The following is a 144179-nucleotide window of genomic DNA, read 5'->3' as shown; positions in this document are numbered from 1 at the left end:
CTCCATTTTCCTGAGCGTGGTACCCATTTAGCATTGTCACTACAAATTTCAGAGTGAATAATACATCCAATCCCAAAACTTCTTGGCTTCCAGTGTTCGTATTTCTTTTCTCACTTCAAGAGGGGTTGCATCAAATAAATTTAAAATCGAATCCCAACCAAATAGTCGGCGGTGTCGGGAAGAAGACACCCCTGAGATCCCTCCCCTACGATTGGGAAATTGTTGGCAAGGTGCGATGACATTCCAATACTTGTAAACTAACTACAAAACAAAGGTTTGAGAAGGCCGATTAGACCAACTAATATGACTAATTGAAGAGTATAGCCCTTCTAGGAGACAAGAAACTAAATGTGAAAAGACAACACCTCGAAAATACCCAGTTCAATTTCTATCACAATGTCCTCAAGGTACATATGCAAGTGAGTTCCCTGACCAGAAGAGACTCTGGAACCACCTTCAACCCGAACCAATAATGGACTAACTTCCTTATACAACATTGCAACCACAGACACCGATATAACAACTCTGTGTTTTAGTACTAAACTTTTGAAATATCGACAATAGAGTTCGTCAAAACCAGATGGAAAACAACCCAACATACCAATACAGGACAATTGAAGGAAATCCCAGAGGGCTCGAGAGATTGAAGTTCTATCGTTGGGAGGAAAACCACTAGTTCAAAGGTTGGAATAGATGTAGTGTTATGTAAAAAACAAACGAAAAACATTTTCCCTCTACTCGAAACCACCCTAGACTCACACAAAGACCTATATCCTTGAGACAACCAGACAAGAAATAAATTTAAAACCTACAATGGAGCCTACATTGCCCTGAACCTCCAATATTTTGACATGAGAATGCAAGAGAGGGAAAACTCTGAAGAGTGTAACAGACACCTGAGGACCAAATACAAAACAAAAGGTGTAATTCAAAAAAATTCCCAGAGAGAATTGCAACTATTTTTCCCCACCCTGAAAGAAAAAGAAAACTGGTATATATAACAAAGGACAAATTACATCTCTTACCTGGTAAAACCCACCTCGTTGCAATGCACATGACAACGGCCAAGTGGAAAGCTTCCCCTAGGCCTCCACCATCCCAAGGCAATGTATCATGGTGAGGTTATTAATGAGGTGTGACTGACTAACGGAAAAATTTGTTGCCCCATCTAATCTCTCGTATGTTAGCAGCTCCATGGCTAGAACGTATGAGCAGAAGGAATGTCCAAGATTCATGGCAATCAATAAAACCCAATATCCCACCTTCGCACAGTAAATATGAATAGACCCCCACCATACGACATCGTAACTCACAACTGAGTAAAACCATGCATAATATTTGTTGTGCCAAGTGGAGCCCAATGCACACTCTTCAAGGGTCGCCTTTGTCTGCTCCATAGAAACCTCCCACATGCCACTCATTACCACCTACCTCTTCTCACTACTGGAGAGTGGTTTCATCCTCGATATCGGTGGATTATTGTCATGAAACACCCCCATTAGGGACAATGTGAACAATGTTTTTTATATATACTTTCACACAATAAACTATGCATGCTATGTGGAAATAAGTGAATTTTGAATGGAAAAGTAGTTTTATAGACATAAAATATAATATTTAGTGATGTATTAAACTCAACTCACACTACATATAGTCCATCGACTATTGAGTCACTACTATATCCTTCATAATGGCAGTGACATTATTTTGGCAAAAGACAGTTGATATAAACCTTCTATATGAGGTGCTCTAGTAACCTTTAAACACATCATTAACTAATGCTTGATGATTATGTCATGTTGATGTTTCATTATAGTATTTATATTGACACATCTTAATTAAGATTAAGATGCATAGTGATTTATTTTTTTACAATAAACTTTTTCCTTCCTCCATTAAAAACCTTTAGAAGAAAAGATATTGAACAATATTTTCTAAAAAATATATATGTGAATAATCTATCTTCTAATAATAAATAAAAATTAATTAAATATAACTCGAAGAGAACCCTAGCTTTATTGTTGTCATCGACCATGATTTTGTTGAACTCTCATGGCAGTCAGCCCGGGAGGAGCTTCCCCTCCCCTCCTCCTCACGATGAAGCAGAGGTCTTCCATGCACTGGTGGCTTCCTTAAGGAAAATACCGTATACAAATTCACAATCTCGTTTCGTCAAGAGGCTGGAAAATATCCCCTTTGTCACTCTCCCTGTAGGGTTTTGCAAGACTTCATTATCATTCTCTAATAGATCCCTTGTGGGTAAATTTATGGGAATGTGGTCGTCTCTGAAGGCCATAGAGAAATGGTTTGAAAATGCTTGGAAACTAAAGATAAAAGAAAACCTCATTATTTATGCTATGGGTAATGGTTTCTTTGCATTCATCTTTGAATATAAGGAGGACAAAGATGTTATTTTCAGAAATGGCCTATATTTTAGGATCTAGAGGAATGTATTTGAATGTATTTTCGTTAGATTTTGACCCAAATGAAGACATCCCAAATGTAGTTCTTGTGTGGGTTAAACTTTTGAGGCTACCACTCACATGCTAGAGTGATGTTTGTCTGAAGGCAATTGGAAATGGGCTAGGTCATTATTTGGATCATGTTGAACCAAAAGGTCAACAATTTGCCTATGCAAAAATATGTGTAGAGGTTGACTTAGAGAAAGGATTACCCTCAGAGATCAACTTGACACAGGGGGAATGAATCCATCGCCAGGTTGTCGATTATGAATCAACTACCTTTCAAGTGTAGAATATGCCATGACTATGGATATTTTGCAAGGGATTGAAAGAAATCTCAATCTGGAAAAGGGGATGAAGGAACCACAACCTAGGATGAGCAATGGCAGACTCAGTGAAGGGGAGAAAACATAAGAAAAGGAGCCTCAAATCGAAACCCTAAGGGGAAAAATAGAAATGAGGCCTCATCTTCAGCTAATCCCTATGAGGTCTTGCAAACTCAAGAAGAATTGGAGAAAGAAGACCCAAAGAAAGGGGAAGAAGCGTTGAGTAATGAAGAAGAAAAGGCCGAGGAAGAAGAGAAGGAAATCCAAGATGTATTCCCCACAAGAGATGCAAATCCAACAAACAAGGAACAACCCTAGATCCAACAAAATATTCATGTCCCACAAGAAATTGAAAATCAGGAGCAGGGGACAGAAGACATGATCATGAATAACCAAGTATTAGAGGTGGGACCAGGGGAAGCCATGGCGAGAAGCGAGGGGTAGAAAATGGGAAGCACATCCACAATTCTAAAGGAATCAGAGGCACACATTGGGAAAGTATTAACTAAAAAAACAAAAAAGAAAATGATGAATTGGGGATATGAAAAATGCATTCAAGAAACGGGAAATTCTGAAAGAGGACAGGGGAGATACTCTGAGAAGGAAATTAGAGAAGTAGAAGCAACATTAAATAAAAGAATTGGGAAGTCATTCCCAAATTGATGTCATCTTCTACTTAATGCACGTTAAACCCCTCTGGTAGATATCAAATAATGAAAACGGAATGTAAATGCATTTTTGATCTTGAGAATTTTCTAAAAAGCTTTTAACTAGACCAAGAAAAGAATTTTTATATTATAGGATAATTGTTTGAGAGACTAAATTGAGTCTTTGGACTCTACTTATAATATCCCATTCCCTTTTTTCCAATAAAATTCTCATAAACATTTGTTCGCCAAAAAATAAATAAATAAGGTTTCTGAACATTCAATTTCAAAAAATAATTAAAAAATAAAAACACATTAACCTTTAAATTAAAAAGAGTATAGTAAAAAAAAATAACACAACAAAACCAAGGGAGGGATTACTCGTTGTGGAACTTCTTAAATTTTTCACTAATTGCCTTAGAAACCTTTTTACATATGCGTGCACTCTTTGAATGTTAGCTTTATGTTGTTGATTTGTCTGTGTAACGCTTTTACATATATGTGATTTTTTTGGATATTAGTTTTGTGTACTTTCGAGTTAGCTCTGGTGTAATTGGTTATGGTTTTACTAATTTTTATGTTAAAGAAGTGTATAGGTAAACATATCTGATTATTTAATATTTTAAATAATATATATTTTTAGAAAATTTTGATTATATTTCTTTTAGTTTTTATTGAAGATTAAAATTATAGTAAAACATTTATGGTTGATTTTGGTTAAAAAATAATAATTATGCTTTAATTTTATTTTTTTTATTTTTTTTAATAAAATACAATATCAAATAAATAAATTTTTATTTTAGTTATATATTATTTTTATTTTTGTATTATTTTATTGGTAAAAAATTGAAATTTTATTACAAAACTTAGTTGAAAAATAATAATATTAATAATAAATAAATAAAATAAATGAGGTTGTTTCAATTGTTTTTAACTATTAGACACTCTTAATCTTATGAATATTTTTTTTGGCAATATTATATACATTAATATATGTAATATAAATATAATAATATTATATATACTTCTTATTATATTTATTATATTTATATACTTTTACAAGTTATACAATATTAATAACTAATATACATGAAATATAATATGAATATATTATGTTATGATTGTATCAATAGCTAATTTACAATTGATAATTTTTTATATAAACGTCTTCATAAGATTCAAATCTCCTTTTACTTTTAAGATAGATTAGTCAACTTTCTTTATAACATTTTTTTTTGTCTATTTTAATTGTCTTTTAACAAAACCCACTAGTTATTTGTATACTTCAATCATATTAAATTTAACTATTTGTTATATATTTTCTGACCTCTTTAATACAGAGAAAGTTATCATGTAGCACTTGTTTAAACATCTTAAAAAAAAATTATATTGAATATAAATATTTTATATTTTCTAAATAAATAGTGGAATAAAGCCAAAATGAAATCCTCTTGGTTTGTCATTATCATTTTAAAGTATTGTAATATATTTAGAGATGAATTTCCAATTTAATTATCATTATAAATGTGGTGTACAAAGAAAAACTCAAATTTTTTAAATAAATATATTTAAATTATTTTATATAAAAAAATTATTTTTTTAATAATAGTTATAATTTATTAATAATAAAAATAATTATTATTTATAAATTTGAGTTGATTTGACGTAATTGTAAGTATCAATGACATATTATAAAAGGGAGATTCTTGCTCCTCATTGATACATTTAGATTTGAAGTACTTGTTTCCTTATATTTAAAGAAAACAATTTTTTAATCATTTAGAAGCAGTTTTAAATCTTAATGCAAGACATTTGCAATGTAAATAGTATTAAAAGTTATTAATAGAATCTTTGAAAACATCAAAGTTAAAAATTAATTGTTATATATATTCATATAAAACTCATCAAAAAGGGAGTGGCATTCGCATCGTTGGAATCAGGGAGACAAGTACTATGATATGGTTTTGGTTTCACTTCAATCTGAGGACTGATTTTTGAGCTATTTTCAAGCCACTGCTAAATTCTGAGTGTGTCTGGAGCCACCTGGATCATTCCTCGCCACTGAGGAGCTTTTGGTCTTCTAAAAGCATGAACATAATCTGCAACTGTTGTGTTACATTGTCAGCACCACAAGTGTCTTGACAGGTCATACTTCCTTCTCCTTCACCCTTATCCTTCGGAGCCATAAGTGATGAGTCGACCCCTACATCATCTGCAAACATGTATTACAATCTCGTGCTCAATTACATGACCAATCATGACCCAAGCATCCACATACTTGCTAAGATTTTATAAGACACACTCTTTGGTCAAGTTCACATCATAATGGAAATCAATACCCCAACTATCAATAAAGGGCCAAAACATCATTGTTTCTTTAATAAGCGATGGAAAACACATCATCACTTTTACAATTTAAATTGCAACACATGATTTACAAAATGTGGCCATGACAAGCTACCATATCTAGAAAAACCATCTCTTACTCAACAAATTGAACCACCAGGAATGTGGCGGATTTGCTTGTCAAACATCTTCACCAATTGGTTTCTGCATGGGCGTTTTATCCTAGAGACGTTGCTCTGGATGGAGCCTCCAACACGTGGCTCTTTGATATCCACCTCTGTTGCAATGAATGCAAAAAGTATTCTTCCTCCAGACCTGCTTAACCTTATTTTCCTGATGCGGAGAAGGTCTTTCATGCCTCATCCTTTTTCTCGTTGTCATTCTCTTCCAACACCCAGCAACCACATGGTTATGTAAACCACAAAAACTACATAGTTTTCTATGACATGATTCCTATTCATATTTAACATGCTTGTAATCAAAATGAACTTTAGAGAACTGAGACTATTTATACCTCTCTTGATTTCCTATGGTGCAATTATGGCGATGAGAGCTTTCCTTAGCTCTCCCTTTGAGATGTGCATTGTCATGGGAGGATGGTGACATGTTCCCATCATTCTCTTTCCTCGACTGTTTCAACAATGTCTTGGAAGCTTCTGACACCTTTGAGTACTCTCCTTCATTGTATCCCAAACTTGCAAATCGAGGTCTTTGCACCACCTCCAATGGCCGAGTCATTCCTTGGCTATTAACACCAATTCCTCCTCCTTTATATTCCATCTTGGTAAGGAGTCTCATGCCAGTTCCTAAAATTGGTACCTCCATGTTTCCAACAGAAATAACATTATGTGAAAATGAAGCTGAAGAATGATCAACATTGTTTACCTCATTTGTCGTTTCCGAAACAGGTGATGATGGCTTCGTTAATCTTTCATTGCGCTTCAATTTTTTCAAAGCCTCTTCCGAGGGTCATAGCTGAAGTTGTAGTCTCTTCTTCTCCTCTTTTTCTTCTCGTGGAAGTCTTCTCAATTCAACATTATATGCTTGAAGACTCTGATTGATCTCCTAATTTGAATGATGAGAAGATGATGAAGACAAAGAATGTTCACTCGAGGAGGTAGATGGAGCATCATCCTCTGCTCTTTCTTTCTCCTATTCCTCTCTTGCCATTTTCTTCTCATAAAATGCATACATTTTGTCTACCATTTTTGACATCCTGTAGAAGGCCTCGAACATATCTCTGTAATCCTCCATTTTCTTTCTTTTTGTACGTTCAATCATTCACATAAGCAAGAAGACCGCTTTGATACCAAACTTGATTCAGATCTCTTCAACTACCATAATTAACCAAGATTTTTTACTTGTGTGATGTTAGCAAAATTGCATTTAAAAGAGCATGAAAGGCCACATGTGCATACTATAAAGATGATGAAACATAACGAAAACTATCAAATCAAGAACAAAAACACATTGATAACGGAGTTCACCCAATGTGGGTTATGTCTTCGAGCCCTGGTGTCAAGAGTGGGGAGGTTGCTTCATTAATGTTGCAAGATGATTATGAGTACATAGTACATTCCTTGTAATTACAAGGATGAATACCCTCAACCAGAGTGGCATATCTCTCCACGAGATGTTCTGATGAACTCTCACTCATATGAGAAATTTCCCTCAACAAGAGTGGCATATTTCTCCACGAGATATTCTCCCAATATGAACTCTCACTCAAATGGGCATTCCTTCAGCATGACAAGCTAATAAAATATCACATGATGTGGCATACAAGTATCCCTCAACATAATGGTAATCAAGGATCTCAACAACAAAAACATCATCTCAGCAAATCAGAAGAAAATCATGACATAACTACATCATATACCTCCACTTAAAATGCAAAGCTCAACTGCTGAAATGGACACAACTGCTGAATTTGTGGTGCGAAATCTTGTCAAATGACTATAAACTTTGCCCATTTCTAACACCGTCAAATTTTGGACCCTTAGGAATCTTGAAGATTCCCTCAAAGATTCCTTCTTGAATATGGTAGAAAAATTAGCTGCTCGGATGAAGATTTTGAGCACACCACTGCACTCCCTGTGAAATTCTGTGAAAAAATGACTATAAAGTCGACATCATTCTGCCTTGGTCAAAAATCAACCTCCAAGGGAATCTTTTAGATTCCATAAGATTCTCCAAAGAGTCCTTATTGTTGGACACCTAGTTTTTTCTGCTCATATGGAGATTCTGATTGCACGTTTGGACTCCTAGCGAGACAACGTGCAAAAATAATTATAATCTTGACAAATTCTGACACTGGCACCTCTGGCCTTCTAAGGGAATCTTTTCAGCATCACGACATTCCCTAGCGCATGGTTCCACACCTGATTTGCTCATGGTTCCGTCGTCGATTCACCTTCTACCGGTTGGGTTAAATGAATGATATCGGTTTAAATATAATTTATGGGGTGTAGTTCCCAAAGTGGGATCGTTGGCTCGTTGGTAAAGCGGCGAATAAGTGGGGGAGTGGGCGGGTTCAAACCCTCCCCACCCCAAAGTTGACGTATCATTTTGATATAACAATTGGTGACATATTAAAATGGAGGTCTTTGTTTCGTTAACGTTGACAGTTACCGTGTTTTGGGTGGTGGTATGTGTGTGTGTGTTGGAATTTGGTTACACGTAACAATTATGTGTGGTTGTGGTTACAATGACGTATTGTGTTTGTTCCGTCAACGGACTGGCTGACTGTCAAGTCGGACAGGTTCAACACCCGCCATAACACATATCACCGTGGTGGTTACATGGTCCTTCCCATATATACCATATTTTTTTAACATTGTCATGGGTTGTGGCAGGGGTGGTGGCCCGCCACCCCGATTTCTTTGATATTTAAAATATAACATGATCGGTGGGGTGGGCGAGTCCGACCCACCCCCTTATATTTTATTTTTTATTTTGTTTTTATAACCATATAGTTATTTTTGAATTTGTCGAAAATAAGGGTCACCGAACAAATTAACGGTTTGACAAATTTTCTCATTCCAGTGGCCGGATTTCGTGCGTCGAGCCTCTGCCAATTTGTTGCCTCCTTAAGCCTGCTACATAGCCAACTTTGACCGCAAATATTTGGAGCATATGAACTCAAATTTAAGTGTCATTTACACTGTTGGAATCAGGGTGATGAGCACTACGATATGCTCATGGTTGCACTTCAATCTAAGGAATTTGATTTTTGATCTATTTTCAAGCCATTGATGAATTTGAGCATGTCTGGAGCCACATGGATCAAGGAGACTCCACTCTCCTACTTTGCACCACCCTGCCACCTTGTTCAATCAACATACCATATTTCATAATTTTCAGACACCTGTGCTCGATATCAATAAGAAACTACAAAACAAGAATATGCAAAGTAATCTCAGTTAATAAAATCAATCTCCACATCAAACTCTAGTTGTCAATATCCATTGTCATACATGAAATCTGCCTTTTCTTAATCTGTGCATCAAATTCTAGCACCAAACCCTATATGCACAAACGTAACCAACATTGCTTGTTGTATAGATATATCTGTAATAACTTTGGTAGAAGTTTTTCCAATCCACTAACACACTGACCTGCATTGTATCTGCTCTAGCATCACAATCCTGAAGTATTGTCATTACTAACACTACTGACTTGTGCCCACGAGCACATACCTAGATGCAACTAATCTGACATATGTCCAACTATAGGTTGTATTATTTATGAGCTTGGGATCATAGGATGTTGAACCAATATGCTATAAAAAAAACCCTAGCTGCTCATACCAACATCATTTGCTCATTAATCGTATCAAACCTTGATCTCCAAACTACAGAGAACCTCTGCCCTTTGTTTCATCATATGCATCAAAGCTTAAAGAGCGCAAAATCTGGTGCAAACCCTAGGTTTGTTGATACTGTCAAACAAGATCACTATAATCACATCACAAGATCCGTCTCTGAATTCTAATCTCAATGCTTCTTCCAGTTTTTTATTTAGGTCAATATTAGCTTTGGAATCACAATATAATAAAATTAAACTATAATGAAATTAAATATTCAACAAACTACCCCAATTTGAGCACTCTTTAAATGATCGTTGGATTATGCAAACCTTTCAATAGAATGACAATATACTATGAATTGAAATATTTCCAACTAAAGTGACTTTAGTTGCTTTCCCAAGTCAACATTACTAAGCCACTTGCGCATCCATAGTCTATTGTATACCACGTATCATATTTAATTTGACTTTAACATAAGATGACAAGTTGTCATCATATTTGGTGTCAATAGATAACTCCACATTCGAACACGACCTCACTTCAATGTATTCAACTCGTGAATTGGCATTCAAGCGTATATATTTTAACCATAGTGCTCAAACATTCACAAATCCATGTAGCATTCAACGGTAATGTCACTTGATATATTTATTTCTCAGTGACTTTCAAATAATTTACCGCAGGTCTTTAATTGTATATTGTTGTGTTAAACCTTCAAGCCATAGGCAAAACAATTCTAGAACATAGACCTCAATGAACCTAGGCCGCATATATCTTTAGGTCTATCTAAGCCTTGAACGATATGAATCTATTCATGCAACCTCAGAAAGAAGATCTAAGACTTAGTGATGGAATGTATCCCTTTTTCCTTCACCAAATTCCACACAGAGATGTGACAAGGATCACAGATAGCCGCACTCATGGATTAAGATTGAAAACAACTTCAGATTATTGAACCAGTTGCTGAGAATAATACTCCTTCACTATGCATTCAAAATAATATATGACAACCCCTTATGTAATGAACAAAATCCTAGAAGTGATGTTAGTTTCCACTCATCAAGTAAATCAAGATGCAGAGATAGATCAATCACATGTCATTTATAAAAAATAAATAAATAAATACACACACACACACACACACATATATATATATATCTGTGTGTGTGTGTGTTTAGCCACCTTACGATTTAGGCTTCAGAATTTAACATGACTTTCTGCTCAAAAGACATATTGGATTGTTGTTATTTAATCACAAATGGGAGCTTGCCGAAATTCCTTTTAAATATGTCCAAGCCAGCAAGAACTTTAAGCCAAGAAACTGTCCTATTTGCAGAGGCTGAGAGTACTTCACAAATGCCTCAGATACAAGTTTCAAAAGGGTTATAATTTGTGTGTTCCTATCTTTAGATTACTCCAAGTGTAGCCCTTAACAAACCCAAACGAAAATCCTTATATAAAAAAAATAATAATAAAAAAATTAGAAGCTAGACCCTCCAGCGAAACACAATAGAGTCAAATGCCAAGCAAATTCCAGACCTCCAAAAGATACAACATTTTCACCACAGGGGCCGAGATACTTGATAAAAAATATGTTTTCAATTGTGTTTCGCTTAGATGAGGTACATTTTATAGAGATTTGAAGGTCACAAATAGAGATAGTCAACTTTTGCTTGAATTCAAATTTTGGAACCAAAAAGGCTCCCCCTGATTTTTTACTTTGATTTTAAATTCTTACTTGGAGCCAAAATGTCCCTTGTGTCTTGGACATTAAATTCAAAATTATTGATCCAAATGTAATTTAATAATAACCAAAAATTCTCTGATAATAGCTCTGGCTCTTCCTTAGATCAATGTGCCATAGATAAACCAACATTGTCATGTCATTAAAATTAATAGTATCATGCCACCTCAACAACCCTTGGGGTTTTGGACCACATCAAGGCGATTGCACTTTGACTGGGCATATCTCTCAAACCATGAGGGCCCAAAAATGCTCCACATATCAACACAGAATTTGAGAGTTTTCACACCGTTGGAATCAAGGAGACAAGCACTGCGATATGGTTTTGGTTTCACTTCAATACGAAGACTTTGATTTTTGAGCTATTTTCAAGCCAATGCTGAATTTTGAGCGTGTCTAGAGCCACCTGGATCATTCCTCCCCACTGAGGAGCTTTTGGTCCTCCAAAAGCATGAACATAATTATGTTACCTTGTTAGCACCACAAGTGTCCTGAAAGGTGACCCTTCCTTCTCCTTCACCCTTGTCCTTCGAAGCCATAAGTGATGAGTCGATACCCGCATCCTCTACAAACATGTATTACAATATTTTATATATACAATGTTTTTTATATATACTTTCACACAATAAACTATGCATTCTATGTGGCAATAAGTGAATGTTGAATGGAAAGGTAGTTTTATAGGTAGAAAATATAATATTTAATGACGTATTAAACTCAATTCACACTACATATAGTCCATTGACTAATGAGTCACTACTATATCCTTCATAATGGCAGTGGCATTATTTTGGAAAAATACAGTTGATATAAACCTTCTATATGAGGTGCTCTAGTAACCTTTAAACACATCCATTAACTAATGCTTGATGATTGTGTCACATTGATGTTTCACTATAGTATGCATATTAACACTTCTTAATTAAGATTAAGATGCATAGTGAATTATTTTTTTACAATAATTTTTTTCCCTCCTCTACTAAAACCCTTTAGAAGAAAATATATTTAAAAATATTTTTCTAAAAAATATATATATGTGAATAACCTATCTTCTAATAAAAATAAAAATAAATTAAATATAACTGGAAGAGAACCCTAACTCTGTTGTTGTCGATGACGTTTTTATAGAACTGTCATGTCAATCGGCCCGGGAGGGGCTCCCCACCCCCCTCCTCCTCGCGATGAAGCAGAGACCTTCCATGTGCTGGTTGCTTCCTTAAGAAAAAGATCGCATATTAATTCACAATCCCATTTCGTTAAGGGGCTGGAAAATATCCCCTTTGTCACTGTCCCTGTAGGGTTTTGCAAGACTTCATTATCGTTCTCTGATAGAGCCCTTGTCGGTAAATTTATGCGAATGTGGCTGTCTATGAAGGCCATAGAGAAATGGTCTGAAAATGCCTGGAAACTAAAGATAAAATGAAACCTCAGTATTTATGCTATGGGTAATTTTTCCTTTGCATTCCTCTTTGAATATAAGGAGGATAAAGATGTTATTTTTAGAAATGGCCCATATTTTTTAGGATTCAGAGGAATGTATTTGAATGCATGGTCAGTAGATTTTGACCCAGATGAAGACATCCCAAATGCAGTTCCTGTGTGGGTTAAACTTTTGAGACTACCACTCACATGCTAGAGTGATGTTTGTCTAAAGGCAATTGGAAATGGGCTAGGTCATTATTTGGATCGGTCTGAACCGAAAGGTCGATAATTTGTCTATGCAAAAATATGTGTTGAGGTTGACTTACAGAAAGGATTACCCTCATAGATCAACTTGACACGGGGGGGATGAAGTCATCACTGGGTTCTCGATTAAGCTACCTTTCAAGTGCAAAATATGCCACGAGTATGGACATTTTGCAAGGGATTGCAAAAAATCTCAATCTGGAAAAGGGGATGAAGCAGCCACAAACTAGGACGAGCAATGGCAGACTTAGCAAAGGGGAGCAAACAAAAGAAAAGGAGTCTCAAATCGAAAACCTAAGGGGAAAAACATAAATGAGGCCTCATCTTCAACTAATCCCTATGAGGTCCTGCAAGCTCAAGAATAAATGGAGAAAGAATACCAAAAGAAAGGGGAAGAAGCGTTGAGTAATGAAGAAGAAAAGGTTGAGGAAGAAGAGAAGGAAACCCAAGATGTAGTCCCCACTAGAGATGCAAATCCAACAAACAAGGAACAACCCTAGATCAAATAAAACATTCATGTCCCACCAGAATTTGAAAATCAGGAGCGGGGACAGAAGATATGATCATGGATAACCTAGTATTAGAGGCGGGACCAGGGGAAACCATGGCGAGAAGCAAGGGGTAGAAAATGGGAAGCACATCCACAATTCCAAAGGAATCAGAGGCAGACAGTCGGAAAGTATTAACTAAACAAACAAAAAATAAAATGATGAATTGGGGAGATGAAGAAAGCATTCAAGAAATGAAAAATTCCAAAAAAGGACAAGGGAGGTACTCTTAGAAGGAAATCAAAGAAGTAGAAGCAAAGTTAAATAAAAAATTGGAAAGTCAATCCCAAATTGATGTCATCTTCTAGTTAATGCACATTAAACCTCTCTAGTAGATATCAAATAATGAAAATGGAATGTAAATGCATTTTTTAATCTTAGGAGTTTTTTAGAAAATTTTTAGCTTATTAATATATATATATATATATATATATATATATATATATTCAGACTAAATTAGACTTTTGTGCTCCATCGAACGGGATTTACTCAAATTTTGAAAAAAAATGTAATAATTATAATAGAGATAGCTTTATTTTTAATATAAAATTATCATAAACATTTTAAAAAAAATAGAAATTAAAAAAATATTTTTAAACACTCCATTTCAAAAAATAATAAAAAAAATAAAGACATTTTAACCTATTTAAGAGAAATAGTAAAAAATTTAAAACCAGGGGAGAGATTACTCGTTGTGGAACTTCGTAAAATTTTCACTAGTTGTCTTAGTAACGCTTTTTACATGTCCGTGCACTCTTTGGACGTTAGTTTTATGTTTGTTGGTTTATCTTTGTAACGCTTTTTCCATATACGTGAATTTTTTTATGTTAGTTTTTGTGTTATTGAGTGGGGTGGGGAAGTAAAAGTCAGCTCTTGTGTAATTGGTTATGGTTTTACTATTTTTTATGTCAAAGAGGGGCATAGGTAAGGAGATCTGATTTTTTAATATTTTAAATAATATATATTTTTGGAAAATTTTGATTATATTTTTTTAAGTTTTTATTGTAGATTAAAATTATAATAATTGATTTAGGGTTGATTTTGGTTAATTAAAATTATATATATATATAATTTTTTGTGTGGTTAAAATATAATATTAAACTATTTTTTTATATTTTAATTTTAGTTTTTGTATTATTTTATTGGTAAAAAAATGAAATTTTATTACTAAACTCAATTGAAAATAGAAATAGAAAATTAGAAGAAAAAATAAATAAATTAAAAAACTTATACTTAAAAAAAAGTTCTTAATCTTGTGAATATTTTTTTGGCAATATTATATACATTAATGTTTTAATATAAATATAATAATATTATATACATTAATGTATGTAATATAAATATAATAATATTATATATACTTCTTATTATATTTATTTTATTTTTACAAGTTACACAATATTAATAACTAATATACATGAAATATAGTATGAATATATTATGTTATGATTGTATCAATATCTAATTTACAATTGATAACTTTTTATATGAACTTTTTCATAAGATTCAATTTTTTTTTTTACTTTTAAGATAGATTAGTCAACCCTCCTTATAATATTATTTTTGCCTATTTTAATTATCTTTTAACAAAAATTAATAGTTATCTGTATAATTAAATCATATTAAATTTAACTATCTATTATATATTTGTTAACCTCTTTAGTAAGGACAAAATTGTCATATAACACTTGTTTAAACATCTTAAAAAAACTTACATTAAATATAAATATTTTATATTTTCTAGATAAAGAGTGGAATCCAAAGCAATGAAATCATTTTAATTTGTCATTATCATTTTAAAGTTGTAATATATTTCTAGATGCAATTTCAATTTAATTATCATTATAAATTAGTGTAGTGTACGAAGTAATTTATTGTTTTTTAAATAAATATATATAATTTTTTAAAATCTTTTTAATAAACTTAATTATAATTTAGTAATTTATTAATAATAAAAATAATAATAATTAATTATTATTTATAAATTTGAATTAACTGTAATTATTATAAAAGGGGCAATGATACATTTAGATTATAAGTACTTGTTTGGAAAACAAATTTTTAATCATTTAGAAGCAATTTTAAATCTTAATGCAAGACATTTGCAATGTAAATAATATTTAAAAATTTAATGGAATCCTTGAAAACATCTAGGTTAAAATAAAAAAATTAAATGCCATCATTATAAATGTTATATATATTCATAAAAAATTCATCATAAAGTGTTTCATTGATTCTATATTTCTGCTTGAAGTCAAAGTGCACGTGATTGGACAGATGTAACAAAGCAAATTTTCTTTTGTTTTTGGGCTGTACATTGAGTTCCCACATGCTTGTCCTCCTATTGGCATCATATGAATATACAAATGGGTTAGTACATTGTAAGATTAGGTGTATGGCATGTGATTGAAATTCAATTATTAATATATAATTGGATAATTATTAATTTTAAATTATTTTATATTAATGATCTTATAATGTTAGAAGAGAAAAAACCATGTTTATTCATAGTATGATATTTAATACTTCATAACTTGATTAAAGAGATAAGCTCCACGAGGATGGTCAGAGATTACTTATCTTATATTGAGGGAAATTATTTACATTATAGTTAATTTCAGGTTACTTAATTTCTTATTATATTTTTAAGTGTATGTTTTTATATTTATTTTTAATTATAATTTAACATTAAAAAAAGTAGTATTTAGAGTATAGATGGTATATTGTTTAAAGAAGTAACATTAAAAAATTAGTATTTAGAGTATAGCTGGTATATTGTTTGAAGGAGAAGGAATCTTTTATCTATTTATTAAATTGTTTTTAAAAATAATTTAAGCCAAAAAAAATTTCACCTATGTTAATATTATTTGCGGTGTGAATTAAAAGATAGGTTTAGTTGATAATATTATTTTATAATATTTTTATATTTTAAGAATTTGATAATTAAAGTATGAGATTTATGTGATAAAGAATAGTTGATGAATAGGTGCATTGTTAAGGTATTTTTTTGTATAGTGGTCATCAATTTAAAATTCTATGTGTCGTACTTGCTTCACTTTCAATTAAAGGTTATAATGGTAGTGGTGAGAATCGACCCAATGCCACGGAGTACAAGATCTACCTAGTTGTCAATTCATCTAGTCAAAAGAAGAAATTAAATTAAATTATTATAATATAACTTTTAAGGGTACAATTTGTTTAGAGACAAATCATTTAAAATAAGTATGTTTAGAGGCAAAGGTAAAATAACAATTTGTGATATCTCCAATTTTGATTTTTTATTTAACATGATTAACTAAGTTTATTGGGGAAGTGCTAAGCATAGCAAAAGTTTGTAATCTAAGCATTGGAGACATTTTTGGTACATGGGACTTAGGAAAATCGAAAACTTCAATATTAGTAGAATATGGGGGCCACCACTCATGGAATACACACCCCTTAGAGGAAAAATCGATTTTGTGGAAAGGAGGTTGAAGTTTTTGGATTGGGGGCCCATAAGGAAAGGTGAGAAAACAATTATAAATAGAGGGTTGAAGGTAACATTGGGCACCTTTTGATAATTTGACATTTACACATTGTTGCTCTAGTTGTTTAGTTGAGTCACAAGTGTTGTTTAGCACTAGAGGTTTCCAAGGGGAAATCTCACCCTCTTCTTTGGTGGACCACGAGTGCCACCCTAGGGAGGTATTGTCATGACTTTGTGGAGACTTGGGGGACCAGTCTCAGGTGGTACAACTTGCCTTAGCTTCAACCTGGACGCAGAAGAAGAACCACACAGTTCTTGGGTGAAGTAGGGTAATGAAATTAGAGGCTATACCATTACTGGGCATTTCCTTGTCCAAATTGCAGGTGAAGGAAGTTATTTTATGGGAGTTGAGAGTGCCCTTCTTAGCAAGACAATTTCTTTGGTTGGGCCTGCGTAGATTTGTCCCAGGACTGCGTAGTCATTGGTGGAGCTGATTGTGGGGAGGCTTGAGAGAAGGATTTAGGAGAAGAGCTGTTGGGATTTCATTAGGAGGGCCATTAGAGGAGGATTGTTGTAGTTTGGAGAGCAGAGATTGATAGGAGCAACCATAGTAACAAAATTCGAATTTGATGGAGGGTCAAGTTGTGAAGGGTTGTGAAGGGTCAAATTTTGAAGTTTGGAACCAAGTGAAACCCTTTCTGGGTTTTTCCGGGTTTTTGACAAGGATCTCATATCTAAAATTGCATAATTTTATGGGTAGATTTGAGGGGTCAAACAGGGGTCCCAATTTAGCCAGCTACAAGAGGAGTTAGGGGAAATTTGGGCCAAAATTCCAAGGTCAAAATTTGGCCAATTTCTTCGTGGGTTTTTGTGGGATTTTGGTGGAGAGCTCGGGGTTAATTTCCTAGAATTTTCTGAGCACTAGAGGAGGCACTAGCAGTAATTCTTCACAGCCAACAACATATTTCTTGACAGTTTCAGCACAGAGCCAGGAGAGAGGCGCATCAAGTTTAGGAGAGACTTCTTATTATTCATTTGGGCTTAGCTAGCTTGCCTTGAGAAAGCCCAAGTGCACTCTTTCCAACACCTCATTGTACCCTCTTCATATTATAATAAAATGGCTCAGCAAACTTTAATGGTAGTTGGAGTAAACTTAACTTAATCATAGAGTCAATTTGTTGTTGGCAGTTTTTGGGCTATATGTTTTGATAACCCATGGTGTTATCATGCAATATAGACTAATTAAAGGCAAGAAGACTTCATTGTAATTTGCCTTTGACCCAAGAATAGTAGATCTATTATTCAAAGCTAGTTTTCATGCAAAAGTTTCCAAGTTAAAATATTGTGTCCATGCTTTATTGTTATTATGTGTTTATTATGTATTTATTTTTCTCTTGTTTTTTACTAACAATTAGAATCAGTGCTAGCACATGATCCAAAGGTGTTGGAGTTTGAGAAAGGCACACAAGTGTGGCAATAAGAAAAACGCTAAGATGGTTGTGTGAGTGTTAAGCAAGCTTGAAGATTAATTAGCAAGGTCAAGGAGTGGTGAAAGTTCGATGTTTAGAAAGCCGGGCCAAAAATGATGCAGTAGATCTAAATCGACGCGAGGAAATATTTTTTATTGAATAGAGTGTTAGCTAGAAAGTGGAGGAGTAATCAATGTCAGAGGAAGTGGAGAAGGTGAGGCGTTGGTAAACCAAAGAACCCCAAAAAACTATAAGCCATTGGAAGATAGATTTGTATGACTTGTGTGTAAGGGCTTTTTTTTTATTGCTCATGCGGGAGGTTGAGCATAAATTTGGTGATGGAGATAGAGGCCTAATAGGGTAAGATGGAGCTTAATTTAGGCACATATATGGTTGTTCCACTTATGAATAAACAATCTATGTGATGGCTAATAAAGGTACATCACATCACAACACATTGTTATAAAGAATTGTTTGTGTACCCCTTGCATCAAATGGTGAAGGAGAGGTTGTTTGGGGTATGCAACTATTGGGCTAACCAAATGTTGTATGATGTTAGGGTGGGCATGTGAACATGCTAGGGGCATGGTAGATGATACAAGGTGGTGTGGATGAATGGGAGGATCTGAGAGTTGCAACCATCAGAGATTTGCATGAAGATATTGGAGTGATGTCAGTTGAGATTCTTGCAAAGATAACCTAGTGGTTGACATATGACTTTCCTCGAATTATGAAACAAAAGATGGATTGTCTATGGGAAAGAGATCTGAAAGGTCAAGCTCATAAATGGTTCCTTCTTAAATTTACTAGAGATGAGAAATAAATTAACCTAGCAGGCGCGGAGGCATCGCAACAAAAGCATGGTGGATGAGAAAGTGGTTGTCATGTAGGTGTGTGGTGTTGATGTAGGCCAAGATCTATATGATATATAGTAGGAGAGGTCCTTGTAGACAATAATTCCTATTGTAGAGCTTCTAGAAGTGAGAGGAATGAGGAGGCCATGTGGTTAAGAAAAGTCTTGTTGAGAGTCATGAAGTGAACCATTGTGTAGATCTGATTGATTAAAGATACATAGCCTAGTAGAATGCCAAGTTAAGGTGATATGGGCACCATGGATGATTTCTGAGTGCATACACAATATAAAGGTGCTCAAAAGTTGGGTATATAGTGAGAGAAAGATGACACATAGTTGCATGGATGAGAAAATGTAGATGGAGTTAATGGTGCTAAGGTTTGGTGAAGGAGGCAACGTTTTATGGAGAGTTATAGTAGTGCATGAACACCCTAAAGGTTTTTGGTCCAAGTTGTAAATCCTAGTCATAAGTAGGTTGTATTCCTTAAGGTTGTTGTAAGACTTGTTGTTTAGGCATACATGTAAAGCTAGCACATGATGTTTCAAGTTGTGGAATGAACCACTTGAATAGGTATGAGGGTGGCACGTGTAATCACATGCTAGCTTGAGTGGGGGGGATGAGAAATCTCAAGATGTGAGATGGTTGATGAACCATGTATGTGAAAAATTATCATAGAAACAAGTTGATACAATAACTGAGTACCCATGTATTCTAGTGGATGGTGACTTTTTTATATGGATCACAACAAAGTTATTGGGACGAAGTTAATCTCCCTCACTTAAGTTTAAGAGGGGGATTGTTAGGGTAGTTTGGGTAAAATCGACTTGTTCATCTATTCAATTTACTATTGGAAACTTTCAAGGTCTAAGTTTTAATAACCCATGGTCTTTCCTATGGTTTTCAAATGCAATGTATCTTATTTAAAGGCATGAAGACTGCATTGTAATTTTCCTTTGGGCTAGGAACAATACATCTATTATTTAGAGTTGGATTTCTCACAATGGTTTCCAAGGTTAAATATTGTGTCCATGCTTTATTTTTATTTTTTTGTAAGCAAGCAAGTTTTATTTAGATTATTGAGACTTTACATAGAGTACAGGCATGTAGAAACATTGATGAGCCATGTCTGAATTGAACATGTTCAAAAATAAATAAAAAAGCTTGTCTAACCAAGAGCTAACTTGGGGATGACCATCTGCCCTTAGGTGGGAAACCAAATGGTCTCCTTAAGTGTCATAAGACCAATTTTTATCATTAAAAGACCATAAGCATGCAAAAAAGACAATAAAACAAAAAACACTGAGAAGGCCTTTCCTGGTGATTAATAGCAATCCAGGTCGTATCGAGAATTAGTTAAAGGGATTGTTGTGACCTTCCAACAACCATGGTGGTATTTCCCATTCAATGAGTGTCCCTCTAGTGTTGATGTTGGCATCCTACTACGGTATCTCTTTTGACAGATTCTTTTCCACTAGTACCTTGTTGTAAGTGGCCTTCTCCTTCGCCTCGTTGCTTGATGAACCTGGTGTTCCTGTTTTCTTTTCCTTCCTTTGCAAAGACCCCAACTTCTTAGGATTGGGCAGCTTTTCTCCTTGAAAGATTGAATTCAAGGGACTTGAAGAAGAGGGGTCTGAGTTGTTTGGGGAGTTGGAGGAAGCGAGAGGTGAGGGTAGTGGAGGGAACAATATTCCCAAAGTACTAGACATGACACACAAAGTTGACATAGCTTGAACTAGATGGAAATCTAAATCGATGATTTTGGCCTACACCATACATAAAACTTCTTCCTGGTCCCTCAAGTGATGTCTGAGCAAATTTGTAACCACCCAATGACCATCCCTTGTATTTCTTATCTCCTTTACTTCCATTGCTGCAACCATTCATCTGATACATTGTGGAAGATCCTCGCCGAATTGGTTTTCTCCTAGACCATGCCATGGAGGAGGAGGCAGATGACCCCTTCCTCTCCCTCCTCTCCTTAAGCGACTATGCTCATGAACCATGTCTATTGGGTGAGCAATCACACCTTCTATCACCTCCAAACTCCTTGTCTATCTCAGCTCTACAAAGGCTAGAATGAACAACCACTTGTGGAGTGAAGTCGAGCTCCACATCCCAAGTTGGTATTGAAAGCGAGATCCTTGACATCTAAGCACCATATCCCATGCAATGAATGGAGCCAATGAGAATGGCGGATGGGGTGCACTACCATTTCCCAACCTTAAATGCACTAGATCAAGCTAGCATGGAAGTAATCATTACCGTCAGTCTCTGTTAGAGCACTAAGATCCAAGGGTCCATGCTTTATTGTTACTATGCGTTTACTATGTATTTATTTCTCTCTCACTTTTACTAACAAGTTAACTCCATGATAATATGCCAAAGTAGCTAGGATGAAATATGTTTTGTTCAGGAAAAGTTTTATGTAGATATTTAATCTCTAAGATGCTTCCTTTAGACTTTAATTTGTAGAGTATTTGTCACCTATCAAGAGGTGAGACATTGTTCAATATATAATGACATGTGGTTTCTAGCCTAACTTAATAATGATATTCTTGACAATTCAAAAATCCCCTTTAGAAATGCACCAACTACAAAGGGAAAACATATCACTTGGGAGGATCAAATATTGATAGGAACTATAACAACATCACTATTTCACCAACTCAATGACAGCCTCTTTGATACAATTGTTTCTACTAAATAATAATCATTAAATTTTATTATTACAGCTCTCATTGTGAATGAATAAACTCATTATCCTTCCTATACAATGAACTTTCTCTCCTTAAATTATATGTGTGAGGGTGTGAAATCTTTTTAATTTTCTTTAATAAATAAATAAATTAAAATAGTCCCAAAAAACAAAACCAATGAAGGAAAAAAAAAACATACACCAACATGATAATATAATATAATATAATATAATATAATATAATATAATATAATACATTGAATAAGACCTATTTTCCATCTTTAGTATTTAAAATACAACAAAATTGTTAACATTTGTTGTTAATTACTCTTTAAGAGAAAAAGCAAAATCGCAATTCTTTGTAAAGAGGTACAGACAATCTAATCAAGGAAATAAATGGTCCTACACTACCCTTCCAGGCAAAGAAATGCATATGGAATAATACGAAGGGGGTCTATGATTAGATTGAAGTTATTATCAAGAGAAAAAATGGAGTGGGAATGAGGACAAAGTTACATGGTTGTATCTTAGAGTGCAAGAATAAGACAAAATAGTTTGTGAAGATTTGCATGTTTGAAAGAACATGCCAACAAACATCAAGAGACATCCCAATTATATTTCGGTTAATAATAGCTAGCCATTACATTTTATATATAATCAGAATATTGTTTATCTGCAATGCACGAATGGAGAGACATTAGGTGAGGGGAAGATGGTATTGTTTTTAAATATGTCTGTGGGTGTCACTAGGTTTTAAGACTCGTCATGTAACTGAATAGGTCCAAATGTTATTGTAATGTCACTAGGTTTTAGGACACATCATGTAACTGAATATGTCTAAGTGTGATTGTAATGAAGTTGGCGAGAGTTATTGTAATGAAGTTGGCAAGTCTGCTTGTAAAATGACATATGGACCCATTTTGAATAAAGGTGAAGTGTTTTAATAATAAAATTATTAAAAATGGTGGAATGATGTATATATGTTTTATTTTGAAAAAGAGATTTGATTTTGATTGTAATAGTAGGTGTAATGAAGTTAGCCAGTCTTATTGTAAAATGACTAGACCCATTTTGAATATATTAATATTATCAATGTTCTTAATAATAAAATGATGGAATGATGTACACAATTTTTTTTTGAAAATTTTAAAGTGTTTATAGTTAATGTATTTTAATAAATAATTATTGGTATTTATTGTTTATATGTTTTTTAATATTATAATAGAATTAAATAGATAATTTTAATTATTAAAATTAAGTTATTTACATTTTTTTATTTATGATATTGGTTTGTTTGTTTTTTTTATTTGAATAGTAATATGATCTTAAACCATTTGAATAATTTAGAGTGGGTATTGGTTTATAATTTAATATGTTTTTATAATTTTCTTTTATTTTTATGGGGATTGTTTCTTGTTTTTTTAATGTTGGTGTTGAGGTGATATTTATTGAGAGAGAACTTTGAAAATAAAGTAGAGGTTACTTAGACTTTAACATACTTCCATAACTATATGTGCTTCTCTTCTCACTTTCAGCATATATAATGTAACTTCAATTTTAGTTTGCTTCCACCTAAGTTAAGGCTAGACAGAAACTTGTTTAGATAATGCTTATCAATGAAATATTTTTTATTATGACTTATAAAATTTTTATTTTTTTTAAGAAGATATAGTTATAACTTGTTTATACATAAAGAGTTTTTAATTAAATTCTAAATAGATTTCTTAATAAAATGCCAAGTAAGGTAAATCTCTATTTAATATAATAATTATTGAATTTAAATTTTACTTTGAAACATTAATATAAATCCTTATTCAAATAAGATTGCAAACCTCTATCTTAAATATTAAATGGAGTTTTTAATTACTAGTTCTCTTCAATATTTTTCACTACAAATTTAGAAACAATGGATAAGTTATACCTGCACTATATTTCAATCTACATATTCTATGATTTAGGTAAATCATTTCTTCATAAAATTGTGCTAAAAGTGAGAATTACAATGGGATATATATATTAATTAGATTATTTAAAATACAAATATCTCGAAAATGATCGTAAAAATAAAAATAAAGGGTGGAAAGATGTCATATTAAATTATAATTAACCATAAAAAATTTAATACAAATATTTATGTTTGACTTTTAAATGTGATATAAATAAATTATTAGTAATTTCTTTTGCCTCAATAATTTTATAGTAAGAAAAGAAAAAGCATAGATTACATAACCTATATTATAATAATAATTAAAAAAATATTGTTTAATATTGTAAAATAATGCATTAAAATTTTAATTTTAATAACAAGAATAATTAATAATATAATTAGTGTATGAGGCTCTTTGTTTTCGGGATAAGTGATTTTATTAAAAATAATAATTAATAATCTCATTGATATATGATATTTCTTTGTTTTTGGATAAGTGATTGACCTTTAATTTATTTCAAAAAACTAAAAGTTGTAATATACATTTTTTTTAACAAAAAAAATATATATGTTTTAAACTATTTTAACTTATAACTTCTTAAAAAAAACATGTTCTTCGACCCACTCAGGTTAAAATCACACTATATTTTTAATATATAAAATTTATAATAAATTAGATTATTATTATTAGGAATTTCATATAATAATTTAATTTTTGATTTAAACATGATTTTAAAATTAAATTATTATTAAGTTGGAGAGAAATGAAACAAAATAGGAGATCAAATTTTAACTAGACAAAATATAAATGTAACACATAAACATAGATAAGAAGCTTACACGCATATAAATCATGTTCACTAGTCTCAACACCCTTGCTCCGATCCCATTGAGGTTTTCACATTCTACTACTATGTTGTCTATTATTTTTACACTATAAATGTTTATATTTAAAATATGTAATGAGATATATATTACACTTAAATCCAATTTTGAAGTATCTCATATAAATTTCTACAAACATAATTAATATTACTTAAATTTTTTTATTTTAAACTAAATCTTTTTTTCTAAATGGTATGTTTTCAATGTAACAAATAAAGACAAGAGAGAATTAATGACTTTCTCTATAATATTATTATCATTATGAAAAAAATTTAATTAAAAATAATAATTAAATTATTATTATTTTAAAAATAATAATATAAATATTTAAACTATTTTTTATTATATAAATATATTTATTTTTTTAAATTTACCACAGATAAAATTTTACTAAAACAATGTTCTACAGATTAATTTGATTTTCTGTTTCATCGATATTTTAAAATTGCATTATTATTATAATAAAATAATTTATTCTTATTCTTATTATTACACCCTCGTGATTTTTTACAAAAGTACTCATATTTAATATTTTATTCCAATAAAAATTATATATATGTACATACCAAAATATGCATAAACGAAACTAACTCAATCTGAGAATTGACTTCTTTTACCCTGCGTCAAGATGAGATTAAGCTTCATTTACTCAAGGGGGCTTTCATCTTTTACATCACTTCGTTCCGTTTAAGGCAATTTTATTCATTTATGAATTGCAAGCTTTCGTTCAGACAACCATTGTACTGAATGCCAAAAGGAAACGCTGACACGATCTCAAAATCTATCTTCACTGCTATCCTGTGATTCTCCAAATTGCCAAAACATCTATTGGGAAGAAATAATCGGGTCAAACTTCTCCACTGCAGGCCTGCATTTTCCTTCAGTCTTCAAGCCCTTCATTGGGAAGAATCTCTCAACAATAATACTGTTGGCGGTTGTTCACAGTTGAAGGTAGGAAACCCAGCTGACAATCCAACCTATAATTGAGATAATGCAGGGCCATACTATATTCTATGTAATAGTCACATAGTATGTGTTCTAGTAGCCTGAAGCTGGGCATTCTTAACATAGTCTCAGCTTTGTTCAAATCTGGTTCCTGTTCCGTTAAGTGCTATTGTTTACAGCTGGGTTATTGCAGTTGCTTTGGGTTATTCTTGTAAATAAATGTACTCCAAAACTTGAGTCTTGTGAAAGTCTTCAATTATTTAGATAGGCCCGAACTAAGAATCTTCACCTCTCTATGTTGCTGACAACTCATGTTTTATATACAGGACGACATAAAATATTAGATAATGGGGTAGTCGTATACTGTTGCAAACGTTGCACAATTGTGTGAATAATTGCCAATAGCTGACAAAAATCCCTGAACAGAGAGCACATGCACTGTACTTCTTTTAGTGAATTGGATGGCTTTGTTTTTATCCGCCAGACTGTTTCTTTCTCTTCACAGTTCACTGATGGCACCTCAGCCATCTTTTCAAACAGGATTTTTCCAAATTTGATATTGGACCCCGGCTCATTAATGGAGGAAGCTTGCATGCCATGATGATGACTGAGAAAGGGAGGGTTGGATAACTGAAGATACAACTTTCCAATGATTGTGCAGGTTGGGGAAGCCATGGGCGAAGAGGAAGCTTGCTCTGAATGGAGTCCTGATGGTCTTACTGACACTCATGAGATTAAGGACCATAGCCAAGTAAGTCGTATGATTTCTCTTTTGTGTGTTTTGCTTTTGGAGGAAATGATAAATAGAAAGGTAACTGAGTGTAAAACCCAGCAAGTTGTTGAGGTCCCAACTCCCAGACAAGGGGGGCTCCTTGTATGGCTTGGGTTTCACGTGCACCCCAAAAGTATTCATGGGTTTCACATGGAACATAAATGTCTTCATGGGTTTTGAACCTGTGATTAGCTCCAGGAACCCAAGAATCTAACCACACAAGATTCAACAATTTGACCAATTCATTGAAGGGACTGTCTCGGTACGTCCTCAATGGATGCAGGTGAAAATCATATCAGCTTTAGTTTTTGGAAACTGGTCTCTAGTTTTGCAGGCCTTGTCTATTTTATGTATGTTGGTGTCACTTTACTTCCAGTAGTTGTGGATCTAGGACAGAATCCAGATATCTTCTGCTGATCTATGCGCATTTAGATATTATATGCATACTTGATACTGCATCTTTACATTGACAGATCTACATCTGAAAGAGGCTTCAGTTACAGACTTTACATTACAGTTGTTCTTATGTAGCAGTTTACTTTAATCTCAGTTGCATAAGTCTGATTGTTAGACTCATATGAATTTATGTCAGCTGCGTATGTTAGTTTTGATGTAATTGTATTCAGCAATCAATCACAGGTGGAACCTGCTCCTGAGTGTCTGGTGGATGGTTCGGTATCCTTTGGCAGATTCTCACTTGATACATTATCATGGGAGAAATGGTCAGCATTTTCGCAGAACAGGTATCTGGAGGAGGTGGAGAAATGTTCGACTCCAGGTTCAGTTGCTAAAAAGGCGGCATACTTTGATGCCCATTACAAAAAGATTGCCGCTCAAAGAGCTTTGCTACAGCAGTCCCTAACAGAAGAAGAGAACAACCGGTACAAGGATATGGATGCCCTAGCTCCTGAAGTGCACAATGAACAAGTGCCTAATGGTGATCCTGCATTGTATATTGACAATAACGCATGCCATGGATCCAACACAGAGGGTGGGGTTCATGACATGAATAAAGATGAAGAGTCTAAAGAGGAAGTAATCCAGGATACACCTTCTTTACAAATAGATGAAGCTCACAATGAAGAAATACCTCTAGAGGTAGAGGTATCTTCTTTAACTGCTGAAACTAATGTACCTTCACAAAATGATGAAGTCCACCATGAAGAAGTACCTCGGGAGGCAGTATCTCCAATTGCTGAGGCCAAATTAGACATTAATAGTGTCCCAGAGGATCTGAATATGAATGGAGCAGAGAAGCTTGCTTTGCCTAAACAAGATAGTACCCTTGCAAAGGTGGAAACCGTTCCCAAAGGCCTGGAAGGGGGTGCAATGGGAAAAAAGAAATCTTTGAAGCATGCAAAAGAAGAACCCAGCGAATTCAAACAAAAGAAAAAGCTCCCTTCCAAGGTGATCTTTCATCACACGATCTGTGAAATGTTATGTCTTTTCTTAACATCCCTATTTTTTTTACTGCACTGGATCTCTTCTGCCTAAAACGAAAACCTTGGGTGTAATAATTTACTTAAGTACTATGTATTTCTCTTCTATGAATCTATTACAGTAGTTCATATTGATCGAGGAATGAATGCAATCAAGCTATGGGTTTTGCAGCGGATCTCTTCCATTATAAAAGCCTTATTTTGTTCTTCGTCTTATTATGTTTATCTTTGTTCAGGAGACTGTTGCTTCAAACGGACACGTGCAAGCTCAAATGAAGAAGAACAAAACCGAATCTGCAACAAATATCTCAAACGGTCACACAACTAGGCCTCCAAAGCCTCAAGTTTCTTCTTCTATAAAAAATCTTCCCAACGTGTCAACAAAAATGGAAAAGGATGCGATGTCCAAGAGGAAAATAACAGGTGTGGACACAAGTCGGAGCCAAAAGCCAGCACCTGTTTCCTTGCACATCTCACTGAGTTTGGGATCCCAACGTCCTAATACAACAGTGCCTCAGCCATTTGCTCTTGCAACAGACAAACGGGCTTCAATTGTGGAAAATCTTGGAGACAAAGAAATTGTGAAGCGTGCTTTCAAGGCTTTTCGACATAATTTATCAATGTCATCATCTCCAAAAGCTGATGTAAGTGTCAATGCGATCAACCTTTTCATAGGATTTGTGCAAAGACTACTGAGATCAATAAAGTTTGCGATAAATTTTGAAGACAAATTATATCTAAATAAAAAATTTGTTAATCTTCTTCCTGTAATAATTTCTTTTTTTCCTTCATATTTATTTTCAAAATTATTTCCAGCTTTTATACAATCAGTAGTAGCATTTTTTCAAGTGAATATTGAATTTTTCCATCAAATTGAGTAGATAACTTATCAGTCCTCCAAAACAGATTTTATTAATATAATAGAATAATTATAGATAGAATTTATGCACCATCTGTCATCTTTTAGGTGGTAACTGTGATTTGAACCTTTGAATTCTGCTAGAATTAGTTCTGGAATATATTTCAAGCTTGTTAAAGGAAACATTTCTGTTATGGCACTCTAGGTAATATAATGGGTCACTTGTATAAGTAAATAGTAAGATTGCTTGGAACTAGGCCTATATGAGTAATTCAGTGAGGATTTATATTTATAGGAGATTAGTACAGCCATCCATTCATACACACAAAATTCATTTGACCATTTGATGTTGTTATTTTTAGGGGTATTGGGAGTTATTCTCCTTAGATATTTGAGGTTACTGTGTAACTTATCATTATTGGGGGCCATGCTTCCAATCTATATTTGCTGTATTCAGTATTTATTATGTTGTTTGAGTAACTTTGATCATAACAAATGGTATCAGTGGGGACAATTCTCAAACCTGCACCTGTGAAGCATACCCTTCAACACATGCATCTTGGACGCCCAAGGTTCTGTTTTTGAGTTTTCTTCTCTTCTGCCTGTGGTGGATAAGGTCCCCTCCTTTTCTAACATGGACTTTGCAACTGAATATGGCCAACGGAGTGAGTTTAGCCTTTGCCAGGGTTCTCAAGAAGCACTCATCTGGTGAGCCTCATCCATCTTCTAGAGTTGTGATGTCTGTGATGGGCATCTCTTTCAAAGACTCACTGCTCCAATCCGGTTTGAAGGGATCTGGATTTGTTCTTGGTATGGTGCCCGTGGCCTCTTTTTCACTCAGTTCCACAACCTTTTGCATGGAGAAGGCGATTATCCTCAATATTGTGTTGGATGCTGATTGGTTTGAGTAAAAGATTAGTCATCTCAAGGAGCATGATGTAATCTTCCTGTTTAATGCATAGTGGCCCTCATTGAAGCAATTGCAGGTCTGGATTGCATCATCATGGGGCCCTTTTCTCATGAGAACTATGGCCATTCATCCTGATGTGGAAGGTGTTGTACCAAAAATGGATCTGATACAAGAAGTTATTGCTCCGTGGATTTTGCCCAGAATCCACCAGACTGAGTGTGAAGAAAGTGCAATCAAACCAACCCCAAATACATGCATACAATTATATAAATTGCAAAGCGTGGAAAATGGAGTGTAAATTTTAACTGAAAAGGTCATTCTTTGGTGCAGCCAGCTTGAGGGTTTCACCAAAATTCTTCACTCAAATGCCGAGAATCTGCACACATCCAAACAACAAATCTACCAAACCACACATCCTGCAAAATCCATTAGCATGACAACAATGGAAATCTAATGTATGATATGTAAGAGACAAAAGAAATCAATATGGCGGGAAAGGAATCAATTTTCATCAATAATAAGCCAAAATGATACAATATACCGACAGCATGAGGGTCCTCCTCCTCAACTTGCAATCCTGGTTTCCCCCTAGATCAGACATAGTCCCTAAGCACACAACAATATGGTAGAGCACTCTCACTAATTCCGATTAACTGAATCTGCATCTGGCCCCTTTCCTCTTGATAGGGTTAGATTATATAGGTTCATTCTATCCTCCTGGAGAATGTATTTGCACACCTAGGGGCTTGAAAAGTTAGGAAACTTCTAAAATAAGGGACCCCTAGCCAAATCATACACAAACAGGTCAAGTTGATCTCCTTGGGAATGACAAACTTTAGAACCTTTTTCTCAATTATGGAATAATTATTATTTCATAATTATGGAATTGGGACAAAATAATTATGAGAAATAACTCAATTATGTAATTTTAACCATTAACATGTCATAAATCCCTTGTAAGACCCATATAAGTAAAAGCAAGGGTGAAAGGGGATGCATTCTAGCCAGCAACTGAGGTATGTTGAACTTGGGTCTCTCTCACCATGGTGGAGTGGCAAATAGTGTTATAACAAAAGGCTTCTTTGTTCTTGAATTTGCCTTCACTAACGATTGTTTGGAAGCTGACTTGTGTAGTTTGTGGTTTGTTAGAAGTGTTGGCCTCTTTATGCAACCATGGCATCCTAACTTCAACCCTCATGAGAAAAATATTTCTGGAAAAACATGTTGAGAAATCTAGGGCAGTAGTATAGGGATGATTTCTCTTCTATGATAACTCTTTGTGTTATATTTTTACTTCACTTAATTAGCTTCTTTATCTTTAGTTTATTATTAGTGTTTTCTTCATCAAACATCTAACAAACCATAAAGAACAATAATACAAAGGACACAAGGTATAGGCAATCAGCCAGGGCCAAAACCTCTCCAGTCTGAGAGGAAAACCCACAAGAATTCTTCTTCTTATAGAATCTTCAATTGACAAATTCCAAGACCTAGACCCTTGACCAAAAACTCATCCAAGATCAAGTCAACCTTGCTTCATTTGCCAAGTCTAATCAGCTGCTTCTTCCTTGTTTTCAAATTCAGCCTTCCAATACTTTGACTGCAACTTCGTCCTGCCTTCTTGAAAATTTGGCTTGCCTGCAACTTCTGCAACTTTCAGCCCTTGCTTCAGAAACCCTAGTTGCACGTGTGAGATGATAAAGGCAGATTTCAATGCCTTGCTTCCTTCACTTGTCTTGGACTCATCTTCTTGAGTATTCGGCTAGCAAAATGATCATTCCTTATGTTATAATTCGACTCCTTCAAGATCTGCAATTCCTCACTATAGAAACCCTAGCTGCAGTCACACGTTTGAGGTAATTGGCCCAAAAATAGTCCCTAAAGACTTTACTGTTCTCGTTCTTTCCTTCGTTGCACAAGAGATTTCTTTTCTTCTTTTTCGCACTACTTTTCCTTGACGACGATGCTTGATTGATGCTCCCTCGAGTGAGGCTGAGTCCTCCTTTATTTAGTCTTCACACCCATGCATTTAGGCCAACTTGACATCATTCCTAGACTGACATGTCCTTCTAGATAGGTCGATTGCTCTTTTGAAGGCCAACTTGCTTGAAGCACTTAGACAAGGTCTTGGAGGGTCTTTTGACTCTATCTTTGACTCAAATAATTTTCTTTACAATATGTAACATGCCCAAGAAGGGTCTTTCATACATGACAATGACTCCGTAGACTTGTAGAATTAATGACAAGCCCTAAGAGCTCACAATGAGAGCTTGATCTAAAAATAATTTTCCTTGAGCATGAAACCCATGCCTCAACATCCACAACAACAAATTTATTTTTCTTATTATATTAAATACATGAAATCATGATTACATATGTCATTATGAAGACCGAACCTAGTTACATATTTCAACACTCCCTCTTAACTAGGGAGGTATTTATAATCCATACAAGGTACTTGGACATTCTCAATCTGAAGAATTGTTATAAGAAGAGTCAGATTGGTAACCTATCTGTTTAGCATCATATCATCCAACATCGTCACATAACAAGGCCTTGACCTCTATCTCTCCACAAGATTAGAGCACAATGCTGGTGAGACCAATGATTTATAGACACCATCATCATTGTCTCTCTCGGAACATACCCCACCCGGGTTCTCTCAGAGTATGTTCCACCAGGACTATTCTTATCTTAGATTCCCAGTCCTCAAAGAATATTGGTCCTTTACGACTACTCTTATCTTGGATGCCCTACCACATCCTCAAAGAGTATCGGATGCTAGATGCTTACCCAAGCCTCCATTCTTTCTTTCCAAAGTGAAGACAAGAATGATGTGTCTTTCTCTCCCTCTCAATCAAGGAGGATATACCCATTCCTATACAAGGAATGTACCCAAGCTCCCTCTTAACCAAGGACTTGCTTCCAACAGCTCTTTAGGTGGAGATCATGCGACAATCAACCACTTGAAGGGCTCCTGTTGATTTGGGGTAGCATTAGATGTGCTCTAGCCATGAAAATTGGTGGAGAGGCTAAAGCACATGAGATCTCCAAGACTTAGAAATGGTTTGGGCAGATTCTACCTGGTTAAGGAGATATTAAAATAATTAATATTTTTAATGGAGTTCCTCAGTCTAAACTTAGGAAAAATAAAATATTAATGGGTATTGATATAAAACTGGGTTAGAAGGTTCTAAAGGACATGGATCAAACCAAACCTAATCTTAGCCATTGATTAGAGATGTAATCTCGGCTGTTGAAGACTCAACAGAAAAAGTATAAGAGGAGGCTTGAGGGTCAGTTGGAGAACACACCAGAGTGATCAGTCATTTGATTTTCTAGAGCGGGGTTTGCTAAGAGAAATCGAATTAGTGATCAGTTGCAATGAGGGGCAGTGAGTACGAGGCAGAGAGCCAGAGATAGTGCTGAGAGGCCAATGCAAAAGTAGAAAGAGGCAGACGCTGAGCCAGAGGGAGCCACGCAGAGGGCCATAGAGGCTGTGCAGAGCCTTAGAGGGTTGACGTAGATGCCAGGATGGTTGACGTTGAGCTTCAAATTGTGCTGGAGAGGGTTTCGTGGGGCAAAGTTTCCGAATATTTGCTTCCGAATAGAGAGGTATTACTGCCGGATTACTTTCTTTGTCGAGTGAGTCGGTTTGGCACCCAGTTGTACTCAGAAAGACTGCATAATAAAATAACCCTCAGAATTGCTGCACCGGTTTTCCCAAGTTGGGTTTTTTCGGGGATGATTGTCCAAAAATAACGGTGTCACTTGTGTCTTTGCTATTTCTTTCAGCGGTTGATCTGTAGATGGTTGAGATTGTATTGTGTTTATTTCAGTATTTATATGGTTAAATAACTTGTTCGTAATTAACAAGTAGGAGAAATAAACTAGAGAATACAGATAAAATTTCTAACGGGTAATACTTAGAAATTTCAACAGCTCCTTTCGATGTCATGAATTTCATCTCTTTTGATATGGAGCCTTCATCTTTTGGGACTTCTTTGTAGGGCATAGAACATCCATCACTTTCATTCATGAATCATGTCAGTCATGTCATCCTTTCTTTCATCAAAAAGTGATCCATTAGTTCATATATGGCTTTCCTTCATACAACTACCTTCTCCACATCATGTTTCCTTCAAGATCTTTTATCCTAGTACATGAGTACCTGTTGTAGGTTACATCCACAACTCTTCCTTCAGTAGCCCTGTATTAGCCCATCCAAATATTGTTCAAAAATAAAAATTGAACATCAAATTTATCTTCGTGATGGCCTTACATCATGACATCTGCTTGTTGTATCATCAACATCTTGCATACATATTGACACATCTCCAAAAAGATTTTACATGTCAAGGGTCATCTTCCTTTCCAAACTTCATTGGAGTCTTCGCACCTTTTCCATGGAGATGTCACGGTCAATTCTTCTAGACATTAGATGTTGATTTCCTTTTCTATGTGACCATAATTGCATCTTTCACGATCTCTCCTTACTTTCTTCACATATTGCTCCCTTGGAACTTCTATCCATAGTTCCTCCATTTTTGTCAACCACCTCATATTGCATTGAGGACTTATTATGTTGATTTTATCTAGCCAATATGTGAACCATGCCTGCATGCATCCTTCCAAAGGAGGAGATCCCTTGATCATGTTCAAGAGTTAGAGCAATTATCCTTGCTATTTGCAACTATATGACATGACTCAATTTTATGCATACATACCTCATTTCTTCCTTTTGGTCATCTAGACTTCCTTCGACAGCTTCCTTGATTGAAAGTTCTTCAATCATCTTGACCTGCTTCACTTCTTTGTCATCATACCATTATCCCATACAAGGTGGAATTCTCGGCGAGACATTGCTTCTTCCAATGAAGATTCCAACGAAGGATCTTGTTCATCCTCATCCTGCAAATGCTCCTTTTGAATGATGCATGATGAGCTCTCTACTAGATGACTTTCTTCTATCCATAAGTACTACTTATGCTTCTAATGAGGTTGCCAAGAGCTACTTCCTTCTATTGATGATTGCCATAGACTTCTACTTCAGCTATCTTTCAAGCTTCTTCTGATGATGTCATGAGCTCTTGCTTCAATCATATGTTTTTATGATGCCATCCCCTAAAATGATGCATCCTATCATGCTTTACAATGCTTTCTTAACTAACGGTAATTCTTTAACCATGGTAGAGGTCTTCTACCTTCTACTCCTTCCAAGTATCCATACATCATGAATGGTGTCCAAGGGTCAGGACTCCGTATAGTTACCTCCTTCCATCGTGCTTCTTAAAACAAAGGCTTAGCCCATCCATCTTTACTTCTTGTACCTTCAATATTTATTAACAAGCACCCCAAGCAAAGTATACAATACCAAGACATGATGTCAAGTTATCCTTTTAGGGTTTCTATGCAACCAAGAGGTCATCCTAGGGTTTCTTAGGTACAAACCCTAAATCATGTTATGTCACACTAGGGTTTCTCCCATGCCCTAATACCCTAGAAGTTTAATCATAGGGAACAAGTACTTTAAGATTCAGGATTCTAAATACTAGGATCTCTTATGAGCCATTTATTCAAACCCTAGAATTATTACTTCAACCCTATAGCATTTTATGATGGACCCTTAACAATAATAAAAATATACATACCTCATGGATACCTACTTGTGATGCCATGTTTTCTTCCCAAAGGTATCTATGTTGTCCTTTTTCTATCTTTCAGACTTTCTTTGACTGCTCTCTTGATGTGACCTGCTTCTTCATGAGTTTCTTTAAGACATGGAATGATTATAGCTCCTTTCTGCTACCTTAATGGCTACAGGTCTTCTGTGCAACAAAACTTCATAATGGGGATCCTTTTTGTTGCACTTATCCTTGAGTTGACTTCTTTACTAAAAATATATAGATGATTATCAGTGCTTTTGTGCTACAAGTGTATGGATGGTTCCTAGGCTTCTTAGAGTCACAAAGATTTGTTTCTCCATAAATTCAGGATATGCGATTAGTACTATGAGTACAATTCATCTTTAATGATCTTGTTGAGGAGTTCGATGATGCCCATAAATTCGATTGCTGCTTCTAGAGGGGATGATAAGGGGTATGGTCCCCAAACCCTTATAGGGACACAATCTTTCCAACACCATTTTTTGGACATCTCATCCAAGTCAAACCTCACAAACTTCATCATTAGACCCACAATTTTGTATTGTTCAAAGGTGTGGAAGCCTAGCTTGCTTAATTTAGATTGGGCTTGTACTTAGGGAGTTTAAATTGAAAATTCTCTTGCATAATTGCATTATTAGATGCAAGAGGATGGTTCCTATCCCATTGTTCCCCCTTTTCTAGATTGAGACTGTCTTTAGACTAGTAGATTTGTTGCATCATCTTCAAAGTTTTGCTAACTTGGAGGCCAACAAGAGCCAATATCCACATCTCACATTCTGCTCTTCAAATGCCATTTCCCAATTCAACTCGTGGAGAGAGTGTGATGCTAGTTCTTTGAGGTTTTTGTTCTTATAGTTATTTGGCATATTCATGGACAACCTTCCCTCATTTAGGGACTCTTTAAATGCTTCTTGCCACCACTTGCCCAATAAGCAAGAGATGAATGGGATTATTAGTGTGGCTATCTATAGGTAGTATATCTAGGTAACTTGGATCACCCCCCTTTGGGGGGTTGACACTTGAGACCCAAGATGGCCTTTTATGTAGAGCACTTCCTGGAGCTACGAGATAGCCTCAAAGTTTGCCCCCTTTACATGCTTACACACTGGATTCATGGGCTCATGATCCCCTTAGATTGGTTTAGAGTGGGTTCTCATAATCTTTGGGTATAAGTTGAGCACCAAATTCCATGTGAGGAAAAACCATGCCGACTTTACTATAGGCAAGAGATAGAGACAAAGGAACACTTTATAGTCAAATTCCTTTTGGTATTATGAAGTATGTGGTGGTTTCTAGGTTACTTGGATCGCCTCCTTTGGGAGGTTGAGACCCAAGATGGTTTTTTATGCATAGCACTTACATGAGCTATGAGACAACCTCATAGTTTGGGCCCCTTACTCACTTTGACATTATATGCATGGGTCTTGTTACTGCTCAAACTAGCAAGGGTCCTAGGAGGGGATCCTAAAAGAGCAACTACTAGGTCAAGGGCAACAATGGAGCGATAGCCCACTGTCACCTCAGTTAAGGTTCCCTGCTCTATATGGACTTTCACTGATGGGAGGAGACCCGGTATAAAGGGAATCACTAGATGAGTAGGTCAATGAAAGGATCAGGAGTGATTCCTAAGGCCTATCCACAAGAGAGTCTCAATTGTATGGTTTACTTGCTCGGGAAGCAAGGTGATAGGTTCTCTAGGAAGGGCTAAGAGGGTCTTTGAGGTTAGGGTTTGAGAGTATATCTTATCAAGGAAGCCTATAGACTCAAAAGGCCCTATGGATGCTTGGCTTCTAAGTGATCTTTGTGGAATTGGACTCAACAAGTTGCGGGACTACAAAGGGCCAAGTGGACCCAAAATTAGGTAAAGGGTATGGAGTCGATCAACTAAGGATGTACTTGACCTAATTAGGGAAAGGAAGAGGATCAAGGGAAGAATCTTCTTTTGATGATTTAATGCAATGATCCTAATGGGGACACTAGCCAAGGGAAAACTAGGGGAAGAAATGGTCCTTGAGCTAGGGCTTGCTATATCTCAAGATCCCACCGTCAGATTTGCTTCAAATTTGGAGGGCCTCTAAAGAAAATCCCAACGCAGTTGTGGACCAAAAATCAAAGTGTTTGGATGGCTAGATTGTGAGATAATTGATGCCCTAGGTGACTTATGTAGGCTATGCCTAGAAAAAGAGGGAGATGAAAAGAATAAGCGTTGAAAATGATCACCAATGGGGATTAGTGCCTTGTCCTCTGGGAGAGATGGAGTCAAGGAGAATTTATGGTTTGGGAAGAATTCACGCAAATCAAGGAGGTCTTTAACAAATTCGCATGGCATTTAGAGCATGAGAACAACTGCTGCAAGGACTTTATACTTCAATTTGCAATAAATGATGACTTATCAAGATGTATTTAACATAAATTATCTCTAGGAACATTCACCCATTCATACATGGCCCATGACATGATGCAACACTATAAAGAACAAAAATTCCCACAATTTCATATAGAGCAGCAGTAAATTTCAAAGTTGTATAGTGAAAATCCCAGCAACATTCATGTGACAAAGTAAATGACAAGAATAAGCCTTGAAAGAGTACTTACATACATAAAAAAGTATATCCAATCATCAAATTATGCCAATAATGAAGCTTCAAGACAAGAGAAAGATATCCAAACATCAAAATTCATCCATAACATCCAAACTCGTCCTCCAAAAGGGATAGCGAAAATTTCACAAGAGCAAATAACCCAATCCAAGTGATGATGATGAAAATGAATCATCTCACTTCTATTTAAACACTCTCTAATGAATTTGATTTAGCTAAATTAGCCTAATTTAGCCCCTAAAATAAAATAATGTGCAAAAGAACAATACTTTTGGTGACAAGCCCACCAAATAGCTCAATAACATAAGAATAAGCCTCTCAAGAGGGTCTAATGATCAATAGAGTGAGTCGTTGGGCCTTTGAGGAGGCCTAATGAAGTCTAAGGGGTGCCATGATGTAGAAATGGACTCCGAACATAGTGGACAAGGGGTTGGCCCCTTGTTTTCCAAGCAAGAATCTTTGGTGCTCCCAAGTATGGGTAGGGGCACAAGGACATCCTCATGGGTCTCCAAGTGGATTGAAAATGCCTGTAGAACATCTGCAAGGGCTAGGACAGTGATGTAAGCCCTCCCTCTGAAGGAGAAGACATCCTCTAGACCCTGCAACATCTGCCAAGTGTATGGTGCAAGTGTGGAGCCAACTGGGCATGGTGAACCAAGTGCATCATCCTCATCCGAAAGGTGGAACATGAGTAATCAATGATCGGTGCTGGGGATCCATGAAGTAATCTCTGTTATGGGGAGGCCCATGGTTCTCAACGCTCACCCTACAAGTGCCAATGTGGCCCTTTGGAGGGCTAGGACCCTGTATAGGGAGACCAAGCCCCAAATTGAGGCCCACCTGATTGCCCCTCTCATTCCCTATTCCATCTCACTAATTTGTCACTTGCCACCCCCATTAGAGGGATGTACCTTGGACATACTATCCCCTTTAATGGTTGAAACTGCCTAATAAGGTACTTGGCTAACCCCTTTGGAGCTTGGAGACATTAGCACATGCCAAAGCCCACTACAGAAGGGCATGCCATTGTGAAGTGCCCACTTTGTTATCCATGATTTGTAAGCTCTTTTACCTAATTATTTTAATGACTAGTTGTATTGGAAGCCTAGGGGATGCATTGGATCTTATGCAGGATTACAGGTGGTTTCCATTTGGGTTTGGTCTCCCTATATGGGATCCTAACCCTAAAGGTCTACATTGGCACATGTAAGGTGTGCATAAAGAGCCATGGGCCTCCACAACAACTGACAACACTCCACGGATATTCATGGATGCTCAAAGACTACTAGCAATCCACTTTTGGGATGATGGTGATATGCTTGGTACATTATGCCCAACAGACCCCCACAAGAGCCCCACACTCTTGGTAGGTGTCCTAGGACTTGTACGATGTCATGGCAACATTCATTCCACCACTTGGACCCTTGTAAAGGATCTACAGGCATCTCCGATTCATATGGATACCCATGGGGCCATTTATGTGCCCTCAGACGCATTGGGAGCACCACGGGTCTACTACTTGGAGAACAAGGGGCCACCCCCTTATCCATCATATTCCGAGGATTTTATTCCTCAATATGGCACTTTTGGATATTATTATGGCTTTGGAGGGCCCGACAACATGTACATATTATTATTTGGTCCCTTGTGAGGCTTATTTTTACACTTGTGAGCTAGTTTGGGGGGCTTGTCACCAATAGGGGTTTTATTTGCACATTATTTTATCATTAGTGGCTAATGTAGGCCCATAAGCCAATTCAAACTCATTAGGAGGCTATATATTAATGTTAGATACATTCATTTGTATCGTCACTTAAATTGGGATCTATTTAATCATAGAGAACTTCACACTTTTTCCTTGGAGGATATTTTCTAGAGATGGATGAATTTTGACGTATGGATTTGGGCTATTTATCTTGTCTTGGAGCTTTGTCTTGTGAACGAAATGTTGGTTGGATATACTCTATAACATTGTAAGTGAATTTTGATGTTATTATTCTTGTTGTTGCATACTGCTAAAATTAGGGCTAGTTGTTGCATAATCGAAATGTGGAATTGAGCATGTTTTAGCTAATTTAATGTATGGGCCAATGTTATATGAATGAAATGTCCTAGAGATTATTTGTCTTGATAAGCTTGCATCGTTTGCTTTGAAGTATAAATGCTTGAAGGTCACTTTTCTTTTCTTTCTTTCAACATCGGATGAAGTTGACTTTCTGGGCCTCCTTGATCAAGAAACCAAGTTCTTACTCATCACCATCCTTGACTCCATATCCCCAAGTGAATTAGGCATTGGTCCCTTAAAGGGGTGATCATTTTAACCCTCTTTTACCATTTTCTGCTTTTTCCCCAGGTTTAGCCCCATTAGGTCACCTAGGGCATAAATTTCCCAGGAATTGACCCAAGGAAAAACTTCGATCTCTTATAGGCTACTATGTTGGTGGGTCCCCTCCCTCTCCTCCAAATTTGAGGCAATTCTAACGGTGGAATCTTCGGGAATCCCAAGCCCTAGATCTAGGATCATTTTTTTCCTAGGCATCCCCAAGGCTAGACTTCAATAGGATCAATTCAACCTTTTAAAGTAAATATTCTTGTTTGGTCCTTTCCCCCCACCTTGTCCAAGATAGGAACACCATTGGTTGTTGCATTCCATCCCCGAACCTGGGCTAGGTCGACCTGGCCCTGTGTGGTCCCACTTCTTAATAGAGATTATTTGTCAAGGACCATTTAGGAATCCAAGTTTCCCAAGGATTATAGGGATTGAGAACCTTGTTTATAAGCCTATCCTTTCTCCCTCAACCCTCCAATCCTCACCCCTTACCCCTAGTGGACCAAGTCCCTTGCTTAAAGAGCAAGCAAGTTCCATTCTTCACTCCATCCTTGAGAAAGGTTTTTCACGGTCACTTCTCACCTATCCATACATATACTTTCAAGTGATCCCTACACTATCCAGACTCCTCCCATCAGTGAAAGTCCGTAAAGAGTAGGGAGACTTTGTTGTGGTGACAGTGGGCTAAGCCTCCACCATTGCCCTCAACCTAGCAGTTGCCCTCTTAGGAACCCCTTTGGGTCCCATGCTGGTTTGAGTGGTTACAGGGACCATGCAACCAAAATCGGGATTTCCCATGTAGTGCCATCCCTAAAGCTAATGGCTAGTAAAGGAGATCCCACGAGACTAGTATACAAGGGTAACCATGAAATCGGGCAGTGGAGACAAGAATACAGACCTAACCCACTCTTTCTGCCAAATCCCCCCACCAATCCATGCCCGAAAGTGCCCATGAAAAGTAAACAAGATTATTCAATCAAACCAATGAAAAGTCATACCTTTCGGGTCGGGAGGCCCACCTTCAAACATACATTCATTACAAATGGTCGAGGGACCATAGGGCTGGCTCAGGTGGTGGAGAAAATGGCACATCGAGCTATTTGGGGGTTGCAAGGGGTTGCTGGCTGTCAACTGAGGACCATCTAGGAGAAAAAATTTCTCCTACGCATACTAAACACAGGTGGTGGGTAACATCTGGCTCCAACTGGGACATGAGCTCTTGGGTGTTGGAAAATCGTAAAAGCAAAAAGATTTTCTCTTATGGATAATTACTTGTGATTTCCTTAACTTATTATTATCTTTCTTATGTTCTTCTTTTTATCTTAGTTCATCAAGCAATTACCAAAACCAAAACACGAAGATCAAGGACACTACATGTAGGGGCACAACCAGGCAAAAACCTCTATATAGGGGAAATCACAGTCAAGAACTCTTCCTTCAGTAATTCAAATTAGATAGACTAATACCCTAGACCAACAGACCTTCCTCCTCCACCAAGTCAACCCTTAAACTGTTCTTCCAACCTTCAAAGATCAACTACAATGATACTGCATCAACCCTGCTTCAATACTGCATCAAGGAAAGATTTTTGACCCTACTGCATCATTATTTCCGCTCAAATTTAAGACTACAATTTGTACCCTCCAGCAGCTTCAGCTCCTTTGCACATGTGAGACAAGATAGGGAGAATTTTGACTTCCTTGACAAAATAATGACCTCCTCCTTCGCTAGCCCTTTCCTTCTTTCTTCTCGAATTTCACACTTTTACCGCTTCCAACTACTGTAATTCAAACTTGTGTGTGATGATCTTCCAAATGAGTCGAGTTGCTCCAATATATAGTGAGTTGGTGAGGTTGAATTCCCCTGTTGAGGCTGACTTGTCCTTCCTTGAGGCGGACTTGATGGAGGAGGCATAATTGACCTATTTTACATTAAAATATTTTTCTTTCTTGACAAATAATTCCCAAGAAGGGTTCTTTACATTATGACATGGACAAAGACCCCTGACATAAACCTTAGAAGCCTTCAATGCAGGCTTTGACCTAAAAACAATTGACCCAAGCATGAAACCCATGCTATTTATAAGTCAATTTATTTAATAATAAAATTTCCTTTTCTTTCTTTTGATACAATTATGAAAATCGACACTAGTTACATTCTTCAACGCTCAACTAGGGAGGTATTCATAATTACCTATATCTATAGAGGTACATGGAAACTCTCAAAATGAACTATGAAGAGTTCAATACACTCAGTACTACAAACTAGATTCCTAACCAGGATAATCTATCTGGGTGGGACTAAGATGTACTAAAGCTTTCAACCAGTCTAGGTACCATCATGCTTACTAGTTAACCATCAACCCAGGGATCTAGGTGCATATCCAAGATCAGAGCTGCAAGATCAACACCACCCTCCCTCTTCGGGATCTAGACATCAATACATAGGCTGGCCTAATGTCCTTCCAAGCATATGCCATTAGATGCTTCATCTCTCCCTAATAAAGTAGATATATCCATTTGTCCATGCATGCTTCCTAAGTGTTCGTCCTTCTTACAAAAAGATTTACTTGTTCAAACACAACCTTAATCAGTAATAAACTTACGAATATACATATACAAGTAAACACAAACGTTCGGGGCTCTTAATCATGTTGATGCCACTTAGTTATTTATATTCAAATATTCAGAAGCTTTTCATTTCTTCAGCAAGACCAAGATATCCTCAATATATTGCAGATCTATTCATTTTCCGATTTCTTCTATAAGATATTCATCATGACTATCATAATATGCCCTCCAGATATTCATCATGACCTCCTCCTTCGCTAGCCCTTTCCTTCTTTCTTCTCGAATTTCACACTTTTACCACTTCCAACTACTGTAATTCAAACTTGTGTGTGATGATCTTCCAAATGAGTCGAGTTGCTCCAATATATAGTGAGTTGGTGAGGTTGAATTCCCCTGTTGAGGCTGACTTGTCCTTCCTTGAGGCCGACTTGATGGAGGAGGCATAATTGACCTATTTTACATTAAAATATTTTTCTTTCTTGACAAATAATTCCCAAGAAGGGTTCTTTACATTATGACATGGACAAAGACCCCTGACATAAACCTTAGACGCCTTCAATGCAGGCTTTGACCTAAAAACAATTGACCCAAGCATGAAACCCATGCTATTTATAAGTCAATTTATTTAATAATAAAATTTCCTTTTCTTTCTTTTGATACAATTATGAAAATCGACACTAGTTACATTCTTCAACGCTCCGTCTTAACTAGGGAGGTATTCATAATTACCTATATCTATAGAGGTACATGGAAACTCTCAAAATGAACTATGAAGAGTTCAATACACTCAGTACTACAAACTAGATTCCGAACCAGGATAATCTATCTGGGTGGGACTAAGATGGACTAAAGCTTTCAACCAGTCTAGTTACCATCATGCTTACTAGTTAACCATCAACCCAGGGATCTAGGTGCATATCCAAGATCAGAGCTGCAAGACCAACACCACCCTCCCTCTTCGGGATCTAGACATCAATACATAGGCTGGCCTAATGTCCTTCCAAGCATATGCCATTAGATGCTTCATCTCTCCCTAATAAAGTAGATATATCCATTTGTCCATGCATGCTTCCTAAGTGTTCGTCCTTCTTACAAAAAGATTTACTTGTTCAAACACAACCCTAATCAGTGATAAACTTACGAATATACATATACAAGTAAACACAAACGTTCAGGGCTCTTAATCATGTTGATGCCACTTAGTTATTTATATTCAAATATTCAGAAGCTTTTCATTTCTTCAGCAAGACCAAGATATCCTCAATATATTGCAGATCTATTCATTTTCCGATTTCTTCTATAAGATATTCATCATGACTATCATAATATGCCCTCCAGATATTCATCATGACTATCATAATATGCACTCCCTCTCAACTGGGGAGGTGTATTATTTTCTTCTAACCATGCTCCCTCTTAACTTGGGGAGATCAACCACTTCCTTCTTTTATAACATTGAAGAACCTTTCATGGCTTTATTCTTTTTTACAACATCAAGGTCATTTTATTCACATAACTTCCTTCATCATGTTTTATATGAACATCCTCAACATCTTGAAGATTATGTGCCCACAAAACTTCAATAGCAAGTACAACCAAATACAAATATATAGAAGCATTAAGTTAATTATGTCAATACAATGGAAGCATCAAAACATTCAAACTTTTGACATCAAAAACTTGAATCTAGTTACGAGACACATATGCTAGACATCAACTTCTTGCTAGGGTTTTGTCATAAACCCTAGACTTCATCATCAAGACTTCGAGCAACTCAATCAATATATTAGTCTCATTATATCTAGGGCGTCAATATTACTTTCAGAGATATATGAAAAACTCTTTTATGATGTATTGCAAGCCCTAGAATCCATCTTTGAGACATAAAGCCTTAGATATCAATTCTACAATGCATTTGAGGGATCAACAATTTTTAGAATTTATATGTTAGACTCTACTAGGGTTTGTTGCAAATTCTAGATTTTATCAACAAAACTAAATCATAAGGAAACAATATCATCATATCCTAGAATATCAATCTTCTACTATTTTTTTTTACAATTCCTAGAATTCACAAACTATGAGCATCAATAATTAGGTTAGCATACTCACATATACATATCTAGGATTTCACTAGCATATCACAACAATATCTACTAGGTAAACCCAAGACACAAACATCAATACATCAAAATTAAGTATACAACAATTTCATTCAGTCTAGGGTTCGATCAGACTAATATACACCTAAGGTTTCATTCCTAGAATCTTACTTACAAGGGCTTTGTTAATTCACCAAACCCTAAAGATCTAGGGTTTCAATACATAACATAGACATTAACAACAAACCCTAAAAGTCCAGGGTTTTTATCATAACAATACCAAAACATCAAAAGAATAAGAATTCTAGATTTCATCAACAACCCTAAGTAGACTAGGGTTTCATAATCAATATTGACACACCCTTAGGTTAGGGTTTTACAATGAACCCTTTTAGGGTTCCACAAGAATAATAATATAATGAGGGTAGATTCAATCTAACGATTAATCACCCTAACAAGAATCTTTATGATTCAAAACCCTAGACATAACGATGTTAGTAATGTATTTAAAAAGAAGAATGACCGTACCTTTTGCATGAAGAGAACTTTATAACAAAGCTTGTATGACATCAATTCTTGAAGGGCTTCCTTTGCAACATAACTTCTTTCATGCTTCAAGTTTATCCTCTAAAGTCTTCTCCATAACTTTTGTGTATTCTGCAAGCTTTCCTAACCAAAGAAAATATAAAGAAAAGGTTATTAACATACAATACAAACACATCTTGATAAGAGAGGGAAACCAAACATAAAAGATAAGACAAGGAGTAAGATACTTATCTTTGGTAAAATGGTGAGGGCTCCCTCTTAATCCAATCTTGAGGGATGCCTACAACTTTATTGAAATAAAAGGTGCTCTAATAAGACTTGTTAGACCTACAAATTCTAGAGATAAAAACATAAAGGAAAACAATTCAAAACTTAGAATAGAAGGATATGCAAGGGATAGTATCTCCTAAGAATCCCTAGCAAATAAGTCTTTGACTTCGGATTCTTCCATCTTGTTCATCTTTGATGGTCCTTCATCAACAACATTTGCATATTCCCTTTCTCTCTTTTTATTACTTGGATTCTCTAGAATATGGCTTTTGTAGTGACCCATCTTGTGACAATTGTAACATTCAATCTTGGATAGGTCAACTTTCTTCTTTGGTCCTTTGAACTTTTTGAAGGTTCTCTTATTCTTGTGATGTGTAGAATAGGCATTCGAGGTGTTTTCTTCTTCCTCCTTTTTGTTTCCTAACAAAATTCTAGCTTCTTTTTGACTACATGCATTCCACATTTGTTCAAATGTTGGAGTATCCTTCCAACTGTTAAGTCCTGATGCAAAGACACTCCAAGATTTTGGTAGTCCTAGAAGGATAGTAATTACGAGCTCCTTTTTTGGGACAACTTCATCTATTGCTTGGAGTTCATCTTTGATTCTAGATATCCTTATAAAATATGATGAAATGACATAATCATTTGTCATCTTAACTGTTTTTAATTCATACTCAAGGCTTGCTATTTGACCAATGTTCTTGATTGTGAATAACTTGGAGAGAGCCTCATACATTTCTTGAGTGGAATTTATGTTGGATATGTATGGAATTAGGTTATCCTTAACTCCATCCACTATAAGGTTCATAGCCAAGATTCAATTACTCTAAACTGTGTTTTTCCTGCTTCACTTGATTCATCTGTAGGCTTCTTGCTCTTTCCTTGAACGAGATCCAAAACTTTGTTCTTTTCGAGAATGAAGTCCATCCTCTTTTTCTAGGCTCTGTAGTTGGAGGCTCCTTCTAATTTGTTTTCTCCCTTCATTGAGTTTGACATAGTTCCTGTAGATGGTAGACTTATCTCCTTATATGATCCCCTTTAATGACCTTTTCTTGATCTCCTTTTTCTTCAATAGATCTTTTAACCTGCCTTTTTCTTCTGTCTTCACCTATGCTCTGATACCATGTTGGAAAATTGGAAAGGCAGAAATATTTTCTCTTGTTGATAATTACTTGTGATTTCCTTAAGTTATTATTATCTTTCTTATGTTCTTCTTTTTATATTAGTTCATCAAGCAATTACCAAAACCAAAACACAAAGATCAAGGACACCAAATATAGGCGCACAGCCAGGGAAAAACCCCTATATAGGGGAAACCCAGTCAAGGACTCTTCCTTCAGTAATTCAAATTAGATAGACCAAGACCCTAGACCAACAGACCTTCCTCCTCCACCAAGTCAGCCCTTAAACTGTTCTTCCAACCTTCAAAGATCAACTGCAATGATATTGCATCAACCCTGCTTCAATACTGCATCAAGGACAAATTTTCGACCCTACTGCATCAGAATTTCGGCCCAGCTTCAAGACTGCAATTTCGGCCCTCCAACAACTTCAGTTCCTTTGCACGTGTGAGACAAGAGAGGGAGAATTTCAACTTCCTTAGCAAAATAACGACCTCCTTCTCCTTCGCTAGCCCTTTCCTTCTTCCTTCTTGAATTTCGCACTTTTACTGCTTCCAACTACTGCAATTTGAACTTGTGTGTGATGATCTTCCAAATGAGTCGAGTTGCTCCAATATATAGTGAGTTGGTGAGGTCAAATTCCCCTATTGAGGTTGATTTGTCCTTCCTTGAGGCCGACTTGGTGGAGGAGGCCTAATTGACCTATTTTACATTAAAATAGTTTTCTTTCTTGACAAATAATTCCCAAGAAGGGTTCTTTACATTATGACATCGACAAGGAGACTTAACATAAACCCCAAAAGCCTTCAATGGAGGCTTTGACCTAAAAAAATTGACCCAAGCATGAAACCCATTCTTTACTAAGTCAATTTATTTAATAATAAAATTTCCTTTCCTTGCTTTTGATACAATTATGAAAAATGACACTAGTTACATTCTTCAACATTAGGAAAGTGTGTAAAGCCACTCAAACAGGAGGTCATGAGCACAACAACAATCTCTTGGTACCTTAGACCTGTTACCTGCACACACCAAAGACCAAGCACACGAGGCAGCTTGTTTTTGTGGTGTCTTATGATCACCCATGCTTCGTATTAGGCCGTAAAAATCAACAAAATTAAAGTGCAAATTTAATCTAAATGCAACTAATCTATCATGAAAATATCATATGATGTTAGTTCTAATGAGAAAATAAATATGCAATGCACCCTACCCTAACATGCATATTACATCGTAAAAACACTAAGTGTAATCATAAAGCAAATGCAACTAGTATATCATCTAGTCAATGTGAGAAGAATAGCCCCTAGAATCAACCTTGCGATGAAAATAGGAAAAGATAGGGTGAGAGGTGGGTGAATGACATGACCATGTATCAAGGGTCTTAGAGGGAAAAGAAGAATGGAATGTGCACTTCTCTTCTAACCAAAAGATGGATATATTAATGATCAAGCTCATAAACTTCGGATGGATGGTAGCCTCAGGCATATCGTTCCCATCACAGCCCTTATCATTACTATCATGCTTTATAGGGTTATGACTAGTAAAAAAGGGAGAATGATGAGATGGAACACAGGTATGTTTCCCATGATGATCATACTTGGGAGGGATGGAGGATTCCTCATTATTAGTGATAGTGTAAGAAGTATTGAGGAAAGGGTCCACACAAGACTCAAGTACAAACCCTAGATTGTGAGAAAGACAAGGGTCCTATCAATGTCATCGTCATCGATGTCATAGACAGGGTCCTTGTCGAAAGGATTTCCGTGGACCTCCCACTTTCCTTCTTTAATATATAAGTAATCATTAATATCAATGTTTGAAGGGGGTATGGGATCACCTTCTCCAAGGTTTTCAAAGGGCAGATCATCAGAGATAGTATTCTTGGGAAATATAGGGCTAACTTTAACTTCAGTTTCTACAAACTCACCATCCCATCTTTTGTCATGCTCAATGAAGGCTTCCTCTTGAATCTTTGATGCGGGGCACACTTGGAAATGTTTAAGAAAGTCATCAAAGAATTTTTCAATAGATGAGATGCTCCTAGGTTTGTGATTTTGCAACCATGAGTTATGACCATAGAGAGATCCCATGAACAACAACATAAGGACATCCTCGTGGACCACTTTCTTCTTTGAAGCATGTGCCTTAAATCTTTCAACATGATCAATTGCGGAGAGTGGATCACCATCAAACATGAGCACCCCACGTACCATCCTCACTGTGACATGATTAGGGTGCCCATGGATGCTAGCGATGTCCAAAGCAGGAAAGTCATCAAAGAAAGACATCCTATTGGGATATATATGTAAATTATGTAGGAGTCACTAGGGTGAATTTAAAGATGCCTAGACAAATGCTTGCTCCACCCTACAAGCATCGACCTTAAAGTTCAATGAAGAACTAGGGTTTCATTCTTCCACTGGAGTCACCAAAATAATATGTTAATAATGTCGTATGAGGAGTAAGACGCACATCTCGTGTCCTTGATAATGACGCCAAAATGTTACTGCTCAAACTAGCAAGGGTCCTAGGAGGGGATCCTAAAAGGGAAACTATTAGGTCAAGGGCAACAATGGAGCGATAACCCACTGTCACCTCAGCTAAGGCTCGCTGCTCTTTACGGACTTTCACCGATGGGAAAAAACGAATCACAAGATGAGTAGGCCAATGAAAGTATAATGAGTGATTCCTAAGGCCTATTCACAAGAGAGTCTCAATTGTATGGTTTTCTTGCCTGGGAAGTAAGGTGATAAGCTCTCTAGGAAGGGCTAAGAGGGTCTTTGAGGTTAGGGTTTGAGAGTATATCTTATCAAGGAAGGCCTTAGACTCAAAAGGCCCCATGAATGCTTGGCTTCTAAGTGATCTTTGTGGAATTGGAGTCAACAAGTTGCGGGGCCACGAAGGGCGAAGTGGACCTAAAATTAGGTCAAGGGTATGGAGTTGATCAACTAAGGATGTAATTGACCTAATTAGGGAAGGGAAGAGGATCTAGGAAAAAATCTTGTTTTGATGATTTAATGCAATGATCCTAATAAGGACACTAGCCAAGGGAAAACTAGGGCAAGAAATGGTCCTTGAGCTAGGGCTTGCTATATCTCAAGATCCCACCATCAGATTTATCAAATCTGGAGGGCCTCTAGAGCAAACCCCAACGTAGTTGTGGACCAAAAATCAAAGTGTTTGGATGGCTAGATTGTGAGATAATTGATGCCCTAGGTGACTTATGTAGGCTAGGCCTAGAAAAAGAGGGAGGTGAAAAGAATAAGCGTTGAAAATGATCACCAATGGGGATTAGTGCCTTGTCCTCTGGGAGAGATGGAATTAAGGAGAATTTATGGTTTGGGTAGAATTCACCCAATCAAGGAGGTCTTTAACAAATTCGCATGGCATTTAGAGCATGAGAACAACTGCTGCAAGGAATTTATACTTCAATTTGCAATAAATGATGACTTATCAAGATGTATTTAACATAAATTATCTCTAGGAACATTCACCCATTCATACATGGCACATAACATGATGCAACACTATAAAGAACAAAAATTCCCACAATTTCATATAAAGCATCAGTAAATTTCAGACTTGTTTAACGAAAATCCCAACAACATTCACGTGACAAAAGTAAATGACAAGAATAAGCATTAAAAGAGTACTTACATATATAAAAGAGTATATCCAATCATCAAATTATGCCAACAATGAAGCTCCAAGACAAGAGAGAGATATCCAAACATCAAAATTCATCCATAACATCCAAACTCGTCCCCCAAAAGGGATATCGAAAATTTCACAAAAGAAAATAACCCAATCCAGCTGATGATGATGAAAATTAATCATCTCACTTCTATTTATACACTAATGAATTCAATTTAGCTAAATTGGCCTAATTTAGCCCTTAAAATAAAATAATGTGCATAATAACAATACTTTTGGTGACAAGCCCACCAAATAGTTCAATAGCATAAGAATAAGCCTCTCAAGAGGGTCTAATGATCAATAGAGTGAGTCGTTGAGCCTTTGACGAGGCCTAATGAAGTCCAAGGGGAGCCATGATGTAGAAATGTACTCCAAACACAGTGGACAATGGGTTGGCCCCTTGTTTTCCAAGCAAGAACATGTGGTGCTCCAAAGTGGGTGTGGGGGCACAAGGATATCCTCATTGGTCTCCAAGTGGATAAAAAATGCCTGTAGACCATCTGTAAGCGATAGGATGGTGATGTAAGCCCTCCTTTTGCAGCGGGAGACATCTTCTAGACCCTAGAACATCTTCCAAGTGTATGGTGCAGGTGTGGAGCCGACTGAGCATGGTGAACCAGGGGCATCATCCTCATCCAAAAGGTGGAACACAAGCAATCAATGATTGGTGCTAGGGATCCATGAAATAATCTTTGCTATGGTGGAGGCCCATGGCTCTCAACGCTCACCCTACAAGTGCCAATATGGCCCTATGGAGGGCTAGGACCCTGTATAGGGAGACCAAGCCCCAAATGAAGACCCACTTGCAATCCTGCATAAGATCCAATGCGTCCCCTTGCCCTCGAGTACAACAAGTCATTAGAATAATCAAGTAATAAAGCTTACAAGTCATGGGATCAATGGGGCACTTCATGGTGGCATGCCCTTCCATAGTGGGTTTTGGTATGTACAAGTGTCTCCAAGCTCAATAAGGGGTTAACCAAGGACCCTATTCCGGTTTTTCTGGCATTTCCGGTAGTTTCGGCTTTCTGCCCTCTGGATCAGGGCAACGTTATTCCTTAGGATCTCTCCTCTTACTAAAACCCAAAGACAAGTAGAGAGAGGAAGAGATCCTAAGTGTGTTGAAATGACTTGAAGGCCACCTCTATTTATACTAAAATGTTGAGCACGTATGGGGTTTATTTGGTTGCTGACCGACCTTGACGAATTGTCTTATAACGCAAATAAATTCATAACTCCATGAATACTTATCGGAATCGGATGATCTTTAGATCAATCCTACACCTCTTGATGAGAGGGATCCAAGAAAAATATTAGCTGCCATAAATAAGATGACCCACATGGAGTTTGGCCCTAATTGCCAATTTTAACACTCCCTCTCAACTAGGGAGAACTCCATCCATTGATCTATTTGTCCGACTGTACTATCTCTGCCATCAATGCCCTGCATTGCTCTGCTCTGCTCTGATCTGCTGAGCTCTGCTCTGCTTTGCTCTACTTTGTTGAACCATGAAGAAGAAGAATCGATCGAGAATGTCTCATACCATTCTCCATTGACTCGAAGTCAGTTTCATCTGAAGAGAGTGTGTCACATCACTCTTACTGACCCGAAGTCAGTTTTATTGATCTCAGATCAATATCACAAGAGAGTGTCTCAAACCACTCATACTAATCCCAGATCAGTTTCATTGATCCCAGATCAATGGAGGTCATCCTAGCATGGGAGTACGGTAGATACAACGATGCGTCCATCGATAATACTACTATGGTCCCTATCCTCATTTCCTTGCTCATTGATCAGATGAGAGGTACTTCCCATGAGTCCCAGACTGCATGGGTAGGATGCCTCGACAGGAGAACTAATCATCCTATCCACAGGAGAACGAATCATCCTGTTAGTGGATGCCACAGAGAACTAATCATCTTGGCCCACAGGAGAACTAATCATCCTGTTCCATAGTCGCTACAGAGAACAAATCATCCTGGCCCACAGGAAAACTAATCATCCTGTTCCATAGTTGCCACGGAGAACAAATCATCCTGGCCCACAGGAGAACTAATCATCCTGTTCCACAGTTGCCATGGGAGAACTAATCATCCCGACCCACAGGAGAACTAATCATCCTGTTCCATAGTTGCCACGTGTTTCCAGAAAAACTAGTGTCTTTTCAATCTACTAGTCCCACTAAGATTGGCGGCTATCTGAGAAACAAACAATCAAAGCAATTTGCGATTCCCTCTATGTATGATAGATAAGAGAGAAGCAAAGGACCAACTCGGATCTTCCGCTTGACTCCTTGCTTGATTTCTCTCCCCCTTGATAGAGCTTGCAACTCCTCTCCTACTTGTCCCGCTTAGAGAATACCTGTAGAAACTAAGTAACAGAACACCATCAAAGCATCTCGATCTATTATATCATAAACAATGCAGAATCAGAAATACATTGAACATACAATGGCGTTTACAAATAACAAGATTCACAAGTACACGATTGTATGGAGGAAAACTCAAAGAACTTTATTAAAATCGAAGGGAGAATTACAACCCAGCTGTCTGATCCAGCATCATCCTCCCAGCATCAAAACCCTTTTCACCTCATGAAAAGCAAGATCACCCAACAATGCAATGCTTCTTCTCAAAGACAAACTATCAGCGCTTCCTTACAAATTACCAAAATTCCAGCCTCTAGATCTCTCAGATGAGGGATCCATTTATAGATGTTTGCAAAGGTGTGAGTCATCTCTGGGTTTTTGATTAGTGTCATTCCACTTGTAGTTCTTGGTTCCACTTGGATATTTCTTGGATCTCTTACTCATCCTTGAGCAAATTCAGAGAGACAAGTGTCATAGAGGAAGTTTCTAGAAGATTCCATAAGCATCCACTTAGCAAACTGTCTCAGACATTTGTCCATTCTCGCTCATCGCACCCCACAGAAGGCCTCTTCAATATGCATCGCAACTGGCTAGTGTAGGAGTCAGTATGCATCGCACCCTGACAGTGGAGCAGTGAGTATTGTCCAGTTTTGGCCAGTTCTGAGTGGTTTTTCAGGTGGAACTTCTGGGGAATGATGTAATCAGTTGACTATGATCCTCTAGGGTATGAAACAACACTTTTAGGGGTTAAAGAGCCCTTGGTTTATCGACATATAAAATTGGGGTTGCAGTGCCCAAATATGTCTATAACAGTTGCCCCCTAAAGCATGAAGTCGTAAATCTTTTGATGTCGGGTGAAATGCTTTATCATGAGGATTCGAGGTATTCGAACTGGAAGGTGACCTGTATAAAATACAATATAATACATCATCATCATATTATTTTCATGATCTAGCTGAGGCGGGCATTCCCATGCTCAACGTTATAAATTCATTTTCATGTACATAGGACAGATAATCGTCTGCAGTTGCAGACTGGTGATTCTTTATATGTCAAGTCATCATCCCTTAGTTTGGATGATCATCTGTGCAGCTTCTGTGTACATTTGATGTCTTTATGTTCCTGAATATATCGCAGCCCGGATGGATGAAACTAGATCCGGGGTCTTTAAACTTGTTCAATCTTCCCCCGATGTACAAGTCGATCCATGTGAAAAGATGTTTTGAAGTCGAACATGGAAGGACATCGCCTGATTACCAGCCAATAATGTAAGCTGTTAACAGGCGTGAGAGGAATCACTGATAATGATAATGACCCTCAAGGTACTACAGTACAATTCACGTGGTGTGAATATATGATTTGACGTCGAATACCACGTAAAATCTTTTGGTTGAAGGCCATTGATGTAAACCTGTCGCCGGAAGTGAGAAACTTGCCATTGAGGCATACAAGCTCCAAAGTACTGAAAGGGTTGTTTCTAAGTCAACTTCTTGGATAATGAGCTGATGTCGACAAGAAGCGACCCATCATAGGAGGGCCTTAATGTATGCCACATCTATGACACGGAACGTAGCAAATGATTTTCTAAAGGTGAAAATGATCTGATGATACAAGGTTCAGGAATGGCGGTCATGAAAAATGGAGGGTGAAGGTATTGCAGTGGATGAGGCATTAGCTGGATGGTGAATTCTCTAAATGACTTCTCTTGAACATATTGGCGACACTGAGATGGATTGGTAGCGTTAACCCCAAAAATGGATGGTATGGAGGACCAATGGTGAAATGACCGGTGAACAGAATAACCCAACCCGACTCAATCAGGGTGATGGAGTGAAAGTGTCATGTTCAAGAGCGACCTGCTACCAATAAAGTTTTTCAAGTTTTCTTCCCTTTTTCCCCAGTCATTGCTGACCAGTACCTCTTTATTTTTGTCAAGCTTGAGGAGGATAACATATGCTTGTTCTATAATTTGTCCTTTGGGCAAACCTGTCGCTATGTTTTAGCGAGCCTAGCGACAGTGAAACTCGTTCTTGTCTGGGTAGACAAGTTTGTCGCTATTGTTTTAACGAGTTTAACGACAAGGATAACTCGGTCCTTTTCATGTTTAGAGAGTTTGAAAAGGGACGAAAAGGAAACTCCAACGGTATTTTTTCGTAGCATAATCCCTTAAGTTCGAAAAAGTATAAAATAATACAAAAGGGATGACTTTTTGATCGCTTTAGCAAGCCGAAAAAGACAAGTGCTCGATATTTTTGTGGGATAATCCCTCAGGTCCAAAAAGATTAAAATGTACAGGAGGGATGGCGCTTCCCCTTACTTTAACGAGCTGGAAAGGCCAATAGCTCGACAATCTTTTCATATTTAACGAGTCTAAAAAGAGCTTAAAGGAGACTCGTTTTTGAGGAACGAGTGGCTTTTTAGGGTAGCAACTGGTTCTGGGTAAGCTTGGAACTTCTCAAAACATGGTGATGTGAAGAGGGTGGCTAACAAAACCACTCATCGCAGTTGTTCCTCAAAAAGGGTAAACAATCAAGTGGAAGCGTTTGATCGGCCAAAAGGATGGAGGTGACGGCAGAACACAACCAAGGCTCAAAAGGCTGATAGCATGGCAATCACAGAGGTCGTTTACTGAAGGTGGGTTTATTTTTTAATGAGCTTGAACCTTGCATTAACATATGCTCAGTGGCGGGTTTATTTTTTAACGAGCTTGAACCTTGCGGAAACATTGCTCATTGCTCCTTTTTATGTAAGCTAGGAACGACCAAACTAAAAAGCTAAAAAAACTAGAAAGCTAAGGAACTACTGAGGTTAGGTAGGATGGTTTCGTCCACGTAACGGTTCAAACTCGTCCTTTGCTTTGTCCGTAGTGCAGACAAAGGTAAATGGTGGATTACACCAATCACCTAACCTAAGAAGTTGAAAACTAAAAAGCTAAAAAATGAAATTGGTCGTTTTTTGCTTGCACAAAAAGGTTTGCATGCCCCCAGGCATCGAGAAGAGGAGAGTCTCCAGGTAACCATATGGAAGTCACTGTGGTTAAGCAGGATTGTTTTTTGTCAGCGGCACCGACGAAACACTCCCTTGGCTTTGTCCATAAAATAGACAAAGGTGAATGGTGTGAGATGACACTTCCAATCACATAACCTACAAGGAAACTTATCTTTTCAACTAGATTCGTCTCAAAATAGACAAGGGTGCATGCCCCCTAAGCTTCGTTACATTCACCGGACTACTTGTGGTAATTAGGTGGATGGAATGAAGGTTGAAGAGATATTCTTGACACAAAAGGACCATTTAGGGATGATATTTGACTTGAAGCTGTGTTTGAACCGCGAAATGAAAGTTGGTCAACAGTGACAATTTTGCCTTCATGTGGGAAACACATCACCCGAAAGAGTGTTGAAACAATAGCTTCCATGTTGTAAACATAGTCACGTTCAAGGAGCAGATTGTAATCTAACGGTCCTTGGACCACCATCACGTTCAAGTGAATAGTTTTCCTTCTCAAAGTTATGGGTAACTTAGGAAGGATCCCTAACGGTTGACTGGTTCCTTTGTTAAAACCTAACAAATTCTGTGTAACAAGCATAAGCGATGGCAAACCAAGCGCTTTCCAAGCGGTTGAGGAAAGGATACTCACCGAAGCCCCTTCATCTATGATGGTGCCAGACACGATCATTTTGTAAACTTGTACTATGATTCGAAATGGTATATTAGAAGGAAGGCGGGATCTCGCTAGTCAATTCCAATCGAAGGAAGCGACTAGACTGCTTGGAGGGGGTACCGAATAAACAGCGGAATGAACCCCTTGAGTAGCGGGAACTGGGGGGTTCTCTTCCTGTTGTGAAGGAACGGGTGGATTGCCCCCAAGTTCATCGGACTCTGAAGTGACAAAAAGAATTTGAACAATATCGTTCTCATTCTCTTTGGGAATGGTATCATCTGAAGGTGGATCTTCTGAAGGTAAAACCGGGTCGACTGCCATCTCGATCTGTTGACTTTGGTCCGGTATGGATTCAGAAGATTCACTTTCAACGATAGGTGTTTCGACCGACGGATGAGTCATGTCAGTCGTATTTTCAACTAGTAAAGGACTTGAGGTGAGTTTCTTGTGTCGAGACGGAAGTCGCTGTGATGAAGCAGGACAGTTACGCAAGACTCTTTCATCCAAGAAAGGACAACGGGGAAGGTGATGGTCCCCTTCACATAATCCACATGGAATTTTGACCTTTCCTTTCTGTCCAGGAACTTCATTTTCACTAGTTGATGGTGTGCTATCAACATGATCGCCAGAGGTTGATGACACCGGACGATGCGAACGGGGAGACCATTCTCTCAAGATCCGCGGAATGCAAGGACAATCTCGATGAAAATGGTTTCCTCTGCAAATTACACAAGGATATTTGGGAGATTTAGTGCGTGGATTTTCACCAGATGATTCATGGTTGCCCCCTTGCTTAACTGACTTCTTCTTCTTCTTCTCCTTCCCTTTCTTCTTCTTCTCAGTCACTTGGTTACTAACATCACTATTTTCACCAAGCGAAGAGGAAGAAGGGGAGGGAGAAACAAACGAAGAAGAAGGCGAAGGGTCAACTCTAGTATTAACTGGCTGCTGATTCGATTGCTGAGGAATTACGGTATTTTGAACGACAGAGGTTGAGAATAGCCATACTGGTAGGCCAATTGTGATTCTCGGAAGGGACAATGTGGCCATATACGGAGCACCAATATTTCCCCAAGAGGAGAAAGGACTAGGATTCCCCTCAAAAGGATTCCTTAAGATCAACGAAGGAACATGGATGTCATTTCGAATTAAACAAATTTTAATGACGCTTTGACACAACTTTGCTTTTTCAATTTTTAAGGGTCGAGAAAAAGCTAAAGATGACTCTAGTCCCCTTCGATTTTTAATGAGTCTGAAGTGGCAAGTGTTTAGATGGACTTTTTCTTTTAAGGAGTCAAAAAGGAACAAAAGTGACTACTCTGGAGATCTAGACAGAGAGATTACCAAACCAATCGCAAAACTGCAATATACACCTTGGTGATAAATTAAAGAGAAATTACCAAGGATTTATGTACGACAGTCAATCTTCCCTAATGCTGTGTTCAGTGCATTGCGATCGCTAGGGCGGCAGACACTGCTTCCTATGGATAAAGGATATAAGCCTGTTGTGGTCTCTCAATATATACTCGACGGTACGGGGAGCACAAGTCCGTGCTAGCACTTGTCGTATCAAAGAGGAGGAATCACCTAAACTTTGATGAAAACGATAGTTACTAGATTTTACGACGCCGGAACACGTCTCTAGCCTAGACCTCTAGATGTGTTGCGTTAGGTTCCAAAGCGTTGTTAAGTTCATTGAAATTTATTTTAGAGTTGATCTTGCTTAGAAGTTTGCCTTTCAAGGTTCACCACGTGATGTAGATGTAAAATTCCTAAATATGCAATCTAAAATGATAAACAATCGTTGTTTACTTTTTAGCAATGAAAATCCTAGCTACTAAGGAAAGAAGATTACGATTATTTCAAACAAAGAGCAAAGAGCACACACTAAATGCACTTTTCCTAAATCATTTTTTGCACACAGTCTAAATGAAAATGCAAATGCATGTATTTGTTTTTCGTCCCCCTTAATGTGAAGAATGCCAAAAAGGAAAACTAAGTATAGATCTGAACTATTTTCTTCAAAGTGACATTTCGACAATTTCTTTTCAAAATGAAAGGAAGACTAAATGACACTTTTCGATTTCGAACAGAAAAAAGCTTTCGACACTTCAAACATTAACAATTCAAATCAAATACATGCCAAAAGGTTCAATCGACTATCTAGAGAAGGAAGACTTTACGACACTTCTCTTCTTTGACACAAAACGACAGCTACGACACTTTTTGCACCAAAACGACAGTTCGATTCGAGCAACTTTTCGACTAAGGATCGTAAATGATGGACAAATACATAAAAACATTTACTAATCCTAATCAATGGAGGCTGGTCTATGTAAGGCAAGGAGGCTTCAACAATGATATACTGTTCATAAGCAGCAAAAACAATTAAATAGAGCTGAAAACAAGGACAAAACCCTCAAATTTCAAGGAGAGAAATAGGTTTACTCAGTGATCGCACCTGTGCTTCATAGAAATAGGGATGCATCTCACCTGCTACACTCGGGAGGTGCGATGCATACTGGCTTCCAGTGATAGACAGTGCGATGGGCCAGGGAGCGAAACTGAGGTGGGTTTTTGCTCAAATTTGCAGTTGAGTTCAGTGATTTAAGCTGAGCTATGATGGACAGTAAAAAGCAAAGTACAGATGAATGATCTTGGGAGGTTACTGAGCTACCACAAGGGCATTTAGAACGCTTGCAAGTCAGATGTTCAGTTCATAAACTAAACCGGAGATTGACTGAAGCAACATTCATCTACTATGCACTTGCAGAGCAAGAGTAGTTCGAAGGCTATCTGGCTAACTTCAGGCTCCGTCTGTAGTTTATAAAGCAAACAACAATAACAAACAAACAAACTATTCGATCCCCAGTGGAGTCGCCATTTTGTTTCCGGGAAAACTAGTGTCTTTTCGATCTGCTAGTCCCACTAAGATTGGCAGCTATCTTAGAAACAAATAATCAAAGCAATTTGTGATTTCCTCTATGTATGATAGATAAGAGAGAAGCAAAGGACCAACCTGGATCTTCCGCTTGACTCCTTGCTTGATTTCTCTCCCCCTTGATAGAGCTTGCAACTCCTCTCCTACTTGTCCCACTTAGAGAATACCTGTAGAAACAAAGTAACAGAACACCATCAAAGCATCTTGATCTATTATATCATAAACAATGTAGAATCAGAAATACATTGAACATACAATGGCGTTTACAAATAACAAGATTCACAAGTACATGATTGTATGGAGGAAAACTCAAAGAACTTTATTAAAATAGAAGGGAGAATTACAACCCAGCTGTCTGATCCAGCATCATCCTCCCAGCATCAAAGCCCTCTTCACCTCATGAAAAGCAAGATCACCCAACAATGCAATGCTTCTTCTCAAAGACAAACTATCAGCACTTCCTTACAAATTACAAAATTCTAGCCTCTAGATCTCTCAGATGAGGGATCCATTTATAGATGTTTGCAAAGGTGTGAGTCATCTCTGGGTTTTTGATTAGTGTCATTCCACTTGTAGTTCTTGGTTCCACTTGGAGATTTCTTGGATCTCTTACTCATCCCTGGGCGAATTCAGAGAGGCAAGTGTCATAGAGGAAGTTTCTAGAAGATTCCATAAGCATCCACTTAGCAAACTGTCTCAAATATTTGTCCATTCTCGCTCATCACACCCCACAGAAGGCCTCTTCAGTATGCATTGCACCTGGCTAGTGTAGGAGTCAGTATGCATTGCACCCTGACAGTGGAGCAGTCAGTATGGTCCAGTTTTGGCCAGTTCTGAGTGGTTTTTCAGGTGGAACTTCTGGGGAATGATGTAATCAGTTGACTATGATCCTCTAGGGTATGAAACAACACTTTTAGGGGTTAAAGAGCCCTTGGTTTATCGACATATAAAATTGGGGTTGCAGTGCCCAAATATGTCTATAACACCACAGGAGAACTAATCATCCCGGCCCACAGAAGAACTAATCATCCTATTCATAGCGCACCACCAGGGGAGGGTGAGTCGCCCTGTGGTCGTATGTTGCTCCGGTAAGTACCTCAAGCCCCCCAGAGCTCCCAGAGCTCAATGCATGCAACATGCAGGACCCTTATAAGAAGGTCTCGGAACGACTCCAAGTCGTTCGAGAAAGTCACAAATTTGACCTTTCCCCGGGGCTTTGACAAAATGTTTGCGACTTGTACATCAGTCTTAATGCGATGGAGCCTCCTTGCTCATCGACTTACCATATCACAGATAAGGCAGCATCTGATGTCTATCTGCTGGAGCAATCATCGAATACAGGATTCCTCAATAATCGAATCCCCCCTCTGGTTGTCATAGAGAATCACAGTGGTATTCATCATGTGTACAAACAGTTCACTTAAGAGCTTCTGCAACCATGCAGCGTCACAAGAGATCATACTCGTAGCTATGTATTCAGTCTCGGCGGTGCTTATAGCAACCGACTTCTGCTTCCTGCTCATCCATGATATCGAAGCAGAATCCAAAGAGAACCAACACTAAGAAGTGCTCTAGTGATCCTCCACACCGCCTGCCTAGTCAGCATTCAAATAATCATGTAGTTTCATATTTCCGGCAGTGTATCTCAATCCATGAGAGATTGTGCCCCGAAGATATCTCAGAAGATTCTTGGCACCGATCCAGTGAGGCTCAACCAAATATGAGCTCACCATGCTAACTGCAAAACACATGTCCGGACGGAATTTCACCAAGAACATCAACGCGAATGAGTTTATGAAACTCAGAGGCATTTCCCAAATTTGGTCCGACATCACTACCATATAACTTCTGAAAGTTAAGATCCTCGAGGTAGTCATAGGCTTGCAGTTTATCATTCCACATCCGGAATCCAACTCCCTCTTACTTCTGCAAATGAGAGGGTCTGCACCTGTCAGAAATAGGTCGTCCTCATAAGGTGCCGGTATGAGAGGTCTATCATCCACAACCTTCGGGTAATGGTTTGGATCGGTTTCACTCCTACTGAATCTCAGCTTCATCAAATAGCGATCAATCCTCTCATACTACGCCCGGGGTGTTTTGCTTCAACCCATAGAGGGCTTTCTTCCACCTGTATACATGAGATTCCTGATCATGAATCTCAAACTCCTCGGGTTGTTCCAAACCTGTGGACCTACTGCATGAGGGGAATGGTCCCCTTATAAGATTTTCCTTCGGTACATCTCAGATATGTACCTTCATGCTCTACTTGAATTCAGACATCCCTATCACCATTTGACTCACATCAGGTAGGGCCCCATAGGTAGACCTCTGGTGTTATAGATGCAATATGTCAATTGACATGATCCCCAATGGACCATTCTGCAACTTGATACAAATTGCCAACCCTGAACCCATGAGAAAAAGCATCTTTGAAAATTATATTTTTTAACACGTACCTTTCCATAGATGAATGCCACCTTGAAACCTTTGACTTCCATTTCCGAGATGGGCACCAGGTTCTTCTTGCGATCAGGTACATAAAAGAGATTATGTAAATGAATTGAGTTACCCTTATTCAATTGAGAGTTAACATTCCCTACACCCTTTCCGGGATCGGTGGCATCGACTCCAAGTATAATCCCACGATTGTTTCAATCTCTACCAAATTAGAGAGTGCACCCATCTATCTGATGAAGTGCCTTGAAGCACTACAATCTATAAGCCAGATGCCCAAAGAATCTGAAGGAGAGGACCAATACAAGATAACGCTTCTTTATCTTACTAGAAACAACATTTGATTCTTCATACCTGGGGTTCCTTGCTTTCTATGAAGAGTCGGCCATTTCCTTGATGACCTGCATTACCTGTCATTTCTTTGATCATTGAAGATGTCCTTGGAATGATTGTTATCATCATTAAGTGATGTGTCCCTGCCATTCGGACACTCCTTCGCATAATGGCCGAACTAGTTATCTGCCTTTTCTTCCACCCTGAGATCTAGTCTTGCAATGAAGTGATCTTTAGGTAGGCCATATTTCGCTGCGCCATTATTATAATATTCTTTGCTTTGACTTCACCTTTGGTGAATTTGAAGAGGGATGAGGAATCCACTGATCCTTTTGTCCTTTCCCAACTATCTTCGATGATTGCTCTTTCATTCTTGCTTGGGCATTGTCTTCACCTCACCTCTAATACCATGTTAATTTTAGGTATGTTCTATGCTTAGAGCAATTTATTTCAATTTTCACAGTTAGCTCCATACCTTTTCCAGATTAGCAATCACATCAGCATTAAAGTAAACTACAGATAGAACATAAACATAAATCGCAGAAGACAAGCCAAGACAAGAGGACACAAGATGTGGCGCTAGCCAGGGACAAACCCCAATGTGGGGAAACCCTTGATCAATTCTTCTTATATGTTCTTCAATAGTTCAGCAGAGAGAGAGAGAGATAGTACGTTTACAACAGAAGTCAACACTTTGACTTATCTAGATAAGAGCATAGATCATCTCTAAGAAGATGATACATGAGATCAGTTGAAGACATGCTGCTTCAACTAATTCTCCAAGGTGACTCCTTCACTTATTGTTGTGCTGCATTTCGTCATCATGCTGCACCTCACTGCACTACACCATGCTGCACCCATCATTACTATGCTGCATCTCATCACGCTTCATTGATCATGACTGTACCCATCACTGTACTGCATTATGTGCCATTGCTGCACCATGTTGCCATCCTAACTTATGTGTTGCTGCACCTTGCTTGCTTGTTGTCCCTAGCATGCTTGTTGTCCTTAGCATTCTTGTTGTTGCATGCTAGTTGTCCCTTGCATGCTAGCTATAACATTGCATGCTTGGTGTATTTGCTGCTAAGTACCATACAACTGTCCCAATGTTAGTTAGTTGTCCCTTGCATGCTGCTCTGGCTGTTTCGGGCCTCGACAGTTCCCGACAGTTTTGGTAGTTTTGGCTATTTCCGGCAGTTCCGGCAACTCCGGTTGTTCTTGGTAGTTCTGGCTTTTCCAGCAGTTTCGGCTTCTCTGGCAGTTCCGGCATTTCTGGCTTTTCCGGCAGTTTCGGCTTTTTCCGACTTTTTTGGCTTTTTCGGCTTTTCCGGCAGTTTCAGCTTTTCCGGCAGTGCCGACTTTCTGCCCTCTGGATTAGGGCAACGTTATTCCTTAGGATCTCTCCTCTTACTAAAACCCAAATACAAGTAGAGAGAGGAAGTGATCCCAAGTGTGTTGAAATGACTTGAAGGCCACCTCTATTTATACTAAAACGTTGAGCACATGTGGGGTTTATTTGGTTGCTGGCCGACCTTGACAAATTGTCTTATAACGCAAATAAATTCATAACTCCATGAATACTTATTGGAATCGGATGATCTTTAAATCAATCCTACACCTCTTGATGAGAGGGATCCAAGAAAAATATCAGCTGCCATAAATAAGATGATCCACACGGAGTTTGGCCCGAGTTGCCAATTTTAACACTTGACCTTGAGTTTGAACAGTGAGATGTTAAATCAACTTTTCTTCATGGAGATTTGTGTGAGGAGATCTATATGGAACAAACAAAAGGTTTTGTACAAGATTGCAACAAGAGATTAGTTTGCAAGCTTAGGAATCAGTGTATGGCCTGAGGCAGTCACCCAAGAAATGGTATAAGAAGTTTGACTCCTTCATGGTGAGCCTGAACTTCACTAGAAGTGAATATGATCATTATGTGTATTTTAAAGATGTCAATGGTATATTCATTATCTTGGTTTTGTATGTTGACGATATGCTTATTGCAGGCAAAAGCATGGAAGAGATTAACAAGTTAGAGGCTCAACTTTCTAGGATGTTTGATATGAAGGATCTTGGAGTTGCAAAATAGATCTTGGGCATAGAGATATACAGAGACAGGAAAAATGGAAAGCTCTGGTTATCATAGCAAAAATATGTCAAGAAAATACTTGCAAAGTTTGGTATGAACAATGTGAAACGTGTTAATGTTCCTTTAGCTTCCCATTTTAAGCTTTCTTTGTGTTTGAGTCCTAGAACTGATGAAGAAAAGAAGTATATGTCTCGTGTACCATATGCAAATGCAGTAGGCAACTTAATGTATGCAATGGTGTCTACAAGACCTAACATTTCACATGTAGTTGGATTTTTCAGTAGGTTCATGGCAAATCCAGGAGAAGTACATTGGCGAGCAGTGAAATGGGTGCTTTAGTATTTGAGAGGCACAAGTGACCATTGTATCATCTTTAATGGTTGTGGAGATTCAGCCTACGGATATGTTGATGCGGATTATGCTGATGACTTGGACAAGAGGAGATCTACTACAATATATGCCTTTGCTCTTGCAAGTGGAGCGATTAGTTGGATGTCAAACCGTCAGGGAACAGTTGCTTTGTCCACTACTGAGGCAGAGTATATAACTGCTTCAGATGCCTGTGAAGAGGCAATCTAGTTGAAAGGTCTACTTGATGACCTTGGAAGGATGCAAGAGAAAGTGAATGTATTATGTGACAGTCATAGTGCTATTCATTTGGCTACTAATCCGGCTTGTCACAACAAGACTAAACATATTGACGTAAGATACCATTTTGTAAGACGTAAACGATGGCGGCAAAGTAGCTCTCAAGAAGGTCCACACACAGGAGAATTGTGCGGACATGTTCACAAAACCAGTGTTGGTTGAGAAGCTGTGGTGGTGTTGGGCTTCTCATGGCTTGCAGAAAAGATGATGAATGGGCATGGTCAAGGGATTAGAAAAATTACTGTCAAGGTGGAGATTATAAGTAATGACAACAATTAAAATATTTTTTTGTAAATGTAATTTTACCATTCAGAGAGTTGCATAACGATAGGAAGTTATGTAACAATGTCTTCTTATTAAAATGATGTTGCCTGAGAGACTTGTTGTATTGTTGGAGAGTCATTGTTGACCTTCAATAATAAGAATTTCAATCCCTTGCCCCATGGATGTTTCCTTGACACACTGCCAGGGTTTCACCACGTAAATTTCAGTGTCTATTTGTGTGAATTCATTTTCTTTTTTATTGTGCCTTTTTCTTTCTTGTTTAATTAATGTTTACAGGATCAAAATACCAATAAAACCACCCTCACTCATCAAATCAACCTTTTGAATCCTGCATCATGATTGACATGCTGGTGCCATGAGAACCAAATAGGAGTCACATGGCAATTTCATGCTAATATGTCTCTCTATGATTGGTCAAACTTCAAATAGGCATAACTTTCACTCTAGGAGTCGAATTGAGATAAAATTTATATCACCAGAAAGCTCTCGGCGACTAGACACAATGGGGGTGTCAGAACTTAATTCTACAAACTTTGAAAAAGGAGGATAATTGTAACCCCATCTTCAAGACAAACTTCAAAGTTTGGGTTAAGTCATAGGTAACACCTCCCACAACCTGAGAAGTGACAAGGGGGTGGGAGGGACTGTTACAAGGCCTCACATTCTAGCTTTGTTTTCTCCCATATTGGGTTTCCCAAGGCAAATCTTGTATTCATTCGTGTGGATGGTGTGTTTATGGTTTGTTCTTTCCATTTCTTATTTAAGTTATTTCTTCAATTCAAGCCATAAGCTATAAATAAGAAATCTGAGATCTAAGAATATAAATCTACATAGTCTAAGATTTTGGATTATTATAAGATTTATTGTGATGAATTGTTCTAGTGGAATATCCACAACAATTTATAGATCATATTGGTATCTTAGCAATTTTTCTTTGGAGTATTTGTGGGAAATTGTAGGATCTAGGAATTGGCCTAAGAAAAAAGTCACAAAACCCTAGCAATTTCAAATGAGTTTGGCACTCCTCATGGCAGTGCTAGGAAGCAAGATCGGACCGTTCAGGGAGGCTAGGGGCTCTAACTTAGAGATTGGATCAGAGGGGAAATTGAGAGATCGTGAAGACCTAGAAAAGGAGTCAAGGAAAGAGCCCAGGAAAGAGCAACCAAGTTCAAATACCATTACCCCTTCACAGTCATTATTTAAATGGAAGCGAAAGTGGATATCAAGCCATACCAAGGTGAGATGGATGTAGTTGAATAATTGGTTGCAACGATTATAGGTCTACTTTAATATTCACCATATAGTAGAAGAGCAGAATATTTCTTTTGCTAAACTGAGAGAGGGCCATGCATTAACCTGGTGGGAAAGTCACACAAAGGCACTTAAGTTGGAGGGTGATTCGCCAATAACTAATTGGTGGAATTTCAAAACCGTCAGTAAGTCCTAGTTTTACCCTATTGGGTATGTAAAGGACCAATTGATTCACTACCATTACTTCAGGCAAAGGTAGGGGCAGAGTGTGGAAGAGTGCACAGTGAATTCAAGAATATGGCTATCATGCTAGTTATCTCTGCCAAAAACTCAAATGTGCAAGTATTTGGGGGGTCCACATAGTCATTTGTGAAAGCAAGTGATGCTCTTCAAGACTAGGATAGTTGATGAGGCCTATGTGCAAGTATAGTATCTGGAAAATATAGGCCGCAAAAAAGGGTAGCCAAGTTGTTCCAAATAGAAAGAGCACCAAGTTGTTTCCAAGGAGGGCAAAAAGAAGTGGAAAGGGAAAGACAGGAAGACAACAACCATTGCACATTAGTGCAATGGTCCAAGTAACCACAACAACCATTGCAATATCGATAGTCACATTGAAGAAACGTGTTAGTAACTACATCCAAAGCTAAATACTAAGAAACATAGGAAGGATTCCAAGAAAAAGAACCTTCTAGCCACAAATTTAAGTAATTAGGGAAAAGGAAGCTCAGATGTGGATGAGAATATTGCCTGCACTTCAGTGTAGAAAGAGCTGAACTTAATTAGTATTCATCACAAGGAAAAGAAAGAGATGACAAAACTCTTCCATATCAAAATCTAGGCCAAGAAGACCAACTTAGACACCCTATTTGATTCAAGCTTGTAGGTCAATCTCATAGAAACCAACCTAGTCACAAGCTTGTTTTGGAGGTTCACAATCATGCAAGCCCATTCCAATTGGGTTGGTTGAACAAGGATGCAGAAACTAAGGCGATGAAATAATGTAAGATCAAATTTGCTATTAGTGAAGAGTTTATTAATGGAAATTAGACGTAGTACCCCTTGACATGTGTGGTATAATGTTTGGAAGCCCCTACATGTATTTGAAGGATGCAATCTTCATGCGAAGAGAAACTAGTCACCCATGATCAGGGATGGAAAATCCTACATTATAAACAAACATAAAGGTAAATCGAGGATCTCACTAGTAAGTGTTAACCAAGCCGAGAAGTTGATTAGTTGCAGTAAGAATTATGTTCTATTTTCTTAAGAGAGATTCATCAAGGTGATGAATCAGTAAGGGCAAAGGCATCCTTGGAGGGATATACTAAAGAGAAAAAACAATAGTTGGAAGAATTGCTACAGGCATACAGAGGGGTGTTCTAGGAGCCTAGAGGGCTATCACCTAAGAGGGAAGTGGAGCACGAGATACAGTTGTTTCCTAACTCCCCATTATTGTATATTGGGTTGTATAGATAGTTTATTCTAGAAGGAGATGAATTAAAGAAGTAGATGCACCAGTGGTTGGTGCAATGAGTGTTTCAACTAGGGACCTCACCTTATGGGTCACCTATCATTATTGTGCCCAAGAAGGATGGGAATTGGTATATGTGTATCAAATATAGAGATTTGAATAAGATTACACTAAAGAATTAGTACCCTTTGTGCAGGATCGATGATTTATTGGACCAATTGCAGTATGCCAAGTACTTGACCAAGTTGAATTTGAAATCAAGATACCACAAGGTAATTGTCCAAGAAGAAGACAACTAGAAGTTCACCTTCAGAACAACCAAAGTTTGCATTAATGGTTGTTCATGCAATTGGCTTATGAAATGCACCAGCTACATTTATGAGACTTATGAATGATGTATTATAGTCATATTTAGATTCATTTGTTATAGTATTATTTGGATGATATATTGGTTTATAGATCTACTTGGGAGGACCACATCTCACATTCATGTAGGTGTTAAAGACTCTAAAAAAACATCAGTTGCTAGCTAACCTCAAGAAATGTGAGTTCGCTTGGTAGTCATTGGTGTATTTGGGGTATGCGATTGGTGGAGGGAAACTCAAGATAAATCCCACAAAGATGGAAACCATCATAAAATGGCTAGTTCCTACAAATTTCATTGAAGTAAGAGCTTTGTTAGGGTAGCATAGTACTTATGGAAGTTCATAGCATCCTTTTCAGCAATTGGTGCAAACACTCGATGCCATAATAGCAAAGTGGTAAGAGTTTCTAGTGGGAGAAGAATCAATAGAAGGCTTTCAATGAGTTGAAATGAATGATCGGTCAAGCATCAATTCTCACATTACCAAACTTGTAGAAGCCTTTTGAATTGGAGACAAATGGAAGTGGGTATGTTATGGGAGCAGTCTTGATGCAAGGAGGTAAGCCAATTTTCTATTATTCAAAAATATTTTACAAGTAAGTCTTAAACTACCCTAACTATGATAAGGAACTCTATGCCTTGGTACAAGTTGGTAGGAAGTGGAAGCATGATCTGATGTGAAAATAAAGTATCATCCACATAGATCACCAACCACTATAGACATTACAAGTGGATGGGGTTCTTATAGCAATTTCAACTAGTCACCGAGTATAAGAAGGGAAACACTTATAAGTTGGAAGACATGCTATTAAAGCCTCCCACAACCAAGATTACAACTTTGGGAACTCTTATGCACATGGAACCATTTGCATATGATGCATACACAAAAGATGAGGATTTCAGGGAGGTGTTTCAATAGCTATAAGGCCAAATTCAAGTAGAAGAAGGTGACAACAAAGTTGACTATCATTTCTGGAATACGTTACTCTACAAGCTAGATAAGCTTTGTGTTTCTAAAGGTTGATGATTGTATTTTATTAGAGAGGCTTACACCTCCAAAGTTGTAGAACACTTTGGTTGGGAACATAATTACTAACATACAAAAGTATGTGTATTGGCCTAGAATGCAAGAAGATGTAGCATGGTATAGCATGGTATATTAGAGGATGCATACTTTGTTGTATTAGCAAGCCAAGTAACAATAAACAAGGTCCATACCATCCCTTACTTGTACTCATCAACCTTTGGAAAGCATTTATATGGATTTTGGGGGCGATTTACCAACAACAATGAAGGGACATGACTATCTATTTGTGGTCGTTGATAGGTTTAGGAAATGTTCATTTTGATGCCTTGTGAAAAGATCATCAAAGGTTTGTTTAAATTTAAGGGCAATTTTAAGAGCAGATTATATTCACAACAGTCAACTTTAGGAAAACAAATTTAGCATTAGCATTATTTATCATTAATTCACATTTAGACATTAAATTATCACAATAAGAACAACAATAGTGCAACAATGAGAGACAAGAGACACAAAATTTAGGCCTATGGCCAGGGCAAAACCCCAACAGGGAAAACCCAGAAAAAATTCCTTCCTTATGAGAGAGAATTCAGATCAGTTCATAATTCCAAAAACAAAGAGAGAAATAAGAGAAACAACAAACCCAAAAATCACTTCCCTGAAATTTCGATCCTCCTAGAAATTCAGGCTCCTAAAATTTGGACCCTCCTTATCCTTATCCTTCTTTTCCTATGGCTAAATCAGAGCTCTTCCATAAGAAATTTGTATGCCCAAGTGAGGAGCACATTTCTCATATATATATATACATCATTAGAGGGTTGAAATGGTGCCACAAAGTGGCCTGGCCGACTTATCAACTGTTGGAGCTGATTTGACACTTTTAGGAGGAAAAATAATTATTAAAAATTTGATTTTCTTCCTCAACGAAAATACCGACCATGGCTACCCAAATTCCAACACTCCCTCTTAGCCAGGGAGGTATTTTCCATTCTCTTTCACACCATAAGGAAGGGTACATAACATCATAGTCATAGAGTAACATGAGGCCACACTCTTGACCTATAAAGGTCAACCAATGTCCAACTCCTTAGAGAGTACTGGTCCTTCCCATCCTTACTGCAGGTTACAAGCCACACAACCAAGGAAGGTCCATACCACCTATCTTCCTGACCCCACTATGGGTTACAAGGTGCACCCCACCTGAAGGAAGATAGAAAACTGGATCCTAGACCAATCATCCTGGTCCCAGGTACATTTCTACCCTGACAGATCATAGTAGGCCTCAAAACTCCCTAGTACATTTCTACCTAGGGAGCAGTGTTCACAACCATTCACCTTGGTTGTCAGGTACACTTCTACCCTGGAAAGAACACTGCAACATTCTAACTCCTCGGTGTATCCCACTGAGATGGTGACAATCTTCCCATCCTTACAACAAGCTACTAGGTGCACTCCACCTAGGAAGATTGTCATCCTCATGATGCTAGTACAATAACTTCAAGCAAATATCAACATTTGGAATAGCCATGGTGGTTTTTCAAAGCGATCCATCAATCAAATCATTTACTCAATATTGGCCGGGAGTTATCATAGAAGTGGGCATGGGCAACCACAACAACAGGTGTCTTCTCATCACCAACAATGCTTAACAACAGACATATAAGCCAACAACCAACTTTGAAAGCTTAACTTTCTTCATTCATGTAGTAGAGTCTAGAGATATCAACGAGCCGAAACGGAAGGGGCAAAAGTTTTGTAGCGTCTTTCATCACGAATGAACTCCATATACATCAATCAAGGTTCTTCAATTAAATTTCTTCTTTCGTAATAGTCTAATGTCATCAACACAAAGTCGAATTAGCATGCTATTCCTATTAGCTCCCTTTGAGTCCAAGTCTTCTTGCCACTTAGTTTCTTAGTCACTTTTCATGATTGCCATACTTCCAATCAACTCCCTCTTATACAAAGGTTTTCAATTCATGCTGCATTTGGACTAGCGTTGTTACTGCTCAAACTAGCAGGGGACCTAAGGGGGATCCCTAAAGGGAAAATGCTAGGCCAAGGGAAACAAATGGAGACTTAGCCCATTGTGACCTCAGTTAAGACTCCCTTTTATTTACAGACTTTCACTGATGGGAGGAGACTCGGTATGTATGGAGTCACCGATGAAGGATAAGTCAATGGATATGAGTGACCCAAATAAACCCTTTTTGAGAAGAGTTTGAAGGATGTAGCTTGCTTACTTTCTAAGCAAGGTACTATGTATTTTAGGGAAAGGAAGAGAGGATTTGAGGGTTAGGTTTATCGGATAAGACTTGTGAAGGAGTTCCCCAATCCCTAAAATCCTTGTTAGAATTAGTATCCTGGACGGTTCTTGAAGAATGATTTTTCAAAGGAGCGGGACCACATAGGGCCAAGTGGACCCGGTCTAGGGTATGCGGAAAGTATGTAGCAATCAATGATAATCTTACCCTAGACAAGGTGGGGGAAAGGATCAAAGAAAGAATTCCACTTGAAGATGTTGTTTTGACCCTATGAGGTACTAGCATAGGGGATGGCCAAGCAAGTTTTGATCCCAAAGCTAGGGCTTGGCTTTTCTTCCAACTCCACCACCGGAATGACTTCAAAATTAGAGGGGAGCTTGAGGAAAAGCCAATGTAGGAGACCCTAGGAAATCAAATTTTTTGGAGGGTTAGCTTGTCAAAAAATTGATGCCCTAAGTACCCCAACTTGGCTAGACCTGGAAGGAGGTGAAAGAATATGATTTTTAGTGACCACCCTTAGTAGATCAATGCCTTAATCTTTGGTAAAATGGAGTCTATGATGAATATGAGTAGAATTTCTTGGTTCCTAGTCAAGAAGGCCTCAAGATTACTTCACTAGCCTTCTAGGTCAAGGAGAAGCAACCTTGTCGCTTTTATACTTCGATGTGCAAAGGAAATGGCTTATCAAGGTCATATTCTTTAATAAAATTACCCCTAAGAGATTTCACTCATATTACATGGGCCATACATTGAGAGATGCTATAATAGAGACAAATTCCTCAACTTTAAGCAATATATGCATGCAACAATTAGCCCTAGAACAACGAAAATCCCAGTCCAACATATATGACAAAAGTAAACAAGAATAACATTAAAAAGCATGTACTTACATGTAACAGGGTATATTCAACCATTCACAATTGACGAGAGAAGGTCCAAGAAAAGATAGACCAATATTCACACATCAAAATTCATCCATAAAGCTCCAATTCATCCTCTAGAAAAAGTGTGAAATTCTCAAGGGAGAGAAAATGATCCAATCCAAAGTGATGATGAGCAAATGAGTTCATCTCACTTGTATTTATACACAAATTAGGAGTTTGAATTAGCCTCCTTGGCCTACATAAGCCCCAAAATAAAATAATGTTCTAATAATTGAACTTTTGGTGACAAGCCCACCAAACTAGCTCAAAAATGAAAAGTAAGCCTCTCAAGAGGTCAAATAATAATCTATGCATATTGTAGGGCCCTCTACGAGGCCTAATGAGGTCCATGGGTGCCACAATGAAGAATAGGACTCCCAAAAGCAGTGGATAGGGGGTTGGACCCTTGTAATAACCTGTGGTGCTCCAAATTACATGTGGGGGCACACAATTGTCCTCATGGGTCTCCAAACAAATCGAAGATGCCTGTAGATCGTCTGCAAGGGATAGGATGATGGTGTAGGTGATGCCACATCTTCGTGCAAGTCCTGGATCATCTGCCAAGTGTATGGTGTAGATCTAGGGCCACTTGAGCATGATGGATCAGGTGCATCCTCATCGTCCAATAAGTGAACCACGAGCAATCTCTGAATGATTAGGGGATCCATGGGGTGCAATCTACTGCTGTGGAGGCCCATGTCTCTCAACGCTCACCCTACATGTGCCAATTTAGTCTTCTGGAGGATTAGGACCTTGTATAGGGAGACCAAACCCAAGATGGAAACCTTCGAGTACATCCCCTAGCCTTCTAGTACAACAAGTCATTAAAGAAATCAAGTAAATGAGCTTACGTAATCATGGACCACAGGTGGGGACTTTATAATGACCTGCCCTTCCATAATGGGCTTCGAGATGTGCCAATGTCTCCTAAACTCCAAATGGGGTTAACTAATAATCTTATTAGGTGGTTTCTACTTCTAAAGGGGATAATATAGTCAATGTACGTCGTTCAAAAGGTGGTGGCATGTGATGTATAGGTGAATGAAGTAAGGAATGAGAAGGGACAACATTGGGTCACATGCTGGGGTACAAGGGTAGCCAATAAGAGGGAAGCCCACACTTGGGTTCATAATGTGTAGGAGGGAGCAATCGTGTTACATGAGGTGCCCGCCTTGATTTTTCCACCCTTCTTTTTATCAATGTTCCACGGGGACGTGCCCCCCAGGGTGGGGGACGCGCTTCCTCGCTCCCCCATGCTCCCGCGATGGGGAAACTCCTAGGGAAATGTTTCCCCACATCCCCTTTTTTGGGGAATTTCGGGGAAACTCTGAGGGGACTTTTCCTAGTGACAAAATGCGCCCCCCTAACTTTTTTTGCTAATAAGAATTAAAAACATAATCATTTACATTTCTCATTAACCCTACAATTTTACCTTGTCGCCGACATTTTCCTTCTACTGTTGCTCAACATTTAACCTTGTCGCCTGAGATTTTCCTACTGCCGCTACTCGACATTTTCGATCTGCAATTTGTTGTGATTCATATTTACCATCGACCAGGAGCCTGAGAAATTTGGAGCTGTGATTTTTATTTTGTGACTTGGAGCTGTCGGATTGGAATTTCAATTTTCATTTTGTGACTTGGAGCCACCAGATTGGAGTTGCAATTTATTATTTAGCACTTTTTGAGAATTTACTAGTATTTCACTACTTCTATGTTTACTTTTAGTTTAGTATTCTATGGCTATTTTAGACTTTAACATAATGTCATTGTCATATGATGAATTTACTTTCAATGTTCATTGTGTAATTTCAATTGTCAAATGATCAATTTAATTTAGATGTACCTTGCATAATATTAATGCCCATTGCCAAATGATGAATTTAGATGGAACATTGCATTATGTCAAATGATTCAATTTAGTAATTTACTTTTAGATTTACAATTTTACATTGATGATTGCAGAAATGTCAATTGATAATTATGATTTATTATAGTCTAATACGAAATGATGATAATATTTAGATGTACATTACATAATTATTAAGATTTACTATTTACTTAGTTATTGACATATTGTTGGAATTTTATTTTTTATTTTTATATATTAAATTTTTAATAATTTTATAATTTTTATGACTTTAATGTCCCCCCGTTTCCCCGAAATTTCCCTAAATTTTGGCTTTGCTTATATATGTCCCCCTTGTGCGTATCTTCGCTCCCGCGTTTCCCCATCTCAGAAACTCTGTGGAACATTGCTTTTTATGCCTTTTGCCTTTTTATGATTTTCTTTGATTAACTGCTCAGGGCTAGAGCAGTGAATTCCCCCTTTAAGGTGGGGTGGCTCATCGCCCACTAGGGGTTGGGACAATCATGGGTTTTTGTATGATGAAGAAAGCTCATAAAACCTGCAGGAACCAAGGTGATGGGGTAGAGCACATGTATTGGCTTTTGCGCATTTGCTAAATGTATTTGCCCCGACCATTTTTTGCATTTTGTGGTACATTTTCCTGTTGAATGTGGCCATATATGCTTTTATCTTTCTTTTCAGCTGTATCAATCTCTGGGCTTCATTCCAAGCCATGACCCAAGGTGTGGGCAAGGGTGATCCAAATTGGATCATTATATTGTTTGTCATCCATCTCGATGCATTTGGAGTGGAAAAAGTGGAGGAATCAGCTCACGAGACCGTTTTTACTGGCGGGTCTCAGTTTGGCGAAACCGGGTCTAAAACCTTTCGAGAGTGTTTTCAGACATCAATGACGTTTTTTTGTGGGTAAAATTTTGTCGCTTAAGCGCCACACCTTTTTATGCTATTCTACACACAGAAAGCTTTCCAACGACACAAGAATCGCGTCAATCAGAGTCTGTATGCAAAAGTTATGCCACTCAGAAGTTGACCTTCCTGTTTTCACACCTATAGTTTGAGAGGATGCCGCGTCAACCCCCATTATTCATGGAAAAGGGGCTAGCCATGTGTTTGTGATGTAGAAGATTGTAGAAGAGTCTATTTTGTAACTCTAGTTAAGAGTTGATGTAGTCAAACTTAACCACTAGTAGGCTATCGGGCTATGTTATAACTGTGCCACTAGGAGGAAGAGACATTCCATTCTTTCGAGAGCATTTGTTCCATAGATGAGCAAAGATACCCAGGAGAGATAGCAGGTAGAGCACACAGAGAGGATCTGTGCACTGTAGCAGCCCACGGGCCAAAGAGATTACTTCTTTGTATCTGCAGCCATATTTCCAGATAGAGAAAGAGAGCGAAGCGGCCTCACCTTCCTGCTGGGTTTTCTCCTGAAAGGGTTTCCCATATAGCATATCTTGTGTCTTATCTGTCTGTGAGCTTATTTTGTCGTTCTCTTATTTTCTGCATAATTTACTTTTACATGCATGCACTAATTACAATAAGATCTACAAATCTAGGAATTAAATAAAACTGTAATAGTGTAAAATCTCAGATTTTTAATAGAATATTATCAGATCTGTTGTGACAAATTGTCCAGTTGAATATCCATGACAGTTAATGGATCAAAGGGGAAGGGGCAAGCTAACCCTATGTGGACCTAATGGAGGAATTTGAACCTAGGTGAGAGAAATGATGAATGGAAAGAGGGTAATATAAGCAGATAAGGGAGTGGGACCACGCAACCCAAATCAGGTTTTCCCCTGAAATACCATCCTTGGAACCAATTGGTCAGTGAAAGAGATCCCACTGGACTAGAATCCAAGGTTAATTCCTAAAAGGTGTCTAGGGGACAAAAGCATAGACCTAGCCCATTCTTTCCACCGAATCCCCCCATTAATCCATGTCCAGAAGTGTCCATGATAAGCGAACTACAATACTCAATTTCCAAATGAAAAGGCATACCTTTAGATTCAGGAGGCCCACTTTCAAACATACAATCATGGAAGATGGGTGAGGGACCACATGGTTGGCTCAGGTGGCGAAGAAAATGGCACAATAAGCTAGCTAGTGGCTGCGAGGGGCTGCTGGTTGTTGGCTAAGGACCATATTGGAGAAAAAATTCTCCTAGGGATATTACCCACAAAAAGGTGGGTAACATCTGGCTCCAACTGGGACATGATCTCTCAAAGAAGTGGGCGAAGCTACTCGAACGGGAGATCATGAGAACTCCAACAATCTCTTGGTTACTGTAGACCATGTCACCTGCACGTATAATAGGTGGAAAAATGCGGGGCAGCATGCTTTCGCGACGTCTCATGATCACACATGCTATATGTTAGGCCATAAAAAAAATTAAAAAATGCGAATATGCATCTATCTATCATGAGAAATATCATATGATGTTAGTTCTAATGCAAAAATCAACATGAAATGCATCATATCCTAACATGCATGTGATAATGCTAATGCTAAGTGTAATCATAAAGCCAGTGCAACCAACATATCATCGTATCAATATACATATGCTTGCCAGTATGACTACTTATGTAGCAAATCCCAAAGCGAATGAAAATCCAAACACATGGAGGATGCTATGGGTGGGAGGTGGGAAAATATGATGCCCACACATGGATGATTATGTGAGAAGAGGTGAGAAAAGGATGTAATCTAGTCCATGAGATCTTCTCTTGCAACCAAAATATAGAGATGTCAACAACCAAGCTCATAAACTTTCGATGGATGACGACCTCCGGCATATCACTTCCACCATCGTCCTTATTATTTACGTCATGGCTTATGGCCTTCATCGGGTCATGATTAGCAAGAAAGGGAGGCCGACGAGATGGAGAAACACAAGTAGGTTGCACATGATGATTACACTGGAGAGGGGAGATTATGGAGTGATCAAAACCCCGAGGGTGCGTCCAAGGAGGAAAAGTATAATCAGTGATGGGCTTTTCCTTGACACTATACTCGGGAGGGGAAAGGGCTCACAGTTACTTGAGATCATATGACCAGGGGTGAGGGAATCACTTGATGAAGACCCAAGATGATGACCAATAGGAAACAAGGAGAAAGAAGTATTGTATTCAACAGGTTGCGCTTTCCCAAAGTCATAATCTAGAGGCTCAAGTGATTTGAACATAGAATCATATTCAGGAGAAGTGGGAGCCTTATTAATTCCCTTAACATCAAAGATCGGGTCTCTCTTAAAAGGAAAGTTGATCACTTCCAACTGCCCCTCTTTATGTAAAGGCAAATGAAGATTCTCCTTCCCAAGGGTACCAATGGGTATGTCATCATAAACAGTGCCTGAGGGGAAGGGAAGACCAATCTAATCGTCACCTTATTTATCGATGTCATAAATGGGAGCACAATCAAATTGAGGACCAACAATTTGCCATTTCTCCTTTTCAATGTGGAAATAATCTTCAATGTCATCTTTCAAGGGGCTAATGGGATCATCTCTCTCGAGGTTTTCAAAAGAGGATTCATCGGGAGTAATATCCTTGAGAAAGGTAGGGTTGGTTTCAATTTCACTTTCCATAAATTCATCCTTTCCAGCACACATGTCCTCAAAAATTAAAATCATCCTTTTCATCATGTGGACCCAAGGAGATTCTCAATGTCTTGATGATGCTTAATGAAAGCTTCCTCTTGGATGCTTGATGCATGGCGTACTTGAAAATGTCTAGGAAAGCCCTCAACAAACTCTTCAATAGGTGAAATGCTTCTAGGTTCGTTATCATGTAGCCATGAGTTATGACCACTGAGCGACCCGATGAACAACAACATAAGGACATCTTGTTAGACAACCTTCTCTCTTGAAGCATGTGCATTAAATCTTTCTACGTGGTTAATTGCAGAGAGTGGATCACCATTAAACACGAACATCCCACATAACATCCTTCCTGCAACATGATTAGGATGTCCATGGATGCTAGCAATGTCCAAAGCGGGAAATTTATGAAAGAATGATAGCCTATTTGAGGTATACATGAAACATATGTAGGAGTTGCCTGGTGAAATTAAAGATGCCTAGAAAAATGCTTGCTTCACCCTACAAGCATCGACATTAAAGTTCAATGAAGAACCAGGGCTTCGTTCTTCTAATGGAGTCGCCAATAATGATATGTCAATATGTCGTATGGGGAACAAAACACACGTTTCATGTCCCCGACAACGATGCCAAAATGTTACCGCTCAAACTAGCAGGGGACCTAAGGGGGATCCCTAAAGGGCAAATGCTAGGCCAAGGGCAACAAATGGAGATTTAGCCCACTCTCACCTCAGCTAAGGCTCCCTTCTATTTACGAACTTTCACCAATAATAGGAGACCCGATATGTATAGAATCACCGATGAAGGATAAGTCAATGGATATGAGTGATCGAAATAAACCCTTTCCCAAAAGAGTTTGAAGGATGGAGCTTGCTTGCTTTCTAAGCAAGGTACTATGTATTCTAGGGAAAGGAAAATAGAATTTGAGGGTTAGGTTTATAGGATAAGAATTGTGAAGGAGTTCCCAATCCCTAAAATCTTTGTTAGAATTGGTATCCCGGATGGTTCTTGAAGAATGATCTTTCAAAGGAGCGAGACCACACGGGGCCAAGTGGACCCGATCTAGTGTATGGGGAAAGTATGTAGCAACCAATGATATTCTTACCCTAGACAAGGTGGGGAAAAGGGTCATAGAAAAAATTCCACTTGAAGATGTTGTTTTAACCCTATGAGGTACTAGCCTAGGGGATGACAGGGCAAGTTTTGACCTCGGAGTTAGGGCTTGGCTTTTCTCCCAACTCCACCGCTGGAATGGCTTCAAAATTGGAGGAGAGCTTGAGGAAAGGCTAGTGCAGGAGACCCTAGGAGGTCAAATTTTTTGGAGGGCTAGCTTGTCGGGAAATTAATGCCCTAGGTACCCCAACTTGGCTAGACCTAGAAGGAGGTGAAAGAATATGATTTTTAGTGACCACCCTTGGTAGATCAATGCCTTAATCTTTGGGAGGATGGAGTCTATGATGAATATGAGTAGAATTTCTTGGTTCCCAGTCAAGGAGGCCTCAAGATCACTTCACTAGCCTTCTATGTCAAGAAGAAGCACCCTTGCAACTTTTATACTTCAATGTGGAAAGGAAATGGCTTATTTTGGTCAAATTCTTTGACAAAATTACCCTAGGATATTTCACTCATATTACATGGTCCATACATTGAGAGATGCTATAATAAAGACAAATTCCACAACTTTAAGCAATAAATGCATGCAACAATTAGCCCTAGAACAGTGAAAATCCCAGTCCAAAGTATATGACAAAAGTAAACAAGAATAACATTAAAAAGCATGTACTTACATATAACAGGGTATATCCAACCATTCATAATTGACAAGAGAGAAGGTCCAAGAAAAGATAGACCAATATCCACACATCAAAATTCATCCATAAAGTTCCAATTCAACCTCTAAAAAAAGTGTGAAATTCTCAAGGGAGAGAAAATGATCCAATCCAAAGTGATGATGAGCAAATGAGCTCATCTCACTTGTATTTATACACAAATTAGGAGTTCGAATTAGCCTCCTTGGCCTACATAAGCCCCAAAATAAAATAATGTTCTAATAATTCAACTTTTGGTGACAAGCCCACCAAACTAGTTCATAAATGAAAAAGTAAGCCTCTCAAGAGGTCAAATAAAAATCTATGCATGTCGTAGGGCCCTTCAAGAGGCCTAATGGGGTCCATGGGTGCCACAATGAAGAATAAGACCCTCAAAAGCAGTGGACAAGGGGTTGGCCCCTTGTAATAACCTGTGGTGCTCCAAATGACGTGGGGGCACATAAGTGTCCTCATGGGTCTCCAAACAAATCAAAAATGCTTTTAGATCACCTGCAAAGGATAGGATGATGGTGTAGGTGATTCCACATCATTGTGAAAATCCCGAATCATCTGCCAAGTGTATGGTGTAGATTTGGGGCCAGCTGGGCATGATGGATCAAGTGCATCCTCCTCGTCCAATATGTAAACCACGAGCAGTCTCTGAATGACTATGGGGATCCATGGAGTGCAATCTGCTGCTGTGGAGTCCCATGGTTCTCAACACTCACCCTACATGTGCCAATTTAGCCCTCTAGAGGATTAGGATCTCGTATAGGGAGATCAAACCCAAGATGGAAACCATCTGCAATCCTACATAAGATCCAATGCGTCCCCTAGCCTTCCAATTCAACAAGTCATTAGAGAAATAGAGTAAATGAGCTTATCTACTCATGGACCACAGGTGGGGACTTCATAATGGCCTGGCCTTCGATAACGGGCTTCAGGATGTGCCAATGTCTCCCAAACTCCAAATGGGGTTAACCAATAATCCTATTAGGTGGTTTCTACTTCTAAAGCGGATAATATAGTCAAGGTATGCCCTTCAAAAGGTGGTGGAATGTGACAGATAGGTGAGTGTATTAGGGAATGAGAAGGGGTAGCCCTGGGTCACATGTTGAGGTACAAGGGTAGCCAATAAGAGGGAAACCCACACTTGGGTTCATAATGTGTAGGAGGGAGTAATCGTGGTACATGAGGTGCCCCTACCTTGATTTTTCCATCCTCCTTTTTATGCCTTTTGCCTTTTTATGATTTTCTTTGATTAACTGCTTGGGGCTCAAGGGGTTAGGGCATGCTGTATAAGATATAGCAGGGAATTCCCCCTTTACGGTGGGGCGGTTCATCGCCCACTAGGGGTTGGGACAATCATGGGTTGCTATATGATGAAGAAGGCTCATAAAACCTGCAGGAACTAGGGCGATGGCCATGATGATGGGGTAGAGCTCATGTATTGGCTTTTGCCCACATGCTAAATGTATTTGCCCCGACCATCTTTTCCATTTTGTGGTACATTTTCCTGTTGAATGTGGCCATATATGCTTTTATATTTCTTTTCAGCTGCATCAACCTTCGGGCTTCATTCCAAGCCATGACCCAAGGTGTGGGCAAGGGGAAGGGGCAAGCTAGCCCTATGTGGATCCAATGGAGGAATGTAGACCTAGGTGGGAGAAATGATGAATGGGGTAATAATGAATGGAAAGAGGGTAATATAAGCGGATAAGGGAGTGGAACCACGTAACCCAAATTAAGGTTTCCCGTGAAATACCATCCCTGGAACCAATTGGTCAGTAAAAGACATCCCACTAGACTAGAATCCAAGGTTAATTCCTAAAAGGGGTCTAGCGGACAAAAGCACAGACCTGGCCCATTCTTTCCGCCGAATCCCCCCATTAATCCATGTCCAGAAGTGTCCATGATAAGTGAACTACAATACTCAATTTCCAAATGACAAGGCATACCTTTAGACTTAGGAAGCCCACCTTTAAACATACGATCATGGCAAATGGGCGAGAGACCACATGGCTGGCTCAAGTGGCAGAGAAAATGGCACAATGAGCTTGCTAGTGGTTGCAAAGGGCTGCCGGTTGTCGGCTTAGGACCATCTTGGAGAAAAAAATTCTCCTAGGGAGATTACCCACAAAATGGTGGTTAACAGTTGACTTATCAGGTGATCCATCCATAGGTACATCTACTTCTAATCTTCATCAATTTTGTAGTCTGGGTCTTCAAGGTGCCATTGAGTAATCCATTAGGTTTTTCAGCTGATTGCACAAAGTCTTCAAGATCATGTCAGCTTCTTATTGTTGGATACCAGTACAATACCAAAAGATGATGTCATGAACCAATCATTTCTTCCTCATTAACACCAGCTATCCCAACCTCGTATCCTTTCCATAGGAAGTGAAAGAGTTGCCATCTGCAATACTTGCTAGAAGGCCTTGGAAGAACACATATAACCAAACAAGATGTAGATAGACAATATATTCATACTGAAATATTAACAAACAAATAGGTACTTATCTCTTCAGAATGTGTTAGCTCCCTCTTACGCTCAGCCTTCTTATACTCAATCAATCTTGTTCTCATTTTGTCCCTGTTGAAACTCATGTTTACTCCCTCTTGCTCTGGGATTTCATGTATCCAAACTTGTCCATATCATTTATAACAAGGAAACCATCAAAGAATCTAGTCACGTTATGAAATACAAATTATCAAGGAGTATTATCATTTTTCCCTAGTACCCTGCATCATCATCAAAGAGCATTAGTGAAGATTCAAGAAAAATAAAGAAATATACTTATCTTTTGGAAACACGATAGCTCCCTCTTGATCTTTGTCATCATCATCATGGTCTTTCAGCTAAACATCATCACCATTTCTCAGCTAGTCATCTGGCCTTTTACCAACTTCTTCTCATCTTCCAATCAAGCTTCCAAGAAAATAATGGTGATACCATAATGGTCATTTTTTCTTAGAAGAAATCACTCCATGACATCATAACAAGGACCCTTAAGCGATCCTATTATTTCATCAATTAATTAGTAACTTGAATTTTTATACTTGCTAGATAACTGTTGTGACATGTGAACAATATCTATATTCCATGAGAAACAATAAAAACTATGATGTTGTGCATTCTACCAATGCAACTACATGCCCTACTTTAACTGTATAGAAACATCAAGATAGAGTCACTTTAGAAGAAGAGATCCTTGGGGTCCTCTTTCTTTGGCTTCTTATTCTCAGGTTCATTGGTTTCTTCGGCTACATGTGCTATATTCTTCATTAATCAAATTCTCATGATGACCTTCTCAGATAGGCATCCACATTCATATGATCAATATATCAGTATCCATGGATAGAACTTGATTACCATCCTTCTTTCTTTACTCCCTGTACCTCTAGCGGGCCGTGGCCTGCAATCTTGGATGCCATGCTTTTATTGTTTTTCCTTGTATCAGCTCAAGGTATCCTTCTCTGTCTTTTCCTACTCCATCATACTATGCTCTTCTGCTCATTCATCAGTGATGCCCAAATTTCAGAGAGCTGTCAGCAACGATACACCATTCCCATGATGGAATAGATTTCCTTTCTTTCACAGAATGGTGATCCTACATACAACCTCTTGGACTGCAATTTTTTGTCTATGTTAATAGACTGTTGTTCCTTTGTATCCACCTTAAAATACACATATTACTCTCTTCAAAGTTTGTAACCCTTTTGCTTCTCTGCTAACCATTTTGCACAGATCATACTGGACTTGGTCAATGTTAACACAGGTTGGCTTACTAACTTAGGGTCAAATTGAATAGTATCTACATATATGTGTGCCCATAACTGCTTTCTTCCACACAGAGCCTTACTATTGCCTTCTAGAACACAAATTTAAACCTGTCTTCGTGACAAGTACTGAAGAATGCTGTGAACAGACTTCTTAATGGTATACCCAGAAATTGTAGGTCAGCTCTTTTGACTGTTCGAGCTTCAGAAAACAAATATATATATATATATATATATATATATATATATATATATATATATATATATATATATATATATATATGTTATACCCAGAAATTGTAGGTCAGCTCTTTTGACTGTTCGAGCTTCAGAAAACAAATATATATATGTTTGGAGACTTCATTCTTGTGCCACAGTGTTCTTGTTTTTCACAAAATCGATCTTGCAAAGAGTATAGGGTAACTATGTCACAAGGATATATGATTGCAAGATTTGCTTTGACTGTAGGAGAGATCCACCCTCCCGGAATGCCTTCAAAATTGCTCTAGTTCTGCAAAGATATAGATGGATCTCAGACTTCTTTAAGATGAAGAGTTCATACCTTTAATAAGAGTAGTATGCCCAGTACTACTGGGATCCTTCACTAAATGTTATAAGGTTGAGAATCAGACCTTTAATGTTGCATGCATGCTCAATAGGCCCACGAAAATGCCCAGAACTTTGGATCATAGTTTTAAAATTCGGCCGAATCGAATCCGAAACGGCCAAGTTGATCCGAGTCATTGAAGAATTTTATGACTCGGCAGAAAAACCAGTTCGGGAGGCCGAGTCATGGCTGACTCGCCCGAGTTATTGCATGACTCGGCCGACCCGGCCGTTTCCACATCTACTTGGCCGAGTCATTAAATCTAGCCAGTCCCCACAAAAAACAACGATTTTTCTAATTTTTTTTGAACTTTTTAACATTTAGCTGATTGTTGGGGACTCCAAGGTGTTTTCTAAATTGGTTAAGTGCTATTTGGGGTCCATTCACCTCTCCTAGTATTGATATGCTACTCAAATTTCATGGTAATGTTAAATTCCTAAAGTAAAAGTGACATTCTCCTTAATCTTCATTTTCATCCTTTTACTTAAATTTTTAACATTACCATGAAATGACTCAGGATGTTTGAGAGTGGTTCCGGCCTCATTGGATTTCATATGGAGAAAGTAGAATTTTAGATTTCATTCAAAATTCAGCAGACTTATCAGATTTTCAGGATTTCAGGATTGGAGGATTGCAATGTTTCCATTGAATTTTGTCCTGTATTAGGGTATGGAACTCGTATTTAACCAAGAGCACCAATCCCTCTTTGTACCTTGATGTTAGTGACATTGGTTGTCGAACTTCTCCAGGATTCGCCCCCAAACCTGGAGCTTCTGAAAATGTCGCTCCAGCTCCCGTTTTCGCTCTTGCTCCCCACTTTCGCTCCCGCTCCCAAGTAGCACTGAGCCAGATGATGTTGGCAACTCTAGCAGTAGCCAGTAGTACTGGTCATAGAGTTTTGTTGTAGAGGCCATTTATAGCCTCCTTGGTTATTTGTTTTTGTTTTGATCTCTATATCATCATCGTGTATGTATTGGACAATGCACTGGGTGCCATTTTGATATAATGGATATATTCATGAGCCTACTTTGATAATATGTTGTCTTCTATCTATATTCTAATGTTGTGTGTTTGGAAACATGAATGAAAATCTTTAAAATTATGTGCTTTTATAAAAAATAAATATTTAATGTATTTTTTACAACGACCGAGTCATTGAAATCGAGCCGGCCGAGTCGATACCGAGTCGGAGTCGGAGTCGGAGTCGACCCTTGGCCGAGTCGGAGTCGGAGTCGGAGTTTTAAAACATTGCTTTGGATTGATTTCATGAGATGGAAAAAAAGACCTTTTAATCAATGTCCAGAAGCTCGCTCCCTTTGCCAAAGGTCTCGATCTCCTTATAGGATGACTGTGATTACACTTTTATGCTCAGAAGGGAGGCTCAGTTCCTTTCTCCAAATGACTGTAACTTAGGAAAATTAGGAGTTTAGCGGACCTTGAGAGGCCTCTTTTGACCTTCGCTCTTCCATAAAAATATGCAGCTTAGAGAAGGCTATTATATTAGCATTTACGTCTCCTTGAATAGGGTTGAAATGTCCTCAAAGTGTTCTCGCTAGCCTTATACTGTCTATGGCCTTACCTCTGCAATTAGGGCTGGTAATTATGCCCAGAACTTTGATCTATTTGCCTCCACAAATTCAGTCTATGGTAGTTGATTTCCTTAAGATGCTATAACACCAAGCTGATCTTCTTTCTGCCCTCTGTTCAAAGCCCTAGCTCTGATACCATGTTGAAATTTAAGGGCAATTTTAAGAGCAAATTATATTCACAGTAGTTAGCTTTAGGAAAACAAATTTAGCATTAGCATTATTTATCATCAATTCACATTTAGACATTAAATTATCACAATAAGAACAACAGTAGTGCAACAATGAGAGACAAGACAAAATTTAGGCCTATGGCCAGGGAAAAACCCCAACAGTGGAAAACCCAGAAAAACTTCTTTCCTTGTGAGAGAGAATTCAGATCAGTTCATAAATCCAAAAACAGAGAGAGAAATAAGAGAAACAATAGACCCAAAAATCACTTCCCTGAAATTTCGGCCCTCCTTATCCTTCTTTTCCTGTGGCTGAATTAGAGCTCTTCCATAAGAAATTCATATGCCCAAATGAGGAGCACGTTTCTCCTATATATATACATCATTAGAGGGTTGAAATGGTGCCACAAAGTGGCCCAGCCGACCTGTCAACTGTTGGAGCCGACTTGACACTTTTAGGAGGCAAAATAATTATTAAATATTTGATTTTCTTCCTCAATGAAAATACCGACCATGGCCACCCAAATTCCAACAAGGTCAAGAAGTAGTGAACATGTTCTTTGAACAGGGATGGTTGCACTTTGGGATATCAAGGAACATCATCTTGGATAGGAATACCAGGTTTCTTAGTGCCTTTTGGACTACACTTTGGGAGAAGATGGACACTAAGTTGAATAGGTCTAGCATTCCATCCACATACAGATGGGTAAATAATAATAGTCAATAGGACTTTGGTGCAGCTTTTGAGGGGGTATAATTAGAAGCATTTGAAGACCTGGGATGAAAATCTTATTTATATTCAACAGTCTTATAGTAGAGCAGTTCACACATCTATTGGTAAGCCACTTTTGAAACTTGTTTTGGGTAGTTGCAACCTTCACCTTTAGATGTTACATATGGACAACAAGTAGGAGCGAGGGAAGACATCATAGGAGAAGCATTGAAAGCAGAGATGTTTGTTGAAAGATTAGGTAGCTCCATTTGCAAGCACAAAAGACACCAAACAAGTCACAAAAAAGGTACAAGGCTTAACATCATCAGCATAGAATAGAGAAATCATTCAAAGGGGACACAAAGTTTGGTTACAACTAAATAAGGAAAGACTACATGGTCTTGGTAAGATCAAGGCTTTGTTGTATGGCGCTGCTGAGGTAGGAGCTAATGTTTATAGACTTAGTCTAACCCCATACATGTGCATTTAGTCAATAGTGAATATGGAGAATTTGAAGCTCTAATGGACCTTCCATGTTGGATTAGAAGAAGTGGGTCGTACCTACCATAGACGACTTAGTACCAGATGCTCAGGTAGAGTTGATAGAAGACATAGTTTTGCAAAAAAAGTCGAGAACTACTAGACATATGTAGTATGACCTTTGGTAGATTTGGTTGAAAGAACAACTCCCAAGTAATGCAAATAGTTACTCCAAGGAGAAGGTAGGGGAAAAAATTCCACACCCAATTTAGTGAAGCTTTTGGGGACCAAAAACCTCCCTAAATGGGGAGATATGATCTAGATTGGATCATTATATAATTTGTCATCTATCTTGATACTTTCTTGGTGGAAAAATTGGAGGAATCTACTTGTAGGGCCCATTTTAGTGGCAGGTCATAGTTTGGAATAGGGATTTGGAACCATCTAGAGCCATTTTGAGGCATCAAACGACTTTTTTTGGGTTGAAGGGCTTGGATCTTGCGCCCACATCCTCAACGTTGATTTGCACTCTAAGACCTTTCCAACAATCTAAAAATCACCTCAATTGCAGCTTGTATTTAGAGGTTATGCCTCTTGTAAGTTGACCTACATAGTTGGCTACCATGGTATGAGTGGATGTAAAGCCACATGAGGACTTTCAAGAAGATTCTATAAGGTCCGAAACCTTATCACATTGAGGGTTGAGGAAGTCAAACCCATAAACCTAGATGGCTATAGGGCTATGTTAGATATTGTGCCACTAGGAGGAGAAGGGGTTCCATTCTTTTGCATTGTACTTGTTTCATAGTTGAGCAAAACATTTGGGAATGGTATTTTCAAAGCCTAACATAGGAGGAGGATTTTTGTAGTAGCAGTTGAAGCCACCGTTTTAAAAGGTAACTCCATAGGAGTTACCATTCCTTTGTATGGCATTTTTATAACAGTAACAAAGAGAGAAGAGGATAGGCCTCACCTTCTAGCTGGGTTTTCTCTCATGTCATGTTTCCCAAGCTAGATCTCGTGTTCATTTGTGTGGATGACATGTTTGTGTCTATTCTTTCCATTTCTTATTTGAGATATTTCTTTAATTCAAGCCATAAGCTATAGATAACAAATCTGAGACCTAAGGAAATAAATTTGCATAGTCTAAGATTTCAGATTATTATAAGATCTGTTGTGATGAACTATTCCAGTGGAATATCCATGGTGATTTACAGATCATGCACTTCATTCCTGCAATGTATATTTATTCATAAGTGGGGTGATGTGTGAAGTTCCTAGTGGGAACCACAGTCTCAGGCCCCATTGGATATTTGTTTATGCTAAGATTGGACATGACATTATGATGTAGTCATGATGTAATCCTAAAAGGCATGCCAACGTAAAATTGTTGCATAGGAGTAAGAGGTGACTATGATATGACAAGAAGGTTAGATGGGGTTAAAGGGTAAACGTTGTTATACCATTGTCATTTGTGGAACTCTCCCTCCAAGATCAAAAGATGGCCTAAAGGAAAAAGGCGTGATAATAATATTGACACCTCATATTCCAATGCATGTCTTACCATATATACCTCTTCCCTCTTCCCTCTTTTCCTGTTTGATTGCTAGGGTTTTCATCCCATTCATATGTTGAATGGCTGTTTATTATGTGGAGTTTTGGTTGGTTGTTTAGAGCAGAGGACCTTCGGAGGGATTATACGTATAGAGATGAAATCTTGTGCTAAGTACTTGATCCATGTGACCTAGGATGTACACCAATACAAATGGTGTTAGGGTTTTTGATCAAGTAGAGATCATATGAGCATGGAATCTGTACCAAATTTGTAGCCTAGCTTGGGATTTCTATAGCAGAGTTGTGGCTTGCCTTGAAAGATTCCTTGGGAAGTGTGAGAGAGATGAAAGTGGATTGATTGACCTAGTGTGAGTGCCGGTAGTAAGGGAATGCCCATGTGTTAACATGAGTGCTAGTAATGGGTGTTGCTTGAATCTGCACTTGTGTGGTTGGCATTGGGGTTCTTGAGTATTTCAGCGCTATCCAGCTTGGATCCTACAACACTATGTGGAGGGTGTTTTGAGAGAGAGCTAGTAGGCAAACCCTTACCCTCTTCATCTCATAATCCAATGCAGGGTTGCTGTCCACAGTGAATACCTGCAATTGGGTGGTAAGTCACTCCTTGGCACCCATTCCATGTGTTTGTACTTTATGTAGCAAAGTATTTGGTTGTTGTTTTGTATGTTGTGTTTCGATAATCATAAGGTGAATTATAATGGATCATGTGTGATGCACTCAGTTACTAGTTTGAATACTTGCAAGTTGTTCCTTCTAATGTTTGATTAGTATTGCATATGATATATTAGATTGCATCTCCTATTTAACTACCACGGTGGTATGGAGGCATCATTAGCTGATTTATTGAAGCTGATCAACCTTGCATGATAATATGATACCTGAGATGTTGAAAGTTCCAGATTTCAAGGGGTTCCAGTGATATTGTTGCGGCCCAGGGCCCTGGTGTCCAAGGAAGGAGGTTGGGTGCATTACACCATGCTTCATCTCCCGTTTGTAGACACCTTGAGGAGAATGAAGGAAAATCCAGGAAGTTGGCTGATTCCAAAAAGGGACAAGATAAATGCCATTCAACTGAAAACAGGTAACTCTAATGAATAGACTTTTGTAAAAATCTTCAATGTATGTGGTCTTTCCTTGCACAGTTATATTTATTGGTACCAGAAAAATTGTACTTGCTATAGGTTAAAGCTTGCATTATTTTTCTTAGCATGCAAATTTAGAACTGATTAGTAGGTTTTTAAAACCTATAAGGGAAATAGGAACATTGTTTACTTTGGAAGTTTCAATTGTATTTTTGACGTTCGACCAAGACTGATAAGAAAACAATATGTGTATGCCATGGCCTTGTTGGTCTATTAGTGCTAATGGGAGAAAATCAATTCCAAAGGTGACTTCAACAACATTTAGCTTGAAAAGTGATGAAAGAGCAGAGAAGCGGAAAGAGGTAAATCACTTTATGGCATTTCACAAGCTGGTATTGTGGTTGCGAATGCAGCAATAGTGAGCTGTTTTCAGTTATTCTTTCTGAGTTAAAATGTTACAATACTGCCTCTTTGCAACTGTCTTAACATATGATCCATTATTTGGAAATACTTTCTCTGCTTGTGTTGAGCATAGTAAAATTACTTAAGAAAATTTCTGGCCTTGCTCTGTGTGTAAATCTTTTGGACTGATAGTTATGATTTGAGGATCTTATGAACTGAAATTTGTAATTCTGCATTCCAAGACTCTTAATATTTAGTTAATGTTTAAATTCTATTAAAATACTAAGAGCCATTTAACTCCAATGGAAAACAAATCGTGGAATTCTGTAGATAATAGTATTAGAGGTGGTTCAAGCAAAAGTACTTATGCTCATCTTAACTGCTTACCTTATCTTTCGTGTATTCTTTCTGTCTAGGTTTAATTTGAATTATGCGGTGTGTAATTTAAAATGAGCTTCTTATCTTAAAGCACAGTTATGAATTAGACCTATTTTGGGTTTTATATTGTGTTGTTCTGAATCAAATTGAAATGTACCAGAGCATATGGACCTTTTTATGGCCATAACATTATATCTAAATTGATCTTTTAATTCAGAAAAGATTGGTAAATGTACTTCTTTTGTGGATCTTGATATTAGTGTAGCTTGTCCCCTCTAAATTGTCATTCTGTTATCCATGATCTGGTCTTTACAAAGTTCAAACGGAATTTTCTGTTACTGTCTGATGGAATTTTTGGTTTGTTCCAGTTCTATATGAAGTTAGAAGAAAAATTGAATGCCAAGGAAGACGAAAATAACAAAATTCAAGCAAAGACAAAGGTTGGTGGTACCATCCTTTTTTTGTTGTTGTTGAGATTTTGTTGACTCTAATCAGCATTCTAGTTTACAATTTGCATATTTGTTAATATAATGAATCACCTCATGGGTATTTATTATTATATTAACATAGGACATCAGTTCTGGAGAACTCAGAAAACAGTGTTCTTCCCACATGACAGCATAGGGTAGCCTCTGGTAACCTGAAAAGTGACGTTCTCTCTCTAGTTAATGATAATCTACTGATTATTTTTTAACTAAGATTCTATTTGGTCTTTTTAATCTAGCCAGATATAATTAAGTTTCTGTTATCATTATAAATAGGAAGAAATGGAGGCTGAAATTAAAAGTTTGCGGAGAGGTCTGAATTTCAGAGCCACACCCATGCCTAGCTTTTATCAAGAATCAGCACCACCAAAACGGGAGATAAAAAAGGTACAGACTATTGCATCTCAGTGGAAGTACGCCCAACTCTTTGTTGTGATACTCTCTATCTTTCTACGAGATATTTTTTGTTTGCCCAAGTTAGTTCTCGAGGATGGTGCTACAGTTTTACTTTTATATATTAGTTTTGATTCCAGTTCAGCTCTTACAGAAATTTTGTTATCATTGCTGAAGTTTTGGGTGGTCTTCTCAATGCTCATTTGCTTCTGGTATTAGGTGCTGGAGTGCTAATGAGATTTCTTGAGGACAAATGCCAACTGCTATTTCCTTTCCTGTTTGATATGCCTAATTAATTGTAATACCTTCTATATTATCTAAGAAGCATTTCAATGATTGTTGTAGATACCTGTGACTCGTGCTAAGTCTCCAAAACTTGGAAGGAGAAACACGAACTCTGTGACAAATTCAAATGGTACATCCTTTCAATCTCACAAGGCTGTTTCTATCAAAGAAATAAATAAAAGTAATTTGAATGGGAAACATATGAACCGAAATGAGAAGAACGTGGAGGCTCCTGGGTATGCCATTGGCAATTCATTCTCAAAGAAGAATCAGAAGAAGGAAGCCTCCATCAAGTCTGTAAATGAAAAACAATCAAATACTGAGATTTCAATCAGTGAGACTCGTGAAATAGAAGCCATAGACCTTACAGGGGAACTGGGTCTTATGTCACGAGAAGATTATGATAGATCCAAAAAAAAGGATTGTGGCACAGTGCTAGAATCATCTTCAGTTAAAGAAACTGGTCAGCAAACAGCCACTTCATCTTCAGAGGAAACTGCAGATACAACTGCATTGCAGATCAACACCATGTCAGGCAAAGGACAAAACAACCTAGTAAATGCTGTTATTTCAGCATCAATAATTCCCAACTATGATGATATCAAGAGCATCAGAAATGCAGAGACTCTTACAGGAAGCAACGTTGACATAATTGAAGACAATATAGTCTCATATGACTCTGAAGAAATGGTGGTGGTACAAAAATATGTGACAAAGAAAACAGATGAGATGGCAGAAAAAACCAGTGATATGGGAACCTTGGGAAATGGTATTAAAATAAAAGAAAAAGCTCAGCAGCCTGTCTCAGCTGGTGGTAGACAAGAATCAAAGGATAAAGTTGCTAAACCAACAAAACATGAATGGAAAAAATCTGCAATGCTTATTGGGAGTGAAACAATATGGTAACAAAAGTGTCGGGGGCATGTTACTAAATGCAACACAGAACTTTCAGCCATTGTTGCAGATGTAGCGGTAATTTCCTAAGTTTGGAATATGATGAATATATGATTAAATACATGCAATGTATGTGGTAAGATTGTGGGAAATGGATCAGTATCTATTGCTATGCAGAGAGATCCAAGACTGGCCTGCAGCATGCCAAGGATATCATTATTATTAAGACGTACCAGAAGGCCACTTCAAGCATGAGATACAGCTTTTCCATACAATGAGAGGTCATATTGCCTATTGTACTTTATTTTATTTTATTTTAGGTAAAGTTCATCTATATGTAAGATGGTCCATATGCCAGGGTTTCCTGCTAGATGAAATTGTGGTCAACATTATCAAATCCCTGTATTCTCCTGTATGTCTATCATATTCTAGGGCTCGGTAAGAGTTACGCGTGCAATTGCTGTTCAGTGTTTGTAGCTCTATTGAGCAGTATGGTTGACTGGTAATTGTAAGGTAATTTCCATATATTTTGTCACCTTGTTCAAAGAAATTTTATCTGAGAGATTCACCACATCATATTTTGAGTAACCTGTACTGCACTCTACTTCAAATTGACAGTGACACAAGATTTGATCCAAGAGTAAACTTACACCTGAAACACAGGTATTTTCACCTCATCTTAGTCTGCCGATGCAGGTGACCTTGGGCCTGCAGATTGTACACAACAGAAGCAAACTATATCTTTACTGAAACAGGATGAACAACAACAGGGCCACAGCTCCGATTTAAACGCCATAGGAAGCTTATACTGTTAGTTCTAGGTTCCACACAGACTTTATAATTAACAGAAATTTAATCTCACCAGACAAGTTATCAAGAATATCAACAACGCTGTATCTGCAATTAATGTAGTTCATAGCTCTTATCAGCGTTACTTAACAGGCTTAGTAGCTCTGTCCTTTATTGCAATCACAACACTCATACATTATCAGGTTTGTTGTCTCTGTTCCTCAATCCATTTGCTCTTACAGGCATGGCAATGACAATCGTACATCAATCAGTGTCCAGGGCTTGTTATTGGCAACATAAGCACAATAATGAGGCGATGCTTCCTTTAACAGAACAAACCTTTGTACAACCAAGAGCAGGTTTCGTGCCTTGCTTCTTCCACGACTGTAATAACAGTCTTCCAAGGTCTACAGACGTGCAATTCCCCGATTCTCTATTCCTGAAAACATCACCTAAGTTCTTTGCTCACTATCAAGCTCTACCTGAGCGCCTCTCTAAGCTATCACCAAGCTCCCAAACTACTAAAATCTGCCTCCAATGGAAATGGTTTCTCCTTTTATAGACCCTCAGCCTCCTTGAAATCTGTTAATCTAAGTTGGCCCATTCAACTAGGTCCACTTCTCTGCCAATTACCACCTGCCACATTGAGTTCCTCCAACGGCCTACCCAAAACAAAACAAAACTAAAACAAACGCAATAAGGAAATATTTTTGGGTGATGCGGGATTGCCACTACACCATGGATACTCCTGCATTAGACTCTTTTGGTCAATTGAGTGTCAGCATGCTGCTTCAAGGATTAAATCCTACTTGTGATGCTCGATAAATACTTTGTAATATGTAATCATGAAGCATGCTGCTTAAAGGATTAAATTCTACTTGTGATGCCCCATAAATACTTTGTAATATGTAATTATGAAGATAATTCATAAAGGTCCACATATGAAATAGTAATGAGGACCAAAGAGATATGTCAAGCATGAAGATTATGAACATGGTTCAATAAAATTATTATTTGTTATAGTCTCCTAATTCTATATAGAGGGACTTATTGTACACTCGAAAACTTACACAGGGAATAAAATGATGGAATGTAATTTTTCCTCGGAGAGTTTCTCCACTGTAATCTTATGTGTTGAATATATTTATCGTGCATTTTAAAGATAACATTTAATATCAAAGCCAAGTTCAAAGTTGTATAATAATAATTCGAATGGGTTGGGAGGCTCAACTTACAGGTTCTCAGCGTTTCTTTTCTTTCTGATTGTATAGCATCACTACTGAATTATTATATATCTACTCACAATCTGCTTGCGGGACAAATAGATCAGAAACTAAAAAGAAAGAACGTTTTTCAATGCTTGTAAATAAAGCACAGGTCTGAATGTGCACTTGAAGAGAAGTGCGAGTCATTAAGGAAGCCGCAAACCAAACCTCCATTGATGCTGAGAAAGCACCATTGCTTCTTGAAGGGATTTCCTCTTCTTCACCTTCTGGTAAGTAGTACGCTGACAAACAAAGAGTGAGCAACATTTCAGATTATGAATTATATTGAAGAGAGTTTCTTCACCATGGAAGAAAATTTACTCCACGGTGCAAACCCTTCATGTCCTCTCTTGAAGTGTGACTTGCTGGTCCATCATCCTCCTGCTCCCCGATTGAGCGATATCACGTGTTATAAGCTGCATTTGCATCCAGTTGCTTCAGACCATTCTATTCCAAATCGAAAGAATGCATGCAGTTGCTTCAGACCATTCTATTCCAAAATCGAAAGAATGAATTGTTTGGGTCAAGCACTTAAAAGGTATTTTTATTTTGTCATTAATTTCACATGGATAATGTAAAATATTCACGGGGGAGAAAAGGTGGGGTGAAAGAAACATATTTATTTATTTTATTTTTTATTTATTTATTTATTTTTTTGGGGTAAGAGGGGAGGATGGGGGCGCAAAAAATATGTGATTTCTCTATGAAGGTGGTTGTGAGGAAAAATAATATGAAAAACATTAAAAATATATATATATTTTATGATTTCTCTTAAGCTGAGAGAAATCTTCTTTAAATAGTGTGCTTTAGGTTATAAGAAAACACAAGCTTCAATGTGTTTTAAATTTTCCAAATATAAATTTTTCTCACAAGGGATCCATCAAATATATTTTAGATGCCACAAAAATGGATGTAGATTTAAAAAAAAGAAACAGAAAACTTCTCTTAATGACTTTGAAATATAGAGTTGATCTTGTGTGCTTTATTGAGTTCCTAAAAATATAACTATCCTTTCCTAAAAATATACCAAAATTTTCATGGCATTGGAATTAGCTAAAATTCAAACTGTGAACATATCAACATACTAGGTTCCAAAAAAAGTTAATCCTTATCATTCCAAAGATATTTTTAAAGATAGAAATATTCTAAATAGATGAACTTCTCTTATTTACCCTAGATTCAAATAACATGCCCATTTCCATAAAGGCTACCAAAAAATTTGATCAAATTTCTAAAATATATGACTTTCAAGAATCATAAATATGTTCAAACAAATAAATCTTGAAATTAAGACACTACAAAGGCACTAATCTGACCATGCTCTTTAGGATCTTTCAACCTCCAATACATTCTTTAAATGTTGCAATAAATCTACTAGGGGAACGTACTACCACCAAAACCTTATCTAAGTAATATGAGAGCATAATTGTGATATGTCATCTAGATACAACTATGTAAGAACTACTTGCCAAAAACCTATGTGACCATCAACTCTTAAGAAATCAAACCCTGTGGCCATGTTCCAAGTTTGAAAAGCACTTTTGAACCATTGATGTGGAATGATGGATTGACCAACTACTCCATTGAGTAATATACCTACAAACCATCTACAATATGGGTCCCAAATGGATTTTGGAGAAATCCAAAGTTGGATTGTGACACTAGCTCCAATTGGCAAAATTATTCCTTTACATGACACTAAAATGTTGGCAATATGGCATAGGTGTTGTCCTTGATGGCAACTCTCATATATGATGAATGATGGCAGTTCACATTGCAACAGGTTAATAGCAAAGGATTATAGATCAGACTCCAGAGATTGAGGAAAGAGAATGGTTTAAGAAGTATATGTTGGTTCACTATGTCCAAGTAGCGTATACACGTGTGTCCACAAAACAAAAGGCACGTATATGTATGCACACACTTTCACAATAGGAAAAGCGCATATGGGTTGGAAAATTAAGGAAATTCAAGAGTAAAGAATACCAAGGGTCAATACCATGGTAATAGCCCACATTATTGAGCGGAGTAACGGTTATTTGATTCCATCTAAGAATACCATAGGTTCTAAGTGTTGTTTTGGTCTGAGGTATTGAGAAAGGCTAAAACTATATAAGGAGGAGAAGATAAAAGGGCCATGTGTGCAAGTGTAAGGGTTTCTGACGGAATACTTCTATTTGAAGTATATTTTATGTTGCAGGGGCTATGATTATGATATGATTTGAAATATTTTGTGCACCTTGAATTCAATGTTGGATCAGGATCATGAGACCTGAAATGACTCGTCATTGAATGATCTGATATTGGTTAGGTTAGATCTGATTGTTAGCGCATGTTTTATTCTATAAATGTTATGATCTGGGAATGACTGAAGTCTGAAGCAGCTCTGAAGTTTTAAGTTAGTATTTGCAGATCTATACGCTGGTTCGCCTTGGTGAAGGCATGTAATCACGCTGGTTCGGTACTTCGAAGTAGCGTATACATTCTGAAATATGATGTTTGAAGTTGCAGTTGGTTCTCGTTGTTGATTCAGAGTTCTAGGTTTTGCTTTGTGTTCTGGTGACAGTGTTCTGAATGTTCAGATTGATTGATTGTGATTTGTTTCAATGAAGATGGGTTTTCAGTGATTGGTTGTATTGCAGTGGTGATTGATTTTGAGCTTCAATGTTGCTGATGGGTCCAATATGAGAATTGGATGAAACATGGCCTTCATATTGTGTTGTTGTGTACTGGGAGTATCAAGTCTGAAAATTTATGAAATGTGGTCCTTGGAGGAAGAGAAAAGGTCATAGCCTTTTGTAGGTCGACGACTACGTACTGGTAAACATATCGGCCAGTATAATGGCTAGGGGGTTGGAGCTCCCTTCCAGTAGCAGCTGGAAAACGAGTGAAGGTTGGAGCTCCCTTCCAGTAGCAGCTGGAAAACGAGTGAAGGTTGGAGCTCCCTTCCAGTAGCAGCTGGAAAACGAGTGAAGGTTGGAGCCTTCTGTAGGCGGGCGCCTACGTACCAGTAAACATATCGACTAGTACAAGAGCTAGGGGGTTGTAGCTCCCTTCCAGTAGAAGCTGGAGAATGGGAGAAGGTTGTAGCCTTCTGCAGGTGGGAGTCTGCGTACTGGTATGAGTCTGCACCAATACAAGATTGTAAACAGGTTTTTCTTATATTAAAAGAAGACAGAGACGACAACAGCAAGTGGTTTTTTCCTGCATTAGGTTTACACCTTAAATCTTGGTGTTCATGTGTGTTTCTTATGCGTGATTGCTTATTCTGTTATTACTGCACATGGTTACTGTTTAATGGTTAATTAAGTATTGACGCATTGATTAAACATCAACATACGATGAATTAACTGAATCGTAAGTTCACTGGATATACGTTGGTTGCCTTAAGAACAACGGTGTACACACGCGAGTTCCCTTCATTGAAGTAGCGTATATGAATCTGAGTATGAAAAGAAAAAGTTATTGATTTGATAAATACTGATTCACCCGCCTCCCCTCCCCCCTCTCAGTATTATTCCCAACAATTGTTATCAGAGCAGGTCCTTTAGAAGAAGCTTGATTGCTTGAAGGAAGATCTCTCAAGATGAGTATTCACGAAGGAATGGGATCTATCAAACCACCAATTTTCAACATAGATAACTTAATATATTGGAAGACAAGAACTAGAGCTTATCTTCAGTCACTTGGAGCTGAGGTTTGGGCAATTGTGAAAAGAGGATACCAATATCCAGCAGTAGTCCCCACGGATCCAACGGAAAAGAAATCATATGAAATCAATGCCAAATATGTCAACGCTCTATTGGTAAGTCTATCAGAATCAGAATTTGTCAAAGTCATGCAGTTCAACACATCCAAGGAAATATTGGACATAATCATTCAGAGCTACGAAGGAGACTCCCAGATAAAACATGCTAAACTCTGAACTCTCTGAATCTAATATGAAACTCTCAAGATGTATAGTGATGAAAATATTACTAATTATTTCTTACGAGTAGATGGGATTGTAAATCATATGAGAAATCTAGGTGAAGAAATAAAGGAGGCTACTATAGTTGAGAAAATTTTGTGATCTCTATCTTCTAAATTTGAGTCAAAAGTATCTGCCATTGAAGAAAAACAAGACTTACAATCTGTTACTATTGTTCAACTTCATGGAATTTTAACTGCCTTTGAAATGAGGACAGGAGGTCCATCAGATAACAGAGAAGCCGCTTTCAAAGCTTCTGCAAAAGGAAAAGAAAAGGAAGATCTCAAAGAATCAGGATATATATCAGAAGAAGAAGAAGAGGTAAACTTTGTGAAGAAACTTTAGCGGAGTTCCGGGAGATTCAAAGGTAAGCTTCCCTTCAAATGTTTTGCTTGTGGAAGAGTTGGTCATTATGCTGCTAAATGCCCTCATGACAAAGGAAAGATTTATGCAGAAGGTAATAGAAGAAGTTATTATACTCATGAAGATAGTGATGGCCTGTCTAATAGTGATGAAGATGATCAATATATTAAACTACTCATGGCATATGAAAAAGATACCTTAGAAAAGGAAGATTTCCTTAAAGAAATCACTCAACTCAAAATTTGTTTGGCAGAAAAGGATACAGTCATAGACACAGTGACACATCAACTCACTGAAAAGGACAAGCACAATGAAATATTAGAGTGTGAAGTAGTAAGTCTAAGAAAAGAACTTGAGAAGACAAAAACTCTGAATCTTAGATTTGCTAAAGGATTGGAAATGTTAGATGAAATCATCAAAGTTCAGCATTCTCCTCTTATAAAGACTGGTCTTGGTTTTCATGAAACTATTGAAGGTGAATCTAGCTCACAAGATAAGGCAAGGAACTCTAATGCAAAATCTGAAATGCTCAACAAGGAGATAAGAGGTCAACCCCATCAACAACCAAGGAAAGAAAGACTTCAAAGAAAATCATTTACTTCTGACTATGGAAGTGATAATCAATTCTTTGCTCGGATGAATAATGTTGAATGTTTTACATGTCATAATTTTCGACATGTTGCAGCCAGATGCATAAGTAGAATGGTTCAAGCTAATAACTGTCACACAAAAAGATCATCAGTTTCCAGGTAATATAAGGGATATTATTTTTCTTGCAATATGTTTGGTCACAAATCCATTGGTTGCTATAGAAGGAATATGAAACATATAAGATGTTATACTTGTAACAAGTTTGGGCATATAGCAAAAGAATGCGGGAGCAAATTTCGGCCAGCATACCAAAAGGAGCAAACGTCATCACAATCCAAGGTATTGAAGAAGAAGGAATTGTTGTCAAAAAGATGTGGCATAGCTCAGTATACAGACATAACAGACCCAGGGGGAGTTGAAAGTGTGAAACTTCAGTATTCCAATTCTCATACGCAGTTATTATGAAGACAAGTCACGTATATACGCGAGTTAGAAGCTGCACAATCACATATATGTTGTTTTGTTGAAGAAGCAGTGGGACAGACTCAAGAAAATGGGTCTGAAATGGTTCAGTCAATTATCAATTATCTTTTCTGTTCTGATTGATGATGATTACAGTCTGTTGATGATATGTAGAAGTGCTTTTGGCCCTCATAAGTTATTAATAACTTGATGAATAACTGGTTGATGATGATGCCTTGATGATTCTTACTGACAAATGCAATGATCAGATCTGACAGTGAACAGTTGGCACAGGTTCAGGGGGAGCATATGCTTCTAATAATGCATTGTTGGCATTATATTAGAAGACCTTGGTACATAATGATGCATATGTTGCTGAAGACAGAGGTGGCCTATGATGAAATCTCATATATTCCTTATATTGATTGTTCCACATAGTTGTTTTGATTCAGTTGACTCTTTTGATGAAGGACATATACAGGTTGTTGATCTTGATGCTGCTGACAGATACTTATGGTGCAGATCCTATATGTTGTTTATCATGGTCTTGTATAGATCGTTGGTATTTGTTTTAAATGTCATGTATATCATTTGATGTAAAGGTCATGTAAAGACCTATGATGCAATTTGCAACCCCTCTATGCATGGGAAGGATGATGTAATAATTTTTTAATCATGTATGAACATTCGGTATATTCCCACTTGGTTGGGTGATTGATGTATGTATGAGTCATTAGTGATAGGAAGGTCATACTCACATAATTGAGTTATTGAGTCATGTTATTCTGCATGTGCTCAGGGGGAGCATGGACAACATAGCACATCACTAAAGGGGGAGAATATCTTGGTCCACCCTTTGCCCTTGATGTCAAATGGGGAGAGTATTTTGGTGTTATTTGATATATCTAACAGGTTCTACAGCTTGTCGTAATAAACACCAATATGGTTGCCATCAAGTCCAAATGGGGAGATTGTTGGCATTATGGTACAGGTGTTGTCCTTGATGACAACTCTCATATATGATGAATGATGGCAGTTCACAGTGCAACAGGTTAACGACAAAGGATTACAGATCAGACTCTAGAGATTTGAGAAAGAGAATGGTTTAAGAAGTATACGCTGGTTCACTTTGTCCAAGTAGCATATACACGCAGGTCCATAGAACAAAAGGCACGTATATGTATGCACACACTTTTACAAGAGGAAAAGCGCGTATGGGTTGGAAAATTAAGGAAATTCAAGAGTAAAGAACACCAAGGGTCAATACCATGGTAATAGCCCACAATATTGAGCGGAGTAACGGGTAATTGATCCCATCTAAGAATACCACAGGTTCTAAGTGTTGTTTTGGTATGAGGTATTGAGAAAGGCTAAAACTATATGAGGAGAAGATAAAAGGGCCATGTGTGCAAGTGTAAGTGTTTCTCAGGGAATACTTTTATCTGAAGTATATTTTATGTTGCAAGGGCTATGATTATGATATGATCTGAAATATTTTGTGCACGTTGAACTCAATGTTGGATCGAGATCATGAGAACTGAAATGACTTGTCATTTAATGATCTCATAGTGGTTGGGTTAGATTTGATTGCTAACACATGTTTTATTCTGTAAATGTTATGATTTGGGAATCACTGAAGTCTGGAACAGATGTGAAGTTTTAAGTTAGTATTTGTAAATCTATGCACTGGTTCACCTTGGTGAAAATGTGTATACACGTTGGTTCCGTACTTGGAAGTAGCGTATACATTATGAAATATGATGTTTGAAGTTGCAGTTGGTTCTGATTGTTGATGCAGAGTTCTTGATTTTGCTTTGTGTTCTGGTGACTGTGTTCTGGTGACAATGTTCTGAATGTTCAAATTGATTGATTGTGATTTGTTTCAGTGATGATGGGTTTTCAATGATGGGATGTATTGCAGTGGTGATTGATTTTGAGCTTCAATGTTGCTGATGGGTCCAGTATGATAATTGGATGAAATGTGGCCTTCATATTGTGTTGTTGTGTACCAGGAGTATCCAGTTTAAAAATTTATAAAACATGGTCCCTGAAGGAAGAGAAAAGGTCGTAGCCTTTTGTAGGTTGGCACCTACGTACTAGTAAACATATCGGCCAGTACAAGAGCCAGGGGGTTGGAGCTCCCTTCTTGTAGTAACTGGAAAATGAGTGAAGCTTGGAGCCTTTTGTAGGACAGTGCCTACGTACTAGTAAACATATCAGCTAGTACAAGAGCTAGGGGGTTGTAGCTCCCTTCCAGTGGAAGTTGGAGAATGAGAGAAGGTTGTAGGCTTATGCAGGTGGGTGCCTGCGTATTGGTATGAGTCTACACTAGTACAAGATTGTAAACAAGTTTTTATTATATTAAAAGAAGACAGAGACGACAATAACAGGTGGTTTTTCTCCCGCATTGGGTTTCCACCTTAAATCTTGGTGTTCATGTGTGTTGCTTATGTGTGATTTCTTATTCTGTTATTACTGCACATGGTTATTGTTTAATGGTTAATTAAGTACTGATGCGCTCATTAAAGATCAACATATGATGAATTAACTGAATCATAAGTTCATTAGATATATGTTGGTTGCCTTAAGAACAGTTGCGTACACACGCGAGTTCCCTTCACTAAAGTAGCATATATGAATCTGAGTATGAAAAGAAAAAGTTACTGATTTGTAAATACTGATTCACCACCCCCCTCCCCCCTCAATATTATTCCCAACAATTGGTATCAGAGCAAGGCTTTCAAAAGAAGCTTGATCGCTTGAAGGAAGATCTCTCAAGATGAGCAATCACGAAGGAATGGGATCTATCAGACCACCAATTTTCAATGGAGATAACTTAGTATATTGGAAGACAAGAACTAGAGCCTATCTTCAGTCACTTGGAGCTAAGGTTTGGGCAATTGTGGAAAGAGGATACCAATATCTAGCAGCAGTCCCCACGGATCCAGCAGAAAAGAAATCATATGAAATCAATGCCAAAGCTGTCAATGCTCTATTGGGAAGTCTATCATAATCAGAATTCGTCAAAGTCATGCAGTTCAACACAGCCAAGGAAATATGGGACATAATCATTTAGAGCTATGAAGGAGACTCCCAGGTAAAACGTGCTAAACTCCAAACTCTCAGAATCCAGTATGAAACTCTCAAGATGCATAGTGATGAAAGTATTGCTAATTATTTCTTATGAGTAGATGGGATTGTAAATCATATGAGAAATCTCGGTGAAGAAATAAAGGAGGCTACTATAGTTGAGAAAATTTTGAGATCTCTATCTTCTAAATTTGATTCAAAAGTATCTGCCATTAAAGAAAAGCAAGATCTACAATCTGTTACTATTGTTCAACTTCATGGAATTTTAACTGCCTTTGAAATGAGGAAAGGAGGTCCATCAGAAATCAGAGAAGCCGCTTTCAAAGCTTCTGCAAAAGGAAAAGAAAAGGAAGATCTCAAAGAATCAGGATATATATCAGAAGAAGAAGAGGTAAAATTTGTGAAGAAACTTCAGTGGGGTTCCAAAAGATTCAGAGGTAAGCTTCCCTTCAAATTTTTTGCTTGTGGAAGAGTTGGTCATTATGCTGCTAAATGCCCTCATGACAAAGGAAAGATTTATGCAGAAGGTAATAGAAGAAGTTATTATACTCATGAAGATAGTGATGGCCTGTCTAATAGTGATGAAGATGATCAAGATATTAAACTACTCATGGCATATGAAAAAGATACCTTAGAAAAGGAAGATTTCCTTAAAGAAATCACTCAACTCAAAATCTGTTTGGCAGAAAAGGATACAGTCATAGACACAGTGACAAATCAACTCACTAAAAAATACAAGCACAATTAAATATTAGATTGTGAAGTAGTAAGTCTAAGAAAAGAACTTGAGAAGACAAAAAATCTGAATCTTAGATTTGCTAAAGGACCGGAAACGTTATATGAAATCATCAAAGTTCAATGTTCTCCTCTTATAAAGACTAGTCTTGGTTTTGATGAAACTGTTGAAGGTGAATCTAGCTCACAAGACAAGAGAAGGAACTCTAATGCAAAATCTGAAATGCTCAACAAGGAGATAAGAGGTCAACCCCATCAACAACCAAGGAAAGAAAGACTTCAAAGAAAATCATTTACTCCTGACTATGGAAGTGATAATGAGTTCTTTCCTCAGATGATTAATGTTGAATGTTTTATATGTCATAATTTCGAACATGTTGCAGCTAAATGTAGAAGTAGAATGGTTCAAGTTAATAACTGTCACACAGAAAGATCATCCGTTTCCAGGTATTTTAAGGGATATTGTTTTTCTTGCAATATTTTTGGTCACAAAGCCATTGGCTGCTATAGAAGAAATATGAAACATATAAGATGTTATACTTGTAACAAGTTTAGGCATATAGTAAAAGAATGTAGGAGCAAATTTCGGCCACCATACCAAAAGAAGCAAACGTCATCACAATCCAAGGTATTAAAAAAGAAGGAACCATTGTCAGGAAGATGTGGCATAGCTCAATATACAGACATAACAGACCCAGGGGGAGTTGGAAGTGTGAAACTTCAATATTCCAATTCTCATACATAGTTATTATGAAGACAAGTCGTGTATATATGCGAGTTAAAAGTTTCACAATCGCGTATATGTTGTTTTGTTGAAGATGCAGTGGGACAAACTCAGGAAAATGGGTCTAAAATGGTTCAGTCAATTATCAATTAACTTTTCTGTTCCCACTGATGATGATTACAGTCTGTTGATGATATGTAGAAGTGCTTTTGGCCCTCATAAGTCATTAATAACTTGATGAATAACTGGTTGATGATGATGCCTTGATGATTCTTACTGACAAATGCAATGATCAGATCTGACAGCGAACAGTTGGCACAGGTTTAGGGGGAGCATATGCTTCTAATAATGCATTGTTGGCATTATATTGGAAGACCTTGGTACATAATGATGCATATGTTGCTGAAGACAGAGATGGCCTATGATGAAATCTCAGATAATACTTATATTGATTGTTCCACATAGTTGTTTTGATTCAATTGACTCTTTTGATGAAGGACATATACATGTTGTTGATCTTGATGTTGCTGACGTATAATTATGGTGCAGATCATATATGGTGTATATCATGGTCTTGTTTAGATCATTGGTATTTTTTATTAATGTCATGTATATCATTTGATGTAAAGGTCATGTAAATACCTATGATGTAATTTGTAACCCCTCTATTCATGGGAAGGATGATGTAATAATTTTTCAGTCATGTATGAACATTTGGTATATCTCCACTTGGTTGGGTGATTGATGTATGTATGAGCCATTGGTGATAGGAAGGTCACACTCACATAGTTGAGTTATTGAGTCATGTTATTCTGCAAAATCTGCATGTGCTCAAGGGGAGCATGGCCAACATAGCACACCACTAAAGGGGGAGAATGTCTTGGTCTGCCCTTTGCCCTTGATGTCAAAGGGAGAGAGTATCTTGGTGTTATTTGATATATCTAACATGTTCTACAGTTTGTTGTAATAAACACCAATATGGTTGCCATCAAGTCCAAAGGGGGAGATTGTTGGCATTATGGTACAGGTGTTGTCCTTGATGGCAACTCTCAATGATGAATGATGGTAGTTCACAGTGCAACAAGTTAACAACAAAGGATTACCGATCAAACTCTAGAGATTGAAGAAAGAGAATGGTTTAAGAAGTATATGCTGGTTCAATTTGTCTAAGTAGCGTATACACGCGGGTCCACAGAACAAAAGGCACGTATACGCATGCACATACTTTCACAAGAGGAAAACCATGTATGGGTTGGAAAATCAAGGAAATTCAAGAGTAAAGAATACCAAGGGTCAATACCATGGTAATAACCCACAATATTGAGCGGAGTAACAATTATTTGATTCCATCCAGGAATACCACAGGTTCTAAGTGTTGTTTTGGTCTGAGGTATTGAGAAAGGGTAAAACTATATAAGGAGGAGAAGATCAAAGGGCCATGTGTGCAAGTGTAAGGGTTTCTCGAGGAATATTTCTATCTGAAGTATATTTTATGTTGCAGGGGCTATGATTATGATATGATCTGAAATATTTTGTGCACCTTGAATTCAATGTTGGATCAGGATCATGAGACCTGAAATGACTTGTCATTGAATGATCTGATATTGGTTGGGCTAGATCTGATTGCTAACGCGTGTTTTATTCTGTAAATGTTATGATTTAGGAATGACTGAAGTTTGGAACAATGTGAATTTTTAAGTTAGTATTTGCATATCTATATGCTGATTCACCTTGGTGAAGTTTCATATACATGCTGGTTCGGTACTTCGAAGTAGTGTATACATTATGAAATATGATGTTTAAAGTTGTAGTTGGTTCTGGTTGTTGATGCAGAGTTCTGGGTTCTGCTCTGTGCTCTGGTGACTATGTTCTAGTGATAATCTTCTAAATGTTCAGATTAATTGATTGTGATTTGTTTCAGTGATGATGGGTTTTCAATGATTGGTTGTATTGCAGTGGTGATTGATTTTGAGCTTTAATGTCGCTGATGGGTCCAGTATGGGAATTGGATGAAACGTGGCCTTCATATTGTGTTATTGTTTACCAGGAGTATCCAGTCTGAAAATTTATGAAATGTGGTCCCTAGAGGAAGAGAAAAGGTCGTAGCCTTATGTAGGTTGGCGCCTATGTACTGGTAAACATATCGGCTAGTGTAAGAGCTAGGGGGTTGGAGCTCCCTTCCAATAGCAGTTGGAAAACGAGTGAAGGTTGGGGCTTTCTGTAGGTCGGGGCCTATGTACTAGTAAACATATCGGCTAGTACAAGAGTTAGGGTGTTGTAGCTCCCTTCCAGTAGAATCTAGAGAATGAGAGAAGTTTGTAGCCTTCTGCAGGTGGGTGCTAATGTATTGGTATGAATCTGCACCAATACAAGATTGTAAACAGATTTTTCTTTTCTCCCGCATTAGGTTTCCACCCTAAATCTTGGTGTTCATATGTGTTTCTTATGTGTGATTGTTTATTCTGTTATTACTACATATGGTTATTGTTTAATGGTTTATTAAGTATTGATGCACTGATTAAAGATCAACATATGATGAATTAACTGAATCATAAGTTCATTAGATATACACTGGTTTCCTTAAGAACAGTCGCATACACACGTGAGTTCCCTTCACTGAGGTAGCGTATATGAATCTGAGTATGAAAGAAAAAGTTATTGATTTCATAAATACTGATTCACCCCCTTCACCCACCGCCCCTCTTAGTATTAGTCCCAACAATTGGTATCAGAGCAGGTCCTTCAGAAGAAGCTTGATTGCTTGAAGGAAGATCTCTCAAGATGAGAAATCACGAAGTAATGGGATCTATCACACCACCAATTTTCAACGGAGATAACTTAATATATTGGAATACAAGAACTAGAGCCTATCTTCAGTCACTTGGAGTTGAGGTTTGGGAAATTGTGGAAAGAGGACACCAATATCTAGCAGCAGTCCCCACGGATCCAACAAAAAAGAAATAATATGAAATCAATGCCAAAGTTGTCAATTCTCTATTGGGAAGTCTATTAGAATCAGAATTCGTCAAATTCATGTAGTTCAACACAACCAAGGAAATATGGGACAAAATCATTCAGAGCTACGAAGGAGACTCCCAGGTAAAACGTGCTAAACTCCAAACTCTCATAATCCAGTATGAAACTCTCAAGATGCATAGTGATGAAAGCATTTCTAATTATTTCTTACGAGTTGATGGGATTGCAAGTCATATGAGAAATCTAGGTGAAGAAATAAAGGAGGCTACTATAGTTGAGAAAATTTTGAGATCTCTATCTTCTAAATTTGAGTCAAAAGTATCTGTCATTGAAGAAAGGCAAGACCTACAATCTGTTACTATTGTTCAACTTCTTGGAATTTTGACTGCCTTTGAAATGAGGACAGGAGGTCCATCAAAAATCATAGAAGCCACTTTCAAAGCTTCTACAAAAGGAAAAGAAAAGGAAGATCTCAAAGAATCAGGATATATATGAGAAGAAAAAGAGGTAAACTTTGTGAAGAAACTCTAGCGGGGTTCTAGAAGATTCAGAGGTAAGCTTCCCTTCAAATTTTTTGCTTGTGGAAGAGTTGGTCATTGCGCTGCTAAATTCCCTGACAAAGGAAAGATTTATGCAAAAGGTAATAGAAGAAGTTATTATACTCATGAAGATAGTGATGTCCTACCTAATAGTGATGAATATGATCAAGATATTAAACTACTCATGGCATATGAAAAAGATACCTTAGAAAATGAAGATTTCCTTAAAGAAATCACTCAACTCAAAATCTGTTTGGCATAAAAGGATACATTCATAGACACAGTGACACATCAACTGACTGAAAAGGATAAGCACAATGAATTATTAGAGTGCGACGTAGTAAGTCTAAGAAAAGAACTTGAGAAGACAAAAACTTTGAATCTTAGATTTGCTAAAGGATAAAAAAAGTTAGATGAAATCCTCAAAGTTCAACGTTCCCCTCTTATAAAGACTGGTCTTGGTTTTCATGAATTGTTGAAGGTGCATCTAGCTCACAAGATAAGGCAAGGAACTCTAATACAAAATCTGAAATGCTCAACAAGGAGATAAGAGGTCAACCCCATCAACAACCAAGGAAAGAAAGACTTCAAAGAAAATCATTTACTCCTCACTATGGAAGTGATAATCAGTTCTTTCCTTAGATGAATAATGTTGAATGTTTTATATGTCATAATTTTGGAGATGTTGCAGCGAGATGCAGAAGTAGAATGGTTCAAATTAATAACGTTACACAGAAAGATCATCAATTTTCAGGTACTTTAAGGGATATTGCTTTTCTTGCAATATGTTTGGTCACAAAGCCGATGGCTGCTATAGAAGGAATATGAAACATATAAGATGTTATACATGTAACAAGTTTGGGCATATACCAAAACAATGCAGGAGCAAATTTCGGCCACCATACCAAAAGGAGCAAATGTCATCACAATCCAAGGTCTTGAAAAAGTAGGAATCATTGTCAGAAAGATGTGGCATAGCTCAGTATACAGACATAACAGACCTAGGGGGATCTGAAAGTGTAAAACTTCAGTATTCCAATTCTCATACGTAGTTATTATGAAGACAAGTCGTGTATATACGCGAGTTAGAAGCTACACAGTCGCTTATATGTTGTTTTGTTGAAGAAGCAGTGGGACAGACTCATGAAAATGGGTTTGAAATGGTTCAGTGAATTATCAATTAAATTTTCTGTTCTGATTGATGATGATTACAGTCTGTTGATGATATGTAGAAGTGCTTTTGGCTCTTATAAGTTGTTAATAACTTGATGAATAATTGGTTGATTATGATGCCTTGATGATTCTTACTAATAAATGCAATGATCAGATATGACAGTGAACAGTTGGCACAGGTTCAGGTGGAGCATATGCTTCTAATAATGCATTGTTGGCATTATATTGGAAGACCTTGGTACATAATGATGCATATGTTGTTGAAGACAGAGGTGGCCTATGATGAAATCTCAGATAATACTTATATTCATTGTTCCAAATAGTTGTTTTGATTCAATTGACTCTTTTGATGAAAGACATATACAGGTTGTTGATCTTGATGCTGCTGACAGATACTTATGGTGTAGATCATATATGGTGTATATCATGGTCTTGTTTAGATCGTTGGCATTTGTTCTAAATGCCATGTATATCATTTGATGTAAAGGTCTGTAAAGACCTATGATGCAATTTGTAACCCCTCTATGCATGGGAAGGATGATGTAATAATTTTTTAGTCATGTATGAACATTTGGTATATCCCCACTTGGTTGGGTGATTGATGTATGTATGAGTCATTGGTGATAGGAAGGTCATACTCACATAGTTGAGTTATTGAGTCATGTTATTCTGCAAACTCTGCATGTGCTCAGGGGGAGCATGGACAACATAGCGCATCACTAAGGGGGAGAATATCTTGGTCTGCCCTTTTCCCTTGATGTCAAAGGGGGAGAGTATCTTGGTGTTATTTGATATATCTAACAAGTTCTACAACTTGTGTAATAAACACCAATATGGTTGCCATCAAATCCAAAGGGGGAGATTTTCGGGATTATGGTACAGGTGTTGTCCTTGATGGCAACTCTCATATATGATGAATGATGGCAATTCACAGTGTAACAGGTTAACAACAAAGAATTACAGATCAGACTCCAGAGATTGAAGGAAGAGAATGATTTAAGAAGTATACGCTGGTTCACTTTGCCTAAGTAGCATATACATGCGGGTCCACAAAACAAAAGGCACGTATATGTATGCACGCACTTGCACAAGAGGAAAAGCATGTGGGTTGGAAAATCAAGGAAATTCAAGAGTAAAGAATACCAAGGGTCAATACCATGGTAATAACCCACAATATTGAGCGGAGTAACGGTTATTTGATCCCATCCAAGAATACCACAGGTTCTAAGTGTTGTTTTGGTCCGAGGTATTGAGAAAGGCTAAAACTATATAAGGAGGAGAAGATCAAAGGGCCATGTGTGCAAGTGTAAGTGTTTCTCAGGGAATACTTCTATTTGAAGTATATTTTATGTTGCAGGGGCTATGATTATGATATGATCTGAAATATTTTGTGCACCTTAAATTCAATGTTGGATCAGGATCATGAGACCTGAAATGACTTTTCATTGAATGATCTGATATTGGTTGGGCTAGATCTGATTGCTAACACATGCTTTATTCTATAAATGTTCTGATCTGGGAATGACTCAAGCCTCGAACAATTGTGAATTTTTAAGTTAGTATTTGCAGATATATACGCTGGTTCGCCTTGGTGAAGGCGCGTATACACTTTGTTCGATGCTTTGAAGTAGCGTATACATTATGAAATATGATGTTTGAAGTTGTAGTTGGTTCTGGTTGTTGATGTAGAGTTCTGGGTTATGCTATGTGTTCTGGTGACAGTGTTCTGAATGTTCAGATTGATTAATTGTGATTTGTTTTAAGTGATGATGGGTTTTTAGTGATTGGTTGTATTGCAGTGGTGATTGATTTTGAGCTTCAATGTTGTTGATGGGTCTAGTATGAAAATTGGATGAAACGTGGCCTTCATATTGTGTTGTTGTGTACCAGGAGTATCTAGTCTGAAAATTTATGAAACGTGGTCCCTGGAGGAAGAGAGAAGGTCGTAGCCTTCTGTAGGCTGGCGCCTATATACTGGTAAACATATCGGCCAGTACAATACCCAGGGGGTTGGTTCTCCCTTCCTGTAGCAGTTGGAAAACGAGTGAATGTTGGAGCCTTCTGTAGGCCAGCGCCTACGTACTAGTAAACATATCGATGAGTACAAGAGCTAGGAGGTTGTGGCTCCCTTCCAGAAGAAGCTGGAGAATGAGAGAAGGTTGTAGCCTTCTGCAGGTGGGTGCCTGCGTACTGGTATGAGTTTGCACCATTACAAGATTGTAAACAGGTTTTTCTTATATTAAAAGAAGACAAAGATGACATCAACAAGTGGTTTTTCCCCTGCATTGGGTTTCCACCTTAAATCTTGGTGTTCATGTGTGTTGCTTATGTGTGATTGCTTATTCTGTTATTACTACACATGGTTAGTGTTTAATGGTTAATCAAGTACTAATGGACTAATTAAATATCAACATATGATGAATTAACTGAATCATAAGTTCACTGGATATACGCTGGTTGCCTTAAGAACAGTTTCGTGCACACGCGAGTTCCCTTCACTGAAGCAGCATATATGAATCTGAGTATGAAAAGAAAAATTTATTGTTTAGATATAAATCGATTCACCCCCCCCGCTTAGTGTTATTCCCAACAATTGGTATCAGAGCAGGTCCTTCAGAAGAAGCTTGATCGCTTGAAGGAAGATCTCTCAAGATGAGCAATCACGAAGGAATGGGGTCTATCAGACCACCAATTTTCAACAAAGATAACTTAGTATATTGGAAGACAAGAACTAGAGCCTATCTTCAGTCACTTGGAGCTGAGGTTTGGGCAATTGTCGAAAGAGGATACCGATATCCAACAACAGTCCCCACAGATCTAGCAGAAAAGAAATCATATGAAATCAATGCCAAAGTTATCAATGCTCTATTGGGAAGTCTATCAAAATCAGAATTCGTCAAAGTCATGCAGTTCAACACAGCCAAGGAAATATGGGACAAAATCATTCAAAGCTACGAAGGAGACTCCCAAGTAAAACGTGCTAAACTCCAAACTCTTAGAATCCAATATGAAACTCTCAATATGCATAGTGATGAAAGTATTGCTAATTATTTCTTACAAGTAAATGGGATTGTAAATCATATGAGAAATCTGGGTGAAGAAATAAAGGAGGCTACTATAGTTGAGAAAATTTTGAGATCTTTATCTTCTAAATTTGAGTCAAAAGTATATGCCATTGAAGAAAAGAAAGATCTACAATCTGTTACTATTGTTCAACTTCATGGAATTTTAACTGCCTTTGAAATGAGGAAAGGAGGTCCATCAGAAATCAGAGAAGTTGCTTTCAAAGCTTCTACAAAAGGAAAAGAAAAGGAAGATCTCAAAGAATCAGGATATATATCAAAAGAAGAAGAGGTAAAATTTGTGAAGAAACTTCAGCGGGGTTCCGAAAGATTCAGAGGTAAGCTTCCCTTCAAATGTTTTGCTTGTGGAAGAGTTGGTCATTATGTTGCTAAATTCCCTCATGACAAAGGAAAGATTTATGCAGAAGGTAATAGAAGAAGTTATTATACTCATGAAGATAGTGATGGCCTATCTAATAGTGATGAAGATGATCAAGATATTAAACTACTCATGGCATATGAAAAAGATGCCTTGGAAAAGGAAGGTTTCCTTAAAGAAATCACTCAAATCAAATTCTGTTTGGCACAAAAGGATATAGTCATAGACACAGTGACACATCAACTCATTGAAAGGGACAATCACAATGAATTATTAGAGTGTGAAGTAGTAAGTCTAAGAAAAGAACTTGAGAAGACAAAAACTCTAAATCTTAGATTTGCTAAAGGATCGAAACGTTAGATGAAATCATCAAGGTTCAACGTTCTCCTCTTATAAAGACTGGTATTGGTTTTCATGAAACTATTGAAGGAGAATCTAGCTCACAAGATAAGGCAAGGAACTCTAATGCAAAATCTGAAATGATCAACAAGTAGATAAGAGGTGAACCCCATCAACAACCAAGGAAAGAAATAATTCAAAGAAAATCATTTACTCCTGACTATGGAAGTGATAATGAGTTCTTTCCTCAGATGAATAATGTTGAATGTTTTATATGTCATAATTTTGGACATGTTGCAGCCAGATGCAGAAGTAGAATGGTTCAAGCTAATAACCATCACACAGAAAGATCATTAGTTTCCAGGTATTTTAAGGGATATTGTTTTTCTTGCAATATGTTTCGTCTTATAGAAGGAATATGAAACATATAAGATGTTATACTTGTAACAAGTTTGGGCATATAGAAAAAGAACGCGGGAGCAAATTGTGGTCACCATACCAAAAGGAGAAAACGTCATCACAATCCAAGGTATTGAAGAAGAAGGAATCGTTGTCAGAAAGATGTGGCATAGCTCAGTATACAGACATAACAAACCCAGGGGGAGCTGAAAGTATGAAACTTCAGTATTCCAATTCTCGTACACAGTTATTATGAAGACAAGTCACGTATATACGCGAGTTAGAAGCTGCAAAGTCGCGTGTATGTTGTTTTGTTGAAGAAGCAGTGGGACAAACTCAGGAAAATGGGTCTGAAATAGTTCAGTGAATTATCTATCAACTTTTTTGTTCAGATTGATGATGAATACAATCTGTTGATGATATGTAGGAGTGCTTTTGGCCCTCATAAGTTGTTAATAACTTGATGAATAACTGGTTGATGATGATATCTTGATGATTCTTACTGACAAATGTGATGATCAGATCTGACAATGAACAATTGGCATAGGTTCAGGGGGAGCATATGCTTCTAATAATGCATTGTTGGCATTATATTAGAAGACCTTGGTACATAATGATGCATATGTTGCTAAAGATAGAGGTGGCCTATGATGAAATCTCAAATAATACTTATATTAATTGTTCCACATAGTTGTTTTGATTCAGTTGACTCTTTTGATGAAGGACATATACAGGTTGTTGATCTTGATGTTGCTGACAGATACATATGGTGCAGAGCATATATGGTGTATATCATGGCCTTGTTTAGATCGTTGGTATTTGTTATAAATGTCATGTATATCATTTGATGTAAAGGTCATGTAAAGACCTATGATGCAATTTGTAACCCCTCTATGCATGAAAAGGATGACGTAAATTTTTCAGTCATGTATGAACATTTGGTATATCCCCACTTGGTTGGGTGATTGATGTATGTATGAGTCATTGGTGATAGGAAGGTCATTCTCACATAGTTGAGTTATTGACTCATGTTATTATGCAAACTCTGCATGTTCTCATGGGGAGCATGGACAACATAGTGCATCACTAAAGGGGGAGAATATATTGGTCCGCCCTTTGCCCTTGATGTCACAGGGGGAGAGTATATTGGGTGTTATTTGATATATCTAATAGGTTCTACAACTTGTCGTAATAAACACCAATATCGTTGCCATCAAATCCAAAGGGATAGATTGTTGGCATTATGGTACATGTGTTGTCCTTGATGGAAACTCTCATATATGACGAATGATGGCAGTTAACAGTGCAACAGGTTAACAACAAAGCATTACACATCAGACTCTAGTGATTGAAGAAAGAGAATAGTTTAAGAAGTATACATTGGTTCACTTTGTCCAAGTAGCGTATACATGCGAGTCCAAATAATAAAAGGCGCGTATACACATGCACACACTTTCGAAAGAGGAAAAGTGATATGGGTTGGAAAATCAAGGAAATTCAAGAGTAAAGAATACCAAGGGTCAATACCACATGGCCCTTTGATCTCCTCCTCCTTATATAGTTTTAGCCTTATGTAGCTTCATTTCTTTGAGCATGTTTTTTATTTGCATGCCAAATTGACTTTAACTCTTAAATTGTAATTACTTATTGGTCGTTAAATTATGTTCAATAGAAAGAACCTTTCTGGGTGGAGACAATACTTCACCTGAAACAGAGAGAGGTTTGGAGAAAATAGAAGATCTTATGGAGTGCAACACGATTTAACATCATATGCTAAAGGTTTGGAACTTCTTTTAGCAATCCAACAAGTTAGACCATCAATTTGTTTGGCTTATTGGTTCCCTGACGTCTTTGAAGAAATGTGTGACTTGATTAGGTTTTGAAAGCCTTCCCTGTTACTTTTCTCATTTACAATTTTTAATAATTATGAACTTACAAGGTTCATTTCTGAGATTCCAAAATAAATGTTGTGCTTATCATATTTTCTAAATTAATCACTTTCCAATTAGTAGCACTTTGTCTAGATTATATTTCATTAGTAAATTGCCATGTTTGTTGGTGAGTGTCTGTGATTGCATTAGCATTGAAACTTGTGAAGGAGAATGTGGATACAAAATCAAATGCAGTGAGCATCACCTACCTATGTGATTTATCTGTATCTATTTGCTAAGAGCATCTACAACCCTATTCTCTTTACCTTTAACATCCTTGATCTCGAAGTCGAACTCATTGATCGTGGCCAACCATCTAGATTTCTTGGCACTCAAATTCAGTTGGTCAAATAGATACCTCAATCCATTGTGATCACTCATCAAGATGAACCACCTGCCAAGAATATAGTGCCTCCACATCTTCAAAGCATGGATGATCATTGAGAACTCAAGATCATGTGTCGGATAATTCTGCTTGTGCTCATTCAATTTCATTGATTGCTTACTACCTATCCTTCCTACTTAATGATCCGAATTGGATCCATGAAAATTATCAAAGTGTTATGACTGTATCAAATCAGGACAGACTTCAAAATTTATGAACAAAGATCTATTAGGAAGACCTCTGGACAGTGACAATTTGTAGCCAGCAAGGAACAACGAGGACCTCGGTCAAAGCGCGCTGGCTGAGACCCATGGATATCGCGCAGGACGCAAACTGGTAATTAGGAAGACCAGATCAGAAAACGGAGGCCGTTTCTGATGCGTGATTCACTGGGCGAAACCCCTCGAGAAGGAAAGGCCTTAAGCGCTCGGTTGCATGGGAAGCCGGGAAACTGTAGGGAGAGCGCTAAGGCGAAAGGCGGGTCCCGCGCCCCAAAACCGGTGGAATATCGGAGGCATATTGGGCGGTAAGCGGATTTGGCAGGAGGACGAGTGATTCCATACATTGCACGATGCGTGTCCAGCGGATGAGAGAGAAAACCACCTCCCATTGTGGGCTAACGGTCGAGCAAGTCAACCGCACGATAAGAGCGAACACCATAGGATTTGGTGGCTCTAGATCTGAAGGCGGAGATTGTGCTTGATGGAGAAACTAGATCTAAAGGGAAAATAAGCTACAACACATAAAAGTCTAAAGTCCGATTTGACCGCTGAGTTGGTGGATGAATCATTTCACAACGTAACCGAAATACCGAACCATTTGAGGAAGAGCTGGCGCAGTTTGTGAGAGGACAAGTGGTCACTTCCCTGTGAGACGTTGGCGATGACACAGAGGCAGGGAACTCTAAGAGAACAGCAGCAGGCGATCCAAAGGGGTGGAAGAGGAAGCGAACAGTCAAGGACAGATGGGCTTTAAGCCATGAACAGACAAAGAACAGAACGAGGGGAAGAACTAGAGAAGGGAACAGTGAAAAAAAGACGAAAGAGACAGTGAAGCAAGAAGCAAAAAAATAGAGAGCCGAGCTGACCTGCAGCGTAAGGCAGCATCGAGCAGACAGAAGGCTTGAGAGGTTCAAGCAATCCCTGTGAGGATATCTGTCGGGAATTGAGTACCACATTGGACTTCTCCAATTAAAGACCAGAGAGGTCAAGACTTGGAAAGGGAAAGAGTCTGTGCACTCTAGTGGCTTGGGGAATCCAAGAAACATCCTACCAAGCATTATCTATTTCAGGAGACTCAAACTGAGCTCCTCACTGTAAAAACCCTACTTTAAAGACACAATAAAAGAAGGCCACCATTGAAAGTTGGACCAGAGACGTAGCCTTGGAGGATAGGGTGAACTCCTTATTAATTTGTTGTGTTCTTGTATTTGCTTACTGTGTTATCTTACTGTTTTCCATTTTCCAGTGTCTGTGTATTTTGCAATCTGATCGATCTGTTGCCTAAGATAACATAGACACACACCAACACATGAGTTTGTAATACCTTCATTCATTGATTATTTAACTAAGATCACTCATGAGTGCTTTTCAGATCAAGTGGTATCAGAGCTTTAGGCTGTTAAGGTTAGACAAGCTTATGTTGGATTTAGTTGTTGAATGTTAACTAGATCAAAGCTCAAATTAGGAGAATGAGAGTTGGTCGAAACTAATCCTAAAATTGGAGAGTCTATCCTCAAAAGACAATGTCAGAGGAAGGTTCTATGGAGCCAGAACCTCAATTCATAGATAGTTTCCTAGCCATAAAGTCCATGGTAGAGAAAATGTATAGGGACTTTAGAAAACACAAGGATGAAGATTCATCATGCTCTAAACAAGACAAAGGAGAAGATGAGTCTTACTTCCATGACCACTCAAAAGGAAAAGGGAAAGAAGAAAGCTTTCTCACACCTCCTAATAGCCCTGAACACAAAAAGAAAGCATCTTTGATCAAACTAGATGTTAAACTTGATTTACCTATATATGATGGAGAGTTGAATGCAGAAAAGATGGACAATTGGATTAGAAAAATTGATGTTTATTTCCGAGTATAGAATATGGATTCAGACAAGAGCAAGATTCAGCTAGCAAGCCTACGCCTTGGAGGCACTACCTTAGTTTGGTGGGAAGGCAGGACCCAAGCTGACCTGAAGAGACATGGTAAGACTATCTCTGTCTGGAGTGAATTTGTTTCTGCAATCAAAAAGCAGTTCTATCCATTGGCCTACATGCAACAAGCCATGATGAGCTGGCAAACTCTTCGACAGTTGAAAGGGAAAAGTGTGCAAGGGTACACTCAAGAATTTAGAAAGAGAGCATTGATTCTATGAATCTCATTAGACTCACCTGAGACTCTGTTGAAGTACATTGGTGGTCTACACAACTACATGAGGCACACTATCCTCATGTTTAATCCCACTAGTATAGATGAGGTATCTGTACAAGCTACTCATCTAGAAGCTAGAGGAAAGAATGGAAGTCCAGAAGTTGGGGGATCATCCCAACCAACTGCAAGCAAGAATAAGGAGAAAAGAAAGCAGAAATTGACAGCAAGGAAGGCTAACACTACACAGAAAAGAAAGGCTTCATGCACTAACTGTAAAAAGGATGGGCATGATGATGAGCATTGTTGGATTCTGCATCCAGAGCTGAGACCTAAGAAGTTCGAAGGCAAGAATAAGAATATTGCTGTAGCTATTCAGAAAGATTTGGGGTCAGACTCAGGAGATGAAACAACCATTGCAGCCACAGGTATAAAAAGTAAGAATTCTGAAGCATCTACTAGTAATTCTACACAATCTACTATTGATGAAGAAAATGAGAGAAAAAGACATGAGCTTTTCCATATTCGAGTTATTTCGAAACATCAAAAGATTGATACTTTGTTCGATAGTGGCTCACAAGTAAATTTAATTTCTGAAGCAATTGTAAAGAAGTTGGGATTAGTAACTAGACCTCAGAAGAAACCATACCCATTAGGATTGTTAAATGATAAAGCACAACTACAAGTGACTAGACAATGAAAAATCAAGTTTTCTTTTGGGTCAGCGTTTGTAGATGAGGTTGAGTTAGACATAATTCCTTTGGATATATGTGGAATTGTTGTAGGAAGTCCTTACTTGTATGACGGAAAAACTATTTTCTATAGAGCTGAGAACAAGTATCTACTTGTTAAAGATGGAATCGAATACTTTATAAGAGCTCATAAGCTCAAGAATAATTATACTCTCATAAACTTAGGGCAGATGAAACGAATGATAAATTCCTGCAAACAATTCTTACTAATGGTTGTAAAGGAAAAGAAACCTGATAAAACCAATGCATTTGAGGGTTGTAATGCTAAATAGTAAGCTGATTTAGAAAAGGTTGTTTCAGAGTATGATATCTTGTTTCAAGAACCTAAAGGTCTACCACCCAAAAAGGAAATAGTGCATGATATTATTTTGCAACAAGATGCTCCATTGCCTAACATTGGAATGTACAGGTTGTCCACTTTACAGAATGCTGAAATCAAGAAGCAGGTGCAGGATTTGCTCGAGAAAGGGTTCATCAGACCTAGCACATCACCATGTGGGTCACCTATCGCTTTGGTGAGAAAGAAAGATGGCTCGTGGAGAATGTGCATTGATTACCAAGCACTGAATAAGATAAAAATCAAGAATTGTTATCCCCTTCCTCGCATAGATGATCTTTTAGATCAATTGAAAGAAGCTGCTTATTTGTCCAAGTTAGACTTGCATAGTGGATACCATCAGGTTAGAGTTGCAGAACAAGATGTTTGGTCAATTTAGAGTGTCCTAAATTGCTATATTAATTGTCAATCCGGGAGTCGTAAACTGTTGAAGTGTGGCGCACTATATGTGCAAGATAACCTATTTCTTACTTTTTGTCGTTTTTGATTTTGATTTTGTTTTTGGGGGTTTTTATCTTAGTTTATCTGCTACTGTGAAATGGAAATTCTAAATGGATATAAATATTCAAGACAATTATGTCCTTTGAAATGATTTCCAAAACTTCAAACTTCAGAAGATCTTAGAACATGCAATGATGAAATTAATTCCTAAAAGAAAATGAAAATGTGCCACTATTCTAATTAAACAAACAGTGAACTATTGATCATGAAACCATTATCCCTGCTGCTGTCTAAATACAAAAGAAATGAATTAAGCTACTGTACTCAAAGAAATCCAAAAATTGCAAGTAAAATAAAGCTAAAATCAAATTATATCAGTTTATATTCTGACCCCTCGCCAGTTAGTCTCGCTATGGCTTTTGAAGGTAATCATCAACAACCTGAGCAATTTAATATCTAATTTGTAGAAAAATAAACTAATATAAAATTACACACTCATACTTCAATCCCTCACCATTAGTCTCGCTATGGCTTTCGGAGGTAAATGATAATGACATGAGCAATTTAATATCTAATTTGTAGAGAAATAAACTAATATCAAATTACACACTCATACTTCATTCCCTCACCATTAGTCTCACTATGGCTTTCGGAGGTAACTGATAATGACATGAGCAATTTAATATCTAATTTGCAGAGAAATAAACTAATATCAAATTACACACTCATACTTCAATCCCTCACCATTAGTCTCGCTATGGCTTTCAGAGGTAACTGATAATGACATGAGCAATTTAATATCTAATCTAACTAATAAGCCAATGAACAATCTTGAAATAAACAAAACAGAACTGAAATTAAAAACCAAGAAAAGTAAGTCAGCAGAAGGACAAGACTGATTCCATGTCATTAGTCATTGTGAAAACTATATGCAAATGCCCGGGCTACCTACTGTAATCTGGAACAAATACATTGATCAACGTTAACAACAATGTAAAGCATGTAAAATTATGGACAAGAATAAGATGTTAATAATATAAGAAATGCAATATATACAAGTAAATTACTATGGCATAATGAACGTAAAGAAACACATCATGAAACTGTACAATAATATGAAATAAAACCTCGGTGTGTGTCGGGGCCCTCTGCACAACCTCGTGCAATAGCTATCAACCACGAATTATGCTCAGAAACAGAGTCTTCTCATATATTTAGAACACAGTCATAACAATGAAACAATGTCACGACACAGTGGGCTCGTTAACAGTCAACGATACATTAAAAAAGACTCACTATTATGTGTATGGAAACACATTATTTATAACAAAAGGCTACATAATTGATTTCCTAAAAACTGTGCTGACAGAGGACACGTGAACGACAATGTCAATGGATCTAGCATCATGGCTGCCGTGATGATTAAATCTATTGAGGGTGGCTGTTGGATTCGCCTTATGGAGCAGTCCAAAGGTGTCGATATGTCCCCAGAGATCTAGGAATGGCCACGCAAGTCTTCATGTGTTTGGAAACGGAGTCCTGTTGCTGTAGGACTTCTAAATTTGACCACCGCTTGACCACCTTTGACCACGACCTTCTTTGATGAATTCGACTGAGCCAATAGGACTCGGTCCATGTCCACGTCATTTTCAACTTGCCCATGTGGCTCGATTTGCCTAAAGACACCTGCAATATAGACTTTAACAAAAAGGCTGCGGAAAGTTGAATTGGCTGCAGAAAGTGACAAAATTCCGCAGCTTATGAGCAAAAATCTAGTTCAAACAACAAACACAGAACATAGTTAGAAAACCAATTTATGTGCTCTTTTAAACTCAATATGCAATGATGTTGATAGCTTATTAGGTCCATGTGGATGGAGAAAGTTTAGGAAAATGTGTAGGAAAAGTGTGGTTTCGGGGCTCAACATACCCCCACTGCGAAGGTGTTGCATGTCCCCATGCAACCAAAATTTTGATCATCCTCCCTTTAGTCCATGTGCTCTGAAACTTCTGCCAGTACATCCAGCCCTCTTCTTTTCTTCTTTGGTGCTGCTAACATCCTTGGCTTCCTCATCAAGCATCTGAATTTGAGGTTGATCAATGCCCTACTCAACTTCCTGCACTTTTTCTTTAATTTCCTATTCTTCTTTTGCCATAGCCCAATGTGTAACATTGTGTTTTCATGAATGATCTTGTCCAATCTGCTTTGTTCCTTTAGTGCTTCATTTTCTTGTTTAATGTGTCTGTTTAAGACCTCCAATTCAAAAACTTCTTGTTTCAATGATTGGACTAGAGCTTCTTGTGCTGTGTGAGGCTGAGTGGATGACGTGCTTGGACCTGCAGCTGTCTTCTCTAAGGATTCTATATAATCATACATCTCCTGCTGATTCGAGTCTACCTCGGGTGTAGTCTTCCTTGGGCTGACCTCAAAATCTTGTTTTGTTATGAAACCAGCTCAAGAAAATATAGAAAAGATAGATCAACGCCTTAGAATTCAGCCTCTTCAAGGGGGCAACCTCCTTTAGATTACATAAATGAACAATTCTTCGATGATTCAAATGACAGAACCTCCTTTCTATATATAGGAGTCTAAGGAGTCACAATATAACCCAACCGACCTAACAATAATAATATAAAGCCACAAAAATAACAATAGAGGGATTTTATGGGGCACAGTGATAACAATATGGGGATAATAGGGGCACAACAATATTAATAAGGGATGCAACTACAATAGTAATGGGGTAATTACTAGTATTATAGGGACCCAACATGCCCCTCTCCTTCAAAAAAAGTGTTGTCCTCAACACTTGAGTAGTTCTGGATGCTTCTGTATAAAATTCTCATCCTCCCATGTGGAATCTTCGGCGGATAAGTTCTTCCACTTGATAAGATACTTTGAAATTGATCGATTTTGTAGCTGTCAAGTTCTTGTTTCTGTGACTGCTTCCGGTTCCAATATAATTTTTCCTTCCTCGTCAAGTTCTGGCAATATTGTTTGAACTGGGAGCTTGTCGCCTATAACCTTCTTTAAAAATGAAACATGGAAAACTGGGTGCAATCGAGAAGCTACAGGAAGCTCCAATTGGTATGCCATAGTACCAATCTTTTGCAACACCTTGTACGGACCATAATACTTTGGTGATAATTTATTATCCTTCTTAGCTTGCTTGAGGGACATTTGCTTATATGGTTGTAGCCGTAGGAATACCCAATCACCTACATCAAAACTTCTTTCGCTGCAATGCTGATCTGCATGTTGCTTCATTCTATTCTGTGCCAACACGAGGTTATCCTTTAAGAGTTGGAGGACTTGTTGTTGATGTTCGATGTGATGTTCCACTGCTTGAACCTTAGGATTTTCTCTTAAATATGATGTGATGGATGGTGGCTGATATCCATAAAGTGCCATAAATGGGGTCATTTTTGTTGCTGTATGGAAGGAAGTGTTATACCACCATTCAGCCAGAGGCAACCATTTGACCCATTGTGTCTGTTTATCAGATACAAAGCAACGAAGATATCCTTCCAAACATTTGTTTACTATCTCAGTTTGCCCATCAGATTAAGGATGATAAGATGAGCTATGAGCTAACTGAGTACCAAGACAAGAAAATAATTCTGTCCAAAAATGTCCAATGAAAATGGGATCTTTGTCACTTACAATAATCTTTGGGTCTCCATGTAGCTTTTGAATTATTTCCATAAATGCAGTAGAAACCGTACTAGCTTTAAATGGATGTGATAATGCACAAAAGTGTGCATACTTGGTAAGTCTGTCAACTACAACCATGATGACACTCTTTCCCTCAGACTTGGGTAAACTTGTGATAAAATCCATTGAAACCTCCTCCCAACGTTGGCTCGGAATGGATAGAGGTTGTAATAGACCCGGTGTCTTAATTGTTTAAACTTTATTTTGTTGGCAAACCAAACATTCCGCCACAAATTTTTGAATATCCGATTTAAGGCCATCCCAAAAAAATTCCTTCTTGACCCTGTGGTAAGTTTTTAAAAATCCCGAGTGCCCTTCTAAGGGAGAAGTGTGCAATTCCATAAGAATCTTTTGTTTTAGTTGGGAATTCTTACAGAGGTATAAGCGATCTTTGTACCATAAAGAATCATTTTGCCAGCTAAATGTATCAGACGTATTGGAATCTTCTTGTAACTTTCGAATAAGTGCCCATACTTCTTCGTCATTCTTCCATTCCTCCCTTGCTTCGTTTATCCAATCTGGTTGGATAATAGAAATGGCGCACAAAAATGCTTCCACATCCTCATCCTTTCTTGAGAGTGCATCTGCCACCACATTTTGCTTCCCTTTTTTGTAGATGATTTCAAAGTCATAACCCAACATCTTTGTGACCCACTTTTGTTGCTCTTCAGAGGATAATCTTTGTTCTAAAAAGTATTTAAGGCTATCATGATCCATTTTTACCTTGAAGTGTCTTCCCATTAGGTAGGGTCTCCATTTCTTAAGTGCATGGAGTATTGCCAACATTTCCTTCTCTTAAATAGCTTTGTGTAAGAACTTTCCCTTGATTGGACAACTTTCAAAAGCAACGGGTCTTTAATCTTGCATTAAAACAACACCAATTCCATTTCTTGAAGCATCGCATTCCACAATAAAGGTTTTTGTGAAGTCCGATGTAGCTAAGACTGGTGCTTGGCACATTGCCTCTTTAAGATGTTCGAAGGCCTTTGTTGCTTCTGGAGTCCATGAAAATGCATCTTTCTTCAATAATGTTGTTAGAGGTGCTGCTATTCTCCCATAATTCTTAACAAACTTGCGATAATACCCTGTCAACCCGAGAAATCCTCACAGATGCTTTATGGATGTGGGGATTTTCCATTCCTTAATGGCTTTAATTTTTCTAGGGTCTACCTTAACTCCTTCATGAGATACAATATGACCCAGATATTCCACCTCTTGCACTCCAAAGAAACATTTGGATCTTTTTGCATATAATTGTTTCTCCTCCAATAGTTGTAGCACCCTGTCAACATGTTCAACATGATCCTTCCAAGACTTGCTGTAGATTAGTATATCATAAAAAAATACTAACACAAATTTTCTAAGGAATGGTTTGAAAATGGAATTCATCAATCCTTGAAATGTTGAAGGTGCATTGGTAAGGCCAAAAGGCATGACCAAAAATTCATAATGACCCACATGAGTTCTAAATGTTGTTTTCGGAATGTCTTCAGTCTTCATTCTGATTTGATGATATCCTGAACGAAGATCCAACTTGGTGAAGTAAATTGATCCATGCAATTCATCTAGTAATTCATCAATGACGGGAATGGGAAACTTATCTTTAATAGTGAGCTTGTTGAGCTCCCTATAATCCGGACACATGCGCCATGATCCATCCTTCTTGTGCACTAATACTATTGGAGTAGAGAAAGAACTTTGATTCGGTTGAATTATACTAGCCTCTAGCATTTCTGCAACCATATGTTCAATTTCACTCTTTTGGGCATAGGGATATCTGTACGGCCTGATGTTTGGAGGAACACTTCCTGGAATCAAATGAATAGCATGATCATGATCACGAATAGGTGGGAGACCTTTGGGAGTCTCGAATACCTTGGAATGATTGTCCAAGACTTTTTGGAGATCTAGAGAAATAGATGATTGCAATGTGGAAACATCTAGCGAACATAATTGTGCAATTACACCCATTTGTTCTTTTTTTAGAAGCTTTGTCATACCATTAGAGCTAATTAGCTTTCCCGGTTTCCCTGCAATACCCCTTAATTCAACTTCCTTTCCTTCCACGGAAAATTTCATGAAAATTTCTTGAAAATTGAAAGCTAATGTACCCAAGGATTGTAGCCATTGTACTCCTAGTACAACATCAGCACCTCCCATTGGAATGGAAAGCATTGGGCTAGTCAATACATATTCTCCCATCGATAGCTTGATATTATGGCACTTTCCAGAGCAATTTATTGTTCCTCCATTTGCAACCATCACTTGACACTCTGGTGCTGGGTATAAGAAGCAATTCAATTCTTTTGCTACCTTACAATGAATAAAATTGTGGGTACTTCCTGAATCAATCAACACTAGTACCTTTTTCTTCTTGATTTGTCCTTCTATCTTGATGGTTTGCAGAGTGGTAATTCCCGCCAATGCATTACAAGATATGGTCGGATTCATTTCTTCTTTATCTAGGCTTTATTCATGGAGTATATCCTCTTCTTTTGACCTTTCTTGCTCCTTTTCTTCTTCCTCTTCACAATCTATGTAGAATAATTTCTTCTCAGCACACTTATGACCTTTAGTGTATTTGATATCACAATTGTAACAAAGCCCTTTTTCTCTTTTTTCTTCCAATTGTTGTGGTGTCAACCTTATAGGTTGTGGAAGACTAGGAGCAACCACACTTCCATCTTTATAGTTGAGAGTGGTATACTTCTTGGTTGCCATAATTTTGCTTTCCATTTTTCTTGCTAACCTGAATGCCTTCTCTAATGAATCAGGTTCCCAAAGGCGAACATCATGTTGGATATTATCCTTTAAAGACCCTATGAACACATCAATCCTATGCTCCTTTGGAATATCTTTTACCCTTATGTTCAATTTTTGGAACTCCTCAATGTGCTCCATTATTGAACCCTTCTGTTTGAGACTTATCAATTGGCTAAAAAAAGTGTTGCTTTTTGTATCCTCATAATGTGCTATCAATTCTTCCATAAAAATTTCCCAAGTGATAAATTGTTTACGAGAGCAAAGCCATTGATACCATACAAACTGATTTGGCTCCAAATATAAAGTTGCCATACGTACCTTTTGTGTGTTTTGCACATTATTGAGATCGAAAAATTGCTCCATTTGTAATATCCATGTTGCGGGATCCTTGCCATCAAACTTCCTCATATCGATTTTTGAAATATGGTGGGTTTTTGAACCCACATTGGAGTCTAAGAAATCATGATTAACATTTCTTTTGTTTGCATCATGAGTTTCCTTTACTACCTTTTCACCATTGGTAAGTATTTCCTGTAGAAAATTTGTCAAATTTGTCTTCAAATCTGCCATGCCTGTCTTCAAATTTATGTTCAAATCTATCTTCAAATTGTCCATCTTAGCTTCCATGCCATTTATCTTAGCTTCTGTTAGCTTTTGTGACAGTGACATTTGTTGCACTTGTTCTTGTAATTTTGATATATCATGTAGCATTTCTTCCTCTTCTTCATGAGTCATGGTAGAGCTTTCAGGTTCCTTACTAGGTGTTTGCATTTTCTTTCCTCGGGGCATCAGTTACCGATAATAATGCTCTACTATGCCCTTTGAATTCCTTCAAAATAAATTTTCAAACCAAGCTTAAGCAAAAATTTAAGAAAATCTACACACCTTTTTTCACTTTGTGGGAGCTCGATATTGCCTCTGATGTATCTTTGAACTTTCCGATCATATAGTTCTAAATTTGTTACCTACAGTAGCCCTCTGTGTCCTATTTTCAGTGCCACAAGTCTGACCCAAATTGGATTCTCCAAGGAAGAGTTATGTGAAATCTCCCACAGTGACTTGATTATAGACTAGTTCAGTAGAACGAACTTGTATGACGTGCCATGAGTCACTATTTCGACCTTTGGATCTGAAAATGCATACAAGAAACTAAAGTCCGTCCTCTTTCTGTACCTTCTTACAAAATTTCAATCTGATGCCCAGAGAGAAAGTTATGACTATTTTCCCCAGGTCACCTATTTGGAATGTAATTTAGGAGTCTGCAAAAAGACCAACTTCCTTAGATCATATCTCCGCAAATATAGGGCAAAAAACTCTGAAATTTGGACCCGAGGTTCAGCGCGATTTCTTCTCAAATGGGTTTTTTTTTTCAGCTTCTGAAACATCGCAGAAAAAAGTTATAGCTAAAATTCCACGATGACCTGTTTGGAGCAGCAAAACCCTAGAATCGAAAGCTCTGATACCAAATGTTATGAAACCAGCTCAAGAAAAGATAGAAAAGATAGATCAACGCCTTAGAATTTAGGCTCTTCGAGGGGGAAACCTCCTTTATATTACATAAATGAACAATTCTTCCATGATTCAAATGACAAAACCTCCTTTCTATATATAGGAGTCTAAGGAGTCACAATATAACCCAGCTGACCTAACAATAATAATATAAAGCCACAAAAATAACAATAGAGGGATTCTATGGGGCACAGTAATAACAATATGGGGATAATAGGGGCACAAAAATATTAATAAGGGATGCAACTACAATAGTAATGGGGTAATTACTAGTATTATAGGGACCCAACATGTTGAGAGGGACTGATCTCAAAATTTTGCCGAGAGGGACTCATGTCAAAATCTGGCTGTGAAATGGAAGTATGGTGTGGGCTACGGTCAGGAGAGGTTGCTGGAGGCTTTTCTGGGGTCCCCCCCCCCCAAATCAATAAAGTGGGGCCCTTTGGTTTTTACTGTCTTTAATTTCCCTTTAAGCCTAGAGCTTCTTCTTACATGCTGTGGACTAGTATCTTCCTCCATACTTTGCTTTCCTTTTCGTTTCTTCTTGGCTGCAACCGCTTGTTCTCGAAGATAAGCTAATCTTTCAGATAGTGTTTGGTGGTCTTCTTTTTGAGAAGGCTCTGAAGTTTGATATACAGCTTCTATGTTTCGTTTCCCTTTTGATTTTCCTTGGTTTCTATCCTTGGTTCTTTCCAGTCTCTCTTCTTGATTAACTTCTTTGGTTTTGCTAATAGGAGGGTCTTGAATTCTTACACTTGTCTCCTTCCTCCTACTCCTTCTTGCTGTACTGCTCTCAGGTACCTCGGGTGGCTCTTGAAAGTAGTTTCTCACCAAAAACCGTTCCCAAGTGTCCCTCTTTTTCTTCAACTGGTCTTCAATTAGAATTTTCACAAGCCCATGATGATACAAATGGGGTTCTATGTCTTCTATATTCTTTTGGACTGTTGTGCACATCTTTTTCAAGCTCAGCAATAAAAAGTAGGGCAAATTGAGGGTTTGGTTTTCTAAGAAGTTCATCATCGACCGGGTATGATACATATACATTGACCCGAAACGGCCCTCACAGGTAATGAATTTTTGAATAATTAACAATAAACTGGCCCACTCCTCTTTTAAAGCATGGATGAGAATTCCTCGTTTGAATATAGTTACATCCATACCTAGATTTCATAGTATGACTCTCCAAGCCTTCTCCTCAAAGCTCTTGTTCTTGAACCAGCATTCACCCTCTTGCAGGAGTTCTGTAGCGGCTGCTATGGATGCTTCGGTGATTGTAAACTTAAGGTCCCCAATTTCCACCTCCTGGCCGTTAAAAGACCTCGCAAAAGTCTTTGTAATCTCCTTATTGTAGCCTTTGAATTTTTATATAAACCATAGCCATCTTGCCTTCTTCAATATGTTTTTCACTTGCGGGTATCCTTCCAAAAAATTGGGCCCTTCCAGTTTTGCCCTCAACAACAGACCCATTCTTATTTCTGTTCTTAAATTTTTTCTGCGTGAGGAGGGTTTAGCGGAAGTGAGATGGCTAGGTTATGGGAGTGAACAGAGTTTATGGAGAAAACCAGTGACTGTGAGCGGAAAACAGAGGACAGGCAGCGGAAGTGAATTCGTGAAATGGGGCGAAGGCTTATGTGAGCAAGGTGGAAATGCAGCCGTGATGTCAATAGAACAGTAGGGGGAGTAAAGTACATCCGGCAGAATTTTAAATTGGGTGGCTGCAGAGTAGACGCGAACACGTTTATGAAACGACTACGGATTTTGTGTGGCTGAGAAGAGCCGTAGTCAAATCGACTACGTCCTCATGATTACAGGTGGAGTGTTAAAATGCAGCCAACACAAATTAAATCCGAAGGCTAATCATAAGACCGTTTGGAAAATAAATGCATGGTTCGTGGAGGAATGTCGTGGAATGGTTATGGAGGCTATCACGCCAATAATTGCATATAGTGGAGTTTATGGTTTAATAACTATGCAAAAATGTGCTTTGATTGCTATTTGAAATAAATTTCTACTCATACCTTGGAATTTTTGCCATTTGTTGTTCATTAACCCTTGATCAACTGCTCCTTATTGATGCCTTTAAGTGCCCCCATGTCTTCATAATATGTCCTTGGTCATACCTGCATTTGATTTCATGATTATAAAACTAACATCTGACTGTTAGTTTTGAAAAACAGAGTGATAGTTGCGAAAACTGCTTCTGGCTGCGGAAACTGGTTTTAGCTGCGGAAACTTGACACAGCAATCATTTGACTAAATGAAGATGGATAAATGATGACTAAATGAATGAAAATGGTCATAAAAACTTTTATTGGCGGAATGAAATGAAGTGGATGAAATAAAGTGGAATGAAACTGAGATGGAGTGAAATGAAAATGAAGTGGAGTGGAATGAAAATGGGAAAGAATTTTTTTTTTTGGAAAATATAGGGTGTCAGAGGATTCTGATTTTCGCCCTGTATTTTTTGTATAAGACTGCCAATCTGTGATTGGTTTTCAGGCTTATACAACAATTTTTTTTTTTTTTTAGAACAGAAAGGAACAAAGGCTAGGCTGGTGGAGAAGAAGGATTCTTCTTCACCAGCCTTATTGCAGAACTATCTTGAAACATTTTGACAAATTCCTCTTTTGAGAGTGGCTTATGATAGACCTTTAATCTGTGGCCATTCACAATAAGAGGAGTTTGAAATTCATCAATGGTTTTGATTCTTACCGCTCCATTGCTAAAGACTTTGTCAATATCATATGGCCCAAGCCAATCAGTCTGAAATTTACCTTTGAAGTCTTTAAACTTGGAATCAAATAGCAAAGCCCAGTCTCCTTCTTGAAACTTTTTCTCTTTGATGTATTTATCATGCCACTTAGCTCTTTGATACTGAACTAGATCAGTTCTTAGGATTGCTTCTTGTCTGATCTCATCTAGCTCATTCAACTACTCCATTCTATGCTTTTGGGCTTTTTATAGATCCATCCCCAACTAAACTGCCATCTTGAAAGTTTTGACCTGAAATTCAATGGGGAGCAGGACTTCTTTCCCATAAATAAGTTCATAGGGAGAATGTCCTGTTGTATTCCTCCATGTAGTTTTGTAGGCCCATAAAGCTTCAGGAAGCCTTTCCGCTCAATCTCTTTTATGTAGATGAACAATTTTGGTGATGATGCCTTCAATAACTTTGTTTGTAGACTCCACTTGGCCATTTGCTTGCGGATGGTAAGGAGTATATTTTCTGTGCTTGATTTTGTATTCTTCCATCAGCTTCTCCACCAGGTTGGATGTGAATTGACTTCCCTGATCTGCCAAAATTTCTCTTGGAACACCAAAGCGAGTAAAAATATCCTCATAAAGAAAATTAACAACTGAATTTTCAGTAGCAGAAAATAATGCTTTAGCTTCTACCCATTTAGTGACATAATCAGTACATACCAATATATACTTCTTTTGTTTAGATGGTGGATTAATAGGTCCAATGAAATCTAAAGCCCTTTTTTCAAAGGGTTCGATGAGTACCTGCGGTTGCAATGGCATTTCATTTGAAAGGGTCAGTTTCCCTACTCTTTGGCAGCTGTCACACCTTTTGACATATTCTTTTGCATCTTTGAAGAGGCAAGGCCAATGATATCCTAAAGAGAGGATTTTATAGGCTGTCCTTTGTCAGAAAAGTGTCTGCCGCATGGTTCATCATGACATGCCTTGAGGATGTCAGGCATTTCATCTTCCCTGACACATCTTCTGATCACAAGATCTGGCCCTGTTTTAAACAATTCGTTAGAAATCCATGAATATTTTGAACTCTCCTGAATAATCTTTCTTCTTTCACTAGGAAATAGATGTGGAGGTAGTTTCCCTGTAACCAAATAGTTAGCAATATCAGCATACCAAGGGGTCTTAGTAGTTACTGCAAATAAATATCCATCCGGAAACTTATCCTCTACAGGAGAATCTTCTTTAGTATTCTGGATCCTAGACAAGAAATCAGCTACTGTATTTTGTTTCCCTAGTCTATCCAACATAGTAATATTGAATTCTTGTAAAAGTAAGAGCCACCTTGTAACTCTGCCATTAGTAACAGTTTGTTCATTAAATATCTAATTGTAGAATGATCAGTGTGAATAAAAGTTTCATAGCCTGTTATATAATGTCTGAACTTATTGATTGCATGAACAACAACTAAGAATTCTTTTTTAGTTACAATATAGTTCAACTTAGTGGGAGTCAAATTTTTATTGGTATAGTAAATGGCATAAGGAACTAGATCTTTTTATCCCAACACGGCTCCTAGATCTGTATCTGAAGCATCTGTAGAAATATGGAAAGGAAGTTTCCAATTTGGTCCTCTCAAGATAGGTGCTTCATATATTCTTGTCTTCAAAGTTTCAAATGTTGATTGACAATCAGGATCCCATTTGAATTCATAGTCTTTTGTAAGCAATTTGAAGAGTGGAGATGCTATTTTAGTGAAGTTCTCTATAAATCTTCTATAGTACCCAGTAAATCCCAGAAAACTTCTAACATCTTTTTGACAATTTGGAATAGGCAACTTGGAGATGAATTCAACTTTTGATCTATCGACTTTAATCCCATCCCCTGAAATGTGATGTCCCAAAACAATACCTTCAGTAAACATCATAAAGCATTTTTCATGACTCAATGAAAGGTTTGTTTCTTTACATCTTATAAGGACTTTTTCCAAATTCTCTAATGCCTCTTCAAACGAATTACCATAAACTGTAAAATCATCCATATAAACCTCTACACAATCATGGATTAGATCAGAAAAGATTCTTAGTACTACTCTTTGGAATTTTGTAGGTGCATTACATAATCCAAAAGGAAGCACTCGATAAGCAAAAGTTCCCCATGGACAGGTAAATGTGGTCTTATCTTGATCTTCAGGTGCTACCTGAATTTGATTATAGCCACTAAAACCATCCAAAAATGAAAAGTACTTTTTGCCTGCTAGCGTATCTAATACTTGATCGATAAAGGGCAAAGGAAAGTGATCCTTCAAAGTTGCTTTATTCAATTCCCTATAATCAATGCATGCCCTCCATTTACCATTCTTTTTAGGTACTATAACCAAAGGAGAAACCCATCGGCTATCTGAAATTGGATAAATGAAATTTACATTGAGTAGTTTTTGGAGCTCTTCTTTCACTATCTCCCTAAGGTCTGGATTCATCCTTCTCTGAGGTTGTTTGATTGGTCTACTGTTTTCCTCGATGTAGATGTGATGAATGCAAGTCTTAGGGTCAATACCTTTAATATCACTATACTCCCATGCAAATGCAATAGAATGTTTTTGCAAGATTTTGGTTAGCTCTTCCTGTTGTGACTTTTCCAAATTTTTAATGATATTCAATGTTTTACCTGGAAAAATCTCAATGGCGGAACTACCAAACTCTTCCATAGAGTAAAGAGACATTTGTCTAGATGATAGATACTCAATGTTAGAATCTAACTGAAATTGTGTGTGGTTATATTCTGAAGATGTTTCAAAATTTTCTAATGTTTTCAGAATTTGACTATCTTCACTAATTTCAGAAGTGGTAAAGACAGGTTGTATAGTGTCCTCATCATCGACCCATTCATTATCTCCTACTTCTGTAATTGATTTTGCTGGAGGATACAAATTGAACTTCTTTTTCGAATTACCATCAGAAATGTACATATCTCCAGATCTACAACTAATGAAAGCATCAGTTGTGGCTAGCCAAGGTCTTCCTAAGATGAGTGGGTGCCCTCCTAAATTACTCTTGGGAGTCAAAATCATGAAATCTACTGGATATTCCCAAGAATCTAGGGAGACTGAAATATCTTCTAATACACCATCTGGTTTGATTATTGATTTATCTGCAAGTTGCAGTAAGGTAGGTGTAAAAACAAGATTAGGAAGTTTAAGTTGTTCCATAGTCTGTCTACTCATAATGTTGATAGCAGCCCTGTTTGGAATTTCTATCCCATTTATATGTGTCTTGACAATTGGACTACCTGGATCTACATATTTCTGCATGGTAATTTTTCCCATCATGATATCTGCAAATTTTCCTACCAGGTGAATTCTTCTTGTATCTCTTGGTTTCCTTCCTGGTCTTTTGAGACTCAACTCCTTTATTGTTTTTGCTAGAATATGAATCTCTCTAATGGCTTGTAGAAAGGGAATCTTGATACAAACATTCTTTAATTCATCTAGGAAATCATAGTCAGGCAACAAGATTTGTTTTTCCACCCCTTTGTCAATTTGTAATCTTTCAGGGAAAGGAGGTGTGGATGAAGATGCAGGTTGCTCAACTATAGGAGTTGTGGGGGTTGACTCTTTTTATTTTTCTTTTTGAGTGTTTGGGTTTTGAAGAGATGCTTCAGAACCTTTATTGGCTTTAAGAGAATCTTCCTCAGAAATACTTTGCTTTTGAGCATCTATAGAAGGTTTTTCTAAAACTCTACCAGATCTGAGTTGTACATCATTGAGAGGAACAATCATATAGGTAGGAAATTGTTGTCCTTCTACCATGTAAGCATTCTGAGGATTTTTATTATTGGGATTTGGCAATGGCTAGGATGGTAGTTGATTTGTCTTTTGTTGGAATGGAAGCAAGAGTTGAGAATTTGGATTTTGTTGAGAAGGTTGTTGTTGTTGTGGAAATGGCAATGAAAGTTGTGGATTTTGATTTGGAAGTTGTGGAGCTTGTTGATTTTGAAAAGATGGAGGATATTGATAAAATTGAGCAAATCTCCCATAAGGATTTTGCATACCTTGTACCCATGATTGATATGGATTTTGAGGTCGGGACCAAGGTTGTTGCCAAGGATTCCAATTTGGCGGGGGTTGAAATTTCATAGGGTTGTTAAACCCTTGATTTTGTTGCCCCTGCCACGGTCTCCTTGAAACAAAACAGAGAGATTCCACTGAATTTGGATCGTCTTGAAAGATAGCTTTGAGCCCAGGAATTGATTGGTCTCATGGCTTTCTGAGCAAATCATACATGTTTCTACAACTTTTGCATCCAAGGGGCATTCCCTTAGAGCATGTTTCTTTCTACATTTTGGACAAAAGATGGCCAAAGCTTCAGCTTGTGCTTTCTGCTTGTTTTGTATTTTAAGGGTGTCTAGTTGTTCACTAAGGCTCCCTAGAATATCAGTTTTAAACTCATCAAGCATATTGCCAATCTCTGCCCTACTTACTGATCCAGTTGCAGATTTGTTTTCTCTAATAAGAGAAGGATCTCTAGGCCCTTTCCCCGTTTTAGATTTTCCCCTTGAGAGATGGACACATAGTTCTGCTATGTCATGAAGTGGAAGTTGAGAAATATCTCCCTTTCCCATCATGTTTAAAATATCTATCCATTCATCTCTAATGGCTTTTAATAGAAGGGCTTTCAAGGTCTCCTCATCTAAGTTACTCATTTTTGCTCTTTTTAAGTTGTATTGAATTCTTTCAAGTAAATCCTCCAAGTTTTCATCTTCTTTTTGCACCATTTTGAATACATCATCCTTATGGTTGGCGGGCATGCAATAGTCTAAGTATCTATCCAAAAATGTTTGTTTCATATCATTCCAAGTCCTAATAGATTGAGTGACTAATCCCATGAACCATTTCAAAGCAGCTCCCTTCAATGTTGAAGGAAACAATTTGAGTTTTTGAGAATCTTCCATATAGTCATAAGTTCGGCACACGACTTCAAACTCAAATAGAAATGTTTCATGATCCTCACTTCGCAACCCATAAAAGTTTGGGAGGATAGATGGTGAGATGTTTTTCATTGTTGTATGAGATTCCTCATCAACTATAGGAAATCCAAATGAGTTATCTCCATCCCTATTTCCTCCATTGTTTCCTCCTCCTCTACCTCTATCCCTACCTCCTCCTCCTAATCCGTTTACTACTTCCTCTGTCATGATAATTTCCCCAAAGTTTTCAGAGTCCTCTGGTTCTTCTACTAATGGCGAACGAGGAGGAATTTCTCCCTCTTCTTCTTCAGGTGATTCTACTTCTTTTATTACAATATGTTCCCCTGTAGAAGTGAAGAAAGGTTCTTTTCCTAAGTCAGATTTGGTGGATAGTGTGGGAGAGTCTCCTAATTCAGCAGTTGCCCCTTGAATTCCAGGAATCCTAAGGCTGGGAGTGTAAGTTGGAGATGATGGAGGTGTATCTTGTCTATGCCTTGAAGTAGATGGAGTTGTAAAAATCGAACTCTTAGCCTTAGCTATAAACCTTCCCCTAGAATCTCTTGCTCTATGCATGCCATTTTTTTTTAAATTTTAAATTTTTATTTATTTATTTTTTATTTATCTTCAAGTCGGGCTAATAATTCTCTTTCTGATCTTCCAGATCACACTAGGTGCAAGAAGAGAGCATACTCAAGAAATTATTGAACCAATAACTCTCTTTTCTGATCCTCCAGATCACACTAGGTGCAAGAGGAGAGCATACTTTGAGAAGTTATCAATTTTTCCCTTCTTTGGAATTTTTTTTTTAAGAAATTGGCTACCTATTTACACTTCCCCGGCAACGGCGCCAAAATTTTTGGTCAATTCAGAGTGTTCTAAATTGTTATATTAATTGTCAATCCGGGAGTCGTAAACTGTTGAAGTGTGGCGCACTATATGTGCAAGATAACCTATTTCTTACTTTTTGTCGTTTTTGATTTTGATTTTGTTTTTAGGGGGTTTTTATCTTAGTTTATCTCCTATTGTGAAATGGAAATTCTAAATGGATATAAATATTCAAGGCAATTATGTCCTTTAAAATGATTTCCAAAACTTCAAACTTCAGAAGATCTTAGAGCATGCAATGATGAAATTAATTCCTAAAAGAAAATGAAAATGTGCCACTATTCTAATTAAACAAACAGTGAACTATTGATCATGAAACCATTATCCCTGTTGCTGTCTAAATACAAAAGAAATGAATTAAGCTACTATACTCAAAGAAATCCAAAAATTGCAATTAAAATAAAGCTAAAATCAAATTATATTAGTTCATATTCTGACCCCTCGCCAGTTAGTCTCACTATGGCTTTTAGAGGTAATCATCAACAACCTGAGCAATCTGATATCTAATTTGCAGAAAAATAAACTAATATCAAATTACACACTCATACTTCAATCCCTCACCATCAGTCTCGCTATGGCTTTCGGAGATAACTGATAATGACATGAGCAATTTAATATCTAATTTGTAGAGAAATAAACTAATATCAAATTACACACTCATACTTCAATCCCTCACCATTAGTCTCGCTATGGCTTTCGGAGGTAACTGATAATGACATGAGCAATTTAATATCTAATTTGCAGAGAAATAAACTAATATCAAATTATACACTCATACTTCAATCCCTCACCATTAGTCTCACTATGGCTTTCGGAGGTAACTGATAATGACATGAGCAATTTAATATATAATCTAACTAATAAAGCCAATGAACAATCTTGAAATAAACAAAACAGAACTGAAATTAAAAACCAAGAAAAGTAAGTCAGCAGAAGGACAAGACTGATTCCATGTCATTAGTCATTGTGAAAACTATATGCAAATGCCTGGGCTGCCTACTGTAATCTGGAACAAATACACTGATCAACGTTAACAACAATGTAAAGCATGCAAAATTATGGACAAAAATAAAATGTTAATAACATAAGAAATGCAATATATACAAGTGAATTACTATGGCATAATGAATGTAAAGAAACACAGCATGAAACTGTACAACAATATGAAACAAAACCTCGGCATGTGCAAGGGCCCTCTGCACAACCTTGGGCAACAACTATCAACCACGAATTATGCTTAGAAACAGAGTCTTCTCATATATTTAGAACGTAGTCATAACAACGAAACAATGTCACAACACAGTGGGCTCGTTAACAGTCAACGATACATTCAAAAAGACTCACTATTATGCGTATGGAAACGCATTATTTATAACAGAAGGCTACATAACTGATTTCCTAAAAACTGCGCTGACAGAGGACACGTGAACGACAATGTCCATGGATCTAGCATCATGGCTGCCGTGATGATTAAATCTATTAAGGGTGGTTGTTAGATTCACCTTATGGAGCAGTCCACAGGTGTCGATATGTCCCCAGAGATCTAGGAACGGCCACGCAAGTCTTCACGTGTTTGGAAACGGAGTCCTGTTGCTGTAGGACTCCTATATTTGACCACCGCTTGACCACCTTTGACCACGGCCTTCTTTGATGAATTCGACTGAGCCAATAGGACTCGGTCCATGTCCACGTCATTTTCAACTTGCCCATGTGGCTCAATTTGCCTGAAGACACCTGCAATATAGACTTTAACAAAAAGGCTGCGGAAAGTGACAAGATTCCGCAGCTTATGAGCAAAAATCTAGTTCAAACAACAAACACAGAACATAGTTAGAAAACCACTTTATGTGCTCTTTTAAACTCAATATGCAATGATGTTGATAGCTTATTAGGTCCAGGTGGATGGAGAAAGTTTAGGAAAATGTGTAGGAAAAGTGTGGTTTCGAGGCTCAACACAAGATGCATGGAAGATTGCTTTCAAAACAAAGAAGGGATTGTATGAGTGGCTGGTTATGCCTTTTGGCTTAACTAATGCTCCTGCTACTTTCATGAGATTAATGAATGATGTACTCAGACCTTTTCTTGATGATTTTGTTATTGTGTATCTGGATGACATTCTGATATTTAGAAAAACGTGGGAAGAACACTTAAAGAATGTTAAGCAGACACGAGATATTTTGAAAAGAGAAAAACTTTATGTTAAACTCTCAAAATGTGAATTTGGAAAAACATCTTTGAATTATTTGGGTCATATAGTAGGGGGTGGTGAATTGAAAATAGATCCCTCTAAGGTGGCAGTCATTGTAAACTAGCCTAAATCCAAATCTGCTACAGAAGTTAGGAGCTTCTTAGGAGCAACACAATATTGGAGAAAGTTCATTTCTAACTTTTCTTTAATTGCATCTCCCTTACATGCTTTAACAGGATTGAACAAGGTGTTTCAGTGGGGAGGCAAACAACAGAAAGCCTTCGACACCTTGAAAGAAAAGATTAGTACAACACCTGTACTAGCACTCCCTGATCTTCAAAGTCCATTTGAGATCCAAACGGATGTCGGTGACTATGCCATGGGAGCAGTGTTGACACAACACGGTAAACCCATATGTTATCATTCTGAGACATTTAATTCTGTAGTGGTTAACTATCCTACATATGATAAAGAATTGTATGCATTAGTACAAAGTGTGAAAAAGTGGAAACATTACTTAATGGGCAAAGAGATAGTAATACCTATTGATCATCAACCACTTCAATATCTACACTCCCAAACTAAGTTGCAGCAATCAAGGCACTATAGATGGATGGGTTTTCTACAACAGTTTCATTTAGTCATCAGATATAAAAAGGGCATACATAATAAAGTTGCAGATATGTTATCTAGACCCATTATAAATGCATCTACTATACTTAAGCATAATTATGTGTTACATGAGAGTTACATTGAACAATATGCTCAAGATATAGACTTTAAAGATGTATATGCAACTTTAAGTCAAGGCAAACGAGTAGAAGAATTGGATTATCATGTAAAGGACCAACTCTTATACCATTGTGGGAAGTTATGCATTCCACAAATTGAAAGAGTAAATATAATTCGAGAAGCACACACTTCTCTAATATCAGGTCACTTTGGGGTAAGTAAAACAGTTGCACAGCTGCAAAGATTTTGTTATTGGCCAAAAATGAATGAGACAGTTTCTAGATATGTAAGAGGGTGTACTATGTGTGCTAAAAGCAAGCCCAACAATAGAAAACTAGGCTTGTACACTCCATTACCAGTTCCTTCTCACCCTTGGGAAAGTGTTTCCATGGATTTTGTTGGAGGACTGCCTAAATCTAGGAAAGGTCATGATTATCTATACGTTGTTGTGGATAGTTTAGCAAAATTTGTATTTTGATACCTTGTAATAAGCAGATTACAGCTGAACAAACTGCAAAACTATTCTTTCAACATGTATGGGTTCATTTTGGATTACCCACTTCCATTTTATTTGATCGAGACACCCAATTTGTGGGGAAGTTTTGGTCGAGTCTATGGGAACTGATGGACACCAAACTGAAGAAAAGCACAACTTTTCATCCACAAACTGAAGAAAAGCACAACTTTTCATCCACAAACTGATGGCCAGATAGAAGTAGTTAACAGGACAGTGATCCAATTACTCAGGGGATATTGCAGAAAGCATCCTAAGCTTTGGGATGAACATTTATGTTATGTGCAACATGCTTACAACAGAGCAAAACATTCTTCTACATAGAGATATCCTTTTGAGACCTGTTTTGGTTTCACACCAAGGTTTCCTTTGGATTTTGTCTTTGGTAAAGACACCATAGTTAAGAGACATAATGATGTGGACAGGGCAACTAGGTTCATTGAACAGATCCAAGAGCTCCACCAGGCAGTACAGGAACAGCTGGAAAAGGGCCAAGCCAAATACAAGGCAAGGCATGACAAGCATCAGATGGAGCATAGTTTCCAAGTTGGTGACCAAGTCTGGCTGCATATCGGCAAGGACATGATGCAAGGTGAAGGTAAAAAGCTAAAGTCTATCAGGTATGGACCCTTCAAGATACTTGAGAAAATTGGTGAGAATGCTTTTCGCCTTGATCTACCAGCTTACATGCACATCTACTCAGTCGTAAATGCAGATTGCTTGAGATTGTTTGAACCATCACTAATTGAGGATCCCGAAGAGCATAGTCAATTGCCTTATATTGATGACGTGCTACCTGAATATCTTAATGAATTGCAGGAAGACACCGTTGTGGACAGGAAGGTGAGGACGACGCGTAGGGGAGATGTTGAGTACCTTAGAATTGGGCTCAAGGGTTCAAAGCCGAGCAGTGTAAAGTGGATAGAGATTGGACAAGTGAGACAATTGTACCCTCACTTAGTTGATGCTTGAAAACCAACTTTTGGTGGTCCAAAAGCTTTTTCAATGGGAAGGCCGTGATCCGAATTGGATCCATGAAAATTATCAAAGTGATATGACTGTATCAAATCAGGACAAACTTCAAAATTTATGAACAAAGAGCTATCAGGAAGACCTCTGGACAATGGTAGTTTGTAGCTAGCAAGGAATGACGAGGACCTCGGTCAAAGCACGCTGACCAAGACCCATGGAGACCGCATAGGACGCAAAATGGTAATTGGGAAGACCAGATCGGAAAACAGAGAAGCGCTAATCATGCATCACTGGGCAAAACCCCTTGAGAAGGAAAGGCCCCGAGCGCTGAGTTGCATGGGAAGCTGGGAAACCGTAGGGAGAGCGCTAAGGCAAAAGGAAGGTCCCGCGCTCCAAAACCGACTGAATATCGGAGGCATATTGGGCGGTAAGCAGATTTGGTAGGAGGACGAGTGATTCCATACATTTCACGACGCGTGTCCGGCGAATGAGAGAGAAAACCACCTCTCATTGTGGGCTAACGGTCGAGCAAGTCAACAACGCGATAAGAGCAAACACCATAGGATCTGGGGGCTCCAGATCTGACAGCGGAGATTGCGCCCGAGGGAGAAACCGGATCTGAAGGGAAAATAAGCTACAACACATAAAAGTCTGAAGTCCGATTTGACAGCTGAGTTGGCGATGAATCATTTCGCAACGTAACCAAAATACCAAACCGTTTGAGGAAGAGTTGGCGCAGTTCGTGAGAGGACAAGTGGCCACTTCCCTGTGAGACGCTGGTGATGACGCAGAGGTAGGGAACTCCAAGCGAACAACAACAGCTGATCCGAAGGGGCGGAAGAGGAAGTGAACAGTGAAGGACAGATTGGCTTTAAGCCATGAACAGACAAAGAATAGAATGAGGGGAAGAACCAGAGAAGGGAACAGTGAAAAAAAGACGAAAGAGACAGTGAAGCAATAGGCAGAAAAACAGAGAGCCGAGCTGACCTGCAGCGTAAGGCAGTGTCGAGCTGAGAAAAGGCTTGAGAGGTTCAAGCAATCCCTGTGAGGATATCTTTTGGGAATTGAGTACCACATTGGACTCCTCCCATTAAAGACCAGAGAGGTCAAGACTTGGAAAGGGAAAGAGTCTGTGCACTCTAGTGGCTTGGGGAATCCAAGAACCACCCTACCAAGCATTATCTATTTCAGGAGACTCAAATTGAGCTCCTCACTATAAAAACTATACTTTAAAGACACAATAAAATAAGGCCACCACTAAAAGCTGGACCAGAGACGTAGCCCTGGAGGATAGGGTGATCTCCTTATTAATTTGTTGTGTTCTTATATTTTCTTACTGTGTTCTCTTACTGTTTTCCATTTTCCAGTGTCTGTGCATTTTTCAATCTGATCGATCCGTTGCTTAAGATAACATAGACACACACCAACACGAGTCTGTAATACCTCAATTCATTGATTATTTAACTGAGATCACTCACGAGTGATTTTCAGATCACATAAGGACTCCACCAAGTCCTCTTTTACAAGCATATGCACATACCACAAATTATTTGTCTGGATCAGCACTCTTTAACACTGGAGCATTTGTCAACAACTGCTTTAATTGTTCAAAACTTGTTTCACATTCCTCTGTACATTCAAATTTCTTACCTTTCTTTTGCAATGATGTAATAAGATAAGCAATGTGAGATAAGTTCATGATGAACCTCCTGTAGTAATCTACTAACCCCATGAATGATCTTACCTCATCCACATTCCTAGGAGCTTCCCTTTCCTTGATAGCCCTTATCTTCTCTAGATCCACTGCTATGACTTCCTTGGAGACCACATGCCCCAAGTAGTGTACCTTTGTCTGAAAGAAACTAGATTTATTGAGCTTAACATACAATTGATGTTCTCTCAACAATCTCAATACTGTTGTTAAATGTTCAACATGTTATTCCTCATTTTTAGAATATACCAATATATCATCAATGAATACAATAACAAACTTGTCCAGATATGGACACAATACACTATTTATCAAGAACATAAAAGTAGTTGGAGCATTAGGTAAACCCAATGGAACTACAACGAACTAATAATGCCATACCTGGTCCAGAAAACATTCTTGTATATGTCCTCTTCTTTAATGTGTATATGATGTTATCCTAATCGTAGGTCAATCTTTGAGAATATTGTTGCTCCCTTCAACTAATCAAACAAGTCATTAATCATTGGCAATAGATACCTGTTCTTGATGGTCACTTTTTTCAACTGCTTGTAATCAATGCATAATCTAAGAGTACCATCCTTCTTCTTCACAAACAACACTGGTGCACCCCAAGGTGATAAAGTTGGCCTAATGTATCCCTTGTCAAGCATCTCCTTCAACTGCAACTTCAACTCCACCAACTCTGGTGTGCTCATCATGTAAGGTGCCTTCGATGCTAGTGCTGCCCTTGGTACCAACTCAGTAGAAAAGTCTACTTCCCTGTGAGGCAACAACTCTAAAATCTCCATCAGAAACACATCCTGAAACTGTTGTAGAACTGGTTACCTACTCAAGACATTTGCATCCTCAACTTGCTTACCTTTGTCACTAGAAATATGCACTGCAAATAACACACCCTTTCCTATGATTACGCTTTTCCTTCATAGTTGTAACCATTCTGACTGATGTTACCTTCTTCTTAACCTGTCAAACTCTCTATTCTCCATTGTCATCCAATAACTCAATGGATTTGTCATAACAATCCACTTTAGTTCTATGAAGATACAAGCAGTCCATGCCCAACAACATATTACATGATCCCAATGGAAATACATTGAAATTTGCTAACATGGGCATAACATTCAACTCAAATTCACAAGCTCTTACTTAATGATGATCAAATGCATTGAACTTGTTATTTTAGGCTGCATTCTCTTTGTTACTTGTGTCCTGAGGTCTATCTCACTTATTGTCCCATTTTTATTTATTCTTATCATTACCTTTCCAATCCTGCTTAGTCTCATATATGCACTTTGATTGATCAAAACAATGATTTATCTTCTGGATGGCCTCCTCCAATGATCTAGGCTCATCAAACTCTATCTTGTCTTTGAATGCTACCAGCAACACACTGATGAATCTCTGAATCTTGGCCTCTCCTCCTTGAGGTAAGGCACTTACCTCAATAACTCCAAGAATCTGCTAGTGTACTCCTCATCGGTCATAGATCCCATTTTCAGCTCATAAAAGTGTTTACCATGTCGTCATAATATCTATTCGATAGATACTTCTTCTTGGATAGTCTCTCGAACTCACTCCA

At 37.7% G+C, this 144179-nt stretch overlaps 1 protein-coding gene across 6 annotated transcripts; it reads left to right on the top strand.

The window, feature by feature from the left end:
* Positions 1-25570: 25570 nt before the first annotated feature.
* Positions 25571-93416, top strand: LOC149207452 (uncharacterized). Of its 6 annotated transcripts, none has more exons than XM_089395724.1 (9): positions 25571-25814; positions 26470-26559; positions 27207-27987; positions 28256-28663; positions 89856-90043; positions 90322-90406; positions 91193-91264; positions 91586-91696; positions 92048-93416. In XM_089395724.1, exons 2-9 carry the CDS (start codon positions 26519-26521, stop codon positions 92891-92893), a joined length of 2532 nt encoding a protein of 843 aa, XP_089251850.1. In that variant the 5' UTR covers positions 25571-25814; positions 26470-26518; the 3' UTR covers positions 92894-93416. The 6 variants fall into 6 exon arrangements, with proteins under 6 accessions (XP_089251850.1, XP_089251849.1, XP_089251846.1 ...); XM_089395723.1 differs by having other exon boundaries at positions 26349-26559; XM_089395720.1 differs by having other exon boundaries at positions 25572-25814; positions 27220-27987.
* Positions 93417-144179: the final 50763 nt, after the last annotated feature.

Source organism: Pinus tabuliformis, chromosome 1_2 (genome assembly GCF_031772625.1).
Source record: "Pinus tabuliformis cultivar Carrire ecotype Pingquan chromosome 1_2, CPIR1, whole genome shotgun sequence".
NCBI lineage: Eukaryota > Viridiplantae > Streptophyta > Pinopsida > Pinales > Pinaceae > Pinus > Pinus tabuliformis.
Note: the sequence above shows the minus strand (reverse complement) of the source record. Positions and strands in the feature narration are given on the sequence as shown.

What these genes read in the sequence shown, in the direction of transcription:
- LOC149207452 (XM_089395720.1), top strand. Translation starts at nt 26,482, where the DNA reads ATGGGCGAAGAGGAAGCTTGCTCTGAATGGAGTCCTGATGGTCTTACT. An exon ending in AGATTAAGGACCATAGCCAA is followed by an intron (nt 26,560 to 27,219) that starts GTAAGTCGTATG and finishes AATCAATCACAG; the next exon opens with GTGGAACCTGCTCCTGAGTG. An exon ending in AGAAAAAGCTCCCTTCCAAG is followed by an intron (nt 27,988 to 28,255) that starts GTGATCTTTCAT and finishes ATCTTTGTTCAG; the next exon opens with GAGACTGTTGCTTCAAACGG.